The sequence below is a fragment of the Leishmania infantum genome, chromosome 29, assembly GCF_000002875.2.
Source record: "Leishmania infantum JPCM5 genome chromosome 29".
Lineage (NCBI taxonomy): Eukaryota > Euglenozoa > Kinetoplastea > Trypanosomatida > Trypanosomatidae > Leishmania > Leishmania infantum.
This window is the reverse complement of record NC_009413.2, coordinates 681,070-801,822: the sequence shown is the minus strand read 5'-3', so window position 1 is coordinate 801,822 and position 120,753 is coordinate 681,070. Positions and strand designations below refer to the sequence as shown.

The window sequence follows — 120,753 nt, the reverse complement described above, 5'->3', positions numbered from 1 at the left end:
TCTCCTCTCCCGTACAGCCACAGCACACGAGGCTCGCCGATTTTCTGCAGCGCCCCACCCCTACCCGTTTTCTTGCGATTTGCCGGCACTGCCCCTCCACCCCTCCCCTCCTTCAATCTTCTTCGTCTCTCGCATCTTTCCTAATGGCATGTGCTTGTTTCTCTTGTCTGTGCCGCCATCACCTTCCCTTCTTTTCCTCTTTTCACTCCCTCTCCGGGTCTGGCCGTTTCTGCCTTCTTTTGCAGCTCATCCGTCATCTTCGTGCTGAATCGTTACTCCCTCTCCTGCCCCTCCAACCTACCCGTCGCAGCCATGGCTACTCCTCGCAGCGCCAAGAAGGCCGCCCGCAAGAGCGGCTCCAAGTCCGCGAAATGTGGTCTGATCTTCCCGGTGGGCCGCGTCGGCGGGATGATGCGCCGCGGCCAGTACGCTCGCCGCATCGGTGTCTCTGGCGCCGTGTACCTGGCTGCCGTGCTGGAGTACCTGACTGCGGAGCTGCTGGAGCTGTCCGTGAAGGCGGCCGCGCAGAGCGGGAAGAAGCGGTGCCGCCTGAACCCGCGCACCGTGATGCTGGCTGCGCGCCACGACGACGACATCGGCATGCTTCTGAAGAACGTGACCTTGTCTCACAGCGGCGTTGTGCCGAACATCAGCAAGGCGATGGCAAAGAAGAAGGGCGGCAAGAAGGGCAAGGCGACACCGAGCGCGTAAGTCCTCCGGCCTGACAGCGCGCACGCGCTGCTGTATGTGCGCGTGTGCGCGGGTCTCCACTGGGGCCAGCGATGAGGCGCATCATACCTCCATAGAGACCCTATCTTTTCTTTTCTGGCTTCCCAGATGACCACTTGATTCCTTCCTTCCTTTGGTTTGTTTCTCTCCTCCCCTCCGCAGAGGGTACGAGTCAGGGTAGGCTCGGAGAAAGCTTGCCGCATCCACGATGAGCCACTGCTGTCTCTCTCTCTCTCCTGACCGGGACAGGCTGTCGCCCAGTCACGCGTATCGGCGTGCACACCCGCTCTTGCGCCCTGACCCACCATTCGTCGAGTGATGCGCTACGCGCATGACAGGCGCTGCTGCAGCGCTGCTCCTTGCGGTTGCTGAGTGCTTAAATGCCGTTGCTACTGATGTGTTTGCGCTGCATCTCACCTCGCTCTCTTTGCGCATGCGCTTGCCCTTCCTCCCTCCTCGCGACCGTGTCGGTCCTCTCGTGCCGCTGTGGCGCAGCCCGCCGCCTTCCACTCCCCCAAACACACACGCTCATACGCTCATATAGCACTCGTGCGCACCGACACACCCACACCCCCTCCTCTCTCTTCTCCCCAACCTACCCATCGCAGCCATGGCTACTCCTCGCAGCGCCAAGAAGGCCGCCCGCAAGAGCGGCTCCAAGTCCGCGAAATGTGGTCTGATCTTCCCGGTGGGCCGCGTCGGCGGGATGATGCGCCGCGGCCAGTACGCTCGCCGCATCGGTGTCTCTGGCGCCGTGTACCTGGCTGCCGTGCTGGAGTACCTGACTGCGGAGCTGCTGGAGCTGTCCGTGAAGGCGGCCGCGCAGAGCGGGAAGAAGCGGTGCCGCCTGAACCCGCGCACCGTGATGCTGGCTGCGCGCCACGACGACGACATCGGCATGCTTCTGAAGAACGTGACCTTGTCTCACAGCGGCGTTGTGCCGAACATCAGCAAGGCGATGGCAAAGAAGAAGGGCGGCAAGAAGGGCAAGGCGACACCGAACGCTTAGATCACACCTACCCCTCTCTTTCTCTCGCTGATAGGGGACAGGGTGTGTGTGCGTTGCTGTGTGGGAGCGAGAGGTGCACGGGTCTGCGCGCGTGCACTACGTAACTGGCGCATGACGTCGTCGTCTGCTTCTCGCTCCCTGTGACACACACACACGCATACGTATCCCCCTCTCCCCCCCTCCATAGATCCAGTCTTTTTGTTTCTCATCTGGCTTGGCTTCTCGTTTTCTCAGTGACGTTATTCTCCCTCTCTCTGTGCAGGGAAGGCATGCGACGAAAGACAATATGGAAATAGGAAAAGAAGGTCCACCGCATACGTGCACATTCAAACGGCTCCGTGATACCCGCGGCCGCACACGTTCTCTCATTCAGAGATGATCAGCGGCACCACCAACGCGAAGCGTTCTGCTTTGCGTGTGAGGCTCGTGAGCGGAGCACCGCTATGGAAGTGCCTTGTGGGCTAGTATCTCTCCTGCTCTCTCACGGGTCTGACTCTTTCCCTGAGGTGCGAGTGTGGTGTGAATAGCTCGGCCGCAACCGCATTTGCGCGCATGGAAGCTGGTTCGCCAGCAGAATGCTGCGGGGGAGGTGCTCGGATGCAGTGGAGGTGGCCGTAGGGGCAACTATGCGCCCTCCGAGAAAGGAAAAGCGACCATCTGGGAGTACTCTAGTGGGTGGTGCATCGGGGAATATCTGGCCTTCCTTCGTGTGCATGCCTGAAGAAGTCGGCTGCGGACAACATAGCCGGCTGGTGCTTGATCCTCGTCGCCAGGGGCAGAGAGCGCCTGCGATGGCGTCTGTGTCTCTCAGCAAAGCTCCTATCGTGCGCTTTTCTCTCTGTGCATGTGCCTCGCACACCTCACCACCTCGGCCCTTCTCTTCCTCGCAACTTCTCGCGTCTGCGTCTCTGTCGGAACTCATCACCCGTTCCTCCACTCTCCTCCTCTGTGTTTTGCAACGGCCTCGTGTATGGTATGGTCGTTTGCTCAATTTTTTTTTTGCTTTTCCTTTCGATGCTCCCGCTGCCACCGCTGTCGCGGCGGCTCGCCGAAACCGCTTCGATGGCAAACGCGCCGAATCAAACACACGCACACACTTCCTTCTCAGCACCGTTGCACTCTGCCGCTTTGACCGACCTTCTCGTTTTCTGTTTTTCACTCCCTCTCCCTCCCCTCCAACCTACCCATCGCAGCCATGGCTACTCCTCGCAGCGCCAAGAAGGCCGCCCGCAAGAGCGGCTCCAAGTCCGCGAAATGTGGTCTGATCTTCCCGGTGGGCCGCGTCGGCGGGATGATGCGCCGCGGCCAGTACGCTCGCCGCATCGGTGTCTCTGGCGCCGTGTACCTGGCTGCCGTGCTGGAGTACCTGACTGCGGAGCTGCTGGAGCTGTCCGTGAAGGCGGCCGCGCAGAGCGGGAAGAAGCGGTGCCGCCTGAACCCGCGCACCGTGATGCTGGCTGCGCGCCACGACGACGACATCGGCATGCTTCTGAAGAACGTGACCTTGTCTCACAGCGGCGTTGTGCCGAACATCAGCAAGGCGATGGCAAAGAAGAAGGGCGGCAAGAAGGGCAAGGCGACACCGAGCGCTTAGATCACACCTACCCCTCTCTTTCTCTCGCTGATAGGGGACAGGGTGTGTGTGCGTTGCTGTGTGGGAGCGAGAGGTGCACGGGTCTGCGCGCGTGCACTACGTAACTGGCGCATGACGTCGTCGTCTGCCTCTCGCTCCCTGTGACACACACACACGCATACGTATCCCCCTCTCTCCCCCTCCATAGATCCAGTCTTTTTCTTTCTCTTATGTTATTTCTTCGATGTCATCTGTGTCTCGCTCTCACCCAGGGGCTAGTAAAGGTTGCCGTTTGAAACCAATTTCGTCTCAAAAAAAATCCCTTCCGGGCGAGGTGATGTTGCCTGTGGTGTGTGCGTGTGTGTGAAGTTCACTAAGGCTGAACAATCTGTGTTCGTCTTTCCACACACACACACACACAAACAGCTTCCTCTCCTCCTGCTGCATTTCTCCTTGATGTTATTTGCGTGTGCGTGTGAATAGGGGCGGAGGTGCACGTGGCGCGATACACGAAGCTTTCCACTCGTCGACATAGTTGCCCTTCTCTACTTGACAGCTGTGAGCATTCTGGTTCTTGTGACCTCCTATCATATCGCCTTGGTGACCTGGTAGTCTGTGCTGTTCCTCTCTACTCCCTTCTCCCATCCCCACCTCACCCCTCCTTCCTCTCCGACCGCACGTTGCCTTTCTGTTGGGCTCTTGATGCTTACGCAGACGTGGCACGAATACGCACATTGTATGGATGGGCAGCGGTAGTGTTTGTTGCATTAGACGTTCACATATCCTATTCTTTCTCCCACCCCTGGGAGTCCTGCGGCGCGGCGTGTATGTGTGTGATGGGAGGGGGGACCCCTTCCGTGAAACGGTGCACACAGGCGAAGTGCATCACGTGCGTTCTTTGCTCTTTTAGGCACCGCTGTCATGCAACGCGCTGCTGATGGTGTTTTCGAGAACGCATATGAGCGTGGCGCAGTGCAGGGTCGTGGGCAGCTCTCCAGCAACTCTGATTGCGAAAGTGACGACGAGGAAGAAGACGATGACGTCGACACATCCGTCAAACCGCCCCCGGCGGAGGTGACGGCGCTATGCTGGTGCGCTGCCAGCGTCGGTGTCGCTCGCTTCTTGTGTGCTGAGTGCCGCATCGAGGTCTTCGAGGTGCCAGTGTGCATGGTGGCGGGTGAAATCGTGCGACGCAGACGCGGCGGACCCACAACGCCAGCGGCCACGGTCCAGTCACACGCCGGCGGTGCACAGCTCATATCGCATAGAACGCACGGAAACGCCACCGGCAGCCGCGGCGACGTCCGTATTGTTACTCACGAAGACATACCACCGAGCTTGCTGTGGCTGGTGCGCTATCTGCAGGTGTATCAGCCCCAGGTGCTGCTTCCGCACACCGGTAGCGAGGCGCTGGGCGACTTAATCGCGCTGGTGGCGGAGCAGACGCCAATGGAAGTGATCCGGCTAAGCGCCGCGACGGCGTTTTGTGGACCCGAAGCTCTCCCTCGCTTGGCGGCCATGTACCCTGCACAGGAGCATGAGCTTGCCGCGCGGTTTCATGCAGACAGAACGGCAATGATGTGTTCCATGGCGGCACTGCTTCAGTTTGTCGCAGCAGTCCAGTCTAACGTGGCCGATGTCGTTGAGCGCGATGTGTTGCATGCACTCTACCTCGACGATGCGTGTGCCGAGGCTCTGCAGATCACTCGCACAGAACGCCATCCAAGTAGTGGACAAGGCCGCGGACGCGCAAAAGAAGGTCACTCGCTGCGGGGGCTGTTGAGCGCGGCGCAGAGTTCTGTGGGGAGAGCGATGCTGCGACAGTGGATCGCCCTTCCCTGCTGCGACGCTGCTGAGATTGAGACGCGCCAGTCCGTTGTCGCCTTCTTTGTCAACCCCCTGCATCACGACATTGCCGCCCGACTGCGCGCTGCCCTGCACAAGGTGTATTCGACGACTCATGTTTTCACGCTGATGCGGTCGGGCCGGGCGCTGCACAAGCACTATGTGTCACTATACCAAACTATGCGGGGAATCATTACTGTGCAGGAGCTGCTGGCCACCGTCGCCCATGAGGTGAGCCGACTGTATGTGCTGCTGCAGAGCATCCGTGTGGAGCCGCTGCGGGCCATGGCGGCCTCCCTCGATTCGGCGGTGGTCGGGGTTGCAGGACGCCGTCGCGGTGACGGTGTTGGTGGTGGTGCAACAGACGAAAGACAGGATCGGCAGCCATATTACCCCGCTGTCCAGACGACCGCAGCGCTTTTCTCTTTTGACTACGGCGTGCCCAATGCTGTGTGCATCCGTGACGGTGTGGACACGGTACTTGACGAGCTGCGCGCCCGCTTTCGCGATCTGCGGCTGTCTCTCCAGGCCAAAGCAGAGGCTGCTTTCGCAGAGCTTCCGTGGACGCTGCGGGCAAGGCTCTCTCTGCGCTGCGTGTACACAGTGCCACACGGGTATTTGCTATGCGTTCCAGCTGCGGAGCTAGAAGCACTGTTGCCAGTCAAAGACGCGACCGACGTGGACGACCTGGGCGGTGAGAGACGTGATGACGATGCAGGAGAACCGGCGTCGTGGCGCAGCGACGACGCAGATAACGAGACCGCTGGCCCACTAAGTAGCGATGCTGAACTGCGTCCTCCTAGGGTGGCTGCCACCTCGCCTTCGTTGTCGCCTGCCGAGCGAGCCCGCTCCGTGATGGCAGACTCCTTCGGCTGGCGGCTTCATCACGCAACAGATGCTGGCGAATGCTGCTTCAAGTCCGCAGCGATGGAGGAGCTGGACACCTGGGTGGGCGACCTGCAGCGGCGCGTGCAGCAGCGCGAGGAGCAGGTCCGCCGCGAGCTGGACACGTCGCTTCTGTACAACTCTCTCCACCTGCTGCGGCCCACTCGCGCGCTGGGGGAGTTGGACTGCCTGCTGAGCTTTGCTCGCGTATCGGCGCAGGAGGGGTGGTGTCGGCCAGAGATTGTGGCGCCGGGCGCTGGCTGTGCTGCACCACATGACAAGACAGGGGAGGAGGCCGACGAGGGCATCCTCGAGATCGAGGATGGCTGGCACCCGCTTCTCTCTCGACACGTGGGCATGCAACAGCTCGTTCCGTTTTCGCTCCACCTCCGCACCTCGACAGACCGTGTTTGTTTGGTGCTTGGCGTCAACGGCAGCGGCAAGTCGGTGCTCATGGGGGCCGTGGCGCACATCGTGTTTCTCGCTCATTTGGGGTGCCACGTGCCAGCGGTCACAGCACGGCTGAGCCTCGTCAACAGCATTTTCGCGCCATCGTCTTCTGTATGTGCACCGTCCTCCTCCGCACCACCGCGTTCGGCCTGGTCGGCTGCTGACGTAGCCGCAGCGGCGCCGGGTAGCTTCTACGGCGAGTGCGTGGCGCTTCATCGTGTGTTGCATTTTGTCGCTGGCCAGCAGCGCGCACGCCAGGCACTTCACGGCAACGCCCTCGATGGCTGCCACATGGGGGGGCGGGCACTTGTGCTGCTCGACGAGTTTGGACGCGGTACCTCCCCGGAGGATGGATGTGCCCTACTGAAGGCGACTCTGCGGTACTTCGCGGACGGAGGGGAGGGCTGCGGTGGTAGGCAGCACGACAGCCCCGGTGCGCCGCTCGTCCTCTGCGCTACTCATCTTGTCGAAATGCTGGACCTACCGGGGCAATGCGCCGCACCTGAGTTTCCTACCCTCAGTGACGCCTGTGACTGCGGAGCAGCGGCGGTGGTGGCTCAAAGTGATCAAGGCGCTGCTGCGGAACGCACAGACCCCGCTGCCGCGGGTGTGCCTGCGTCTAGTGAAACCTCAGCGCACGAAAACCAGCGCGGGGCCAACCCTCTCTCTCACACAGCAGACACCCCGCTTCCCCTGGAGTGGGTGAAGATTTACGAGATGGAGACCCACGCAACTTACGCCACCGATCAAGATGGCCTGACTAGTATCGAAAGCCTACGTGCCGGCAATGATAAGCCGATCTCACCGCTGGCCGCAGGCGATAGCGGCGCCCCATTGCCACTGGACGTGACCCCGACGTACCAGCCTGTCTGCCTTACGCCTCACCCCGGACCGCGCCGACAGCAAGACTGGGAACAGCATTGCAGTATCCATCTGGGTGCCGGGCCCGCCATTGGGCGTCAGTGCGGCCTTGATGAGGAGCTGCTAAGTTACTGGGAGGAGACCCTGCGCGTGCTGCATCGCTTGCCATGACGCTTCGTGTGCGTCGCTTGCCGTCCTCGGGTGTGTCGTGCGAGTGCGACGGAGGACTCACACACACACCCCTTCCCCATCTCCGCGTTCATCAGCAGGGTGCCATCCGCGCCCTCATTGGCCGGCTTCTCTTTTCTTCTCGTCCACTGAAGCGGTCCGTCGGGCGCTTTGGTTTCCCGCCAACACGCGTGTTAGCCCGCTTCTTCGGTTTATTCTTTTTTGTTGGTGTTGCTGTTGGTGCTTCTTACGTGCGGCGAATGCTTCAGCGCATCGCTGCCCCCCTCCCCCTTCCTCCCCTCCCCGGCCATCATCTCCTTTGTCCCTCCTTCCCTCTCTGTATAATATCTGCTCTTCTCCCCCTCCGCTGGTGCCAAAAAGCCCACCATGTCTCCCACGACCGACCCCCGCGCGTGTGTCGTAGTACAACCAGACAATCGACAAGACATTTCTGAGAACATGCGCACGAGTAACAGCCACCGAGTGTGTACCTCATCAAGCCTTTCTCTCACGCATGAAATCTTGTGTGTGTGTGTGTGCATCCCGCGCACACACCAGCTGCCAGGGAGGGGAGCGGGCAAGGCATGCTTCAGTACACGACAGGAGGTGCACAAATGCCTGTTCTGCTCTATTGTCGCTCTGTTGTACCGTGTCTTCCACGTGCGACTCTCGCTCTCCCTCGCTCCTCGTTTTCACCATCCCCGTCTTCTGCAACTTTTTCGCCTTCTTTTTTTTTTCGAAACTGTTCTTCCGCGCCCTCTCCCTCGACCTACGCTACCTGTACGACTTTAGGCACACAAACGCACAACCCACCTTCTCCGTCCCCCCCCCCCCCCACACACGCACACACGTGTAGGGTAGTACGTAGTGGATTCTAGCTCTCATCCACTTCACCTTCCTCCGACCCTGACGGACTGCGGGGTGTGTCTCGTATACGTGTACTCATGTGTTTCAGAGGCTCTCCATCATCATCGATACAGATCTGTGACGTGCCGTAGCACCTGCCAACGCAGACACACCCCTTTTGCCTCCCCCCCGGCGCACTGAGTAGACGACGAAACCACAGCAACGGCATTCTCATCCTCGTTTTTTTTTTCGTAGCAGTGTCGGGGCAGAGGCTCCCTCCTGTAATCCCTCCCCACACTTCCATCATTTCCATCCCGACGTCCTCTTAGCGATCCTCCTTCTTTCCCTTCACGTGCCTCCATGCCAAAGGTAACGACCTCGTCATCCTCCTCCAAGTCGCACGCCGCTTCGTCCGTGGATTCCAGCCGCGCAGCGGCAACTGCGGCTGCCCCCACCTCCGTGACATCAGCCACCAGCACCATACGATCTCTGTGGGATCGCACGTTCTCGAATGGCGACACATACCACGGGGAGGCGCTCTACGTCCACGACAAGGACCGCAAACCCGTGAAAGATGGGAAGGGGCGCTACACGTGGGCTTCCAGCGGGGCCGTCTACGACGGCGACTGGAAGGGCGGACTGCCACACGGCACGGGCGTGATAAGCGTGCCTGGAATCGACGGCTACGAGTATGCGGGGGAGTTCAAAGATGGAAAGCGCAGCGGTAAGGGGCGCTGCCAGTTTTCCAACGGTCGTGTCTACGAAGGCGATTGGAGAGAAGACGAGATGAACGGGACGGGAACCCTGTGCGGCGCATCGAACGTGGACAACTTTACTGAATACACCGGCGGCTTCCAGAACGGGATGCGCAGCGGGCGGCAGGGGAGGTGTGTCTACGTTAACGGAGACGTCTATGAAGGCTCCTGGGCTGCAGGGAAGCGCCAGGGATTCGGGGAGTGGCAGCTGCACAGGCCGGCAACCGGCGCTGCCGCCGCAGCTCGCCCTGTACGCTACCGGGGCGCTTTTGACGGCGACGCGCCACAAGCTAGCAGCACGGGCGAGGGGGAGATCGAGTACGCGGATGGCAGCTTCTACAACGGTGGCACTGATGCGCAGATGCGGCGGCACGGCAAGGGTGTTCACCATCTCTCTAGCGGGGTTGTTTTTGAAGGCTCTTTTGCGCAGGACCGGCGCGAGGGCAGGGGCGTTCTGCAGGGAGGCGACGGCGCTGTGTGCGAGGGTCATTGGCACAATGACCAGCTCAATGGAGAGGTGCGGGTCACCTTTGCCGTCGCGTCGTCATCGATCGCCACCTCCTCGACATCCATTGCGAGTCTGCTGCGACTGAGCCAGTCAGAGTATGCCGCCCACCCGATGAAGACGTATCATGGCCCCTGTATTGCGGGCATGTTCACCGGCGCCTCTGCTGTCATCACGTACATGGATGGGAGCAGCTACAACGGCGCTGTGCGCAACGGTGTCCCTCACGGCTCGGGCGTGCTGCGCGATCGGCCCTTGCCCTGCTCTACTGGCACCCGCGGCATGGACCCTGACATCGCTGTTCGCAAGCGCATTCCATCCACGTGCGTGCCGCATGACGTTCTTCTCACGCTTACCTGCTACGAGGGGACCTTCTCCAACGGCGAGGCGGACGGCAACGGCACCGGAGAGTGGCGGACGGACTCGTCAACACAGCAACCCCCACCAGCAACGTCGTCACCGACAGAGGCGCCGATCACGCCTCACAACTTCATGCAAGTACTTGGGACGGGGCTGCGCTGCTGGGACCCGGCCATGTATGGACGACTGGGCGGAACTTACACTGGACAGTGGGCGCGTGGCCTCCCGCATGGGCAGGGAACCTGGCAGTGGTCGGACGGGTCGCTCTACTCTGGCGCGGTGGCGCAGTATGTGCCCAGCGGCGCCGGCACCTTGACGAGCGCGTCATCTGTCCAGTACACGGGCGACCTTCAGGAAGGCCAGGCGGGAGGAAACGGAGTCTGGGAGGACAAGGCGCGGGGCCTCAAGTACGAGGGACAGTGGCTGGCTGGTCAGCCACACGGGTGGGGTGTGGCCACGTTGCTGACCGCAGCATCCCCATCCTCACTGCAAGCATCCACGCCAAAATGGTCGGTGAGTTCGCGCGTGTACGAGGGGTCGTGGGCAAACGGGAAGCCATGTGGCCAAGGCAGGGAGTACACCACTGAGGATCGTCGCCGCGTTGCCTACGAGGGCGGCTACCTCGACGGTTACCGCGAGGGTGAAGGAACCATTTCTTTTAGTGGCACCGGCGGCACCACCGGCGACACAAGCCTGTCGCCGCACTACCTGAAGTACAAGGGCAGCTTTAGTAGAGGCGTTCCCGGTGGCGGCGCTGGTTGCTTGACCCTTCGCAACAAAACCAGCATTGAGGGCTGCTTCGATGCACAGCTGCAGCCGCTGGCCGGCAGGGATGTCACCATTAAGTCCGGCAACGAGACGTGGACGTTCAAGGGTGTCTACGACGCGGCGAAGCACATAGGGTGTGGTGTCATGACCTTTGCAAACGGTGACGTGTACGTCGGCGAGGTTGAAGACGCCAGCTGCGGAGGCGGGTGGCAGCAGCAGCAGCAGCAGCAGCCTCTTTTCCATCTGCAGTGCCACGGCCGTGGCACTTACAAGTTCGTCGAGGGAAACCAACTCCACTGCACATGGCGGCACAATGTCCTCCACGGCGCCGGCACATACACGTCGTCGGACGGTGTGAAAACAGAGCGAAACTATGCAGATGGAGTGCTGGCGGGTGGTGGAGTAGTTGCCACTGCTGGAGGTGGCATCGGCGGCGGCGCTGGCGGCGCGCACGTTGAAGCGGACACCGGCGTCTTGAGGGGCAACGTCTTCACTCCTGAGAATGAGTTCCCAAACACGCTGTCGGCGGAGGTGTTGAAGTCCCGCGTGCCAGAGTTGCAGCAGCAATCACAGTCGCAGTCGCGAAAGCGACAGCCCTTCTCCTTCATGCGCAAGGGGGAAGCCCGCCGAGCCTCCGCGGCAGGTGGGGCGGCGGCGGCGGCGGCGGCGCCCGGCGGTGTTGCCTCTGTAGGGGCATCCTCGGCTACCCCAGCGCAGCGACGTAGTTTACAACGCGACTCGAAGGACGCAAAGAGGCAGCCGGCCCCGCCGGCGGCCGCCGCAAACCAAAAGCGTAGCCCTCGTACCTCTGTCATGAGTTCTGCGGCGACAAACGACACTGGTGCCAATGGACATGTCGGTGCCGGCAGCCCCCCGCGCGCGGCCTGTTGCGGCACTCTGTCGTCAACCAAGGGTGCGTCCCCTGCTGTCTCGCCGTTGCGCTCGACGGCCAAGTACACCCTGAGGCGACCCCAGCGGACGGCAAGGAATGCGCCCCCTCGTGCCGCAGCGGCTTCCTCCGCTGACGAAGCGTCACCGATTGCTACGGCGCCGACAAACGCGCGACCCGCCTTCATCCACCATGCCAAGGACGGCGACCACGGCGCTGGCGCCACCGTACCAACGTCCTCTGCGTACCTCTCGAAGTTTCAGGCGGGCATCGGTCTGCTCGACGCCATACCGCGAGCTGACTCGCCCACCCCTTCCACGGTATCCCGCAACCTGACGCTGACAGCAAAAGGCTCCCCATGCCCCGTCACCGCACCGGCGCAGTCCGGCTCACGAGGCCGACTCAGCTCTGCGCTGGCAGCGGGGCGAGCCCAAGAGATTCAGCAGCGGGTACTCAAGCCTCTCAAGGGCTCTCTTAAGGCACTGATGGATGAGGCGAGTTCGATACGCAGCACCCGCGAGGATGAGATCCATCTGCTCACGGAGGAGATGCGGGAGCTGAATGAGCGCATTTGGCAGCTGCGCTTCACGCTGGGATCCAAGGAAGAGGAAGATGGTGGCAGGGGCGCGGGCAAGAAGGCCTACGCTGCGGCAGCACCGCCAACCAAACCGGAAAGGAAGCGATCATCCGTCTCGAAAGAGGCCCTCGACAGCCTCGTGCAGGAGCGGCGCGTAGTGATGGAAAAGCTGCAGTATGTCGTGAACGAGCACGGGGATTAGCAGCCGTGTGTGGGCGTTTGAGGGCGTGTGCGACGCTGAGCTGGTTTGTGGGTGTAGGTCTCCTCGTATCACCGACACGGGCGAGTCAACATAGTCAAAGAACGAATCGATGTAAAAGAAGAGGAAAAAGAGAGATGCCCCCCCCCCAAAGACGGGAAAAAGCAGCCATCGAGGTATGGGGGAAAGGGGAGTGAGTCGATGGAATGCAAATAGTGATTGTTGTGGAACGCTTTATTCATGGTGGCGTGGGTATGATGACGCTTCTATCCTCTACCTCCTTCTTGTTCCGTTTGTGGTGTCGTCTCGAACAGGAGCGCTTGCTCTTCGTGCTTCATTCCTTTACGTTCTCCTCTGATTCTTTTTTCTTTTACGTGTGTGTGTGTATGTGTCGATTCGATCCTGTGTCGAAGTGAGTGCCACAGGAACCTTCGCAGTTCCCTCTGCATGCTGTGTCGTGTTGCAGGCTCTCCCCCTCCTCCCCCTTCGTTACACCGCGCCCGTCTGCATCCTTGCTCCATCGAGCGGCCACAGCTGATTCATCTACGGTCGTCCTTGTGTGAGAGAGGTAGGGGTGGGGGAACGGCGCTTTCGTGCCTCTTGCACACGCTACACGAATCCAACGGTTCACAAGTTGTTTTGCGCGGTGTCCTTTGAAGGACATCGCGACCAAAAAAGAGAGAAAGGAGAAGCGTGGCAACGATTGCACTTTACGGTGCACTGTGCCCTTTCCCAGATGCGGATCCGCTCACCCTCTTCGTGCCACAACTCCACTCCCCCTCTCCCCCCTCCCTCCCCCTTTTTGACACGTAACGGGAGCATAGCTTTCATGCTGTTTCTCTTCCCCCCCTCTCCCCTCCGCTCCCATTCATCGTAGCAACAAGAGAGAGAAGCAAAAGGGGGATCGCTGTGCTTACGCAGAGGTGTCTCGTTCATCGAAGGTTATCGGCCCTTGACCCCCCTCCCCTACCTTTCTCTCGCTCTCTTCCCCACCCCTCACATCCGCGCTTCTTTTGTGCCCACGTTCTTCCTCATAATTCCGCTTACGCTTACCGTCACCACCACCATCTCTCTCACCCGCTCTGCCTCGGTGTCTGGGTGTCTACCCCTTAACGACAAGGATAAGAGCCCCTGTACATACGTACACGTACGTATGCGTATACGTATTGATGTATATACATATACATATATATATATATATAGTATATACGCGCACCTCTGTAGCGTCGGCGGGGAGACTCCTCTCTGCACAACACACCAGAAATACAAATACATATATATATATATACATAGGCACAATAGCAGTGAAACAGCAACAGCAGCGCGTAAGTCGTCTGCCGTGGTACAGACACACGCACACACACACACCACACGCACAGACGTGCTCATACCCGCCATACGCATCCACCTACGTTGATACGGTGCTTCCTCCCTCACCCCTTCCTCCTCACCCAGACACTTGACGATTCGTTTAACTTCTCCCCACTCCCTTCGCCCTTTCCTGGATCAGCCCTCGGAAGCGAACGTAATAGTGTTCGCCCTGCGCAGTTTTGCTTTTGCTGTTTGCTTTTGAAGGAGAGGGCACGCCAGCTGCACACACGATATTGTGTGCATCCCTCTCGCTCGCACAGAGGTCTGCAAGCCCGAACAGAGCACGGAAACGGAAAGAGGAAAAATATGTGGCGCCGTGCAGCTTGTCAGGCGGTCACCTCCCGCCTCTTCCGCCGTGCGGTGGCTGCCAGCACCGCATCGTCGTCGTCGGCACTTCGCGAGAATTGCCGCACCGGCGTCATCATTGGCAACCCCAAGCAAGGCATGATGGACCCCATCCATGTGAGCTGGACCGACATCGCCGGCTCCGACACCACACCAGGGGCACGCCTGGCCGCTGGCCGCGTGCTGTCGATGCTCGACATGTGCGCCGCCCGCACCTCTCAGAAGGCGGTTGACCATCAGGCCTGTCTGACTCATGAGCGGTACCTGACCTGCACCGTGGGCGTCACGGACACAATTTTCTCGTCGCCCATCCTGCACGGTGACGCGGTCCGTCTAGACAGCCGCCTGGTACACTGTGGCTCCAGCTCTATGGGCATTTACATTCGGTTTTACCGGCAGTCGCCGTCGACCCGCACCGAGACGCCGGCTGGCCATTCCTTCTTCACCATGGTGGCCATCACGCCAGATTTGAAGGCGGCCAAGGTGGTGCCAGCGATAGAGCTGACGGACCCGTTTGACATTGAACTGCATAACCACTATGTGAAAGTTCGCAAGCTTCAGGAGGAAAACAAGAAGAACACGGCCGAGCGCTTGAAGCGCACCCTCACCACGGAGGAGGTGCAGTGCTCCATCAACCAGCAGAAGCCCACTCATGCCCGTATCAACTCCACCAAGGTGGAGGCGAACCGCATCTTCTTCACATCCTGCATGAACAACAACAACACCGTCTTTGGCGGAGAGCTGATGGCGTGGATGGAGCAGCACGCCGTTCATTGCGGCCGCACGTTCACCGCCAACCGCCATGTCTTTACGATTGGAATGCACAGTGTTGCCTTCCCCGAGCCGGTGTTCGCCACGGACTGGGTGACGCTCGAGGCGACCGTCATATATGTGCGCAACACCACAATGGAGGTGGATGTGGTGCTCAAGGCGGAGCGCAAAGACACCAGCACCGTCATCACGAATCGTGCGTCCTTTGTGTTGATCAATAACGATGATATTGGGCGGAAATGCACCATCCCGGTCGGGCTGGAGCTGAATGGGGCGACGCAGGAGGAACTCCAGCAGTTCATGGAGGCCCGTGTACGATACCGCTGCAGCGTGGCCCGTCGTGACGACCTCCATGCCAGCAACCTTTGTACAGGCATGACGAAGCTGTAGGTTAACGAACAAAAAAAACAAGCGGGGGAAAGGAAGAGAGAAAATAAGTGAGGAGCGATGGAAGCTGGCGCGCTGGTGGCTGACGTGGCAGCACTCATTCCCATGAGCGCAGGTGTGAGGATACGTGCGTGTTGAGGTGAATATCTATGCTTGTGTACATTATCATATTGGTGGTGGCATGCGCCTTTTTACACTCGCGTCAGAGAAGCCGAAGAGGGAGACATGGTGCAACAAACTGAGAAGCACAGCAGCGAATATCACGTATTCTGTGCATGTTTTTGTGTGTACCCAGCAAAGGAGAATCAGCTTTGGCACGACACAAACAGCGCGCCCTCCCCCAACACCTTTCTCTCCTTTCTACCTTATCATGGCAGCACACGCTTGAGTCTTCTGCTGTCTTCCGTTCTCTCGCTTTACTCTAGGTATTACCCCCATTGCGTCATGGACTCCTACGCATGTGCGCAGATGAATCTCTCTCTATATATACACCTGCTTCACCCGACACTTATCGACGCTCTCTCTATTTAACACTTAATCGTGCCTGTTTTTGCTTCGCGTGACTCTACGCAGGTGCCATTGGCGACACCTCTGTGCTGTATGCGCCTGTATACCCATCGGCCACTAGCGGTATGTGCTGACTTCTACACTGCCTCGTTTTCTTTTTTCACCTCAACGATCGCAGTTATGTTACAAGCACCGCGATAATGAGGCCACCGGACGACGGGAGACCATGCTCGCCCAGTTCCGCACCGGCACCTGTCGGTGCCGTGCATTACTGCAACGGCGGGTGGCTGGCAGTGGCGGCATGGGGTGCCGATGGTGTGCTGCCTACTGCTGCGCCGGTACTGTGGTGCCCCCATCCCCCGTCTGTGTTTGCTATGAGGGCGTCCGACCCGGTGCTGTGCCCGATATGCTACGCTTGATTCGCGGATCACTCGAGGAGGGTGGGCGAAGCACACGCTGTTTCACGCTATGGCCTTGCACGCAGTAATGTGGTTGCGCATGCCTCGCTCGCGCCGCGTGGGCTCCTCACCTGTCTGCTGTCTATGGCTGCCTCGTATGCCCTCTCAGGAGGACAGGCCGTGCGCTCTTTCTCTCTCTGCGCTGGCGCGTGCCTATCCACGGGTCCCTCCCGCTCAACCCGCCCGCGCCTATGAGAGGCGTGCGGCCCTGCGGAAAGGGTGGAAGACCCCCGCTGCCACGAACTCACAGCAGCGTCCCGCCTGCCGCGGCGCATGCGTGCAGGCCACCCAGTCACGCCCCCTCCCCCTCCAGACACCGAGGTTGTCGTGCGGCAGGCCCCGGCGTGCAAGGATGCGAGCACGGAGCACAGGCGCTGTCATGGAGAGCCGGCATGGCGTATCACGCCCACGCAAGGCATCGAGAGGTCAGCCGCGCACGCGTGATGGACGAGAAAGGCGCGAGGAGCTCCACACCAATGAGCGCCACAGCGCATACGCGCGCAACATGCGGCGTCTCGGCCGTCCAACGGGGCGGGCTGATGGGGCGCAGGTGCTGGAAGCGCGGCGAGAGCACCCCCGAACGGCACGATCGAGCCCCTCCGACTGCCATGCGGAGAGTCACCGCACCATATTATGGGATGCCGCTGCTGCAAGCGACTGGAGGGGGGAGGCATGACGTGCAGGTGGCAGGGTGCAGGGTCTCGGAGGGCGCTGACCTGAGGCCGGCCGCCTTCCTCCTCGAGCTCCTGCGGCGCACACCTCGACCACCCCTTATCGCCCGCACGACGGACGCCACCGCCTCCGCCCTCGAGCAGGACGCTGGGCGCGGCCCGCCTGGATCAGGGCGTGCCGTCCAGCCGAGTCTCCGTGTGGGCCGATTGGACGGCGGGCCGGCTTGTCCTAGTCGACAAGGATTCCGCCGCACCCCTGCGAGGGTAGGTGAGCTGTGGTTGTGTGCGTCGATCGGCTGCCTTGTGTCTGGACGAATGAGCAGGCTGCGCAGGCGAAGAGAGTGCAGTGGGCGTTGCGGTGTGCGTGGGAGAGCGCTCTCGACTCCTCTCACTCGTTGTCTTGTGCTATCGTGCGGCCCTCTCTTGCACACGCGCGTCGGCGTCTCTGCAACGCAGCGTCTCTGTGGGCTCTTTTGTTGTTGTGTGTTTGCCGCTGCTAGACCTCGTTGTAGGTTGCAGCATAGCTGACCTGCAGCTGCGTGTGTGTGTGTGTGTGGTTCGGGCGGACGTACCAGTGGTGCACCGGAAACAGCAGTAAGCACATGCGCACATCGGCTTCTTCCCCCCTTCTCACCGTCGCTTCCCTTCGCAGACGCCCAGCTGTTTAGAGTCTGTCATTATTCGGCCTTCGTGTCGGCGTGCCCGCACTGATGGGCACATACATAGAAGTTTCCCGGCAAGCCTGACCCGGTGTCGCTGTGTGCTCTGCGTCCATTACCTGAACGTATGTGCTTTCTCCTGTATCTGTGTGCGTGGGCGACAAGACTGTGACCGGCAGAGCGGCTGTTGACAAGGACAGTAGCTTCCGTGCTCTTCCGTACCTCCGGGACTTTGTGCTCCTCGTGTCCTTTTTTCCCAGAGTGCGAGGTAAGGGAGATACCTCACTCTGTGTATATGTCCATATAGGCGTACACGCAAACATGAGCCAGATCAGCGCTTACACACCTTCGATACGTCCCTCTCCCTCTAAGGGGCACGCATATAAAAGCAGAAGATTATAAATTCAAATCCTCTATTGAGGCTGTTTTCGGCCGTGCACGCGTGCCTCTTAAAACAAAAGGGAAAGTGTGCCCCTATCTCTCCTCCGCGTGCTGCACAGATCTCCGTGGTTACTCTTGTCGAGATACCAGCCCAGGCGACAAAGGGAGAAGAGGAAAAGAAACCGAAGCGGCTGCGCTATCAACTATGAGCTACCGTACACGGACACTGCCGGCGTTTGAGGAAATGTGCACGAATTTTGCATCTGTGATTCATCATCGTCCCCCCTCTACCCCCGCTCTAACCCCTATTTCTTTTTGTGTCTTGCAGCTTCTCTTGTGCTCCGCACAGGTACAAACACACGGACAGAACGCGCCGCAAGGGCAAGTCCAGCACATGTCTATTGCGGCATCGAAATCGACGAGAGCATGTTTTCCTTTCACTTTTTTTTTGTGACGTTGGAACTGCGTGTCACCGCTCGCCGCTTCTTTCGGGCGATGCCGACCACTGCTACGCCACGTCGCGGTGTCGGACAGACTCCACTTTCTCCTGCCCACTAGCTCATCTTGACGTGCGCCACGCCAGGTATATCAGCGCTGGTACCTTACGCCTCCGCCGATGCTGCCATAACCCGCTGCTGCCGCTGACTCATATGATGCGGTGGTGGGGCCGCTTCTCATCACCTTTGGTTTTTTTTCTTTCACGCGAAAGGCAGGCAGGCAGACGCTGCGCGTGACAACTCAGAGTGTGCACTGCATTCCGCAAGGCCCCACCCCCTTCTCGCATGCGGAAAGAAAGAAAAAAGGCAAGAAAAAAAAAGAGACTTGCGTTGCACGCACGATACGCAAACTCTCTTGCGGGGCGCACAGACACCGACGCGCGCAACCGGTGTTCCTGCGCACATTGCTTGCGGGGCGAAGGCCCTTATCCAAGGTGGAGATACGGGTAACGAAAGCCGAAGCCTCTTTTTCACCGAAGATGGGTGACGCTTACGACTTCTCATCAACCTTAGAAGGGTCTTTGTGGTGGTCTTTCGCCGTGAACAAGTCGCACCATGTGGTGGGCTCCGTATCCCACTGGTGTCTACATTTTCGGCGCCCCCCACCACGCCGCCGTGATCGATGGACTCTCTGTCCTTGGACGGCTCCTCCGTTCGTTTTTCTTCTCCCCCTCCTTCTTTCCCTCTTGCGGCGCATTCATTCTGCTGCGCTCTCATGGCGCACTCCATCGTCATCTCCCGCTTTCCTCGCCCCCACCCCCACGTGTTGATATGCTTTTGCGATGTTCTCTCTCTGTGACATGCGCCGCCGCACGTTGTCCCACACACACACACACACATTCCCTCCTGCGTGCACATGCGCTGCCACTGCATCCTGCATGCGTTCTGCAACCATCGTCAAACGATGACCACCACACACTATTGGGGTTGCGCAAGAAACGAGAAAAAAGGAAAGGAGGCCATCTATGGCTCCTCCATGGACGCAGGAGCCCTCAACGCCATGCTGCCTGCGTGCTTATTGTTGCTCTTCACTTTCTGGTCGTGCAGCGGTGCACGCCTGCTCGCGTTAGATTGAGTGCATGCCCTGTTCCTGCACCACTACTTTACTATCTGCGTTCCTCTCTGTGCCTTTTGTCGCCCTCCCTACTTTCCTGCCTTTTCTGTCGACACACCACCTCACTTGCATTCGCGTCGTTGTTTGCCTGTTCGAACAACAAACGTGGAGAAGTGCGAGGAACAGCTCACACATGCGCCTCAGCTCCGTACGAACAGAAAGAAAATAATAAGTAAAACAAAACTCCCCATATATAGCCACGGACGCCCCAGCCGCCATACATCGAAGGGAACACACTCCCCTGTGCACACCTGCACAGGTCTCGCCTCCTATTTCTCTCTTTCGCGTGTGCATTTATCTCTGAGTTTTTGCGTTTGTGTGTGTGTCTGTCTTGGTGCACATCAGCGACCGTCCTTATCTTTGGGCCTCTCCCTGTCCTCCAAATAGATTGAGATCTATACAGGAAAGCAAAACAGAAGACGAGGGGGACGCACGCTGGCGTTGCGCCAGCACCGCTTCTTCTTTCTCCTCCACGTTTGTCTGCTTAGTTTTCACCGCCGCCCCCGCTCTCTCCCTGTACCCATCCTCACTATCTGCCCTCTCTTCGCTCATTCTCTTGCTTGCTTCTTTTTTCAATCTTCGTTTCGCGTGTTTGTACGTTGTGCGCTGCCTTCTGAGCGGTGTTGGTGACAGCGAGTTTTTGCCCTTCTCCGGTTTGTTTCGCACCTCTCTGCTCCTTGCACTCTCTTTCTTGGAGGGCGGGCATCACCCAGTTCTCCTCGCCGCGCCACTGTCTGACTGCTGCCGTTTGTCTTTGCTGCTGTTGTGCGTGGACACGTGCGCATCAAGTTTGTGTGTGTGCAGGTGAGGCGGCGCCGGGCTGGTGACTTGATTCATTCACGTCTCTTTCTAAAAAGCGTGTGACTTCGCAATGGCCACGCTCACCGAGGACGAAATCGCGCCATCTGCCATTGCGGCTGAGCGGGAGAGACTGCAAGAAGCGACGCAGCACGTCGCACAGCTTGAGAGGCGACTGGATGCTCTACAGAGAGAGTTGGAGGCAGCTCGCACCCAGCGGGAGCAGCTGCTTTTGAGTGTGCAATGGCGAGAACTCATGGCAGCCGTGAATGCTGATGAGGAAGTGTACGCCGTGGCGGAGCGGATGATGGACGCCTTCGCTGCGTTTCGTGAGTCCCTCGTGGAGCCGGAGAACTACCTACGAGAGCAGAGAGAAGAGGCGCTGAACGAGGATGACATCGTGCCATACAGCGACACGGACGACTACGCCGACTTTAGCGGAGTGGAGACAGTGGTGGAGGAGCTGCTGGCCGCCGTCAAGGAACAGCTAGAGTCGCACGCGGCGGCGCCGCCGTCGTCGTTCCGGCAGAGCAAACACAGCTCGTTGGGTGGTTCATTTGCGTCAGATGAAAAGCCCAATCACCCTGCTGGCGAGTCGGCGGAGGCGCACAAAGTGAACGCTGATGCACGGCGTCAAGCACTTCTGAAGCTGCTCGTTATAACAGTACTGATGGGCAGAGTGGAGCAGTACTGCCGGTTCAAGTCCATCTCCGACGCCAGCAACGTGCCGCAGTCAGACGCAGAGGAGATGCGGGACGGCGTGGCTTCAGTTTGGCAGTGGCTCTTCCACGAGCAGCCAGGGGTGCTGACGGCAGAAGAGGGCGCAGAGTGGAAGCACATTGCAGGCTCCTTTCTTGGGGATAGCTACACCGTGGCACCGTAGGCCACCAGACGTGCACGGCGAAGACTGAAAAGATGTCGATCAGCAAGAAGTGCTGACAGACGGTACCAATGTGCTATCACCTCCCTTACGTTTTCTGATCATCTGGAAGGCACCTTCTACGCTTACTTGTTCGAGGCGCACACGTCAACGCCAGTATCGGTCCTCGATAGGCCTCGGCTCGATGCCACAACCCCCTCCCCACATGTACAATGCACTGCGCACATGTGGCCCTCCCAACATTTTCTCGAAGCCTCACCCATCTCTCACTGTTTTGGTGTCGAAAGATTCTGAGATGAGGCAGTCTCTGTGTACAGGTATGCGCCTGTAAGTGCTTTCGTATTGTTCTTTCCTTATTAAAGAGCAGCTCCCCTCACGCACGCACAAGTGCTCCTTTCGCCGTTGTCTCTTTTTGCTGTAGATGCAGACGCGCCTTCACAATGCATTTCTTGTTCTTTTTTTTTTTTGCTTCTCCACTCTTCTCGAAGCATATCTTTATGCGCAGGCGCTGTCATGGAGAGCCGGCATGGCGTATCACGCCCACGCAAGGCATCGAGAGGTCAGCCGCGCACGCGTGATGGACGAGAAAGGCGCGAGGAGCTCCACACCAATGAGCGCCACAGCGCATACGCGCGCAACATGCGGCGTCTCGGCCGTCCAACGGGGCGGGCTGATGGGGCGCAGGTGCTGGAAGCGCGGCGAGAGCACCCCCGAACGGCACGATCGAGCCCCTCCGACTGCCATGCGGAGAGTCACCGCACCATATTATGGGATGCCGCTGCTGCAAGCGACTGGAGGGGGGAGGCATGACGTGCAGGTGGCAGGGTGCAGGGTCTCGGAGGGCGCTGACCTGAGGCCGGCCGCCTTCCTCCTCGAGCTCCTGCGGCGCACACCTCGACCACCCCTTATCGCCCGCACGACGGACGCCACCGCCTCCGCCCTCGAGCAGGACGCTGGGCGCGGCCCGCCTGGATCAGGGCGTGCCGTCCAGCCGAGTCTCCGTGTGGGCCGATTGGACGGCGGGGCGGCTTGTCCTAGTCGACAAGGATTCCGCCGCACCCCTGCGAGGGTAGGTGAGCTGTGGTTGTGTGCGTCGATCGGCTGACCTGTGTCTGGACGAATGAGCAGGCTGGAGAAAAAAGGGGTAAAGAACCTCGGAGCTGACGTGGGGCGTGTGCTTGTGTGCCAGTTTTCCTGTCCCTCATGCCCAGTGGCCGTCGTGGAAAAGCGTCGCTCAACAAGCCATGTCAGAGGCGAGCGTGAAATGAGGCTGGAGACAGCTAGCCGCTGTTTTCTTCCTTGCGCGAAAAATTGAAGTGAAGCGGAAGACTTACTTGCTCTGTGCGGGCTGCTTCGTACGTCGGCGCCGTGCTCTCTTGCGGCGCTTGCCTCCCCCTCTGCCCCCCAAAGTAGTATATCCATGCATCTGTACCCTGGGTATGTTGTATCTCATGCACGCTTCATCGCCGCTGCGACTCTCTTCGCTTCTACGGTTCCGCGTGCCTCTTCTTTTCATACGCCGTGTGGTGCTTGGACCACGACGGGGAGGATTCACACATAAAAATCCAAGGAAGTGAACAAAGGAAGGCAGACACTCGCCAGGTGCGGATCGCTCTGCGGCAAGGAAACTACGGACGTGGGCGAAGAATCGCACATCGTTGAAAAACGAAACCCCCAAAACCAAGACGAGTGAGGCCTCGTGAAGCGGCATTCAAGCTCTCTCCCACTATCCGAGCACACACACACACACACACACACGCACAAACTTTATAGGCCCCCGTCTCTGTGCCTTGGCCACCTTCTCCCTCTCTCTAGTCGTAGATCTACACCAACCACTGCTTCTTCGCTTTACCCCCTTTCTCTCTCTTCGAGCGGGCCGTCCTCGTTACTTTTTAGTGCCCAGAGCACAGCGACCAAAGTGACCGGGAGAGCACCAACAGTCGACGGTTTATACGCATTTAAGCAGACCCACCGACATAGCTCAGCAGTGTCACATGCACAGCTGCTAACGCGACGCACGAGCGGCGGCATTCGATTGTGCATTCAAAGCCGTTTCTGTGTCTGCTCTCTTCCTCCCCCACGTTATTATTGGCTGCGTCCTGCCGCCATCCGTGCGCTGCACCCCGCAATCGCTGCGGCACTCGTGTGCCTCACCCTTCGCTCCCCCTCGCCTTCACCTAACGCTGGGCAGCGTTTCTTAGGAAGCTAGCAGTGCTTGGTGGTTGTGGTGGTGTGCGTGCGTGCGTGCGTGTATTGCTCTCCACCTCTTTCCGTTCTACCTTTTTTCTTTTTCGTTTGTGAGGGTGAGGTGTTGGCTTTGCAGGCGCCTCCTTTCTTTGCGTCTCTTCTCTTGCGTGCACGCCCTAATCTTCTTCCCTGTGCCTGATTGTGGCCACTCCTCGTTTTTTTTGTTGAGTCGTTGTGAGACCGTAGGTTAGTCGCTGCATCGTACATGTGCATCTTGCGCCGTGGTCTCTGGCGGACGTTTTCGGTTTAAACGGTAATAGGGTGACCGTGGCTACGTGCCCTTGTTGTTGTTTGGCTTCTTTTCGGTCTGGTTTTGTATGAGTGTGCGTGTGTCACCTCTCCTCTTTCTTTTTTGCGACGCGCGCTCACACACACACACACCTGCAGCACTACGTCTTCCCTTTTGACTCTTCCTCATTCCCTCTCCTTCCATCTCTTCTTTACTCACGTCTTTTCATCTCCGTATTACACCCCCTCGCCTCTCCTGACCTTCTCGCCGACGCTGGCCAATCGTTGTTCTCTCTATCTTTTTTTTTGTTCGCGTTACTGTGGCGGCTCACTGCTTTGCCTCCTCCTCACTGCTGTTTGCTCGCTTCTTCTCTTAGGTTTCTCTCCTTCCTCTCTCCCCAACACACAGACACACCTTTCTCTCTTTTCACATCCCTTCGCTGCTTTGGCGTGTTGCCGTTGTCGTTTTGTTGCGCACTCGCTCTTCCCCTTCCCACCCCCCAAAACGTATTTGCCACTCCACGCCGTCTTGCAGCCGTGTGCTTTTCCCTTTGTAAACCTTTCTCTTCGCGCCTCCTCTCGCTCTCTCCCGTGCCTTTGTGTGTGTGCGTGTGCGCCGTGCTTGACTGCTCACTGCGCTCACTACACACCGCCCCTCACGCCAGCACCCACCCCCCGCACGTTCATTTTTGCCACCCTGCGTTTTCTGCGTCTGTTATTCAGGGGCTGGGGGGGATTCGGCGATAAAAGCGAACGTATGCGCATGCACATTCACGCAGGCGCTCAGGGTATCCAGATCGATTTAATTTTCTACGGATTGGATATCAGGAAGGACGTGGCATGTACACTGGCGTCTTTAGCATGTTTGCCGCGTGGGCCGCTGCTGGGGCACACCGCGGAAACTGGCGAACACGCGTGGCGAACTCGTGGGTAGCTGCGCCGTCTAATGACCTACGCACACCGTCGTCCGTGTGCCTGATCTCTTATTCCCAGGCAGAACGTACCACAAGCACTGATATAGGCCGACGAGGTGACGCTGTGCTTGGTGCCACCGCGCCAGATATCGAAGGGCCGCGATACCGACAACGGAGCCTCTCAGTGCAAAGGCTTCTGTCGCCCACCGAGGCGCCGTCTCCGCTGAGAGTGAAGACGACACTCACGGAACAGCGCATGACTGCAGTAATATCGTCGGTGGCAGCGACCGCCGCGGCCGCGTCGCTCGCGACTCGTATGCGCGTTTGCGCGGCCTTGGACGCGGCAGCTAAATCCGACGAGATGCCTGCTGACACAGGCACGGCTCCATCCTTCGATTGCGCTTCACAGCACACAAAAGACGGTGCTCCTGCCGCTGCGTCACCCGATGACAGCGCTGCGTTCACTGAGATGGCCGGGCAAAAACAAAGTTCACCTGCCGCTGACCACACATGCGACAGCCCCCCCTTGCCGCCATCAGGCACTGAGCCACTGGCTGCCACGCCACCAGCGCCGGTCTTCTCCTTCCACGGCAATCCGCAAGAGTTGCAGGACCGCCTTCGGGGTGCCAAAGCCTTGGTGTTTTTCTACAAGGCATCATGCGCCCCATGCGCCGTGATTCGGTCAAAGCTGCTTCACGCGGTGGCGGGAGCTGGTGGCGGTGGCAGCGGTGCCACAGCCGCTCCACCGACCTCCACGGAGCACGCTACAGAGGCTGCAGGGGTCGATGGCTTGCCATCGCCTTTGCTTGATCACCTGCAGCAAAACCAGCGCGAACCAGACAGCCCCACAGGTGTGTCAGCTGCCGCGCCAATCGCCGCTTACGCAGAGGCCAAGGATACGAAGGCTGCTGGAGCAACCACTGCCTCCCTTCCTGCCACAACCATGACGCTAGAAGATCAAAAATCCTGCGACGTTGCCTGCCGCTTCCTCGGGGACGCGACCAAGTCGTTCGCGCACTCTGTAATCCTAATCACGGTGGACACGAACGCGAATGCGGAGGTGACTGCCTTGCACGACATCCGCAGTCTCCCAACATTCATGGCGTACCGCAACGGCTGTATTGTAGGCCGCTTTGAAGGTTCTCAGGAAGACGAGATCAATAAGCTGGTGGACCTCCTCGCAGAGAACTCGACGGAGAGAAGTCCCACCACCGACAACAGGACGCCCTCCCCGCTGCCGCAACAAGAGGGCGCAACCTCGATACGTGTGTCAGGCGACTAACATGGGGGTCACCTGTGACTCCGTTTCTCTTTTGAATCTCCTTTTTTCAAAAGACGCGCCAGCCAGCGAAGGAACGCACAAGACACGACCGAAGAGTGCGATGAAATGGGAGCAACGAAGCATACGCTAGCCATGGCGCGCCTTACTCAGGTTTTTCTCCACATATATATATATATTGCTTCTTTGATGGCGGCTCAAGCTCGTGTCTGTCCTTGTAGTTTTTTTTTTTTTGCTCCCCGATCGGGTGTGTCTGCGAGTGTGTGCTACTAGGCGTGTGCCGTCTTGTGCTTTTCCGTGAACCTTGACTGTGCAGGACCGTCTTTGTGTCTCCTCCGCGCACTCGGTCTTTCTGCTGTTCAGTGAGGGGTGGCGTGCCGGCTGCGGTGGCGCACACGCCGCCGAGCACTCTCGCTCGCGCTCTCTGCCAGAGGATTCCCCACAAAAGCTTCAAAGCCACGCTCTGGCGGAGGGCGAAAAACGCCGAGCAGGAGAGAGACTGAAGGTACAGAGAAGCGTGTCTCAGTGTACGGCTGTGCTGAACAACAATGTCGACGCACACCGCCACAGACGCGCCCAAGACACGGAGCCGAAACAGCAGGCGGCAGGGCACACAACTCTGCTGTACTCGCAACGCCTCGGCTGCCCTTTTCGACAGGGAACATCCACAAAAAAAATGCAACAGGTGACAAACACCGCCGGCCGCCTAATCGGAAGCTGCCGAACAGATGACCATACCCCAAAACGGCAGAGGCCGATGCGCGCATAGCACCCCCCTCCCCTACTATCCCCTTTGCCACTCGCTGCCGTGGAGTGGCACATGTGTATGAGTGAACATGCCAGACGAAAGGGCAGCCCTTCTGATTCGCCATAGGAGGGGAAGCTTTTGTGTGCTCTGCCTCCGAGTGACCCTCATGCGGCTGATGATTATGGTTTACACACTAGGGGGGTGCGCCCCCTTCTTCCTCCCTCCCTCTTCATCACCCCACTCCTCTCTCCCATCTCGCATCTCCCAATCCTCGCCGCGTCTATTTTTTTGCTTCCTCTACCCGAGCGAGGCTTGACTTTGGTCACTTCGACCTGAAAAACAGGGACGCAGTTGACAACCTTGCAAACACCCACCATCCCACAGGCCCCGACGCCAACGGCGTAAACCTCACAGCCGGTTACCGGACTCCGTTGCCAGGATGACATCCCTTCAAAAGCGTGCTACACGCTGCGACACGCCACACCAAGAGCTACTTAGCAGCAGCCATCCCACACCGGAAGAGCACGGAAGCTGCGCTTGCGAGGCGACGGGAGACCATGCTCGCCCAGTTCCGCACCGGCACCTGTCGGTGCCGTGCATTACTGCAACGGCGGGTGGCTGGCAGTGGCGGCATGGGGTGCCGATGGTGTGCTGCCTACTGCTGCGCCGGTACTGTGGTGCCCCCATCCCCCGTCTGTGTTTGCTATGAGGGCGTCCGACCCGGTGCTGTGCCCGATATGCTACGCTTGATTCGCGGATCACTCGAGGAGGGTGGGCGAAGCACACGCTGTTTCACGCTATGGCCTTGCACGCAGTAATGTGGTTGCGCATGCCTCGCTCGCGCCGCGTGGGCTCCTCACCTGTCTGCTGTCTATGGCTGCCTCGTATGCCCTCTCAGGAGGACAGGCCGTGCGCTCTTTCTCTCTCTGCGCTGGCGCGTGCCTATCCACGGGTCCCTCCCGCTCAACCCGCCCGCGCCTATGAGAGGCGTGCGGCCCTGCGGAAAGGGTGGAAGACCCCCGCTGCCACGAACTCACAGCAGCGTCCCGCCTGCCGCGGCGCATGCGTGCAGGCCACCCAGTCACGCCCCCTCCCCCTCCAGACACCGAGGTTGTCGTGCGGCAGGCCCCGGCGTGCAAGGATGCGAGCACGGAGCACAGGCGCTGTCATGGAGAGCCGGCATGGCGTATCACGCCCACGCAAGGCATCGAGAGGTCAGCCGCGCACGCGTGATGGACGAGAAAGGCGCGAGGAGCTCCACACCAATGAGCGCCACAGCGCATACGCGCGCAACATGCGGCGTCTCGGCCGTCCAACGGGGCGGGCTGATGGGGCGCAGGTGCTGGAAGCGCGGCGAGAGCACCCCCGAACGGCACGATCGAGCCCCTCCGACTGCCATGCGGAGAGTCACCGCACCATATTATGGGATGCCGCTGCTGCAAGCGACTGGAGGGGGGAGGCATGACGTGCAGGTGGCAGGGTGCAGGGTCTCGGAGGGCGCTGACCTGAGGCCGGCCGCCTTCCTCCTCGAGCTCCTGCGGCGCACACCTCGACCACCCCTTATCGCCCGCACGACGGACGCCACCGCCTCCGCCCTCGAGCAGGACGCTGGGCGCGGCCCGCCTGGATCAGGGCGTGCCGTCCAGCCGAGTCTCCGTGTGGGCCGATTGGACGGCGGGGCGGCTTGTCCTAGTCGACAAGGATTCCGCCGCACCCCTGCGAGGGTAGGTGAGCTGTGGTTGTGTGCGTCGATCGGCTGCCTTGTGTCTGGACGAATGAGCAGGCTGCGCAGGCGAAGAGAGTGCAGTGGGCGTTGCGGTGTGCGTGGGAGAGCGCTCTCGACTCCTCTCACTCGTTGTCTTGTGCTATCGTGCGGCCCTCTCTTGCACACGCGCGTCGGTGTCTCTGCAACGCAGCGTCTCTGTGGGCTCTTTTGTTGTTGTGTGTTCGCCGCTGCTGTGACGTCATCGGGGCATTGCTCTGTTGTGGCGCCTGCTCTTGTGCTTCTAGGTGTTTCCCTCTCTATTTCGTTCTCCTTGTTGTGGTGTTCGCTTTTGGCGCGGCTCTGTAGCTCGATTTTGGGCGAGGGAAGCGAATTCAATGGAAGAGGAAAGGACGCGAGAGGAAGAGGCGGGCCCCACATTGTTGAGGGAACGTTGACGGAGTCACGGTGCACGCGCCGTGAACTGTACATCGCTGTGCACAGAGCCTTTAGGCGAATCGACCGGCTCTCATGAGCATTGGTCGGATTGATTGGTATCACGTGCCACGAGTGCCTCGCTGTACTCTGTTTATGCCGCGTCTCCTGGCAGTGCGACGGCTATATATGCTGGTGTCGCCGGATGCCCTCAGCCGTGTGTGCGATTACGACCTGAAGCGAGAGATGCAGTTCAGGAAAGGCGCTGTAGAGGGGCTACGCACGGCATGCAGCCGCGCTGTCTTACAAAGTTGCAAGTGACTGTTCTCGCTCGAATCATCAGTGGTGGTCTGGCGCTTTCTGCTATCGTCTTGTCTGCTGCTACTGCCTTAGCGGGCACCTTCACCGGTGGCTGCGAAAGAAAGGAAGGACATCGAAGAGGTGACGGCGTGGGCGGGCGCAGCCGGTGTTCTCGTGTTCACTCTTTGCCTACGATGGCTGACGTAACGGGCGCAGGGATGGCGGCTCATCATCATTTCTCTCCCTCTCTCTCTGTGTCTTGCATGCTTTGGCACTTGTCTTTGCAGGTTGCCGAGGGCGGCGCTGCATCAGCAAAAGGATCCGCAGCAGTGGCACAACAGTGGCGAAGGGGAGAGCGGGAACCACGAAAAAAAGAAAAGGCAACGGAAGGGAGCACGATATTCATGCCCGCACCTCGGCTACAAGGGCGCAGCGTGATGCTCGCATTCGTCGTTCTGTAGCATGTGTGTCGGGAAGTAGCTGCTTGCCCATAGTACGTTCGCGCGTGCGCTTTTTCTATGTTGAAGGATACATGCGCAGCACTGCGCGCCGCGTTGGGGGAAAGTGAAGAGAGAGAAGGGAGAGGAGCAGCGACGCTTCCCTCGCACCCCTCTACTCTCCGCAAGTCTTGCCTCGCCGTCTCTCTTTCCGCGACGAGCACCACACCCCCACCCCCGCTGATCTCGTAGTGAGTAGTCGCTTCACAAGCTCATAACTCTCACGGCTCTCTCTATCTCTTTCTCCCTCGCATTCACTCTCTCTGAGCACCGGCCCATTCTCCTCGCAGCCTCACACAGTGAACAGCTCGCACTTGCACGCTCGCTCTCTCCCCCCCCCCACTCGCACATAGCGTAACCGCTTCGTGTGCTTCGCTGGTAACGCTTGTGTTTGTTGTGCGTAGATACCCCACTCCTCAACGACACATACACACGCACACACACACATATATATATATATATGCCCACACGCACATATACGGATCAAGCTTACGTGCTGCGGCTGCTGCTCTTGCTTTGCTTTGGCGTTCTTCATTCCTAGTCTTGCCGCTTCAAGTCGTCGTGCACTCGTTCGTGGGTGTACGCGTTTCACGTGTGCTTGATTGATCCCTCCCCCGTTTTTTTCTTTGTTTTTATTTTGCTGCTCCCCCTCCTCCGTCCCCTCGTTGTGGCTTTGCTGCTTTCCTTCGAGTCCTTTGCTGGCGCCGATCACCCGCTCCATCTCCACTCTCCCGCTGGCTACGAGGACGTCCTTCTCTCTTGTTTCACCGCTTTGCTCCCTCTTGCCTTGCCCCCCCCCTCCCCCCTCTCTCTCTCTCTCCACAGCACCGAACACCATACACATACACGTAGGCACGTATGTCCTTGGCGACGACGGAAAGGACGCCTGCGACGGTGGGGAAGCTGTCTCCGTCTTCAGGGATATTCAGCATTCCTGATAACATCAGCCCCGTGACGGCGGAGGAGGCGCCGAAGAGCCGTGACATCCTTCTCAACGATGCGTCCTTATCGGAGCTGTCGCGGCAGACCGTGCTGCAGTCCGAGCCGGTGGTGCTTCGTTTGTGCCACGTGGGCAAGAGCTACCCTATCGTCGGCTCTGATGAGCGTGTTGTGGCGCTCAAGGATATTACGCTGGCTGAGCCAGAGCACTCGAGCGCGGCAGCGACGACACAGGAAGCCTCCAACACGAACTGCCTTCAACGCGGCAACCTACCTCCGCCGTTTGCGCCCGTGCGACGCGGCGAGTTTGTCATGATCCGTGGACCCAGCGGTGGTGGCAAGACAACGCTGCTAAACATCATTGGCAGCATCGACTCCTGCACCGAGGGTACAATCGAGCTAAACGGGAGGATCATCGACAAGGACACCAAGGAGAGCGTTTTGGCAGACATCCGCCTGAAAAATCTCGGCTTCGTGTTCCAGACGTTTAACTTGATCGCTACCATGACCGCCGCTGAGAACGTGGAGCTGCCTATGACGCTACTGGGCAAGATGTCAGCGAAGGCAATGCGGCTGCGGTCTCGCCAGCTGCTCACGCTAGTCGGACTGCGTAACCGCATCAACCACCTCCCCTCCGAGCTCAGTGGTGGCGAGCAGCAGCGTGTGACAATTGCGCGAAGCTTGGCGAACAATCCGTCTATCCTCCTGCTTGACGAGCCGACAGGCGACCTGGACACGGCGAACACGATCGAAGTGATGGATCTCCTCATGCGCATCAACCGCCGCACCAAGACGACGTGCATCATGGTCACACATAATCCTGACATCGAGTGCTACGCCGACCGCATCCTTTACGTGAGCGACGGCCGCTTTGCGAGGGAGGTTTTCAATACGCTGCCTACGTGCCTCAACCTGGAGAACTACACCGAGTACCTGGCCGCCAAAGAGAGGGCGATCACCGGCTTCGCCGAGGTCGGGGCTGTCGAGGATGACAGCGAGCCAAGGGCCACTGCGGCGATGGCAGGAGACATCGACAACAAGGGTGGTGAGATCCAAAAGCCGAACTCCAGCCGTGTGCTAGAGTCTATTACCGAGGGGCAGTCAGCGTGCTCCATTGTGCCGCCTGCCGCGTCGCGCTCCGCAGTTGTGCACCTTCTCTACCCTCCGGCCGCTGCCACGGCACCGAGCCTCAGCGGCGTCACCCAGACTTTCCCACACACCACGCATCACGGCAGCGTCTCCGTTCCCCCTGCGTTCGTTTCTTCAGCGCTGGTGCAGCGCGAGGAGAGGGAGGTCCCCAATGGGCTGTAGCGTTCAAGCGCCACCAGCGCGTCTGGTCACGGCTGCGTATGTGCTGGGAACGTAAGCGTGTGTTCGCGTGCACCACAGGCACGCCGCATGAAGCCCTGTCGTCGACGGACGTGTGACATCACTTTTTTCTTGTCGACTACCGGCATCCCCATGGACAGGGCCATCTGGCTTGTGTGCCGCCGGCATCTTTTTCTTTCTCCCTTCTGCTGTTTTCATTTTCGTTTTCCTTTTCCATTTGCAGGATCTGCTTCTCCAGCTCTCAACGTATATTTTTCATGTTTCTCTCTCTCTTGCTGCCGTTGCCCTCTGAGTTGCAGAGGTTCATTCCGATGATAATAGTGGCTCCTGCCGTGCTGCGCGCGCTTCTCCGGTGTCTGGGATAGCTTGCTTCCGTTTTTTTTTTCGGCACTTCTATTTTCTCGAAGCCTACTTTGTGACAAGTGATGAGACACCTATAGAGGCGGTGGGAGGTGAGAGGCCTCGATGCATCCTCTGGCTTTGTGCTGCTCTCTCTCCTTGTTCTGCGTGTTCATTCCCTCTCCAGCACCCACTCTCTCTGTGACCTGCACATATGCGCAGCTCATCTCGTGCCCTCCCCCCCCCCAGGTGGCATGCGGAAGGCGAAGACCACGCCGTTTTGTAGAGGTGAATCCAGGGGTGCATGCATACGGTTGTGCGGCTGGGTATGGAAACGGGGGCTGTAAGGGAGAGGCACGCTGCTAGGCATGCCGAGCACATAATACCCATGCATCTGCGCCCTTGCACATACGCCTCTCTTGAGTGCGCTATCTTCTGCGGGGGTGACTCTTTCTAGCATGTGCAACGCGAGTTACCCTGATGACCGGAGGTCACCTCGGTGAGTGGTATCTCAGGGTCCCGTACGCTTCCTCTGTCTGTGGGGAAGCTAAGCAAGCCCCCTCTCCTCCCACCCCTATCCCTGCTAATGCCGAATGAATTCTAGTGGTGACAGGGTCAAGCACCTACGACCTATGGAGGTTCGAGAAATGCATCGCCACTGATGCTGGCGGTCATTCCCTGGACAGCGCTGCCTTGGATCGACCTGCAACACTGAACACGTGTGCACTGCCCATATGCTGGTCACAGGGTCAGCGTGACTTGAACGCATCCCACACCCGTGCCCTCACTGCCTGCCGGTGGGTGAGCCTGAGCGCCACAGCGAGGGGGATGCATCAGGTGGCGACCGGCATCACGGGGGAGCGACCGTGAAGCGAGCTGCGAGGCGGGTGGTGGGTAAAGTTTTGAGGAAGCGACTGCGCTGGAATGAATGGCTCGGCGCATTTCTCTAGCGCGTGTCTCACACTGCTTTGTACCACGCGATGGGGCGTGCGGCATGCCTGGGGGAGGGGGCTGGAGTGGAGAGTGGTAACTTATGTTGTACAGCGGCGAGCAGACACGTTGAAGAAAAACGTGCTCCTTCCTCCTCTACATGAGCGTGCTTTATTCCTGTTTTGTTGCTCTCTTTGCGCATCGTGCAAGTAGTGAACATCATCTCCCGCTCTCTGACCCTCACCCCCTCCCCCTGTTCACCGCCTCTTTTACCGCATGTGGCGGCCGTTAGGTAAACAGTTGCGTGTGTGGTACCCACGTTTCACGCCACTCGTTTTCTTGCTCTGCCACTCTCTCTCCAGCTTCCCTGACGTTCTCTCTCTCTCTGGTTCTGACTGTCGGTCCGGGTGTTTATTAGCCTTCGTCTTCTGTTGGGCTCTGCCTGCCTGTGATGCTCGGGTGCACTTGTGCTGAGGAGTCTCTCTCGCTTGCCCCTTTCTCTTCCCCGAGCTGAGCAGCACACAGATCAAAAAACAAGAAGGTGGAGCGGGTCATATGGGTGACGTACCCGACGAGGCTCGTCATCTTCGCCAAGTCGCCGTGTTTGGACTGGCGGCTGAAGAGAAGTTGCGCATACGTGAGTGGCGTATTCTCCGTTACGCAGATCAGCTCATCGCTTTGTGCCGTGATTCGCCAAGTGCTTCGCCTACTACTCCCCCCCTCCTCTCCTTTGCTGCTCCGCAAATGCGTGCGTGTATGGGCACCGGCGCACCTCTGAGGTGCGGTCTTCGTTGTGTCGGCATGTCGAATTCTCCCTCCCCTCCGGCCTCCTTTTCCTCCTGTGCTCAACACACAGACTAGCAATCCTCGTGTTCTCCTCCCCTCCTCCATCTCGAACTCTTCAACCTGCGGACGTTCCACGCTTTTGCTTGTGCACACATGCGCCCCATTTTATACGCGGCCGCCGCCATTCGAAAACCGTCGCCGTGCTCACACGTGGCCAAGCAACTTCAGTCGTTTTAAAGCACATTTAGGCACACGTGTTTCAAAGCAAGGGCGACGAGAGAGAGAGGAAGAGAGAAAACACGAGACAGGAACGAACGAAGGGGGGCGCCCAAAGGGGAGAGGCACGTACGCATCTGTGGACGCAACTTGATCCCGCTCACCTTTGTTTGCTTGCAGGAGAAGCACTTTCTTGTATCTCATCCTCCGCATCTCCCTGTTTTTGTGGCTCTTCTTCCCCCTTGCACATCTCTCTCTCTCTCCTTCTCCTCCTTCGCGGGAGACATCCGGTGCTCGGCAGCTCTCTTTGCTTCGCTTCCGATTGTGTGTCTGCGGCTTCCACGTGATCAAGTCATCCTTAATACGTGTGCGTGCGCGCGTGCGCACTGCACGCCCCCGTCCCTCCTGTCAATCTACCTAACCCTTCCTCCCCGCTCACCCACTCACACACGCGCGTAAAACGCGAAGTCTACACCGAACCTTACAGTCCCTATTTCTCTCTTTTTTTCCCATCTCTGTCCACTGTGTATCCACGAGCGGCGGCACACAGGCGCGTTGTGAAGAAAGAGACTTTGCACGCACACTTAGGCATACGTACACACACACACACACATACGAGCGAACACGCCCACCTTCAGACGAGCTCAGCTGACCGTGGAGGCGGTCGTGCATTCTTTTCTGTTTTTTTTTTTGTCAATCGTCGTTTGCTTGCGCGTCTTGTGCTCGTTTTCCAAAGAGCGCCGCGTTGCGGCGTCTCCTGCTCCTCTTCTCTTTTTCCGGTGTGGCGGCAGAAACGCTTGCTCTGTCGCCTTTCTTCACATTCTCGGGTACCCTACTCTCCCCTTTCACAACCACTCCCATTTACCGGTCTCCTGCTTTTGTTTTTCGCTCGAGATTGCACATCGCACGCTGATCAGGATTAGTGAGTGTGCGCGTGTCCGGTGCACGCATTTTTTTGACTGCGAGTTTTTATTTTGTGGAGAAAAATCTTCTCCTACATACCGATTGTGGGCTGCTGCTGCTGCCGCCGCTTCGCGAGGAGATTCCTTGCGTGTGTGCGTGTGTGTGTGTGTGTGTGTACTCGCAGATATCTTGCTGTCCTCTAATCCTTGCAAAGCGTTTTGTTGTGCTGCCCCTCAACTTTCTTGGCGTCTTCACATTTGGCTGCCTATCCTGCACCTATACACACCTCCGCCCCGCTCTTGTGGTTTACCCGTTAAAGCTCTTCGCGCAGTCACACAGGCGCATACACAACAAGGCACGCACTTCGCCGAGATGCAGGAGCTCCCTCGTCGAACGGCGAGGAAAACTCGGCGGGAGGCAACTGGGGAGCCTCTCACTACCGTGTCATCCACCTCGACGGCCACAAAAGATGAGGATGCACAAAGGAGTGGGCTGGCTGAGAATGACCTGTCAGGCGCGCTTCCGCAAACCTCTGCAGCTGCTGCCTCCCCCTTCCTTGGGTCGAGCCGCAACTCCACATCGGGGTCCCTTGTTGAGTGCTGGATCTGCTTCGACCCCACCAGCACCCCCTTGAACCCTATTGTCACCCACCGCTGCCGCTGCCGCGGCTCTGTCGGATATGTTCATCAAAAGTGCATCGATCGCTGGGTCATTCAGCAGCGCAACCGCGCTTGCCGCAGCTGCGGCGCGTCCTACCAGCTGGTGCACTCCGAATATCCCCCCGGTGCAAACCTTCCGCTGAGGCCGCACGAGCGCCGCGTGTTTTTGTTGAAGTTTTTGATTAAGCCGCTCCTCCTCGAATCCGCCGAGACGCTCTGCTGCGTCCTTCTGCGCTTTTTCGTCCTCCCGCTCCTGCTCGGGCTCGTCTACAGTTTTCATCGCTGGCCGCTGCTGTGGCGGCCCATGTCGACCTTTGCAGCATCACCGGAGCGGAACTTTAGCTACACCGCCTCAGTCGGTGTCCCCGGCAGCCAGGAGGTGCTGGAGAATGAGGACGGCACGTACACCTTGACGGAGTCCTTCTTGGCGTGGGCCGACGCAATTCTCTTTGGCCTCGTCCTGTGCACCGTGATGAACGCGGTGGCTGTGGGGTGGGAGAAGTGGAACCACTACTTCCGCGCTGCCCGGGAGCGACTCGCCCGCGAGACGGCAAGGCGAGCTGAGGAAGGAGGGTTGGCACGAGCGGCAGCGATGCCTCCGGTAGGCCCTCTCGACTTTCATGAGGAGAACGGCCCGGCAGAGGGAGTTGAGGAGCGGGCGGAGGCCACGGAGCAGGGGGGGAACAATGATTCTCCACAGGCGCAGCTGCCGCATCATGAGGAAGCGTCGCCAGAGGGTTTTATCGTCGAGGGGTGGAGACCGGAATGGGGACCTCTGCCGGCGGCGGAGCAGGAACTTCTGCCGCGCGAGGATGCGCCTGACGCGCGCCAACCTGGGGCGCGAGCAGAGGCGAGGGCAGTGGCAGGCGAGCAGCACTCGAGCAGCGACAGCGACAGCGATAATGACGACTCAGAAAGCGGCAGCGACACGCCCTACCGACTTTCCTTCGTCGACGGGGTCTTTGACACGATCGACTGGGTGAAGTCGGGCGCCGGTGGCGGCGGCATGAAGCGGCTCCTCCCTTCGTCGATGCGGCAGCTCTGCTACGGTCTTGCACTGACGCTGCTGCTGCGCACAATCTGGGGCAGGGTAGTCGTAGCGCTTGCCTTTGCAGGCTTCATCGTGAGTTGGCGCTACCGCCACACGCGAAACGTCCTCACGACACAGAAGCGGCGCTTATACGAGGTTGCAGAGCGCGTGCCGCTGCTGTCGCAGGAGGCGGTGAAGACACTCTTTGGGGTGTACCTCGTGGATGCTTTTTTCTTTTACGGTGCGCTACCCGAGCTGGGAGGGATGATGCTGCACTACGCCGTCGCCCCGTACGTGGATATTGGCTTTGATCGCGGCTTCCTGGCCTTTTTTCACGGACTCACCGTGCTGAAAGTGACGCTCTACTGGGTGGTGGGCGCGGTGCTGGTGATGCTGCTCACCGCGATGGAGTTGACGGTTGTGGGCCCCTTGTTTGCCAACGGCGTCGATCTGTTCTTTGTGCGCAGCTTCGATGCCCGTTGGGACTCCGTTCTCGGGTACTGGCGCTGTGTCGTGACTCAGGTATTCGACTCCGACCCTCCCCGCATCGTTCGCGGCTTCCTCCGCGTGGCGGTGGTGGAGCTGTTGGTGCTGCTTGTCTTTGTGCGGGTGCCGTTTTGGGGAATGCTCGGGTGCCGTGACTTGTTGTGGGGTGATGGCACAGCTGCGCAGACAGGGCTTCCGCTGAAAATGTCTCTTTCACTGAGGGTGACGACCGGGTACGACATCAGCGCGGACGCCAGCCTTGACGAGTGGCGCCGCGCCGAGGTTCTGCGCGTTCTGGCGGAGCGGGTGCTGCTCCCCTTTGGTGCCATGTACGCAGCCCGAGTACGAGAGCAACTGAGGCCAATGCTTGATTCAATCCCTCTCGACACCATCGCCCCCCTCGAGCTGACTGCCGCGAGCTCCACTTCCATGACACCCGCCGCCCGAGAGCTGTGGGAGCAAGTCTGGGGCAACATGTCAGATCGCTCGGTGTTCCTTTTTCACCTCATCGACCCCGAATCCGCCAAGAGGGTCGCAGCGGCGTCGGAGGGGTTTCGCCACACGCTGGAGCGCGTTCAGGAGCCGATAGAGTGGCTGCGCGTAGCAACATCCGAGGATGGCGTGTGCAACACGGTGATGGTCTTGTCCTCCTCAGCAGAGTGGTTAGGGACGCTGCAGCGGCAGCCGCCAGTCGCAGATTTGGAGGCCATTGTGGCGCCGCCATTCACGGTTTCAGAGCAGCAGAGCACCTCGACCGCGCGTGCGCATCAGATGGTGCTCAACGCGTGGAGAAACACGTACCAGGATGCCATGAGCCGCATTGCCAGTGTCCTGCACCCCGAGGCGGTGCCGACGCCGCGGTCGTTGTACCCAGAGCACGACACGGTGCAGGAAGAGCCTCACACCGTGAGCGCGATCAAGTGTTACATGGCCGCACTGCACTTGTCGTACCCTTACATGGGCATGGGCCGCTGGCGCGCCCTCGCGTATGAGTGGTGGTCACTGCTGCTGCTGCGCAACACATTCGCGAACTACGTCGTCGACGTCCTCAAGTACGTGGCAGCGATATCAACGGTCCTCTCCTGCTTCGCCGTGTACCCCCTGCAGCGAGCGCAGCTACGCATTCTCTTTCCGGTGGTTCGCTGGATTGGTCAGAGTGTCGTGCACATGGAGGACTACCTGTTTGACCCAGAGCAGCTTCGCGCGGTGGAGGGATTTGTGGAGCAGGAGGGCGAGGACGAACTTGTTCTGCCTCCGATGGTCGAACCGCTGGGGTTCGACCGGCGCGAGGAGTATGTGGAAGAGGCGGCTATCCCGTCCTACCTCCTGCTGCGGCGTGTGGTGGTGGCTGTTCTCTTCCTCGTCGTCGCGTCCGTCATGGTTTGGATCGTTCCCGTACTGTGCGGCACTCTCCTCTTGTGCATCACGAGGAATGCGCTACCGGTTCTTGTGGGGGCGGCCTCCTTGAGCTTCTTCTGCTGGAACCCCACATTGTTCGCCCGCTCCGTCATCTTCGGCACAGCACTCACCATCGCCATTGTGTTCGTCGTGCCGATCGTCGGCATCATCTACATCGGACCTTTTGCGCAGCTGTTCTGGAGCAGCTACCCCACCCTGGTGGAGGAGACATTTGAGCGCCAGTACGACGTGCACCAGATGGTTGGCCCTTACACGGGCTCCGCCACAGGCGGCGATGGCAGCGCGGACGGCGACTCCGATGACGACTGGGAAAGCGTCGACTCCCGCGACGTGGTCCAAGGAAATGCCGAGGCCCTGCACCAGGATAGAGGGGCAGAGCCAGACGTCGGGGACGGGCCGCACGGCGACGTGCAAGCCGTAGCGGCTCACTAGAACTTCCTCCCTCTCTCATGCACATAAAGGCGTGCACCGTCATCGCGTCTCTGTGCGTGTGTGCTGTCCCTCTGTCTTGTAGTATGCAAACTTACATACGGACGCATATGGTCCCCGTTTTCTTCCCTTGCTTCACGTGTTGAACACGAACACATAGGGCAACCAACTAACGAACCACGAAAAAAGCAAGGCGAGCGTGATCGAGGAAAGCTACGCACATTGGTGGATGATGATGGTGGTCGTGGTGTATGCACGTGCGTGGGTGTGCCTCTTGTTCGCGCTACGGGCGTCCGCTTCTTTTGGCTGCTTTCCCTTCTTTCTCTCCTGGCGCAACTTTTCTCTGCCTGTTGCTCGTGATCTTGCACTGGCGCACCCTTTGAAGTCTTCCTCTTGTTTCTGACCAACTCGCTGTAGGGAGAGTGCACGCGTGTCTTGTTGCTCCACTTCTCTCTACCCCCCCCCCTTCTTGTGCTGAAGGCGCCGCTGAGCCCAGGAAGGTGATGGTAACATCCGGCAGGAGAGAAGTAATGGCGAGAGAGCCTCGAGAGCAAGCTTCCTCGGTAAAACGTATACGTCGCGCTGGGACAGTGGAGGTACCCATTCACCCTCCCACACACACACATATACTTGGACACCAGACATGAGAGCACCTCTACGCATTTGCCTCTCTACTTTTTCTCAGACATACAAAAAAAAAGACAGGATAGCAGGGAAGAACACAGCAAAAGCAATCATGACACTTCTTCCTCGTGCGTCGAGTTAGCATGCCCTGTGATGGAATGTGCACATGTGCGACGCCAATGGCGAGGGCAGAAAGGGCGGAGGTCGTCTTTCTATCTCGGTGTGTGTGTGTGTGTGTGTGTGTGTGTGTGAAGACTCGGTCAGCTTGTCGCCCTGCAGCTCCAATGGCTTATGCGTATGCGCTTGACACGGTCTCTGACTCTGTATTCCTATGTTTCTTTCATCTGCTTTCTGCTACACCTCCTTGCGGCCCCGCCCCTGCGCTTTTGCATGCTCCCACGCATGTGGTCGCCTCTACACGCTCAGTCATCACCTTCCACCCTCCACGCACCCTACCGGCACCTCCAGATAGGCGCTATGGTATTTTTATCGTTGCTGTGCGTCTTGCCCCTTCCCTTTTTTTCAGCGTTGTGCTCTCTGAGTGTGCGCTTGTCTCACAGTGGGCGCCTTGTGTGCCAGCACCCTCCCCCCCCCCGGGCGCGACTGGCCGGATTCGCGAGCGGCAGCTGGTTTGCCTGCTGAGTGCTATGCCGCTTCGCTTGTGTGCATTCGTGAGGGGAAAAAAAGCACATATCATTGCACCCTACGCCGCACCTCGCGGGAACTCTGCGTCGCCGCCGCCGGAAAGCCGTACACCTCCGCTTCGAAAGGGCAGCGTCATGGCCTACAGGTCTGTCGCTCCCTCCTCACAGCTTCGTGCCTTAGCCCGTCAGGCAGCGGTGCCGCATTTGCCAACGGTGGCACACACGGTCATGCGCGTGCAGCGTCGCTTTCGGGCGTCATTTTCATCGAAGCACTCCCCACATGCCGACTCCACGGCTGCTGTGTGCGACGAGGACAGCACCGACGATTGGTCCAGTATTGAAGTTGAGGTGCTGATGCCGGAGCCGGAGGTGGCTGCCTCTGGAAACACCACGACGACATCCACGGCCGACGACGCAGCGACCTCCGGTCGCTCTTCGTTTGCCTCTCCAACGAGCAGTAGCAGAGCGTACACGTCGGTGGAGACGATTGATGCCATCGATTCGTACGCCAAGGCGAAGGTGGGCAATTTTGTGCGGCGCTGTTTGCAGCCATCGGCGTCTGGTGCCGACGACGCCGCTCCCTCATCTTCTTCTGTGGGCTTGGAGGTGCGGCAGGTGCAGGGATGCGGCAAGGCGACGCAGTACCACGCTCGCTGGCGGCTGCCACTGCCGGCGGAGTTCGGCGAGCGCTACGGAGAGGGGTTTGCACCGACGCCCAAGGAGGCTGAGGCAGTGGCTGCCATGCATGCCGAGCGTGTCATCGACGCACTGGGCTTTCAGCTGTTTCAACTTTCGTCAAAGCAGCGCAAGCACGCGGAGGCAGCGAGGGCAGCAGGTCGGTGGGCCCCGATGCCCACGGCCACCACCACCACCACCGCGTCTTCGAGTGGTGCGCCCATCACGACTGCGGAGGTGGTGCCGCCACCTGACACACCGTCGCCGCCGCCGCTGCAGCTGCTGGGATTGTCCGCTCAACAGCGGCAGGAGAAGGAGCTACGAATCGACCGCGTCCAGTTCGCCCCGGTGCAGCGCGGCGGGTTCACTCCTCTTGCCTTCACATTAGCATCTCCTCAATACTTTGACTCAAGCAGCCACAGCCGCATCGAGCGCTTCTTTCGGGTTCACCGAACTTCATTCAGGGCAAACCTGCGCCTCGTATTGCTGAAAAGCGGCGGCCACGGCACCACCAAAGGAGACGGCGTCGGCGAAGGTGTGGACGCGCGCCAGCACGCGAGTACTCCAGGAGGCCTCTTCCTCGCTCAGCTCATCCTTCCCTTGCCTGCACGTTTTGGAAAGCGCATCGCCATGGGAAAGGCACCCACTCGCAAAGAGGCTGTGCTGCTTGCCTGCATGCACGCAGAGCTCATCATCGATGCCGTGGGCTTTGCCCTTTACCCTGAAAACCGTGAAAAGCAGGCCGCCCATGCCGTGGAGTGCGCGAAGATGCGTCGCTGGTGCCCGCAACCGGGAGACTGTGCATACCGGTATACCGCTCCTTCCCCGCCACCGATGGAGCTTGTGGAGGAGCTTTATCCGTCAACGGTTGCAGCAGCTACAGTGGTGACCTCCGAGCCGGACAGCGCCGTTGCCGGGGCCCTGCTCCACACGGGTGCGACAAACAAAACGGCCCACGCTTGCGGAGACGGAGGGAGCTCCGGCGTCTCTCCTTCACCGAGGCTGCTTGCAGACGCTCAGGCCGGCAGCGCGCCGTCCCCTGTAGAGTCGATGTTACTACAGCATCAGCAAGCCGTGTTGGCGGTGCGCTATTTCATAGACGAGCCGTCGCTGCGCGACTTTGAGCCAGCGCGGCTACTGCTGGAGCGCTATGTGAAGCAGTTCGTCTCGCGGTTCGCCGCGCACGCCGAGAGCACCACCTGCTTATCAGCCGCCTCCCTAACCGACTCTTCGTTGACGGAGCTCATGCTTGTGGAAGAATTGGGCCAGCGTGACCGACGTGTCTTTCGGGCCACCATCACGGTGCCGCTGCTCAATCCGAAGAGCGAACAAGCAGCCCCAACGGCAGCAGCAGCGTTGGCCGCACCAGCAGTAGCGCCGGCTGCGGCGCCGGCTGTCGACGCCCGCTCGCCGCTTCCGTACACGCAGTCGTTTGTTGCGATTGGTGTGTCCTACACGAATCACCTTGCCGAGTTGGCTGCTGCCATGCACGCACTGCGCACATTGGGGGCACTGAATCGCCTCTGCCTGGTGCGCGTCAACACTGCTGTGGCGCAGGCGCTGGAGTCCTTCGCAATGCGGGCACAGATCCCTCTCCACGACGCGGCACAGCCCATGCTGCACCCGTCGCAGCTCCCCCCCGAGTCTCTCCCAGCACCGGTGAGGGTCATGGAGGGCTTTGTGGGCCGTATCGCGGCTTCAGGGCTGAACCTCAGAGATCGTAATCACTTGCCCAAGGACATGGATTCGGAGAAGGTGAGGGACCGCTTTGCAACCCGCGTCCCGCTGCTGTCGGAAGAAGCGGGAACGGCCGTGAACACGTTGAACCGCGAAGAGGACCTTTTGCGGGAGCTACGCGCACGTCAAGAGCGACTACCCCGCATGCACTGGGACACGTCGCCAGACGCTGATGGCCGCATCATCGTGTCGCCCGATCAGGATGCCAAGATGAGCCGGATGTACAATCACACGCTCTCATCCGTGCGCCAGCCTGACGTAAGGGCGACGATTCGCTTACGTGACTACCTGGAGCGCCATGGCAAGTCGCCCGAGATGGCGCTGTCTGTTGTGCGGGTGTGTGGCAATCAGGAACACGCAGAGAAGCGCGGACTGTATGTAGCGAAGGTGTTGCTGCCCGTCACGCTGCGCCACCAGCCCAAAGCAAAGCGGCGGCCGCCTTCTACCGTCAGTAGTCAGACGAGCGCGCTGTCGTCAAGCGCCCCACCGTCGTCAGAGTCGCAGCAGCCGAGGCAATCGCAGCTGCCAGAGTACGTAGCGCAAGGAGAGGGCCCCACCCGCGACGATGCAGTTCTACTGTGCGCAGCGCACGCGGAGGCTCTGCTTGATGCAGCAGGCCAGCCGTTCTACGACCATTCACTCCTGCAGCGAAAGCACGCCGACACGGCGCGAGCGCTCGGGCGCTGGGCACCGCTGGTGCGCGGTGCAGCCTTGCCTCCAGAGTCACTCCGTCGCACGCCGCCGCCGCTGCGCAAGGTTACGTGCGAAAGTGGAGTGTGGGCTCGCCTCCAGGAACAGCGACGCGCCTCGGCATGCGAGGCCGTGACGAGCGAGCCCGCTGGGCATGCAACTGGCGTGCTGTCGCCGGCCTCGTCCACTCGCAGTCGACACGCGGGAACGACGGCGCCTGCCAGCGCTTCTGTTGTGGACGATGAAGCGCTGTGTGATATTGCCGGTCTCCAATTCGTCTACCACACGGACATTACCCAAAGCGCGCTTCGCCAGGTGGCGGAGTACTTTTCGAAGAACGGTTCCGACATTTATCGGATGGTGCGCCAGTACGTGGTGCGGCATCCGGAGCTCGGGGTGATACATCGGGCTATTGTGGAGATGCCGTTGCCAGCGTCATACGGTAAGCGGTACGCCGTTGGCTGTGCTTCTACGAAACGCCATGCGCTTTTTCTCTGCTGCAGCCACGCCTTGCTCATTTTGGATGCCCTACAACTTCCCGTATACACGGAGTATGGCCGACAGCGAAGGTACGCGCGCGCGGCGGCTGTGAAGGGCCGCGATGCGCCCCTTTCCGGCAAAGCCTGCGGAAAGAGTGACACGCCGTCTCCGCCAGGGCTCTACTATCTCACCACATGCGCCGCTGCCAGAGAAAAGCCTCCAGCCATACCAAAGCTGCCCCTTCTCAGAGACCGCAAGAGCCTGCCCCTGTGGGGTACCTTTGTGAATCACTGTGCCTCGTACGTGACACGCAGGCGTGAGACGCGGGTGACAGAGGCAGTCAGTTCAGTAGGAGGCCCAAGGGTGCCTCGCTCAAACGTCGTTGCCGAGGACGCGACGTCGGATATAGCCGCTAGCACACCGAGCGACAAGTTTGCGCGGCGCCAACTAGCAGACTTGTGCCGCCTTGCTGGACTGCCTGACCCCACAGACGACGTGCCGTCGAAGTCTGTGGCGCTCTCTTCAAACGAGCGGCGCTTCTTTACTTTCAAGGAGCTTACCGGGACACCGTACACGATGCGCGGTGTCAGCGATGCGTCTCCGGCAGAGAGTCGCCACCGCGCCTTTGGGCAGGGCATCCAGCTCCTCCTCCTTGTCGTGCGTCCCAACAGCGACAGTGCGCCGACGCCGCGCCGCAGCTGGTGGGACGGGCAGCAGCGCACCTTGTGCATCCACGATTGCGTGAGGAATCAAATGACGCCGCACGGTTGTCTGTGGGTGCTGCGGATGTGGGCCGCCATGCACTACCCGCCCCTGTGTGTTCGCATGATGCTGCGGAAGGTGGAGCTGCCGACGGAAGAGGGGGGCAAAGTGGTCGCGTGTGCACACGACGCAGATGTAGTGACGAACCCAGAGCTGACGCCGAGCCTGTCCGCGCCCGGCACGCCTTGCCCCCCTACTGACTATCAGGGTGTAGCGTCTATTGTCGAGTCCCGTGACGGCGTTGAAAAAGTGCTGTATCATGCTGCCTGTGAGACTGCCGGTCCCGCCGCCACCACCGCCGCTGATTCTGTCCACAGAGCGCTTCGGCAGCTGCTCAGCGATGTCCAGCGCAGGCCGACGATGCAGACACTCTACCGTTTTCTGTCGAAGCAGCCGCAGCTGCACATCCCGTCTATTCGCGTGCTGGCCGATCCCGAGGATGTCGTGCATCGATTGCATGCACTGGTGTGCAACTCTCACGGCAGCGAGCGCATCGTGCGGTCCGCCGAGCCACTGCAGGTAGGGCATCTGGCGGTCCTGTTGACGCTCCTCCAGCATGATCAGCGACCGACCGCTTCGTTTTACAAAACATGGCCTGTAGAGCTGCTACTGAAGTGGGTTGGCGCCGTCAGCAGCAGTACCCAAGGATGGGCTACATCGAAGGATGATGAGGCGGACTGCGGCCGAGCTCAGCGCGGATGCCTTCCCTCGACGCTAGAGTCCACCTTTGTAAGCTACGGTCTCGCCCGCGCCGCGCCGTCCGCGAGGTCGGCATTGCCGACACGCGCTACAAGCTCGCGCCTTCCTTCTCCGGTGGTACCCACGCCGCTCGCCGGCGCACTAGCGCTTCTGTGCCGGTGTCTTCCTCCACTCCCTGACGTGTTGATCGGCGAGGAGGACGGAAAGAACACGGCGGCAGTGCAGGTAGCTGCAAACACGACGAGGCTGGCAGAGCGAGACCGTGAGCTGCCGCTGCAGCTGGCTCACCTGATCCTCATGGGACTTCTGCTAGGATGTACCCCTTGGGCAGTGCGCGCGGCGGCGATTGTGGCGTGTGCAGAGCACACATTGGAGTGGTATGACAAGCAGCAGGGGCTGTCTGCCGCTGCCGGTAACAACGACGCAACGGCAATGACGCCGCCGCTGCCAGCCCCGCGCTTGGCGCCATACGTCAGCGTGGACGTGACAGAGGCAGTGTTGGCTTCGCTGGACGCGACAGCTCCCCCTTTGCCCGAGACGGTGCTCCGCTACGCGTCGGAGGTGGAGCGGCGGCTGGAAGCCCTGTGGGTGGAGGCCTCCGCCTCGGCAGCTGCGGGGAAGGCGCCGCCTCTGCCGTGGCTGCCACCGCCAGAGGCGTGGGGCACGTGTCTAAGGAAAGCAGACGCGAGTAAGCAAACCCCTTCACCAGCAGCCGGTGTCCTCACACTGACCGAGCGCCGCATTTTGCGCCCACTGCTGCAATGCGCAGTTGCCACGTCAGCCGCCCCTCACGCGGTGTGGGTGCGTGCTACCCGCATGGAGAAAGGAGGCGGCGCTGATGAGGTTTGCGGCGACGGTGCCGGCTGGTGTTGGGACGAGACAGATGCGGAGGAGCAGCGTCTCGTCTTCCAGCACAGACATGCTGCCCACTACGCTGCCGTGCGCGTAAGCAATCACGACCTCACACAGGTCGAAACGCTCGAATCGGCCAATGGCATCTCCGCGATGGCGACATGCTTTGCTGCCTTTGGCTGTGCTGTGTACCCCACCGAGCCGCTGGTGGCCTCGACAGTGGAGCAGGAACGGGCGTCTGCGTTGTTTCGTCTCTCGCGCGCCGAAGACGACTTCGAGGACGAGGCACAGGCGAACGATGACGACGCGGACGACGCCGCAGATGCTGCGCATGACGACGAGGAGGGAGGAGAGGGGGAGGAGGATGAGAAGTTGGACAGCCTCGACGACGACGTTGACGTTGGCCAGTTTGCGCGCGTCTTCGGGACGTGCGTCTCGCCGCTCGCCGCAGCGCTGGTAGCGTCGGCACCGACAAGGTCTGCATCGCTGCAGTCGCACCGCCTCATATACCCTACGCCCGATGACGTGGCTGCTGGCGGCGCACTTCGTGCGGTTGGCGAAAACTTACCCGTGCTGATGACGGCGTTTCAAGAAACGGTGCCGCTGCTCGTGCACCGTCGTAGCTCTGTGCCGCTGCTGTCAAGCCTTTCTGCGCACCTGCGTTCACGCGTGGAGACAACGACCCCGTTCTCGCCGGAGGAACGGCGGGCCATTTCGCAGCTCTTTACCATGACGGTGCGCACTGCGGCTGATGAAGAGAGCCGCGGTGATGAGGCGGCGTAGTGGCAGCCAGGCGTGGGGTGGTCCGATGAGGGATACGTGCAAAGGGAGCAGTGAAGAGTACCGCCGTCGTCGCCTCCCTTCTTCGCCGTGTACTAATTTGGATGCTTCTTCTTTTCAACAGCAGACACGCAGGCGTGCGTGCGCGCGGCCGCCCCTCCCCCCTCCATCTTCTCTGCCTCTCTTCACACACACACAATAACCTTGATGAAAAGGGAAGAAACAACGACACTCGATGCATGAGCGACGCAAAAGAGAAACGGCAACAACGGGGAAGACATTTTGCAAAATCAACTTGCTGCACACACGTGCGCGTGCGTACGTGCGCAACGCGTTCACTTCTTCCATGCGTTTGACTGCACCCCCTCCCCCTTCCCGCCGCAGCGATGGCTTGGATGAATCGAGACTTAGCGCAAAGGCCCCCACCCCACCTCCACCCCACCCAACCTTCGCTCCCTGAGCCGGCTCTTTCATTTTCTCTCGTGCGAGTGCCGTCGGCAGTGAGCACCTCGCGGCGCCCACGCGCCGCTTTCTTTTCGTTGTCATGTGTGGCACTGAGCCTCTCGGACTACCCGACGTGCCCGTGGTGCGGATGGCGCGAGGGCCCCAGTCATGTGCACCTACATGCATGCCAACGATGGGAATATCATGACAGGACGTGCACGCGCGCGCACACACACACACAAACGCTGAGCCCTCTTCCTACCCTCTCTTGCGTCCCTCCGACCTGCGCGTGTCTTTTTTTCTAGAGCCGGTTGGGGCACGGGTGGGCCACCTCTTCGCTCCCCCTAATCGTCTCAGCATCCAAGAAGCCCTCTCTGAGTAAGCGGCAGGACCCCTCTATCATGTTTGCAACACCTTCCCCTGCGCCGCCCTCTAGCGCCCCCCCCCCGCCACCGCTAACGCGACGGAGTCTACTCGTGACACTTTTCCTACGGCTGGTGTGTTCCCTCCAGGCGCTCATCTTTGCGAATTCTCTTCCTGCAACGCTACCGCTTACCGACTGCCCTACGCGTTTGTGGAGGCGCGTCTCATCTCAGAGGCAGAGGCACAGGTCCGCTGCAGCCATATCGTCTTCTTCCGCTTGTGTGGATCTGGCTGGATGGTGCGTCTACTTCCTGCACGATGTGGATGCGCCGGCCTGCTCACAGCTGCAGCACAGCATCCTCGACACGCTAGCGAAAAGATGCCATACTCCTCGCCAAAGCTGGTTTTATAGGTCACAGATGTATCCGACGCACGCACGAGTACGACGTGTTTGTGGCGGAAGTAGCAGCGTCTCTGGCGGCGAACTTCTTGTATCTGACCAGGTCCAGCGTCATTCTGGGTGCGGTGCGCCGGCGCACTTTGCGCAGCAGTTGTAGCGTCGCTTGCGGCAGCCGCGTCGGCCACGGCCGACCTCGCCAACCTCTCCGTCGGGAACGTTGGGCATGTCTTTGCAGAGGGGCGCAAGGCGGAGCCACAGCCTCGGCTGTGGGAACGTACCAGCTGCGATGGGTGCTACAGGTCTGCACTGCAGTGCGGGCCTGCTGCACCTGTGCGAGTGACGAAAGTGCCTGTGGCGGCGTCGATGCGGCACACCGCACCCTCTCTGCGATGCTACTGGGCTGCGTGGCTCCCGGTACTGGGCCACGTCGCGGATCAGGTGGGGCCGCTACTCAGTGAAGCCGACTTTACGGAGATGATGCCGATGCACACTGACCGCCCTTCTCTGCACGGCAGCGTTATTATGCATTACAAAGCGCTGTCTTCGTGGCGACGAGGTGCCGATTCTCTTGCCGCGACCCTTGGCGCCTTTTTGTGTGTCCGTGTGTTACACGGCGTGACCGTTGCCGTTATTGTGCTCTCTCTTTGCTGCTACAGCTGCTCTCCGTCACCTTGCAAATAGGCACCCCCGAAGCACAAGAAAAAAAAAAACGAGATACCAGACGAAGGCGAAACAGGGAGATGATGGCTGCGCTGCCTCACTCCACCGTCGCCATGCACCGCGCCTCCACTACTTTCGGTGGTGACCTGCGTCTCTGCAGATATTTTACGCACTGCGTCGGTAGGCCGTTTTTTTTTTTGATCGGCGCGGTTTGTCTCTGCCTCGCTCTTATTCGCGGAGGACCGATGCTGCGCCTCTGCGTACCTCCCACTTCCTCTGGATGTCTCTTCTACTCTGCCCGTCATGATGTTCTGCGCTGTCGTGCCCATCTCACACCGCCGCCTCCTTTTGTGTTGTCTGTGATGGCTCTTTGCTTTTCCGCCTCTCACTCGCGTCTGCATCCCGCTGCCTTTCCCTCGACACGCTGGTGCGCCGTTACTCTGCGGAGGTACACACACACACACACACACACATAAATAGCAAAACAAAAGCGGGCCTCTCTCGAAGATCATTTCGCATCCCCCCCCAGCAATCGAACGAGCATCCAAGCTGCCCTGTGCACGCCTGACCACTGCTGCTGTTGTCTGTCTGCCCTGCGTCTCCGATTCCTTGTTGTCGTTTCCTTTTCTCTTGCTGTTGTGTGCCTGTGTGTCTCTGTGCCTGCTGCTGTTTGTGTGTGGGCTTGTGTACATGCGTGCGTGAAGCTATCCACGGAGGAGATGGTCGGTGTGCGGTGCTCCTTCTTTTGTTTTTCTTGTTCGTGACCGACTCGGCACCAACTTCAGAGGAAGCGCGTTTCCTTCCCTTGACTCAGCCTCATCTGCTTGCCTTCAGCTGTCTCTCAACACAGGCACGCCCAGACAGACACACACACACACACACGGGCATACGCGCACACATACACTCACGTGTGCGGTGTCTCAAGGGGCGACACTGCGTGCTCGAGCATACAGACAACCTCTTCGTTGCGTCCCTCTTCCTCTTTGCCTACATGATCCTCTCGTCGTTCGAACTACTAGCGATCCTTCTCTTCTTGATCCCTGCGCGGCGCTAATCTGCACCATCTCTTGCAATCACTTTGCATATCCGCAGACGCACACCCGCACCTAGAGAGTCTTGCGCACCCTGTACAGGCCTCTGGGGCGCCCGAGCCATGGCGATTGGGCTTGGCCGCACTATCAGCAGCCCTGTCTTCCTCTTTTTCCAAGTGCTTCATGGCATGAGCTTGTTCTTCGTCATGCTTGGTGTAACGCGGGTGCTGCTCGGGATGGCGGAGCTGTCGATGAGTACTACCGCCGTCGAAGATAGGACGCCGCCACAAGTGGCTCCTTTTGCCCTGTCGCTGGCCATGAAAGGCCAACCGTACGCTGGGCCCGCACCAGCGACGCCGCGAGGGCTTCACCGACCTGACAGACTGGGTGAAATCGTATACCAGCATGCTAGCATGCTTGACTTGCTCGTGGAAGACACTCTCTCTTCTACAACGACAACTCTCGCGCCAGCACCACCGGCGGCGTCGCTGTCTTTTTTCGAGAAGCTCAGCTACTGCTTTCACGTACCTCTTGCCTCCTTGTTCGTGAGCACGGTTGACGTGCGTGCTGGAACAACTGTGGGGGCGCAAGACTTGAGACCTGGCGACGTCGCTGCCCCAGATGGTGTAGTGAAAAAGGATGTTCGCCTCTCTGGCGCCGACGCGCCTGCCGCCGGACAGCTGCGCGACGGCAGTGAGCGCCGCTTTTATCTACAGCACATGCTCGCGGCGCTCCTGTGTTCCTACCCCCTAGCAACGCTCCTGCAACGTCGCAAGCTCGTGCTCGACTTTGTTGTAACGATCTATCTAGCGTACTGGCTGCTGGCGGACATCGTTCTCTGGCGTTTGCTCGGCGGCGGCCTACATTGGTGGGCAGCATGCGTTCTGGGGATGACTGTCATGTACGGTGCCACCTACGTCATATGCCGGCGGAAAGAGTTGCAAGAGATTCGCTTTTCTGGCGGCGGTACGGCGGGCACCGGCGCAGGCGTGCCCGCGACCACGACAATGTGGCTGAAGGACTGCCGTGGCGAGGATGACATCGTCGGCGAGGAGATGCGTGTCATCAGTCGAGAAACGCAGCGGCACAGCGGCAGCGGCGGTGCTGACGCTCATGGCAGCAGTAAACCTCACGACGCTGCCGGCCGCTCTCGGGTCCCTGCGTCCGCGCAGAGCTCAAACGGAGCCAAGGTCGTTGCCGTCGATGTGAGCCGCGCGCCAGAAGAGGCGACGCATAAGCATAAGATGGTGTAGCAGCGTGCGCCCGTCTTCTTGCTGAGCCGTGTTGCGTGTGCACTGGCGCCTCTGCGCCGGTGCGTGTGCTTTCAGCGGTGCGCTGCGGCTCTTCATTGGCTCTCTCATCTTCAACCCTGTGTGTCGTGATGGAGGTCCTTCCTCATAGATTCTGCGAGGGATACGCCCATCTCCTGCTCTTGACCGGGCTGGGCTGCTCGAATGTGTGCTCCTCGTTCCTGTTTACGTCCGCCGCTTCCTCTTTGTTTTTCTTGCCTCTCTGTGTGTGTGTGTGTGTGCTCCTCGCCGCCATCATGCGTGCAAGTGCGCGCTGAACTGACAACTGACAAAACGTCGCCTCTCCTCTCTTCCCCCTCTGTCGAGGCGGAGTCGGTGCGTGGGCGGCTTGCTCCATGGATCCCAACGGCTGTGTGGGCGTGAGCCCTGCGTGCGAATGTATCGTGGTGAGGGGAGCTATGGCTTTGCGTAACCCCTCTGATAAGCAACACTCGCGAGCCTGCCCCAGTGTCCCACGCGCCTATGCCTCTCGTTATCTCTTGTAGTACGCCTTCATGCACAAGCACGCATGCAGACGTCCGGTGTGAGACTGCCCAGTGCCTGTTTTGCCTCATGGCGCCATACCCACGCCCACCTCCTTTTCCTTTTCGCCCCGCCGAATCCTCTCCCACGATCGCGACCGCGCACCCACACGCACATGCGCGCACGCTACGCTCAGTACTGCCTTCGCACTGTCCGCTTTTTCACGGCCCCTTACGATACCCCACCGCCACCACACAGACGCACGTACGCGCACACCGCCTGTGCTTGTGGGGTTGCATGGGACTGCGCCACGCGTTTGTGTGACTGGAACCATTGCTCGCTTCGTCTTGTTTTCGCAGCTCATCTGGTGGGCGCACATCTTCGCTTCGTCGCCCCGCGCCAACGCCTCACCGTCTTTTGTTCGCGCGCGTGTGTGTGTGCTTTGTTCGTTGCTGCGGTGTGTGCCGCTCCCGCCTTTCGCACAGCTGTCGCTGGCCTCCCCTTTCACGACGCTCTCTCTCTCTCACCGTGTGTGTGCGTGCCTCGGGCGCCGCTGCAGGTTTTCGCACCCTTTCTAGACGTTTTGAGAGAGCGCTCCCGCTGGCACATAGGTGCACATGCGTGTCGCTCGTTGAGTGGTGAGAAGGACTACGACACGTCGAAGACATCGATCAAGTGCGAGAGAGAAGGGCCAACGCACGCGAGAGACCACTACCGCCATCGAATATCCTCCGCCGCGGCAAGAGTGAGAGAGCGCGCACGCGAGCCATTAGAGAACGGAGGGATACGAAGAGAACCCCACAGCCCACGGAAGGCCTCAGGCAGAAGCCCACGAGACAAGGTGCTGCGGAGAAGAAAAAGAAGAGCGAAGGAGTGTGCGCGCATACAGCCTTGTGTAGCGCACGCGTATGCGAGGCACAGCAAGAGAGGAGCAAAAGGGAAAACAAAAGGCAAGGTTGAACGTCATCGCTTGTTGCATTGGTCTCTGACAATGTCGGTTTCCACCCAGCATGCGCGCTCCCACTGCAGCAGCAACGCAGGTGCGAGGCCTCCACTGCTGCTGCTGCTCACCCTGCTGGTGGTGCTACAGCTGCTGGCCGCGGGCGCGACCCCTGCAAGCGCCTTTTATGTGCCTGGCGCAGCAGAGAAAGCGTACAAGAAAGGCGAAAAGGTGAAATTCATGGTGAACTCGTTGCGATCCTCGTCGGAGATGTTTCCCATCGACTACTCAAAGATGCCGTTCTGTCAGCCGGCGAGGCAGGAGTTCAAGGAGGAGTCCATTGGCGAGATCATATGGGGTGACCGCATGCTCAACTCCCTGTACACCGTCAGGATGAAGGAAGATGTGAAGTGCATGGCTCTCCCCGATTGCGACTTCATCGCCAACACCGAGACAATTCGCCGCAAGGAGTCGAAGAACCTCACAAAGATGATCAATAAATGGTACCGTGTGTACATGAACATCGACAACTTGCCCGTCTTCTCCACCAACCCGGAAAGCACACAGATGAGCGAGTGCGCCAAGAAACTCGGCAAGGACGTCAAGATCTACGCACAGCGAGGGTTCCCGCTCGGTGTCCCGGCCAAATGCACGAGCGACCGGGCGGCGCTGCTAAACAATCACCTTGATTTCACGATTCACTACAACCACGACAGCCAGACGACCAGCACGACAGCAGAGGAGGAAAGGAGGTATATCGTGGTCTTTATCGACGTCAAGGCCAGAAGCATCGCTTGGAGCGACTCCCTAGAGTGCAACAGCCAGATGAAAGTCGCGCCGGAGGTTCTCGCGCCAATGCGCGGCCTCAAGATGAAGAATGTTACGCAGAACAAGGCGACGGTGTACTGGACGTACAGCGTCAAGTGGAAGGAGAACCCGAACGTTAAGTGGGCGACGCGCTGGGACTTCTACCTCACTGCCGCCGCCGCTGCCGCACCCGCTGGCCACATCCTCTTTATCATCCTCTCGCTCGTGGTGGTGCTGTTCATTGGCAGCGCGGTGATGGGGGTTCTGCTAAGGGCGCTGCACAAGGACTTTAACCGCTACAACTCCGAAGACCCAGAGGACTTGCAAGAGGAGGTGGGATGGAAGCTGGTTCACGCCGACGTGTTCCGCCCGCCACTTTACGCAAACTGGCTTGCCATCTTCGTCGCCAACGGTGTCCAAATCCTCACGACTGTTGGGGTGGTGCTAATCATAGCGCTTATGGGCTTCCTCTCCCCCTCTCGGCGCGGTGCTCTCCTCACGACAATGCTGCTGACCGCCGTCTTCACGTCGCTCATTAGCGGCTATGTCTGCGGTGTGCTGCTGCAGTACCTCAACTGCCGTGCATGGAAAAACATTTTCACGTGCAGCTTCACACTGCCGGGTGCAATGCTGCTCATCTACATTTTCATCCTCATCATCAACAAGGCGCACGGCGCCACTACTGCCATCCCGTTCATGACGCTGTTGGAGATGCTGACGCTCTTCGTGGCGGTGAGCCTGCCGCTGACGGTGTTGGGAGGCTCCGTGGCCTTCCGCCAGCAGCCCATCACGAACCCGACGCGGGTCGGTCGCCTCGCTCGCGAGATCCCGACACAAAGCTGGATCAATCAGCCCATTTTCATCTGCGTCTTCTGGCCATCTGTTCCGCTTGTCGTCGTCGTGATCGAGCTCTACTACATCATGCAAGATCTGTGGGAGGGACAGATCTATTACTCCTTCGGCTTCCTCACCGTGACGGCGTGCATTTGGGTACTCGTCTGCGCTCTCGTCACGATATCGTGCCTGTACTACGTTCTTTGCTACGAGAATCATCGCTGGTGGTGGATTGCGTACCTCGTGCCCGGCGGTGCCGGTGTTCACATGTTCTGCATGTCGCTCATTTTTTTCATGTCTCACGTCTCCGTGAGCAGCTTCGCCTCTGCGGTGCTTTTCTTTTCCTACATGGGGATGGTGTCGTATATGTACGGAATGGCGGCTGGTGCCGTCGGCGTGATCGTCTCCATCGTGTTCGTGCGCAGGATCTACGGCAGCATCAAGATTGACTAGAGAGGATGGCCTCACCTCCCCGCGTGTCTGGCGAGAAGGAAAAGGCGAAACGGGGAAGAGGCGAGGTGGTGTGCGGCAGTGATACTTGTTTCGCCTCCTTTGTGTGTGTGCTGCGTCGCTCTCACCCGCTCCCTCTCCATCGCTCTCGTCCGCCCTTCGGTATTTTTAGTGCTCGGCGTCTGCGTGCTTTTCTTTTTTTTTTTTCGGCTCGTGTTGTTCTCATTGTTCTGCGCCTTTTTTTCTTGTGCGCGTAGTCCGTCTGAGTGCTTGGCTTTGCTCTTGTGCGTCGCAATTGTGTACGTATGCGTGCATGTGTGGGGAGGGGGAGAGAGGGATGTGACATTTGCGTGTGTGTTGTAGCGAACACTCACTGTCGAACCCTTCTTTTCTCCCATTTTGTGCTCTTTGTGTGTGCCTCTTCGCACCACCCGTATCTGTAAGAGAAAGAGAGGGCTGCGAATCAACGACAACGCCCCGTATTGCGCTCGCCGGCGTTTCGCGGGGTGGGGGGGAGGCTGTGCGGTAGTCCTTCACCTCTACGGTCGCCCCTTCTTGACTCTTTTTGTGCTGTGTGTCTGTGCGTGTTCTCGCATAAAGCGAAAAGGGCCGATACAGGGACGGGCATGCAGAGCGGCGAACTCCATTCCGACACCGTTCCTCTTGCCCTCCTTTGCTTTTCGTTTTTCCTTTTCCTTTCTGTGTTCAGGTGCGCGCGTGCATGTGTATACGATTCACACGCCTCTGTGTGTGTGTGTGTGTGTGTGTGCGTCCCGTCTGGCGCTGTCGTGACCCCAGCTTGTGCGTTGCTGCGTTTTGCTGTTCTCCGTGCTAGCACTGCACCACATTCTTGTTTCGCAGTCTATCTCCCTCCCCCATCTGCGTGCCGGCAGCCGCTCAGTTGACTGCGCGTCTTCTCTCTCCCGCCGCCCTGCCCACATCGTTCTTTCTCTCCCTCGCTACGTGTAGCGTTCGGCTGCATCAGCAGCGGGGAAGTTGGAGTAAGGGGCACGGCAGCCCGCGCTCCGCATCGGCCCTAGACCTCCCCTTCCTCCCTGACAAAGAAAGAGAAGATGTGCACCGTTCAATGAAGTGCAACAGACACTTGACGCGAAGCGCACCAGCCAACAGACAGATAGTGCTGCATCCAAAATCAAGGTTCTTACGGAAAACAAAACGGAATGCGAAGAGCTTGCATGAAGATAGCAGTGTGCAGTCCCTCCTCCTTTGCTGCTCCTGCTGCCCAGTGTTTGAACCTGTGGCGTACGCAGAGTGCGTTGGTAGTGTTGGTGCAGGCACCAAAGGGAGGTAAGGGGAGCGCTGCAGGCGAGACGATGTACGGGGACGGGGGCACATAGTTGAATGGAGAGAACAGGAAGAAGCAAAAAAAGAAAGACGACGCGTAACAGGACGGTTAGTGTGGTAGGGGGCGGGCAAGGTGTGATACGGAGGGTACCGGCGATGGCGAGGGTGATGGAGGGAAGTGGTGATGGTTCGACGTCTCTCTAGGACCCTCGTGAAGTACCACGCCGCGCGTTTCTCCTCTGCAATCTCTCTCACGCGCTTGGCCCTCCTCGCCTTTCCTTACTCCTTGTTCTCGCTCACCAGAGTGGAGGGTGTACGCAGATTCAACACCCACCCGCTTCTTGTCCACTGGTTTCGCATGAAGCAAGGCGCGGCCTTTCGCACAAGGCTGTGTATGTATGTGTACCGATGCATTGCTGCTCGATTCCGCCTCCACCACCCCTTATACCCCAGGCCACACGCTTCCTCTTTCGCTTCCCCCTCTACTTTTTTTTTCCACCGTCTCTTCTACCGTTTCCACCCCGCAACCATCATCCGACACAAACCCATTCACAACGTCGCCACACTCATCTCTACTCTCCCCCTCCCCCCGCTCCTAGGGTGCCTGTGTGTGCGCGCGTCTCGCTGCCCCCCCTCCCGCCGACTTCCAGGTGCGTATATCGATGTATGCGCACATATTTGTGCCAAAATTTCGTATTGTCTTCAGACGCTCTCTTCTTTTTGTTGTTTATCTGGTTTCCCTCTCTCGCTGAACACTTGTCACCATCTGCAGCTTCTCTTGCCCCCACCCCCTTCATCCTTCCTCTTCCTCTTAGCCGATTTTCATTAGTTGGCCGGCCATTACACATAGCGCGTGGGTGTGTGCTGCATCTCTGTGCGTCGTGCTACCGCAGACGCGGTGCATATAAAGGAGCGTTGTGGGGGTGGGGCTGAAGAGCGTTCGTTTCGCAGACACACACACACACACACACATACACAAAACTTTCTCTTTGGGCAATCTCCTTGCTGCTACTGTCCCTTCTGTTTTTTTTTTTCTCCCTTTTCTTCGTGTGCGTTTGTTGAGAGTGTTGACCACACCCACGTACACACGTACTCTCTCTCTCTTTCATGCAGGCAAACATCGCTGTGGTTTGTCCCCTCCACCTCTTCATCCTTTTCACGCCTTCCTCTCTGCTCTTTATTGCCCTTTATCCTTGTGTGTGTGTCCTCTGTTGGCTTTTGCCTCTTGTGTGTGGGCATTTACGTGGTTTCGTACGTCTTGGTCTGCTGCTCGGCTTGTCTTTGCTCCCCATCGACCTCCCTACCACTACATCCCTTCATCGTCATTCTTACCAGTGCCTCGCTGTGTAACACCCTCTCCCACCCGTGCGCTCCTGTCTACCTGTTTGTGTGCTTGTGCGTCCGTCTTATCGAGTTGCCCTACTACCCACCCTCTCCCCATCTCCCCTCTATTTTTCCCTCTCGTTTTTTTCGCCCCTCCCCCCTTTTCCCATCATTTGCCTTATTTTTCTTGTTGGACCCCTCCTCCTTTTTGGTTGCAGTGCGCGTGTCTGTTCTCTGGTCTTTCTCGACCCCCTCCCACCCCTCCCGTCCCGTCTGTTCTTCCCTCTTCCTTGCTCGAGGGCTTCGATTGTTTGCTTGTTTCCACACACCACACCGCCCTTCACCTTGCACAGCGGCGAACACACGCAGAGACACTCCACTCGCATAGAAGCATACATTGGCCAAACAGCAGCAAAGCAAAACAACAGCAAAAGGGAAAGCGCTTGCCTGTTACATCTGTTTTGCTTGCTTCTGTCGACGGGTTTTTATCATCCCCTCCCCCATTCATTCCTTCTTTCCTTCCGCATTCTTCTTTTTTTTTCCTTGCGCTGATCTCGTGTTCTTGACAGGTGTGCCTCTCTCTCTCTGTGCGTGTGAGTTTTTCGCACGCGCGGCTCTCTTCCCTTTTATGTTCTTGTTCGCCCTTTGCGCGCCCTCTCGTTCTTCCAGTGGCCCACAGGCTCGCAATACCATTCTGTTTGCCCGCCCCCGACACACACACACACACACACACATGCATGCATACTCAGTGTTCATTTACTCGAATCTCTCCTCCTCCTCCTCCTCTCTTCATTTTGAACTCTTCCCTCCTCCACTGCTTGACCCCATCTGTCCTCTGCACCCGCTCTCCTCACCGCCTCACTTTTCTTTCCCCTAGAAACATAAAACAAGCACCCCCCCTCCACACACACACAAACAAACTTCCTCTTTTTTCTCTTGTGTTGCTTGGTATCTTCCCTCCTACCTTCTCCCCTCCCTCCCACCCTACTCGTGCGTCGTCACTCGTAGAACTGTAGATTGTTCTCGTTCCGCGTCGTGCCGTTTTGCCACTGCTCTTCTCCCTCCTTCCTTTCTCGCCATCACTCACACGCGCCCATACAAAGGGGCTTTGGCTCTCTGATTCCGTCTCTCCCCCCCCCTCTCCCCCCTCTCTTTATCGGTATCAGCACAGGGTGCGCACGCCGGTGTACACGAGAGAGAAGCGTGCCTTGTATAAAACCAGAACACAAAAAAAAAGCATATTATTATTAGCATTATTATTATTATTTTTTTTTTGGGAGGCGGGTTTCGAGTGTAAGCCGTTGTTTCCCTGATTTCGGTTTCTCATCATTGTGTATTTGGTGGTTTCGCAGCAGCTGAATGCCGCCGCTGCGCCGCCCGTTGCAGCCGCGGCTCACAGAGCAGACGCCTTCCCTAAAGGCCGCCCCTGAGTTAGCGGCGACTCACGGCGACACACTATCTCTGGTGCCGCCACCGAGCGCCTCCCTCGTGTGGGCGAAGGCGCCGCGCGTTGTAGCAAAAGGCGGGGCGCTGTGCCGAGCAGGACGGGCCCACGCACAAGTATCCCCTATCGTCTCGCCCTCTCACAATGGCCGACACAACACCCGGTGGAACAGCGCTCGAGGCACTACAGAGACCCTGAAGAGCACCGGGGCTTCCACGAGACGTAGTGCGCCGCGTAGCTCTGCATTAGCCGCGGAGAGCGACAGGGAGACAACCGCTCGAGTCATGTCCGCCCGTTCATCTGTCCGAGCCAGATCTGCAGAGCCGTGCCCATGCCCATCCTTCGACACCTTCGACCATGCTGCTGCACTCAGGTGCGCTACTGATGCATTCGCAGGAGAGAGCGAAGAGGCTCTCCGCGCCCCAGACCACCTGACTCGAGCAACTCGTCCCGCATCTGCCCAGGCACACTACAACGCACGTGCGAGCACCTATGCTCGCCCGCAGCTGAGTGAGGCGAGCGATGCGGTGGTCGCAGGGCGGCAAAGTCGTGCGGTGTGCGGCAGTCCCGCCCGCGACGTTTCTTACACACACTCCATATCCTCTCCAGTGCTGCACCCCAGTGGCTCTGCGTCCTTCGCGGAAGCCGCGCCGCACCCAAGTCATCCCCGTAACTTCGCTGCGTCTGCTGCCGCTAGCAGGGAAGGGGAAAGAGATAAGGGCTGCGCCTCACTGCCGCAGTCGCCCTCCAGCACCACCGCTGCTGGTAGTGCGACCCGCTACGGCACAGAGGGGCCGGCAACCCTAGACAAGCCGTGGTTGGCCACATCTCCAGCCCACAGCATCCTTAAAGGGAGGGGGCGCATGAACAGCACCACACGTATCGTGTCGAGCGCCGTCTCTTCGACCGGGTCCACATCCTCTTCCCGTCGTGCGCACACCCCATCCAGTGTTCCGAAGGCTGCCATTAGTGACTCAAGGGCCCGCTCATTGTCCAATCCAGAAAGCATCAGCGTGCAGGAGTCCGCAAGGCAGTCACGGCACGTGACGTTCGACGAGGCTGCGATCAAGTATCTCGACGCCTCCGAGAGTCACGTTGTATACGATGACAATCGGCTGGGAAGGCACCCGGAGAAGGTGGAGTGCTTGACTGCGATGCTGTCGCCCTGCGCCGTGAGGGGCTTCGATATACGTCAAACCTCGACCACCACGGCGGCGTTCACGCGGAAAGAAAACGCCGACAGCTGGGATGCCGACTCGGAGTGGTTCAACGAGGAGTTCGGCGCTCAGCTCACGCTGGTCGGTGCCACAGCTGACTCTGCGAAGGCAGCACCCATCCCATCTTCGGCGGCGGCAGCGAGCGAGTCGCCACCGTTGCCGTCCGCCGTCCTCATCAAGCGCCCTTTTCGAGTGTCGATCCCTTCGTCGTCGGCTACGACCGCAGGAACGGCCCTCACTGCGGCGCGCGGCGCCAGACGCCAACCCGGCATGCCAGGGCGCAAGCGAGGCGAGCATGATTCCGTCGGCAACTGTCAAAGCCTCGGTACAACCCCCTCCTCTTCTCTCTCTCGCACTCCCCGGAGCACGAGCGCCGTCATGAATACGGACCACCCCAGCGCCCCGTTCGGTTCAGCCACCCCAGCAAGCAGCAGCAGCGTGACTGCGGGCGAGGCCAGTAAGCCTACTAGCGACGACGTCCGCGACTCGTCGCCAGTGCTGGCGTACGAACATGCTTCCTTCATTGGATCAATGCACTCTGGCAACCATAGCGCCCTAGCCTCGTCGCGCCCACGAAACACCGTTGCCCCGGCCCCGCCACTGTCCGTTAGCGACTTGCGGCGCCGTTCCCCGCCAGCGTCGACGCCTTTGGCGACGCCTGCGACGCTTTCAGAGTGTAGCGAAGCAAGTGGGTCCCGTCGCGGGGGCAGTCACTGGCGCCTTTCGTCCCCTCGCATCTCCCTCTCGAACGTCGAGGCTGCGCTGGACAAGGTAGCGGAGAGCGGACGGAGTGTTCGATCGACAGAGCAGGAGGCTTCCCCGGTGTCACCGCGGAAGCGGACAGTGGCGGTCAACCAACACGACAGCGAGTCCCCTACTTTAGGTGCGATGAAGCAGTCGATGGCCGAGCGTCGCTTGCTCCAAGCCGTGATGCAGTTGAATGAGCGCCAACGCCCCACCGATCGGGCGGCCGCCTCGTCCGTGGTACCGAGCAGGACAAAGACGAGCGCGTCTCCCGCGGTAATGGTAGAGATGCCGAGCGGGACCGTTGGCAGCCGCGCAGGCGGCGCCCTCAGCAGCAACTCCGTCTCCACCTTTAGCTCGGATGGGCGTGGCGTGCGAGCGCTGCGTGGGACAGCCCCGGCACTGGGCAGCCCCCACGCAAACGTTCTTTCGGCCGAGGTACGTCAGTTTCTTGACGCCGGTGCGGCCTCGCTGTCCTCCACAACATCTCGGCGTTCACGCGCCAGCCACCCAGCAGCAGTGGACGAGGCAGGCATCGCCTACTCGAGCGCGCGAACGCAGGCTTTCGGTGCTCAGCTTTCTAGCGCACGCAGCACTACGACACCCCCAGCAGCCACCGCGGCAACTAGCGCCGTGAATGGCAACCGCGGAAGCGCCAATGTCCTGAGGGCCAACTCCACCAGCAAAGCGCTCTCGCCCTCCCCCTTCCCCTTTGCTGAGCCAGCGGTGCCAAAGGCTGGAGGGCGTGGCTCTCAGGTGTCGAGGAAGGATGACACCGTCACCGCCGCCCCGTCGGCGTTGTCCAGTGAAGCTCGGCGATCGGGCACAATCATATCGCACCTGCATAATCAACTGAGCATGCCCGCCTCTCAGCCGGCGCACCCTCAGTTGGACGACGGCGACAAGGACGAGGATGAGTCGGAGCCGCACATACAGGTACCGGTTCCCATCCCGCGAACACCGCCTAGCAAGTCGAGCTGGACAGCGCAGTGACGATAGCAAATAAAGGAAACGGATACCAAAGCCCCTCCCAAAAGGCGAGGAAGTGCGAGCACATCTCCGTTATCTCCCGAGGCTGTCAGAGAGCACCCGCGGCGGCGACATTGCTGTGCGTGGTTGCGCGTGTACGTGTAGGTTTTCATATGCAGCTGGCATGGTGAGCCGCGTCGGCAATCGAGTTGGATGCTGGTGAAGCACAAAGCCACACACACACACACACAACAAAAGAAGATAACTGCAGCGAAGCGTGACAGAATTGTGAAATGGTAGGCAAAGAGAGGAGCAGGAGGGAGCCTCAAGTGCGCTGAAGACACATGCATGATGGCTTTACACCCCTTGGGGCTTTCACCTCTCCCCCATCCTCGGTAGCAGCTGCACTCACGGCTGTGTGTATGGCCTCGAAGGAAAGGGACGAGACAATGAAGCAAGGCGCGTAAATGGACGAGGCAGGTGGAGGGGTGGTGTTGGACGGCCCTTCTCGTTGCTGCGTGGCCTCCCGCTTATGCTTTTAGTATGATTGTTTTTATACGAGTGGTTGTATATGGCGCCCTTTTCTCTCGTACATAACCCAGCATGCACACATATCTCTATGCATATGTGTATATATGTATGTGTGTATGTGTGTGTGTACATGTGCATGCGTGCATCTTTCGTTCTACCCCTACTCCTCCTCTGCTCCGCTCTTATTAGCCGTCTGCCTGTGGGGTTTCCCCTTTCAGCGCGGCTGAATCGAAAAGAGGAGAGGGGCTACCTTGTACCACGCATGCTTGTGTATGAGTTCTTGAACGCACCCGCTCGTTCCCCCCTCCCCCGCTCTCTCTCACCACCGCCACACTTCGCCTGCTGCTATCTTGTGAGTAGACCTCGCTGCTCTCACACAATCTCTCCACTGGAGTATCAGGAGTACGCCATCCCATCACCCACCTCACCCTCTGCGTTTCTTGCCTGCTTGAAAAGAAGAGGGCTTCTCAAGCACATCCCTGCTCTATCCTCTGTTTCTCTGAGTGAGCGTGCGTGCGTGTGTGAATGCGTGAGACATCATGCGGGGAACAAACGACACACCGACCGCAAACAGCGGTGGCAAGCTCCAGATTCGCACGGCTCTCTTGGAGTCTGTGCGCCGTTACAATGAAGATTGTTTAAACACATCGACGGCGGCAGCGGCCGAGGAACCTCTCGCGACCCCGACGCAGCGCGGAGATAGGTTTCCTGATGCGTTGCCGCGGATGATTGCCCAGCTCTACCCTAGCCTTACGAACCCCTCCTGGGCAATGGAAGAGTGTGTGCGCCTGTGCCCCGCCGCGGAGGTGTGGTGCGGGACTGCGCTGCCCAAGGACGTGTGGGCACCGCCAGGCACGGCGGAGTGCCCGTTCGGCACGGAGCCTATGGACTTCAACGCACATCGATGAAGGAGCCCACCGTGTTCGTGTTGCTCTCCCCGCTGATGCGCTCCCCATCGCTTTCGTGAGCCGACGCGCATTCGACTGCCAAACCGTCGAGACAATGCGAAGGAAAAAGAGAAAAAAAAACAAAGATCAGAGCGCACCAAAAGGGAGGGACACACCGCTCACCGCACCAGGGAGCTGCTGGTGAGTAGGTAGGTAGGTAGGAAATGCTGGGCTCCTGCTTTCCTCAATGGCACCGATGTGCCCTCATCAACATTGCTTGCGCTAGCCTCTTTTTTTCCGACAAGCCTACGGCTTTCGTTTGTGTGTGTGTGTGTATGTGTGATGGGGTAAGTAGCGAAAGAGGAGTGCAGCCGGAGACACGCCATGCCCTCTCTCCCGTCCCCCTCCCTATACCTAGCTTCATTGTGTTGCCCTGCCCCCTCCCTCCCCTCTCGCATACCTTCTAAGCCCATGTTTCCTCTCTCTCACACACACACGCACACACTCCTCGCTTCCGCTAACATCACGGGCGATTATCCCCCTTCCCTGCGTAGCGCTACTACCACCCCCACCACCCCAAAAGCGACGACCACTACGACTTGCGCACGCACAAGTATAGAAACTGTCGCATAGATATGAAGTTCACCGTGACTTGCCTCGTCTCCTCCGTCAACTCGTCTCTCCTGGCAGAGAGTGAGGCAGTGACGAAGGAAATCACGGTGGCCAACCCGAGGGCGACTGTGCAGAACCTGCGCGCCACTGTCGCCATCCAGTTTCGGCTCAAGGTTGTGGCCTTTGAGTTTCGCTTCGATCGCCACGAGGGCGCCACCGAGAGCGACTCAGCGGCGCCAAGCTCATCTCCATCTGCGGCCTCCGCGGTGGTGGACTTTGGTGACGAAAAGAAGCTGCTGACGGAGTGCGGGTTGCAGGAAGGCGATCACTTGACGGTGGTGCCGAAGAATTACAGCTCGCTGAGCGCGGCCGGTGCGGCAGCGGTGACCGCGAGTGAGGCCTCGTCATCCGAGGTCCCCGCAACGAAGCGTGTGCGTATCGAGTCGAGGGGCGAGGTGGACGCCCCCGCCGTCATTGCGAGCGAGGATGAGGACGCCGAGGAGGAGGAGAGCGAACTGGACGAGGAGGACGACGCGGATGACTCCGAAGAGGACGGCGACGCCAAGGGGCAGAATGACTTGTTCGCTGCCTTGCGGGAAGTGGTTCCAGATCTGACGGTGCTGCGGCAGGAGTTCCTGGCCAACCCGCAGGCCGTCATGGAGCGGATCGAGCGGAATCACCCCTCCCTGTTCCAGGTGATTGTGCAAAACCAGGAGACCTTTGTCACACTCATGAACAATGAGCAGCTCACCAAAGCCGCGCAGAGCATGTTGCACGGCGGCACCATGGGTGGCGATGAGGACGAGGATGAGGGGGGCTCGCTGGAGTGGTCCACGGGGGAGGAAGATGAGGAGATGGACGAGGAGACAGCGGAGCAGATGAGTGCGCTGTTTCAGAGCTACATCACCTCGGCGGCCCGCAGCGGCGACAGCGGCGATTTTGACGCAGCCGACCTTGCTGAACTGGAGGCGAGCGGGATGCACGTGGAAGAAGTGGGCGACGGCGACGGCAACGCCAGCGGCAGCGCACGCATTGGCAAGGCGAAGCGGCAGTCAGACAAGGAATTCATCCTGTCCCGGGTCCCTTCTGAGGAGGATGAGAAAAAGATCCAGGCTCTGACGGAGTTGGGCTTCACCTACGAACAGTGCAAGGTTGCCTTCTACCTGTGTCACCGCAGCATCGACCGTGCATCGAACATGCTCTTCGAAGCCCCACCAGAGATTTGACGGCAAGGAATTCACGTGCACCAAGGATCGGTGGCCACCCCCTGTGACTTCAGTGTCTCTATCACAGGCTGTCACTCGATCGCGCGCGTGCGTAACACACATACACGACATCACACAGGCACAGGAACGGGCACAGGCACATGCGCAGAGAGCGATGCGCCTTTCCTACCTCACGCTGCATCATCAGTGCATTGACGCTTGGCGAGGCCGAGAGAGCTGGCGGTCAGAAGCGCGTGCTTCAAGAGACGGAATGGCAACGCAGGGGCGTGCTCGAGGCGCGTTGTGGAGAGTGATCCTGTGGTTACTCGTTGTTACACGTGCCTGACTGCCAGCTTGTACTTGCCCCCTATTCCATTTGTGTGATGTCTACTACCGCTGTCTTTTTCCCTCTGTTCTAAGCACCTACCCCCTCCCCTCCTCCCTCCCTCCCTCCCTCGTGCCACTGTACACATCCACGCCATGTCTGCAGCCATCGCTGGCAACGCGTATTGGCGTGTATGTGTTTGCATGTGTGCGTGTGTGTTTCGGTATGGCGCGTATGAAGGGGAGAGCATTGTGGGGGGGGTGAGTAAGAACAGGGGGTGGAGGCAGTGGTGCATAATCGCGTGGGCGCTGGCTGCGTACAGCTCAGGAAGGAAGAGTACGCGCGCGTGCTTTTCTCTACGCTTAAGCGTGTACGCGTATGCGCGTCTCACTGTCTGTGCTTGATTCTATGCTTCGAAGGGGGGAGAGTTGCGAAGGGTGGTCACGCATCGCTAGGCTCGCCGTTGCTTCCATCACCATCTTCATCTGGCCTCACTCGCGGAACGCTCCTTGCGCTGCAGCAGGGTCACAACTCCGTTACACCGCTGCACGCGGTAGTCTCTTTCTGTCTTCGAGGTGCTGCGAGGAAAAGCGCCATGGCGCGCGCATGTGTGCGCCTTGGTGCTTGGGTTCGAAGGCGAGGGGAAGGTTTGGGGAATGCGCGGCACCCTCCCGTTCCCTCCTCATACCAGATAGTCTCCGCGTCTTTCCTGCGGCCGACGGGCCTCACGTTCCCCTCTCGCCCTTTCCTCCTGCTTTCTGTTTCTCTCTACCTTCGTCATCTTTTCTCTCGCGTGTGCCGGCCACGCACATGCCTGCTATGGCCGGGCAGAGCGACACGCCGAATTCTCCTTGTTTCGCATCCGGGCAGGGTGCGTATAGTTTTAAGGGCTGCTACTCGCAGGCTGGTGCGTGTTTCTCTCTCTCTCTGACGTTCCGGTGGATGTGTTGCCTCGTCTGTGCGAGTGGACGGATCGCCTTGTCCGCCCTCTCTCGTTCTCTCCTCCTCTCTTCCGCGCTGAATTCATCGAGGCACCAAAAGGATACACGCAAACAAGCTCTTTTACAGCGTCAAGGAGGGCAGCAACTTCGTTCCCCATCGCGATCATGGAAATCTCATTCAGCGCTGCGTTCAATACCGCAGAGGCGCACCGAATGGCGGAGGGACGGCGCCGCTTTTACCCCTCTGCCTGCGCACTCAACCCGTCCTGCACCGTCGCTGTCCTGTCGACTGTGGCGGGTGCCAGGGCATATAAGCTCATGACGGCGTGCGAGCAGCGCGGGGGGGCAGTGGTGCAGCCGCTGCACCCCCGCCCTCCTTCCACCGCCGCGGTATCTTCTGAACCCACCTCGGACAGTGCTGGCAGTGCCGATGGTACTGCCCCGCCTACCGCGCTCTGGCGCACGCCCGTATACACGGCGACAATGGCTGGCGACAGTGCCCTTGTCGCTGTCGTGTTTCGAGCTCGTCCACCGGTGTTTGTGCCGTCCACGGTAGCCGTGACACGAGTGGACGAGGGGCAGAGTCACGATGCTGAAGCCGCGCCACCGGCGAGCAGCAGTAGCAACAGCGGCTCTGGCGTTGGCGCAGACGCCGCTGCTTCGTCACCTGGTGACGAGGAGCTGCCCGAGTCGCCTATGCCAGCAGAAGACCCAGCCAACGTCTCGGCCCTCGTAGCCGCTGAGGCTGAGTGCCGACGCTATGTATACCTGTTCGACGCTACCAGTGGCACTTGCCTAGCCGCGCTGCACTTCTGCGGGTCACCGGTGCTGGCGCTGAGGGCGAACTCGTCTGTCCTCCTCGTGGCAGCTGTTGACCTCTTTCACCTCGTCGACCTCCGCACTTTGCGGTATATTCGACAGCAGAGCATGTACAAACCTCTGAACCCACGTGGAGTGCTGGACCTCTCGGCGGCGGTGCCGTCGCGGAAGGCGGGCGGTGGCACATCGTACGCCGTCGCCTTCCCTCAATCTGCACGCGGGTACGGTGGTGATGTGACGGTGCTAACGCTACATTGTGTACCGTCTACATCACGCCGACAAGCGCAAACAGGAGACGGTGGCAGACAGGCCTCGGGGGTGTCCGCAGCCGTCGGCCCTGGGCGAACTTCCCTAAGCACCACGGCGGCAGCGGCCAATGCGACGACCAGTGGCGCCTTTGGTGCTGCCACGCCGCCCATGGAGCAGCGCACCATCCCAGCGCATCACCATGCCGTGACACATCTGCGTTTTCGCCCAGATGGTCGACTGCTGGCCACCGCCTCGGAGCTTGGCACAACCGTGAAGCTCTTTGACAGTCTTACTGGTGCGTTGCTGGTAGAGCTACAGCGGGGCCACCGCCCTGCCGCGGTGCTCTCGCTCGCGGTGCAGCAAGACGCGCACCGGATCGCCGCCCTCAGCGCCAATGGAACGCTACACGTCTTCGACTGCGCAGCCATCGTTCAATCCTGGGAGTCGGCGAGGGAGGCAAGGGTTTCGTCATCGCTTCCTGCTCACGGTGCGCGCTCGCCTACGGTGATTGGCGGCGCTGCAGGAGCGAGCAAAGTACGAGCTGAGTGCAAGCACAAGGTGAACTTGATGCCTCACCCAGCTGCGAGCGCCAGTGCTGCCTCGGCGAAATCTACTCCGCGGCGACTGGGTAGCGCCGTGATGGCAGCTGCAGCTGGGTCATCCAGGGCCAACTATTCCAGCTCCTATGCAGAGAGCAGCAGTGCCCCGCCAGGTGCGGGGGCAGCCGCCAACGACGGGTGGCTGCACTGCGAGAGCGGCTTTGCCGCCGACGGAAGAACAGTTTGGGTGGCGCAAGTGCAGTCTACGGAGGTGCAGCTGCAACACGCCGCTTCGACAGCGCCGTCGAAATCTGCGACGCCATCGCCACGGCTCTGCGTGGGAAGTCTCACGTGCTTTCCGTTGCCGTCGCCTAACCGCGGCCGCTCAGGTGGCACCGTTTCGCCTGCCGATAAAGGAGAGGAAGGATGCCACTACGTCGTCGTGTAGCGAGCCCTGCATGCATGCATCAATCATCGCGGCAGCGGTGCCGCGATGCTGGTCTTAACCACTCTGCTTTCTTCCTGTGTCCGCGCGCTCCGCGTTGGCTGTTTCGTATGTTTCCTTGCCTTTGTCACGCTCTTGTTTTCTTCGTTCGTTTTGTCCCCATCCTACCCGCCCCCCCCTCATGTGCTTGCCCAACTCTACCGCCCTCTCCCCACCCCTCGCACCACACCCCCATTAGCCTTGGCTACTACCACTTTTTGAAGCTTTCGATATGCATCTCGAGTGTCTTGCGGATACCACCGAGCAAGTGGTGCAGCCATGACCCACGTGCACGCCCACGCCACGAGCCACGCGCGCTTGCCTTTTCTGTTGGCTGCGTGCGGTGCTTGGTTTTGTTTGGCCTACCTCACGATGCTGTTGTGGGTCGGTACGGGTAGTGGCACGCCGCCGTGGCGAGATTCGTGGCTGTACTCCTCTCTCTGCGTCTACGCGAGCCATTCAGTGACCCTCTCGTGCTGATCTCCCTCTTCATCGACCATGCATCTCCACACTTGCGGCCTGACACTGGCTTGATGCCCTCCTTTCCACCGTCGCTACGTGTGTATCTCTGTCTCTCTTTCTCTCTCACGTCCTGCCCATGATGGTGCTCCATTCTCCGACTAGCGTTCTCAAACCATGAAAACCACAAAAGAGCAACTACACGTCAAACAACGCGAACGACATCTCTTCTCTCTGCACTCGGGTTGCAACCGCTAGGATCGCTCTCCAGCACCCGCCTCCGCTCCCTTCATACGTTGTGCACCTCCGTATCGGCCACCTCAGCATCTCACGTCGGTTTCCTGTTCGTTCCCCTTTACCGAAAACACAATTGGTGCCTCACCATGTCCTATCCGGCGACGTTCCGCGAGTGGCTGGCAAAGATCATCAGTTTCGACACGACGAGTCGCAACTCGAACTTGCCGATGGTGGAGTACGTGCGCGACTACCTGAGGTCCGTCGGCGTTGCGTCGACGTTCGTATACAACCCGGAGAAGACGCATGCCAACCTGTGGGCGACGCTTCCCGGCGAGAACGGCGCGATGCAGGGCGGCATCGTGCTTTCAGGCCACACGGACGTTGTGCCGGTGGATGGGCAGAAGTGGGACAGCGACCCGTTCACGATGGTGGAGAAGGACGGCAAGCTGTTTGGCCGCGGAGCCTGCGACATGAAGGGCTTCCTGGCCGTTGTGCTGGCGCTGACGCCACAGTTCCTGAGAATGAATCGTGTGAAGCCCGTGCACTACGCCTTCTCATTCGACGAGGAAGTGGGCTGCACCGGCGTGCCGTACTTGATCGAATATCTGAAGGCACATGGGTTCCTGGCGGACGCCTGCCTCATCGGTGAACCGACGGACATGAACGTTTACGTTGGCTCGAAGGGCTTTACTCAGTGGAGCGTATCTGTGCAGGGAAAGGCGATTCACTCGTCGATGGCGCTCATGAACACAAGCTGCAACGCGATCGAGTATGCTGCGCAAATCATCACAAAGGTGCGCGAGATCGCGGTGGACCTGCGCAAGAACGGCCGCCAGGACCCTGAATACGCATGTCCGTTTCCCTGTATCACGACTGGGTTGATCAAGGGCGGCAATGCTGTGAACACGGTCCCTGCGCAGTGCGAATTTGTGGTCACTGCGCGCATTACAGACAACGAGACACCGGACGCCATCGAGCGGCGTGTGCGTTCGTACGTGAACGATCACGTGCTGCCTGCAATGCGTGAGGAGTACCCCGATGCTGAGGTAAAGGTGACGCGTCCCTTGAGCATGCCTGCCTTTAACGGCAAAGAAGCTGCTTCTGTGACGCAGAAAGCCTTGATGCTCCGGAAGGCTACAAGGACGTACAAGACGGGTGGTAGCACGGAGGGCGGCTACTTTGAGGACGTCTGGGTGTCTCAACGGTGATTGTGGGTCCGGGCCCTCAGGCGATGGCGCATCTGCCGAACGAGTACGTTCTCGTGGACCAGATGGAAAAAAGCACTGAGTTCACGATGGCCCTGGTGCGTCTGTACACGGACCCGAGCTACTGCGGTGCCGGCAACCTGTAAGAGGTAAGTAAGCCACTGAAGTGCAGCGGCTTGCGCTCTCCGTGGTGACTTTATCCGCTCCACGGAAACTTTGGAGGTTGAGCGTCGAAGGAGCCTTTCCTACGTCATCCTTCAGTATCTTGACGTCGGGTGAGGAAAGGGCAACCATCGCGGGGTGGCTGCTTGGGGCGGCCGTGTCTTCTTACGCGTGTGTCACTGTGCATGTGTGGCAAAGGGCAGATTGAGGTCACTCGCACGGGTGCGTAGGACACCTGCGCTCTTCTGTCGCCTTGGGGCACTGCCACTTCTCCCTACCCCTCCCTCCCCTCGTACTCTTCTTTCGCTTGCTTTTCGGAATTTACTAAGAGGAAGTGCCGTGTGCCATCCTGCGTGTGCTGTCGTTCATCTTTTCATCACTGTCTTGCGCCTAGCCTACTCCACTCTTGTGTGCGTGTGCGTGTGCGCGTGTGTACGGCCCTCTTTGCCGCATCGCCTTCGCGGCATCGCGGGCACGTTTTGTTTTTTCGCGGAGGCGACAGGTAACGTCGATGCGGCTTCACGCTTCCTGATGCCTTGCTGGGGTGGTGCTCTGCTGCCTCTAGGCGATACGTAATGCGCACAGCTACACCTCCTGTTGTAGTTTGTAATTTTGTCTGATGCGCACGGCATATTGTGCGTCTCTCCTCTCTCTCCCCGCTGTCTGTGTGTTTCACTTCCTTTCATGGATTTTGTAGCCACTTGTTTCCACAGAGCCTTCCTGCTTTGTGTATATTTTCGCTTCAGCTCTGTTTTAGGGGCACAATGGTGCCTGTATGTGTGTCGATGAAGGCTAAGGAAGGAGACACAGGGCAGAGGGTGCGCGGTGATGGCCAGGCTGGTAGTCCGCTTTCGCCCTCTCCCCCGCTGCACCCGAGATCTCTTCGCCCTCTCTCCCTACTTTCACCCTAATCGTTATTAGCAGTATCGTCCTTTTTTTTTCCTTTGTCCCCCCTCTCCTTTTTCTTTCTCCCCCTCGTTTGCTGTCCTTCACTCTCTACTGCCTACTGGATCGAAGAAGACGGGGGTTGCCTTAATGGAAACCTCAGGAGCAACATGAACCAAACCGACGAAGACACCGCCCATGACTGACTCAAGAAAAGGGGCACACAGAGGGGGGAAACTGTGCTGACTCTCAAGCACACACACACACACACACGCACACACGTGCACTCTCAAAGGCTTACCCGCCACAGTTTCCGACTCCGTTTTGCTCTACGCTCATCCTTCCCACCCCTCCCCCTGTCTCCTCTCCCTATATCTACCGGGGTCTGCGCCCGCCTCTTCACTGTAGAACTTCAACAACACAGCCATAGACTCTTCACACATTTGCATCTACAGCGTTGCCATAAACGGGCTCGCGCATGTGTTTTCGTTGCCGCCCACCTTTTTTCTTGCCGTTTCTTATGTTCAGCCACGCTCTCGCTCCATCTCTCATTGCCACCCCCTCCCCTCCCACCCCACCTCACTTCACAATTCGCTCTGTCATTACACTCTTCTCCAGTTTTCTTTCCCCCCTTCTCGTCTAGACCATCCATATAGGCCCACACACCCCCACAGGCCTGCCCACTGGGGCGTAGACATCGCGCGTCAGCACTCACGCACGCACATGCATGTAGCGGGGATACGCGCGTGCTGACGTCAGCCACACGAGTCTGAAAACATCTGCATCAACGCGGGTCGAAACGCGCCGCTCATGTCTGCTCGGCACTCACCCATCCACGCACTTGTTACTCTCGGCGACGAGACTCTTGCCGACCGCTCTTGCGCATCGCATTCTTCAGGACTGCATCGCGACCCTTCTCGCCCCCATGGCACACCGGTTCTTCTGAGATCGACCAGGGCATCGGCTCTGCCGTCAGCAGCGGAGTCAACAGACGTCGAGCTCAGCACCATGCCACGAGCACCGCCTCCCACGGAAAGCGCAGCTTCCCTTTGCCACCATCGTGACCAGCACCTTCATGATCGCAGCGGCAATTGGGGCAACTTCATTACCCCAGCTGCGGAGGGCAGCACCGGAGTCGGTCGCCTCAGTGGTACCGCGATGCCCTCAAGCGGCTCATCGTCCTCCTCGGCTGCTTGGCAGAGTTCGTGTTGCCAAGCGGAGGCGGTTGCGGCTGACATCATCGGTTCATGCGTGCTCCAGACTCCCTCTGCGTCGCCTGCATTCCGTACGGCATCCGCGGCACCTTCCCCTTCTCCGCCTTCTTCTCCTCCTTCCTCGAGTTCGATGGCGAACTCATCTCTAAGGGCGGCGTTGCCTGCCGCGCTGCCGGGCCACCTCTCGTCTTCACCCAACCCAGTGCCAGTCTTAAGCGGGGTGGGCGCGAAGTCGTCGTCATCTTGTACCAGCTCACCAAACTCAGTAGAGCGACGCAGCGTGACCGTCGCGCTGGATGAGCACCCGCTGGCGAGTGCGCCAGCGGCGCTCGCGATGGAGTCAACGTGGACTGAAAACCACATGCTGCCTTTGTGTGTCACGACGAAGGATGGAACGGATGGCAGTTTAGATAAAAGCGCTGCAGCGCCGTTCCCCATGTTTGTGCACAACTCTGAGTTCATACGCCGCGTAGCCGACGAGGAAATGAAGATGCTTGATGACTTCAGCAGCGGTGGCGGCATGGCACGCACCTCCGTTGCAGCTGCAGCATCCGCGGTAGGCGCTGCATGGCATACACCTTCCACGCCAGTGACGGAGATGCCGTCGATGAGTTCGCAGCAGCCAGTGAGTGCTCGACGCGGCAGTGGCGCCGCCATCGTCTCCGTTCGACAGGTGAGCTCTGCTGCCGGCAACGGTGCTTGCGGGCCGTGCACAAGCGACAGCGGCGCGGCACTGGCCACGGCGTCGACGCTGTTCTCCCCGCCGAAAGGTGAGAAGGCAGTGCAGCCAACACCGTACCCGGTCACTTCAGTATGCAGTGTGCAGGACTGGTCCTCGGTGCCGCGGCTTGGGTTCCCGACCCCGAGTGAGCCGGCTGTGGCGCACGCCGAAGTTGCTTCGCAGCCCACCCGAGACGAGGAGGAGCGCAAACGAGAGGATAAGTGGTACCATCTCTGCCGCGGTGTCTCGCTGCTGGCGAGCGCTTCGCCGGAAGTCATTGTGAAGCTGCGCGCCGTAGCGCGGGTGCGCGGAATTCCGCACCACCTGCGCGGCGTCATGTGGCTCACCTTGACCGGCACGGCGCTGAAAGTGGACGAGAACGAGTACTTCTGCGCCAAGCTACTACGGTGCAACGGCTATGTGACGGGGCCGAATGCGGGCGCCATCGCTGCTGATGTACAGCGAACCTTCCCCGGTCACCCTTATTTCTCCGACAAGGATGTAGGAGCGTACAAACTGACCAACGTCCTGCACGCGTTGTGCTGGCGCAACCCGCTGCTAAGCTACTGCCAGTCCTTCAACTTCCTAGCCGCTTTCCTGCTTCTCGTGCTGGACGACGAGGAGCGCACGTTTTGGTTGCTCGTGCATATATTTGAGGAGCTCCTGCCCAACGACTTTTATGGAGAAACGCTGCTGGGAGCCAATGTTGAGCAGGCTGTGCTGGAGCATCTTGTGGAGAAGAAGCTACCTCGCGTAGCCGCAAAGTTCCGCGAGGCGGGTCTGCAAGTGAAGACGCTCGTTGCGAACTGGATCATGTCCTTGTTTGTGAACGTGTTCCCGATCGCGACGGCGCTGCACGTGTGGGACTATCTCTTCTGCCGCACGCCAAACCCCGGCGAGCGCACCCCCGCCCACCTCGAAATCACACTTGCCACTTTGAAGTATCTCGACGACGCTGGCCTCCTCATCAGCGACGATGCCGGCGAACTTCTTATCACCCTGCGCCGGCAAACGGCTTGTCTCTACGACGCGGCGGCGCTGGTTCGCCTGGCCCAGTCGATGGCTATCACACCGAAGCAGTTGCACCAGCTGCGTCGGCAATGCAAGCCAGTAGTTGTGGAGCAGATGAAAGCACGAGAGCAAGCTCGTGCGGCGCAGCTGGAGCGCCGCGTCGCGCAGGAACCGCGCTGTGCACGCGAGAACGCGCTGTCCGCTGCCAATGCTTCGTGATTCATTTCCTTTCTCTCTCTCGTTGCGCTTGCGATATTCTCTTTTTTTGTTGTTGCTGCTGCTGCGTCTTGTGTCTGCCCTGAAGCAGCACAAACGACTGCGGTGGTGTCGCGCCTGCATGCGTGTGTGGGGTGCAAGTGCGGATGCAAGGCGTGTGCAGGGGCGTGCCTACAGGGTTTGCTTTTCTTTGTTTCGCCCTTGCCATCGCTCTAGCTGGAACTCCCCACCACCACCACCACCACCACCACCTCGCAACGCCTTCCACACCCCGCCTGCACGACGACCTCCCTCCTTTCACCCGCCACCACCTTCTGTTCTCTCTCTGCCTCTTCCTCCGCTTTGTGCTTCAACCGCCTTTCCCTGGCTTTCGCTCTCTCTCTCTCTCTCTTGCTAATGAGGACGCCGCTCGCAGTGTGCTCATGTTTGAGTGGAGTGGTCCCCGTCACCTCTGTGGGACTTTTTTTGGAGCATCAACGTCATCCCTGACTGCCCTTGCCTCCTCCCCTCCCCTCCTCTCCCCCCACCATCTCTCATCTCACTCGTTTATGTGTCGCCGAGAATGACGCCGGGAGAGGGAAAGGAGGGGTGGTGGTGGTGGTGTCGTGGAGATACAAAAAAAACGATAGTTTTGCATCCTTTGATCGATGCGCTGTGGACGCAAAACATACTCATGGTGGGGCACCACAGCCCCTCTGCTCTCTTCCTCCTTTCTACATGCTGCGCACGTGACAAGAAGATTGTGCTGCCGGCACATGGTAAACCCTTTTTCAAAAGGAGAGAAAGTGGCACAGAGAGAGAGAGATGCCCACATGAAAAAACAGGAGATGCTGGCGGATGCGCGTGGTGGCCGGTGCGAAGTAGCCGAGAACACCCCGTGTGGCCCATCATCGCCCCCTTTTCCACCCCTCTCCTCTCTCCTCCCTCCTCCCTCCTCCCCCATCCTCGCTGCGGCAGTTTACCAGTGAGGGGGGGAGGGAGGTCTGTGGAAGCGCGACGCAGCCATGGCGGCAACGTCAGCGCGGGGCGGCGGCGGGTGGTATTCAAGCATTGCCCCAATGCTTTGTTATTGCTGCCTCTCTTCATAGTGACATGCGTCTAAGCGGTTGGCCTTTATTGTCACCTGACAATGCTGCGCATGATGCCCGTCTTCTCTGGTGCGTCGTGTGTGCATTTGTGGGGTATACCGCCGCGTCCCCTCTCTCTCTCTGACCGCCCTCTCCCCCTCTCTTTCGCCTCGAGCTTTTTTTTTCTGATCTGGTGCCCTCTTTCTTGCTCAGGATACGTTACGCGGCGCTGCCATAAACCCGGTAGCAGGGGGGGGAACATAAACATGGTTGGTCGGCGCGCCGGTGCCGGCGGGCGTGGTGCTGCTGCCTCGGTCGCTAAACGCCCTGCTGCCCGCTGCGGCAAAGTCAGTGGACGGCCCACCTCCGCTGCTACCGGCGCCCCCAGCGAGTCGCTCTCAGCGCTTGTACAAGGCGAACGCAGCCATCGCCGCGACGCCGCCTCTCCGGGAGGAAGTGCCGATGAGGAGGTGACGCTTGTTTACCGTAAGCCACGCACACGGCACACAAAGCAGTCGACCAGCGCCGATGAGCCCGCGCAAGCGACTGTCCCAGACAGCTGTGCTGAAGCAGCATTAGACACGTCCGCGGCTGCCTCTGCTGCCGCTGTTTGTACGCCAGAGATGGAGGTGCTTGCGTTCTGGCAGCGTGCGTGCGACGATGTCAACCGCACCCGCGCGCTTTCCAACTGCGGCGTGGCGGACGTGTCGCTGCACTGTGTAGACAGCACCGGGGCCTATTCGCTGTCCCAGGAGCAGCTCTTCTGCTGCAGTGGGGACCGTATGGAAACGGCCAGGCGTGCTCTGCACAGCTTGAACGATCTCCTCTACACCCCTGTCGACACAAGTGCGGCGGCCGGCGCGCCCTGCGCCGGCTACCCTTGTTGGGTGCGACCGGAGCAGTACGCAACGGTGGTGGCACTTGCACGTGTTTGCGAAGCCGCCGTGCCGGTGCACCTTCCGCCGATGCTGCGCCTGTCTAGCTGCTCAGCCACCGTGTGCCAGCAGAGTTGTATGAACTTGAACGGAAAAGAGACCACCCCTATTCGCAGATCGCCTCTATTATGGACCCTCCCTATCGCCGTTGCCGGTGCCTTGGCCAGACATGGTTCGGCCGCCCTGTCAGGTGCTATCGCCTGCGCGCCCGGGACCACCCGGGCCCAAGGAGCCGCAGTGGCAGCACAGGGCATTGGTGAGCCCACGATTGACCTGGTTCCCTCGCCAGTGTTACTCGCCGATGTGCACAAGCGTCTGGGGTATCTTCGTCGATTCCATCAACTGCAAGTTGCGTATGGCGAGCTTATCCCAGCGTTCCGCGCGGCGTCGACTTTTACAGAGCTGCGACAAGTCTTCTTCACGCACGACGCGGCAGCGTGCCAGGTGCTAGGCCGCATGTACCAAGCTTGGAAGGACGGGCCCTACCACGAAGCGCTCGCGGCGGATCACTCAGGATACGAGCACCGTCCACCCCAGAACAACGCCGAGGTGAAGGAAGTGCTGTCTTGCTTCCTCGGCAACCCGCTCGTCTTGGACACGCTGCTCCCGTTTGTCGGGATCACGGCCCGCTACCCGCAGGAGGAGGCGCTCTTGCAAAACTTTGTCGCGGCCCTGAAGGACATGACAGCTGTGGAGACGGCATCATGGGGCCCTGTCGCGGCTATGGCGTCGTGGCGGTGCACCGACGGCCTTTACGTGGTACACCACGCCTCGCGCGTGCACGTATTGCGGAGGCTTCTGAATGAGGCGCAGCTTTACGGACTGCCTCTCTTTTTGCGGTCTATTCGTGCGATGGCGGGTAGCCACGCCAGCAGCGGTTTCGCGTCGACGGCGAGGGGGGGAGGGTGGCATCGCGCGGTTGCGCTGCAACGAGCGCAGAGCCTCTACGCAGATCAGTTCTTCCTCACCCCTGACGCCCTTGACCCGGATCTCTTCTCCCAACCGGACCCGATGCAGGCGCAGCTGGTGCAGGAGGAGCTCGTCGCGCTCCAGCGCACGCACTGCGCCTTCTGCCTTGTTGTCGGGGAGGCAGACGAGGTGCTAACGCTCGTGCAACGGCACATGCGGCACGTCGGCGGCGTTTGGCAGCACTGGGTCAAGAAAGAAGAGGAAGAGCCGATGCCGGGGGTAAAGGCGGAGCCGCTGGATGCCCGGGATCCAACCGACGCGGATGCGGTGGCGACCGAGCTCAGTAGCGAGGATGCGGACAAAAGTGGCACCGCGAGCGCCGACGCACCCGGGGTGCCTGCCCTGCTTCGTCCTTGTGCTCCTACGGACCCGCTACGCCGCTACGTCATCCGCACCGTGGACGCCGCGCGGCGGCATCAGCGGCACAAAGCGTCGTCTGCTGCCCTTACCGCTGCGACGCCCCTACCCTTCAGCCACGTGCAGTGGATCGAGCACGGCAGTACTAATCGTTGGTCGCCGAACGCGAACTACTACGGTCTTGCGTATATGGTGGTGCTGGATACGGAGGAGGAGTGGGCAACGGAGAATGGCGGCACGCTCGCGACTGAAGGACTGCTGCCGGAGACGGCCATTGTGATGAATGCCGAGAGCAATACCGCCGCGCTGCGCGAGGCGCAGGCGCCGGCGTACTGCGTGAATGCAATCCTCGAGCTGTGGCGTACCTAGGCGAAGGAACGAGTGGCCTTGGAGAGACGGACGCACCGGTGCGTCTGTGAGCGCGCGTCTCCCTTCTGCACCTTTTGACTTGCACACACGCAGACGCTCACACACAGAGACGAGCATCCAGACACGCCACCGCGTGTTCTTTCAATCAAACCCACCCCCTCATCTCCCCTCCACCCTGCTCATGTTCTCTTCACTAGAGAGTTGTGCAGGGTGTAGAAAGCGACCAGCGAAGCGCCTATTCTCCTTGGCCGCATTCACACCTACACGCATAGAAACGCACGTACCCACATCCAGACACACACATAGAATGGGAAGAAGAGAGCGAAGGGAACAGGGAGAAAAGTACAACACGCCAAACCTCAACAGGCCAAGCGGAAACTGAAGGATGTGTAGCGCACGCTTAACTTCGCTGTGTCACGTGGCTCTAGTGTTCGTTCTGCTCTTCCTCCTTCACACCGCCCTCGTGTGGCCGTGCTCACGTCCGGCTGTGCGCCCCTGCGTACGTCAGCCTTTTGGTGTGTGTGGGGGGGTGGGGGGGAAGGGTCCCATCACACGTCGGTTATACGTCGCACGCGTCTCGTCACGGAAGCCACCAGTGGTGGTGAGCCATGTCAATTCTGTGCTCCTTTGTGTCGCTGTGAAAGGAGGCAGCTATTACGTGAGAGGCACCGGCACCGCATCACGATTTGTGATGCATCTCACGCTGTGGCCGCCAACGATTGTGTGCACGCGGATCTTCTCGTCCTTGCTGCTGGGTGGCGCTTTGCTATGCGGGTGAACCTCTTTTGCTGTCTCCCCCTCCCCTCCCTCTCCCCGCCGGCTTCCTCGCGCACCTCCTCGCGCCGACAACGACGGACTCACAAACACAGGAACGAACACAATCCTGCAGAGGCACTTTCTTGCGGCAATGCAGTTCACATCCCCCTTGCTCGGCGGGTACATGATGTACCATCGCAAGTCGATGAGTACGATGCGCTACAGCAAGTGGAAGGGTGCACGCGGCGGCCTCAGTCACTTCTACAATCGAACCGCCATGCTGGAGGAAGTGCCGGTGAATATGCCGGTCTCTATCGCGGATCGGCGCATGATGGCCTACGTGCACCGCTCTCGCCTGCGTCACTTTCAGCTTTTTCGGTCGTACCAGCAGAAGTCGAACTCGACGGAGTGCAAGTTACGCGAAGGTGAATTTCTCCGCCGCCGGTGGCACCGGCAGCTGCAGAAATCCTTCATTGCCTTTATGCAATTCAAAACAATGAAGGTGCTGGAGGAGCAGGCGAAGCTGGTTTCGCAGTATGGGCAGGCGTCCGTGAACGCCGCCCTGGGCGACCCACAGGTCGCGGCAGGCGATGTGGCACACGAACGCAAGTACGTGGCACTCCATCGCCGAGTGCAGACACTGCCCCGAATTCAGCTCGTGCCCAAGCACGTGGCTACGATGAAGCAGATTCACAACGACCGCTTCAACTACCGCTGGCGCGTCAACTAGGCCCGCTCTTTTTCTGTGTTCTGCGGATCTGAAGGCGGAGCAGCACGCGCGCCGAACTCCGTAGGCGCTTATGCTTTACCATCGACTTCTCCGGCGGAGCATCGTCCAGAAGACGTCGCTGCCTTCCAGATGACTTAGCCAACCGCGTGGTGCTTTGCCGTCCTTCGTCCTCCCACACCGCCCACGTCCCGCTTCGCTTCTGCCTATGAGGCCACCGAATGCCCATGTGGGACCGGTCTAGCTGGAACTCGAGATGTCTTCTGCTCAGTTGTGCAGGGGCAATGCCAACTTTCATTTTCGCCTCGCATCTCTCGTTTTTGTTCGTTTCGCTCCTGCTCGCCCGATGAAGGGGAGGAGGGCGGGGACGGCACACACCCCTCAGCGTGTGGTATCTCAACCTCCCGCACCCCCACTCTGTGTGTAGGTAAGCCCAGCAGTCATCCTATCCCTGCCGCATGCCGAACCACTTGCGGTGGTGACAGGTGCAAGCAGCTACAAAGACGCTGGGCACGTCTGTACCATTCATATGATTTGCAGAGTGCCAGGGTGGCTTGAGCGTGTGTCTCGCCCGGCCCTCACTGCCCTTGCTGGTGAAGGGAGCCGGACCCACTCCGAGGAGGGGATGCCCCCCGGGGGCGGCCAGCGCAGTGGAGGCGGCTGTGAGGCGACCTGCGAGGCGGGTGGGCGGCCAGCGTTAGAGGCAGGGGGCCGCGCTGAGGTGGCGGAGTCGGCGCATTGCCGTAACGCGTGCGGCCTACGGCCGCTTCGCACCAGGCGGATGGGGCCTGTGACAGACCGTCTCCAGCGTAGACTGCATGCCGTGTGTGGGAGAGCGGGCACCTTGGAAGGGAAAAGAAGAAATGCGGTTTCTTCTCCCGTGCGGTGAAGGATGCAATGATCTGCGCTCCAGTTTTCGGCGCGGGTGGCTCTGCTCGCGTCGTTTGTTTGCTGGTCTCTTTGTGGTGGGCCGAGTTGATCCAGTGATGAAAGATACAAAGGAGAAGGAAGAAAAACAGAACAGCGGCCTGACGCGGCGGGTTGCACCGTGTAAGGGGCAGAGGTGGCGCCCTCGGCACATGCGGCGCCTGTCTCTCTTGCCTGCAAGGCATGGACGAGTTGACCCACAGTGCAAGGTGATGGAGCCTCTTTGATGTTGGCGGACGGAATCCCTCGTCTCGGGTCTACTGACGCAGGCTGCTTCCCGCCAACCCGCCCCCCCCCTCCCGAGTTGTGAGAGGGGATCATGGGCGTGAAGAGGCTGCGAAAGCGGATGGGAGGTTGTTGGCGAGGACGTCGTCGTCTGTGCCGACTTTTTTTTGCCCTTTGCCGTTTCTCTCCTCCGGAAACCCTTTTAGTCCTTGCTTGCCCCTCCCTCCTGGAGGCCTTTATATTTCTCTGAACACCGCTGCATTCTCGCTCCTTGTTGCCCTCCCCGCGCTTCTTCCCCCTCCTCCAGTCCTCTCCCATCCCACCAAAAAAGGGGTGAGGAAGAGCGAACTTGCCCTTCCCCGTGAAGAGGGTCGATCTGCGCACTTTGCGGGTGCCGTGCCTTGCGCTTCCTCCACGACAACGACAACTGCGACACCCCGCGTCCCACCACTCCCGCGCTGCGACTCGCGCCGGGAAAGTAGTAGGAGATTGGATCGGTTGGCGTATCGCAACTTGCTGAAGTGCGGATCAGCGCCTTTGTCCACCTCCCTCACTCTCTCTGCGTCGTGTATAATCGTTCGCTTTTGTATTCTCTTGTTCGTAAGGGCCCTTCCCTACTTCCCTCTGCCTTCCTCCAATGGCGGGCCGGTGCGACGCCGCCAGCCCGCTGCCCCTGCGCGCTGTGCTTAGGGCTCACGAGGTGGTCGCGGCAGGGCGTGCGGAAAACGTGCTGCAGGTGCCGTCGCCCATCTACACGGCCATTTTCGTGGATGCGCATCACGCACTCATAGGAGCCGGCGGCGGTGGCCGGCGCTTTGGCATGCCGAACATTGCCCTACTGTTGCGCGTGCAGTCGCTGGGCAGCGCGTCGAAGGCGGACCCCACCACCGAGGCCCCCGCTACGTCTTCGGCGCCAGCAGCAGACGCGCCACCAGTGTGGAGCTTCGCAGCAGCGGTGGATCTCGGTCCAGACAACATTCCGTGGTGCACCTCATCTTTTCTTCCCTTTGAGGCGAGTGCGCAGGAGAGGAAAGCATGCAGCGGCGCGTCTACTGAACCGGCGGCACTGGACTGGTCCGATGCCCAGCGGCGCGTCCTTGACGGCCTCGTCGGGTTTGTCGCGCTCAGCACCGTGGCGTCATTCTTGCTTCTCGGTGTTTTTCGCGGCCCCGAGCCGTCGACCTCGCAAGCCACGGAACCCTCTGCATCCTCTGCAGCCAGCGCGCCTGCGAGCACCAGCGGAGACGCAGATTCGCGCCGCTACCTCCGCCAGCTGGCCCGCATCGAAGTGCCGAGTGACGCAAAGAACCCTGACAAGAAGCCCATCGCACTCGTCCAAAACCTGGTCCTTGTCTCACACGATGACAATGGTGTGCTCGCGTTCGCTCTTACTGACCTCGTGCCGGACAGCTGTGAAGATGAGGATCTTGACGCGTACACGGCCAGATACGCTGACCAGACTACGAACGGTGCTTCTGGCGCGGTTCTGCAACGACGCGTTCCGCGCGTGCGAACCGAGGCCGCCCCTGTGGCTTCATGGCAGCTGCCTGCGCGCGTGAATGATTTGAGCGTGAACCGAGTGTGCATCGTGAAAGCTGACGCGAGCAACGGAGCGTCGTCGTCGTCCCCGCGGCCCTGTAAGGCACACCTGCAGGAGCATCTCGTTGTTGCCGCCTTATTGCTGAACAAGACGCTGGTGCTGAGCACTGTACGCCTGCGGCGCCGCTACACCCGCTCACGTAGTCACAAGGCGTCTGCCGTTCAAGAAGAGACCACCGCTGAAAATATGCAGACAGAGGCCAAGTCGGACACTACGGCGGCCGCCACCATGAGCACCGCGTTGACCTTGACGGAGAACATGCTTCCGCTACCGTTCAAGTTGATGACCTCTTCTCTTCGCCTGGTGCGTCTCTTCGGCTGGGGCGACATCGACGCCGCTCAGCAGGCCGATATGCGGCGTCGCCTCACGTGGCAGTCTCTGCAAGCAGGGGGTGCGCCCACGCACGGCCCGCTGTGCGGCATCATGGTGGCAGCCTACAACTCCGTGACGAACGAGTCGTATGTAATTCACGGTGCAGTAGAGGTGATGCCACTAACGTCGTCTATGCCATCCTCCTGTACATGGGATAGTATCGGGCCTCTATGTTTGAAGGTGCAGTGGACGCGTAAAGACCCGGCCCCGGTGCTAAGCGACGCCATCACGTCGCTGGCCGTTTACACGGACGGGCCCCCGGGAGAGTATGCCACCCGCGTTTCAGCAAACCCTCTCGGCGCTGCGGTCCCCACGCGCTGGATTGCTGGCACGGTCGAGGGTTGGGTAGCATCTCTGCGTCTGAGCCACGACCCCGCGCAGCGGCCTCACTGGCAAGCGGATCAAATTCGCCCTTCACCAAACAAATCTGTGGCGCGGCGCTACCCTGCACTGCACAAGGAGCCGGTCTCATGCGTGGCCGTCTCCTCTGAGAACGACGTGGTGAGTGCTGACATTGCCCAAAATGTGGCGCTGACAACACTGCCATACGCCGTGCCGCGTGCACCTTCCTCGGCGACGGCATCGCCATCGTCGAAAACGCTGAGATGCGATGTTGCTGTGCAGCCCCGCTCGACATCCTCCTCCCCCCTGTTCCCTCCAGCAGGGGCAGTGAGTGGTGGGCTTCTGGGAAGCCTTACGGACAATCTCGCCAACGGTCTGTCGTCGCTGCGCGTTGCCTGGTTCCTGCTCATTCCGCTAGTTCTGCTGCTGGCCGGCATGATCATCAGCCGGAGACCGTGAGCTGTGCGTTTTGCAAACCTTCATCCAGAACCCCTTCGAGCATCTGCGGAGCTAGGGAGTGTGTGCGCATGCCCCCTGCCCGTCTTTTGTAGCGTATGCACGTTTTTTTTTTGCGCCGTTGTTAGTTTTGTTTTTCAGGTACGCATGCACTTGTATGCGACTCGCGGTGGTGCTCCGTTCACGAGGGTCGTCAAGCAGAAGAAGACAGACAAATCCGAGCGAACAAAAGAAGAGGAGGCTCAACCATCCTGTGACGTCAACGAGTAACCCTCTTCGCGAAGCAGCCAGCGCGACGAGGTAGGAGCGTGAGAAACAGAGGGATGCACATACATGTGCGAGGTGTGCCTGCCGCCGTGCTCTATCTTTGACGCCCTCTCTCCAAGCCCGTGGGACGAGAGCTACGCAAGCGTCTCTCTCCCCTCCACTCCCGCACCCTCCTCCTAAGCCGCCTTTGCGCCTCTCCGGCCTCCTCCATGACCGCGTATGTGCACTCTCTCTCTCCTCCTCCCTTCCGCATTCTTCACCCGCGCCGCACAACGGATGCCATCATGTGGCATGTCTCTCTCACGCAATCTATGCGCCACCCCCCTCTCTTCCCCTGGTACGCATATGTGGGGCGTCTTGGACCCACTCCCACCTCCACTCCACCACATGTGTGCTCACGACACCAACGTGGTGTCATGTCTGTCTGCATTCGCCCTCCTTTGCATTCGCCTTCTTCCTCCTTCACCCCTTCCTCTCCTCCTCTCATCTGCACAGGCCAGCGAGTCCAGCGAACGCAACGTTGAAGGAACACTATCTCGCCCCCCTTCCCCCTCCACTCTCCTTTCTTTCCCACTCATACATCAGCCAGCGACCCTACGCCTCCTCCTCCACCTGCTGTGGTCTTGTTTGTTTCCTCGCTTCGCTCGGCCACTCCCCCACCCCCTGCCCCTTCTCTCTCGTCCGCTCTGCCTGCAGAGCAGCCGAGAAAGCGAGAGGGGGAAGCCAACCGAAACAGAAACCCGAAAGTCTCACCTTACCCTCATATCTCCCTCTCCTTTCTCTCGCGCGTGTGCACGTTTGTCTGTGCGCATGCATGTGTGCGAGTGAGTGTATGTGCGTTCTTGTCTTTTTTTTCTTTCCACCTACCCCCCCCCCACACACAGAAACACACATGAATACGTCTCCCTTGATTTCCTGAAGGGAAACGCAGAACTCAAACGAAACAGAGAACCCCTCTCCTCGGTCACTTCCTTACTTCTGTTTTAGTTGCTTGCTTGTTCTTTTGCTGCATGCGTGACTGTGTACCCGTGCCTCCGTCTGAACCTCTTTCTTTCCACATATTCAACAAACCAAAACCTCCCTCCTCTTCCTCCGCCTCCCCCCTCTTTGCTAGGAATTCATCTCATACGCTTACAGAAAGACGGCAGAACCCCCGCCCCTTCCACCACCACGACGAAAAAAAAAGTGCACCCAATACAACCACACACACACACACACGGGTACACGCACCCGCACGCACGTCCGTACCTACTCGCCAACGCCGCTACCAATTTTCTTCCCTCCGTTCCATTTTCTCTGCTGCCCTCCTTTCCCAAAACCGCCGATCTCTTGATTCTAAGGTCTTGACTCGCTTCTTGCGGCGCCCACGCCTTTCCCTACCTCGTCTCTCTTCCTGCTGCCGCGTTTGTCCTCCTCTTTCTCTATCACGCTCGGTCTTTCTCCGTGATTAAGTTTATTTCTGTGCTTTCCTGTGCCTCCGTGGCTACTTTCCGTTGTCGTAACGCACCGACCTTCCCCCACCTCTTTCCAACGCATAGATACGCCTGCACACTCCGTTAAGTGAGGCAGAAAAATGATCACGACACAGAACTACCGCATCAACGAGATCTCTCGCTTTCTCATTCTCGTTGGAGGTCTATGTGCCAGCGCGTGAATCTCCACCGTGCACGGCTTCAACATCTTGAGCGACGAGCTCATTGAGCTGTTCAACTTCAGCAGCTCTGACTTGACGACCATCACCAGCGTCGGCGTCGTGGTTGGCTGTGCGACTTTCCCCGGTGGCATGTTGCTCGACTACGCTGGGCCCGTCCCCCTCCTCATCTGCGCGACACTACTCACTACATTGGGTGCAGTCCTCTACGGTCTTGTCTTCAACGGCAACATCAAGGGTAACGTTCCCACGCTCGCCGTCTTCTGCGCCATCATGAACCTTGGCTGCTCCTCCTTCGACACGGGCTCCTTAATGGCCGTGCTCGGCAGCTTTCCGCTGACGAAGGGCCCTGTTGTGGCCATCATGAAGACCTTCACTGGCCTTGGTGCGTCCATCCTGGCCCTCATCAACTACAGCTTCTTCCGGAAAAGTGATGCGCACTACATGTTCTTCATGGCAGCGCTTATTGTCTGCATAGGCACCGTGGCAGTCATCTTTATCCGCTTTCCTCCCTACCACATCCTTGATCACGAGAAAACCCGCGTGCCGGAGAAGATGCAGGTGCGCCGCCGCCTGACGGAGCGCGCCTACCTGACGCAGTACCCGCCGATGACTCGCTTCTACCTTGGCTTTGGCATCATTATTGCGCTTGTCACCTACCTGACAGTGCAGTCCTTCTGTGTAGCCTACGCAAACCCGAGCGACTCGGCGCGCATGGGCAACACGGTCGTGATCATAGTGCTCGTCTTATGCCTGGGCCTCATGGCGGCCCCGCTCCCGTTTCTGGGCGGGATGGAGAAGGAGCCTAGCAAAGACCTCCCCGACTACCCGGGGGACGAGGTGATGAGCTTCGAGAACGAGGATGAGAAGCGTGTGCTGCAGCCCACCGCCGAAGAAATGGCCGAGGATGAGAACGCGCTTGGTGAGCTGTACCTGAAGGACGCCCACTGTGAGGTCGACAAAAAGGGAAAGAAAACGTCGGACTCCTCTGATGAGGTGCTGGCGCACCGGCAAGTCGACTCCGAGGATGCCGTGATGTTGGAGGACGAGAACAAGGCGCGCATGATGATTTCCGACCAGGATCCGCAGTATCAGACGACCTTCTGGCAGAGCCTCAAGCGCCCCGACATCTGGCTGTGCTGGTGGAACACGATGGCGACCTGGGGCTGCGGCATGGTCATGGCCTTCAATTCGGCTCAGATCTACCAGTCATTATCGAATAATAAATACGAAAAAAAGACGAACACCATGTACTCTGCCATCATCAGCGTGGCGAGTGCGCTGGGCCGCCTGTCCATGGGTATCCTCGAGTTCATGATAAACCGCCAGCCCTCCGAGACGCGCCCGGTCATCACCATCGTTTATCCGGTGGCCTCCATCTGCATGGTGGTCGGCCTCATCTTCTTGCTGGCCCTCCCACTCGAGTCGAAGGCCATCGTTATTGGCTTCTTCTTCGATTCCTTCGGCAACGGCTTCAGCTGGGCCTGCACGGCGCTGACGGTGCGCACGCTGTTCGCCAAGGACATCGGCAAGCACTACAACTTCATGTACGTCGGCGCCTTCATTGCAGTCATTGCGCTAAATCGCTTTGGCTACGGTGAGATGTATGATCGTCAGGCAAAGGCGAACCGCGATGCCGACTTGGCTGCGGGCAGGACCCCTATCTACCCCGTCTGCGCCGGCAAGAAGTGTGTCGCCAACGGCATGATTATCCTGTTGTGTGTGAACGCAACGGCGATTGTCGGTAGCACATGGCTCCATCTGCGCTACCGAAGGTTCGTTCTCAAGCACCGCGCTGAGAAGGCCGCTGCACGTGCGGAGAAGTGTCGCCGCCTTGATCAGCAGGTGGCTGGTGCGGTGCACGAGACGAACGTTGGTGCTGCCGTAGTGTGAGGCACGCCAGCGCACGTAGGCGTTTCTATCTGTGTGCCTCTCTGTATCAGTGTCTTACACTGTGGCCGTTTATGCGTATTTTGCGACTCTGCTTCAACACGTTTTTTCTTTGTGCTAAAGCGTGCCGTCGTGCTCTTTTTTTGGGCGCATGGCTGCGGGTTCTCTGTACTTCTCCAGAGGCGTGGTGCTGCTGGCCCTTCGCCTCTTTGATGGCGGCTCTTCGCAGATCCAGCCTGAATGGGAAGACGCGTGCGGAAGCGATGCGCGTCCATGTGGGGAAAGAGGTGGAGGGAAAAGAAACGAACATGAGGGCAAGCCGATGGGCGAGCACGCAAAGGGAGTGGAAGGAGACGGAGGAAGACGCAAGGCCGCTGCACAGGCGTTGGGAAGGAGCATTTTCGATTCTTTTTGCTTCTTAACCAGCGGTATTCTCTAGGTGCGTGCGTGGTGCTTCACCCGTGCCCCATCCACCCCTACTTTCTCGCCTCTTCGCTTTCTCGCTCCCTCGTTCACTGCCCTCATGTCTGCCTCATTCGCTCCCCGCCTTTTATCCTGCGGCACGCGCGCACGCACACACACAAAAACTGATACGTCAGGTAGTGTAACAGTGTCTGAATGACACGTGTTTGCTTTCGTTTTTTCGGTGTCCGTCTTTCGCTAGACCTTGGCACAGGTTTCTTCCCCTTTTTCCCTTTTCCGTGCTTGGCTGTGATCCGCTTCGCCGTTTCCGCACACCCACCGCTCTCTTCGTTGTGGCTCGCTCCTGAGTTCCTGTCCTACGCTGGCACATCTTCCCTTTGAGGACTCGGTGGCGAGCATGTCCGCATGTTGGGGTGTGTGTTCGCGAGCTTTCTTTTCGCCTCCTCCGCCGCGGATGAGGATGGTCTTGATCCCTGCTGCCGCGCATCATTGCCAAAAATAAAAAAGACAGATTTGAGCCCCTGCGCACCCGGACCTGCACACTCGACACCTAAAACGCGTATATTTCTTGCTTTCGTTTTTCCTTCGTTGTGTCAGGCACTCTGAGCACCGTGCGCACATGTTAGGTAGCATCACGAAGAAGCAGGAGAGCAAAGTAGAAGATCGAAAAAGAGGAGGGAATCAGCCTCCCTTTTTTTTCTCTCGGCGAACCCTTCTCGCTTTTTTTTTCACCGCTCCGCATGTCTGCGTCGATGCACACAACTTGAGTCCTTCTCCCTCCCACGCACTACATACATATGCATATATGTATGCATATGTACGTATCTGGATGCTACCGTTTGCTTTTTCGTTTTCTATATTCTTGTATGTAATCATGTGTGCGTCTGCTTGTCTTTTTTTACGAGCGCGATTGACGGCTCTGCGTGCGTCATTTTTTTTTTCAATCTTTTTCTGTGTGTGTCTATTTCTCTCTATATGCACATCATTTGGCACGCCATACTGGCACACAGAGGCAGACACGGACACCAGGAATTCAACCCATAGATGTGCCGAGGACCAAAGGGGGTGCGAGAGAACATGCTTGCCGACTTGCGTGTCGTCAGCAGAAGCCGGCGCATGTACTTCACTTGCTTCTCCCCCCTCCATCGTTGTACATCGAGTAGTGGGCATTTCTCGAGCGTCCTTGTGCCCTTGTGTGTGTGTGTGTGTGTGTGTGCGAATGTGTGTATGTGCGCCTCTGCCCGTGCATTCTCAATCGTGATTCTTCGGTTTTCTCCCTCTTCCTCTTCAACTCGCCCCCCTCCCCCGCCCCTCCCTCACCGCTTCTATTGTACTCTGTTAAATCGCCTTTCTGTCCTCTTTCGAGCCCTTCAAAAACACACACGCACACACCTTTCCTAATGTGAGCGTACCTCCCTCCTCCAAATTTGCTTTTTGGCGCTTTTTGAGTGTGCGCCCTTCCATCTATGTCACAATGATCGCATTTCGCCTTTTTTCATGTTCTCAAGTTGCTCTTTCGCGCCATTCCTTTTCAAGTTCTTCTTTCTCTGCTGCAGGCTTTGGCCTTCCCTATCTCTCCCCGTGGGCCTCTCTCTCATCTCGCTATGTTCTCCCTCCACTTACCAGGAAGCCGTTGCTGTTCTCAGCCCTCCCCCCTGAGAGTGCATGCTTGTGTGATTCGGCGCTGCTCACGGTAGCGGGCAAGGAAAGCGACAAGAAACAAAGTACAAAACAAAACGCACCGCTGAATGCACTGTGGCCGAGGATTCTTGTATTCAGCGTTGTCTTCTCGTCACTGCTTCCCTGCCTGATAACGACGGCCGCCTAACCGCGGTATCAGGCTGCAGTGCCCCGCTCTTGGTGTTGACAAGACAGGCCATAGCGGGCTCGGTATCGAAGAGACGTGCAGTCCCGTATACGCCGAGAACACCCCACTACGAGCTGTGCTATTTACCTGGCGGCAGTCTTCCCACACCGGAAGTGCAAGGACGCTGCGCTTGCGAGGCGACGGGAGACCATGCTCGCTCAGTCCCGCACCGGCGCCTGCCCGCGCCGCGGATCCCTGCAACGGCGGGTGACTGGCAGTGGCGGCATGGGGTGCGGATGGTGTGCTGCCTACTGCTGTGCTGGCGCATGCTTCTCCGCGGGCCCCCTTCCTCTCCACACACCCACGCCTGCGAAAGGCCTGTGGGCTCAGCAGAGGGCGGGATGCCCCCTGCTGCCTTGCCACACACGCATAGCGGCGCCCCACCTGTGGGACGGCACGTGTGGTCAAGCGGGCCAGCCACGCCCTCTCCCCCACCCCCAGGCAGCAGCGTCGTCCTGAAACAGGCACCGAGGGCGCAGGAATGCGAGCACTGTGCGCAGGTGCTGCCAAGCACAGCCGGCATGCCGTATCACACCCAGACAAGGCATGCGCACGTGAGCAGAGCAGGAGCGATGGGCGAACAAGGCGCGAGGAGACCCAATATACGAATCAGCCCCCCCCCCTACTCGGCGCATGTGTGCGGAGCGTGCGGTGACCTCTACGTCCGGCCGGGCCTGCGCTGATGAGGCGCAGATGCCGGAAGCATGACGGGAGCACCCTCGAATGGCACCAGCGAGTCCTCCAGACGCGCATGAGGCGAGTCCCCACGCCACATTACGGCATGCCGCGGCTTGTGGCGACCGAGGGAGAGGCATGGCATGCAGGCAGGGCGTGCAAGGTCTCGGAGGGCCCTGGCCTGCGTGTGGCCGACTTCCTTGCTGCGCTCGCCCGGCATGCCCCCTTGATCGCCACCCCCTTCTACCCGCACGGCAGACGCCACGGCCTCCGCCCACGAGCGGGACCCTGAAGGCGGCCCTGCTTGGATCAAGGCATGCGGTCCACCCATGCGCGTGTGTCGCCGATTGCGCAGCACACATCCAAAGGTGAACAACGACACTAAGAGCCCATCAGGTGCGTGCCCGATTGCGATGGAAGGATTGCTCCTCCTGGACGACGAGAACTTGGCCGTGATGAAACAGAGACATGAAAACTGTGTTTGTATGCGACTATTGGGTGACTGATTTGTGACGGAGTGGCTAGGTGAGGGAGAAAAAGAAATTCCCTGTCGCCGTGTCTGTGTTGTGTTCTCACAGTGGCTTCGTTTTATTGTTGGTGGTGTTCTTGGTGGGTACATTGCTGCTAAGCTGTCTGGGTAGAATTTTTTTCTCCCACTGGCGCTCGCTGTGAAGTAGTTTCCCGTTTTTTTTTTCGTTTGTGTTATCGGTGTCTTGTACAAAGCAGCCATTCACTTGTCGTCTGCCCCGAACGCCGTGTCGCGCGTACACACCCACTTAAACCTTGTGCCGTTTTTTTTTCCACCTCGCCTGCCGTCTACTGTTGTTTTTCGTTCGTTTTTTATTTGTATGGATAGCGTCTACAAATATGTCGATGCATATGTGTGTACTTCTCTCCTGTCTGTCGAGCTTTTACGTCCCCTTCTTCGTTTTTCTTGTTCCTTTTAGTCTTTCCTCTCACCATAAACAGCGAGTACCATGAGTGGTGGCTATGTGTGCTGCTTGTGTGGCACCTTCGCGCCGCTGTCCACGACGTCTCAGGCACCAACATGTACGAGCGCACATCTTTTTCTTTGTATGCTCTCTTGCTCTCTTCACAGGTGCTTTCTTTCTTGCTTCTCCGGTGTTGTTCGTTCAGCGACTCACACCTCTTTTTTTTTTCGCTCTCTCACAACTTACCTGCCCTTCCCTTTACACGTTTTATGTTGGCGCAACTTTCACTGGTTCACACAGGTCGACCATCAGTAGACATCATGTTTTTCATCTGTGAGTTTCATAGATGCGCTGGTCGTGATGTTCACAGAACGGGTGCATGCGTGTGTACTTTCGATTTCCCTTGACGCCTTGGTCTCTCCCTCTGCAGGTGCGCGAGCACTCTGGTAGGTGTAGGTGTGTGTGTGTGTGTCCTTGCTGGAGTTGTGTACTTCTCTTAGTATTATCATTATGTGCCGTCGTAATATGTTTTGGTGCCGCTGCACTCACGGCTTCCGTTTGTCGTCATGCTAACTTTGCGTTCCGGCGGTCCCGCTATCCCCTCCGCCCTCCTCCTCCTCCTCTCTCTGACTGAGCCTTTTTTGCGGTCGCCTTTTTTTTTTTCGCTCGTGTGCGTTGTGTGGTTTGCCGTTCTGCCCGTGTGCGTCTTCAGCTCCTTTACCGAGTGTCTGTGCCAGTGCAAGGCACAGGATCAAGCGAAACGAAGCCGACGAGGAAAGAAAGAAAAGTAGAGCATCACTCTGCGTGCTCGGTCCGACATTCGAAGAAACTGGGTAAATCACCTCTGGGGAGGCTACGGCAGTGGAGCTGGTGTGCACGATGTACGCGTGCACACCTGCATGGGGCGAAAAGAAAGACCGAGAGGGGCTCTGCACACACATAGTTCTCGATTCGCCACTTGAAGACACCGCTCTTCGACAGACGTCGGCGATGCGGAGGGACTTCACAATGACGCACATCATTCTTTTCTCTCTCCTTGGTCTTGAACCATTCATGAAGGCATCCAATGCAGCTGTGGTGCGCAGAGCCATTCAAAGCAGTGAGGCGCAGCCACAACAGCAACAACAACAACAAAAAAACATACAAACTTCACGAAGCACTTCGTAAGGGTGAAAGCTGAGGCGGAGCCGAAGGGCGCACTAACCAGGCATGTGAGTCGTGCGAAGTGCTGGTGCCTCTAATTCACCTCCTCCCTCTAACACGGCAGTGCACGCGGAAAAAAAAGGGGCTGGGAATCCTGTGCGGCTTCATGTCCTACCTCGTTCTCTTTTCACGCTCACCCGCTGCCCCTTCCTTTCTTCCTTCCTCTCTCTCGCCTTGTCTTCTCCGTCTGCCCCACCCCTGTTTGCACATCGACATGGGGATATTTTGTCATGGCCTTCGAAGCTCCTCTCGACCTTGGCGCTCTCTCTCTCTCTGTGTGCGAGTGTGTATATTTGAAACTCTCTCTGATTTTTCGTTTTTTTTCCTCAATTTTTCCTTTGTTTTTCTTTTTCTTTTTGGTGGATTTCGTCTTCCTTGTTTGCCGCCTCGACTGTTCTGCTTTGACCCTAAGTCTTGTGGCGCTTCCCTCTCCCGAACCCGTCTGCTGTCGTTACGCGTCCGATACTTATCACCGTTCTATGCGCACTCCCACCCTCTCTCTTACTACCGGCCCTCGCCGCACGTGAGAAAACTACACAGCGACGTAGAACTCCGCCCCACCCCTCCCTCCTCTCCCAGTCTTGGCCCAGTCGTGCCTTGCACACACACACACCTCCCTCCTCTCGGTGACTGAAGCTTGAAGAAAATGGTGTCTCCAGCAGACTACCGGATCAGCGAGATCTCTCGCTTTCTCATTCTCGTTGGAGGCGTCTGCGCCAGTACATGCATGTCCACCTTCTACGGTTTCAACATTATCAGCAAAAACCTTGCAGATATGTTCAACCTGACCGGTGCGGACCTGACCACGATTACCACGATAGGTATCGTTATCGGCTTCATCACGTTTCCGTTTGGTATGCTGCTTGATCACATGGGCCCCATGTGGGTGTGCATGTGTGCCTGTACGCTCAACGCTCTCGGTGCGCTTCTTTACGCCCTCGCCTTCAACGGCAACATCAAGGGTAACGTTCCCACGCTCGCCGTCTTCTGCGCCATCATGAACCTTGGCTGCTCCTCCTTCGACACGGGCTCCTTAATGGCCGTGCTCGGCAGCTTTCCGCTGACGAAGGGCCCTGTTGTGGCCATCATGAAGACCTTCACTGGCCTTGGTGCGTCCATCCTGGCCCTCATCAACTACAGCTTCTTCCGGAAAAGTGATGCGCACTACATGTTCTTCATGGCAGCGCTTATTGTCTGCATAGGCACCGTGGCAGTCATCTTTATCCGCTTTCCTCCCTACCACATCCTTGATCACGAGAAAACCCGCGTGCCGGAGAAGATGCAGGTGCGCCGCCGCCTGACGGAGCGCGCCTACCTGACGCAGTACCCGCCGATGACTCGCTTCTACCTTGGCTTTGGCATCATTATTGCGCTTGTCACCTACCTGACAGTGCAGTCCTTCTGTGTAGCCTACGCAAACCCGAGCGACTCGGCGCGCATGGGCAACACGGTCGTGATCATAGTGCTCGTCTTATGCCTGGGCCTCATGGCGGCCCCGCTCCCGTTTCTGGGCGGGATGGAGAAGGAGCCTAGCAAAGACCTCCCCGACTACCCGGGGGACGAGGTGATGAGCTTCGAGAACGAGGATGAGAAGCGTGTGCTGCAGCCCACCGCCGAAGAAATGGCCGAGGATGAGAACGCGCTTGGTGAGCTGTACCTGAAGGACGCCCACTGTGAGGTCGACAAAAAGGGAAAGAAAACGTCGGACTCCTCTGATGAGGTGCTGGCGCACCGGCAAGTCGACTCCGAGGATGCCGTGATGTTGGAGGACGAGAACAAGGCGCGCATGATGATTTCCGACCAGGATCCGCAGTATCAGACGACCTTCTGGCAGAGCCTCAAGCGCCCCGACATCTGGCTGTGCTGGTGGAACACGATGGCGACCTGGGGCTGCGGCATGGTCATGGCCTTCAATTCGGCTCAGATCTACCAGTCATTATCGAATAATAAATACGAAAAAAAGACGAACACCATGTACTCTGCCATCATCAGCGTGGCGAGTGCGCTGGGCCGCCTGTCCATGGGTATCCTCGAGTTCATGATAAACCGCCAGCCCTCCGAGACGCGCCCGGTCATCACCATCGTTTATCCGGTGGCCTCCATCTGCATGGTGGTCGGCCTCATCTTCTTGCTGGCCCTCCCACTCGAGTCGAAGGCCATCGTTATTGGCTTCTTCTTCGATTCCTTCGGCAACGGCTTCAGCTGGGCCTGCACGGCGCTGACGGTGCGCACGCTGTTCGCCAAGGACATCGGCAAGCACTACAACTTCATGTACGTCGGCGCCTTCATTGCAGTCATTGCGCTAAATCGCTTTGGCTACGGTGAGATGTATGATCGTCAGGCAAAGGCGAACCGCGATGCCGACTTGGCTGCGGGCAGGACCCCTATCTACCCCGTCTGCGCCGGCAAGAAGTGTGTCGCCAACGGCATGATTATCCTGTTGTGTGTGAACGCAACGGCGATTGTCGGTAGCACATGGCTCCATCTGCGCTACCGAAGGTTCGTTCTCAAGCACCGCGCTGAGAAGGCCGCTGCACGTGCGGAGAAGTGTCGCCGCCTTGATCAGCAGGTGGCTGGTGCGGTGCACGAGACGAACGTTGGTGCTGCCGTAGTGTGAGGCACGCCAGCGCACGTAGGCGTTTCTATCTGTGTGCCTCTCTGTATCAGTGTCTTACACTGTGGCCGTTTATGCGTATTTTGCGACTCTGCTTCAACACGTTTTTTCTTTGTGCTAAAGCGTGCCGTCGTGCTCTTTTTTTGGGCGCATGGCTGCGGGTTCTCTGTACTTCTCCAGAGGCGTGGTGCTGCTGGCCCTTCGCCTCTTTGATGGCGGCTCTTCGCAGATCCAGCCTGAATGGGAAGACGCGTGCGGAAGCGATGCGCGTCCATGTGGGGAAAGAGGTGGAGGGAAAAGAAACGAACATGAGGGCAAGCCGATGGGCGAGCACGCAAAGGGAGTGGAAGGAGACGGAGGAAGACGCAAGGCCGCTGCACAGGCGTTGGGAAGGAGCATTTTCGATTCTTTTTGCTTCTTAACCAGCGGTATTCTCTAGGTGCGTGCGTGGTGCTTCACCCGTGCCCCATCCACCCCTACTTTCTCGCCTCTTCGCTTTCTCGCTCCCTCGTTCACTGCCCTCATGTCTGCCTCATTCGCTCCCCGCCTTTTATCCTGCGGCACGCGCGCACGCACACACACAAAAACTGATACGTCAGGTAGTGTAACAGTGTCTGAATGACACGTGTTTGCTTTCGTTTTTTCGGTGTCCGTCTTTCGCTAGACCTTGGCACAGGTTTCTTCCCCTTTTTCCCTTTTCCGTGCTTGGCTGTGATCCGCTTCGCCGTTTCCGCACACCCACCGCTCTCTTCGTTGTGGCTCGCTCCTGAGTTCCTGTCCTACGCTGGCACATCTTCCCTTTGAGGACTCGGTGGCGAGCATGTCCGCATGTTGGGGTGTGTGTTCGCGAGCTTTCTTTTCGCCTCCTCCGCCGCGGATGAGGATGGTCTTGATCCCTGCTGCCGCGCATCATTGCCAAAAATAAAAAAGACAGATTTGAGCCCCTGCGCACCCGGACCTGCACACTCGACACCTAAAACGCGTATATTTCTTGCTTTCGTTTTTCCTTCGTTGTGTCAGGCACTCTGAGCACCGTGCGCACATGTTAGGTAGCATCACGAAGAAGCAGGAGAGCAAAGTAGAAGATCGAAAAAGAGGAGGGAATCAGCCTCCCTTTTTTTTCTCTCGGCGAACCCTTCTCGCTTTTTTTTTTCACCGCTCCGCATGTCTGCGTCGATGCACACAACTTGAGTCCTTCTCCCTCCCACGCACTACATACATATGCATATATGTATGCATATGTACGTATCTGGATGCTACCGTTTGCTTTTTCGTTTTCTATATTCTTGTATGTAATCGTGTGTGCGTCTGCTTGTCTTTTTTTACGAGCGCGATTGACGGCTCTGCGTGCGTCATTTTTTTTTTCAATCTTTTTCTGTGTGTGTCTATTTCTCTCTATATGCACATCATTTGGCACGCCATACTGGCACACAGAGGCAGACACGGACACCAGGAATTCAACCCATAGATGTGCCGAGGACCAAAGGGGGTGCGAGAGAACATGCTTGCCGACTTGCGTGTCGTCAGCAGAAGCCGGCGCATGTACTTCACTTGCTTCTCCCCCCTCCATCGTTGTACATCGAGTAGTGGGCATTTCTCGAGCGTCCTTGTGCCCTTGTGTGTGTGTGTGTGTGTGTGTGCGAATGTGTGTATGTGCGCCTCTGCCCGTGCATTCTCAATCGTGATTCTTCGGTTTTCTCCCTCTTCCTCTTCAACTCGCCCCCCTCCCCCGCCCCTCCCTCACCGCTTCTATTGTACTCTGTTAAATCGCCTTTCTGTCCTCTTTCGAGCCCTTCAAAAACACACACGCACACACCTTTCCTAATGTGAGCGTACCTCCCTCCTCCAAATTTGCTTTTTGGCGCTTTTTGAGTGTGCGCCCTTCCATCTATGTCACAATGATCGCATTTCGCCTTTTTTCATGTTCTCAAGTTGCTCTTTCGCGCCATTCCTTTTCAAGTTCTTCTTTCTCTGCTGCAGGCTTTGGCCTTCCCTATCTCTCCCCGTGGGCCTCTCTCTCATCTCGCTATGTTCTCCCTCCACTTACCAGGAAGCCGTTGCTGTTCTCAGCCCTCCCCCCTGAGAGTGCATGCTTGTGTGATTCGGCGCTGCTCACGGTAGCGGGCAAGGAAAGCGACAAGAAACAAAGTACAAAACAAAACGCACCGCTGAATGCACTGTGGCCGAGGATTCTTGTATTCAGCGTTGTCTTCTCGTCACTGCTTCCCTGCCTGATAACGACGGCCGCCTAACCGCGGTATCAGGCTGCAGTGCCCCGCTCTTGGTGTTGACAAGACAGGCCATAGCGGGCTCGGTATCGAAGAGACGTGCAGTCCCGTATACGCCGAGAACACCCCACTACGAGCTGTGCTATTTACCTGGCGGCAGTCTTCCCACACCGGAAGTGCAAGGACGCTGCGCTTGCGAGGCGACGGGAGACCATGCTCGCTCAGTCCCGCACCGGCGCCTGCCCGCGCCGCGGATCCCTGCAACGGCGGGTGACTGGCAGTGGCGGCATGGGGTGCGGATGGTGTGCTGCCTACTGCTGTGCTGGCGCATGCTTCTCCGCGGGCCCCCTTCCTCTCCACACACCCACGCCTGCGAAAGGCCTGTGGGCTCAGCAGAGGGCGGGATGCCCCCTGCTGCCTTGCCACACACGCATAGCGGCGCCCCACCTGTGGGACGGCACGTGTGGTCAAGCGGGCCAGCCACGCCCTCTCCCCCACCCCCAGGCAGCAGCGTCGTCCTGAAACAGGCACCGAGGGCGCAGGAATGCGAGCACTGTGCGCAGGTGCTGCCAAGCACAGCCGGCATGCCGTATCACACCCAGACAAGGCATGCGCACGTGAGCAGAGCAGGAGCGATGGGCGAACAAGGCGCGAGGAGACCCAATATACGAATCAGCCCCCCCCCCCTACTCGGCGCATGTGTGCGGAGCGTGCGGTGACCTCTACGTCCGGCCGGGCCTGCGCTGATGAGGCGCAGATGCCGGAAGCATGACGGGAGCACCCTCGAATGGCACCAGCGAGTCCTCCAGACGCGCATGAGGCGAGTCCCCACGCCACATTACGGCATGCCGCGGCTTGTGGCGACCGAGGGAGAGGCATGGCATGCAGGCAGGGCGTGCAAGGTCTCGGAGGGCCCTGGCCTGCGTGTGGCCGACTTCCTTGCTGCGCTCGCCCGGCATGCCCCCTTGATCGCCACCCCCTTCTACCCGCACGGCAGACGCCACGGCCTCCGCCCACGAGCGGGACCCTGAAGGCGGCCCTGCTTGGATCAAGGCATGCGGTCCACCCATGCGCGTGTGTCGCCGATTGCGCAGCACACATCCAAAGGTGAACAACGACACTAAGAGCCCATCAGGTGCGTGCCCGATTGCGATGGAAGGATTGCTCCTCCTGGACGACGAGAACTTGGCCGTGATGAAACAGAGACATGAAAACTGTGTTTGTATGCGACTATTGGGTGACTGATTTGTGACGGAGTGGCTAGGTGAGGGAGAAAAAGAAATTCCCTGTCGCCGTGTCTGTGTTGTGTTCTCACAGTGGCTTCGTTTTATTGTTGGTGGTGTTCTTGGTGGGTACATTGCTGCTAAGCTGTCTGGGTAGAATTTTTTTCTCCCACTGGCGCTCGCTGTGAAGTAGTTTCCCGTTTTTTTTTTCGTTTGTGTTATCGGTGTCTTGTACAAAGCAGCCATTCACTTGTCGTCTGCCCCGAACGCCGTGTCGCGCGTACACACCCACTTAAACCTTGTGCCGTTTTTTTTTCCACCTCGCCTGCCGTCTACTGTTGTTTTTCGTTCGTTTTTTATTTGTATGGATAGCGTCTACAAATATGTCGATGCATATGTGTGTACTTCTCTCCTGTCTGTCGAGCTTTTACGTCCCCTTCTTCGTTTTTCTTGTTCCTTTTAGTCTTTCCTCTCACCATAAACAGCGAGTACCATGAGTGGTGGCTATGTGTGCTGCTTGTGTGGCACCTTCGCGCCGCTGTCCACGACGTCTCAGGCACCAACATGTACGAGCGCACATCTTTTTCTTTGTATGCTCTCTTGCTCTCTTCACAGGTGCTTTCTTTCTTGCTTCTCCGGTGTTGTTCGTTCAGCGACTCACACCTCTTTTTTTTTTCGCTCTCTCACAACTTACCTGCCCTTCCCTTTACACGTTTTATGTTGGCGCAACTTTCACTGGTTCACACAGGTCGACCATCAGTAGACATCATGTTTTTCATCTGTGAGTTTCATAGATGCGCTGGTCGTGATGTTCACAGAACGGGTGCATGCGTGTGTACTTTCGATTTCCCTTGACGCCTTGGTCTCTCCCTCTGCAGGTGCGCGAGCACTCTGGTAGGTGTAGGTGTGTGTGTGTGTGTCCTTGCTGGAGTTGTGTACTTCTCTTAGTATTATCATTATGTGCCGTCGTAATATGTTTTGGTGCCGCTGCACTCACGGCTTCCGTTTGTCGTCATGCTAACTTTGCGTTCCGGCGGTCCCGCTATCCCCTCCGCCCTCCTCCTCCTCCTCCTCTCTCTGACTGAGCCTTTTTTGCGGTCGCCTTTTTTTTTTCGCTCGTGTGCGTTGTGTGGTTTGCCGTTCTGCCCGTGTGCGTCTTCAGCTCCTTTACCGAGTGTCTGTGCCAGTGCAAGGCACAGGATCAAGCGAAACGAAGCCGACGAGGAAAGAAAGAAAAGTAGAGCATCACTCTGCGTGCTCGGTCCGACATTCGAAGAAACTGGGTAAATCACCTCTGGGGAGGCTACGGCAGTGGAGCTGGTGTGCACGATGTACGCGTGCACACCTGCATGGGGCGAAAAGAAAGACCGAGAGGGGCTCTGCACACACATAGTTCTCGATTCGCCACTTGAAGACACCGCTCTTCGACAGACGTCGGCGATGCGGAGGGACTTCACAATGACGCACATCATTCTTTTCTCTCTCCTTGGTCTTGAACCATTCATGAAGGCATCCAATGCAGCTGTGGTGCGCAGAGCCATTCAAAGCAGTGAGGCGCAGCCACAACAGCAACAACAACAACAAAAAAACATACAAACTTCACGAAGCACTTCGTAAGGGTGAAAGCTGAGGCGGAGCCGAAGGGCGCACTAACCAGGCATGTGAGTCGTGCGAAGTGCTGGTGCCTCTAATTCACCTCCTCCCTCTAACACGGCAGTGCACGCGGAAAAAAAAGGGGCTGGGAATCCTGTGCGGCTTCATGTCCTACCTCGTTCTCTTTTCACGCTCACCCGCTGCCCCTTCCTTTCTTCCTTCCTCTCTCTCGCCTTGTCTTCTCCGTCTGCCCCACCCCTGTTTGCACATCGACATGGGGATATTTTGTCATGGCCTTCGAAGCTCCTCTCGACCTTGGCGCTCTCTCTCTCTCTGTGTGCGAGTGTGTATATTTGAAACTCTCTCTGATTTTTCGTTTTTTTTCCTCAATTTTTCCTTTGTTTTTCTTTTTCTTTTTGGTGGATTTCGTCTTCCTTGTTTGCCGCCTCGACTGTTCTGCTTTGACCCTAAGTCTTGTGGCGCTTCCCTCTCCCGAACCCGTCTGCTGTCGTTACGCGTCCGATACTTATCACCGTTCTATGCGCACTCCCACCCTCTCTCTTACTACCGGCCCTCGCCGCACGTGAGAAAACTACACAGCGACGTAGAACTCCGCCCCACCCCTCCCTCCTCTCCCAGTCTTGGCCCAGTCGTGCCTTGCACACACACACACCTCCCTCCTCTCGGTGACTGAAGCTTGAAGAAAATGGTGTCTCCAGCAGACTACCGGATCAGCGAGATCTCTCGCTTTCTCATTCTCGTTGGAGGCGTCTGCGCCAGTACATGCATGTCCACCTTCTACGGTTTCAACATTATCAGCAAAAACCTTGCAGATATGTTCAACCTGACCGGTGCGGACCTGACCACGATTACCACGATAGGTATCGTTATCGGCTTCATCACGTTTCCGTTTGGTATGCTGCTTGATCACATGGGCCCCATGTGGGTGTGCATGTGTGCCTGTACGCTCAACGCTCTCGGTGCGCTTCTTTACGCCCTCGCCTTCAACGGCAACATCAAGGGTAACGTTCCCACGCTCGCCGTCTTCTGCGCCATCATGAACCTTGGCTGCTCCTCCTTCGACACGGGCTCCTTAATGGCCGTGCTCGGCAGCTTTCCGCTGACGAAGGGCCCTGTTGTGGCCATCATGAAGACCTTCACTGGCCTTGGTGCGTCCATCCTGGCCCTCATCAACTACAGCTTCTTCCGGAAAAGTGATGCGCACTACATGTTCTTCATGGCAGCGCTTATTGTCTGCATAGGCACCGTGGCAGTCATCTTTATCCGCTTTCCTCCCTACCACATCCTTGATCACGAGAAAACCCGCGTGCCGGAGAAGATGCAGGTGCGCCGCCGCCTGACGGAGCGCGCCTACCTGACGCAGTACCCGCCGATGACTCGCTTCTACCTTGGCTTTGGCATCATTATTGCGCTTGTCACCTACCTGACAGTGCAGTCCTTCTGTGTAGCCTACGCAAACCCGAGCGACTCGGCGCGCATGGGCAACACGGTCGTGATCATAGTGCTCGTCTTATGCCTGGGCCTCATGGCGGCCCCGCTCCCGTTTCTGGGCGGGATGGAGAAGGAGCCTAGCAAAGACCTCCCCGACTACCCGGGGGACGAGGTGATGAGCTTCGAGAACGAGGATGAGAAGCGTGTGCTGCAGCCCACCGCCGAAGAAATGGCCGAGGATGAGAACGCGCTTGGTGAGCTGTACCTGAAGGACGCCCACTGTGAGGTCGACAAAAAGGGAAAGAAAACGTCGGACTCCTCTGATGAGGTGCTGGCGCACCGGCAAGTCGACTCCGAGGATGCCGTGATGTTGGAGGACGAGAACAAGGCGCGCATGATGATTTCCGACCAGGATCCGCAGTATCAGACGACCTTCTGGCAGAGCCTCAAGCGCCCCGACATCTGGCTGTGCTGGTGGAACACGATGGCGACCTGGGGCTGCGGCATGGTCATGGCCTTCAATTCGGCTCAGATCTACCAGTCATTATCGAATAATAAATACGAAAAAAAGACGAACACCATGTACTCTGCCATCATCAGCGTGGCGAGTGCGCTGGGCCGCCTGTCCATGGGTATCCTCGAGTTCATGATAAACCGCCAGCCCTCCGAGACGCGCCCGGTCATCACCATCGTTTATCCGGTGGCCTCCATCTGCATGGTGGTCGGCCTCATCTTCTTGCTGGCCCTCCCACTCGAGTCGAAGGCCATCGTTATTGGCTTCTTCTTCGATTCCTTCGGCAACGGCTTCAGCTGGGCCTGCACGGCGCTGACGGTGCGCACGCTGTTCGCCAAGGACATCGGCAAGCACTACAACTTCATGTACGTCGGCGCCTTCATTGCAGTCATTGCGCTAAATCGCTTTGGCTACGGTGAGATGTATGATCGTCAGGCAAAGGCGAACCGCGATGCCGACTTGGCTGCGGGCAGGACCCCTATCTACCCCGTCTGCGCCGGCAAGAAGTGTGTCGCCAACGGCATGATTATCCTGTTGTGTGTGAACGCAACGGCGATTGTCGGTAGCACATGGCTCCATCTGCGCTACCGAAGGTTCGTTCTCAAGCACCGCGCTGAGAAGGCCGCTGCACGTGCGGAGAAACGCAGCCAGAGCGTTGAGCCTATTCGCGCAGAAGACCTTCAGTAAGCGATCCCCATGTTTTTGAAGCGCTCGGAAGGAGGAGGCCCTCCCATTACCTGTGTGATTCAGGCGGGCACCTACCTCGTTCTTCCGCCCTTCGGCTCCCCCAGGTGAAAATAGCTTTACATCGTTGCGCAAAAAAGGTGCAGCGAAGGTGAACGCTCTTATTTTTCCATCCTAGCCTGTACTCTGAGGACGAGAGTCACCGCAAGCTTGGCTGCAGGGCCCGTTGCAGCCACTCTGTCTGCTGAAGCCAAGAACGCCCCTCCCCCCTCCAACTCACACCCGCACACCTATCCCTGCCGCATGCCGAACCACTTGCGGTGGTGACAGGTGCAAGCAGCTACAAAGACGCTGGGCACGTCTGTACCATTCATATGATTTGCAGAGTGCCAGGGTGGCTTGAGCGTGTGTCTCGCCCGGCCCTCACTGCCCTTGCTGGTGAAGGGAGCCGGACCCACTCCGAGGAGGGGATGCCCCCCGGGGGCGGCCAGCGCAGTGGAGGCGGCTGTGAGGCGACCTGCGAGGCGGGTGGGCGGCCAGCGTTAGAGGCAGGGGGCCGCGCTGAGGTGGCGGAGTCGGCGCATTGCCGTAACGCGTGCGGCCTACGGCCGCTTCGCACCAGGCGGATGGGGCCTGTGACAGACCGTCTCCAGCGTAGACTGCATGCCGTGTGTGGGAGAGCGGGCACCTTGGAAGGGAAAATAAAGACTGTGCTGAGCTGCACTTCCGTTTGATCTTTGCTTTTACTTTTTGGAGGAAGGGGTGTATGCCGCAGGTTTTTTAATCTCCTCGTGCACCTCTCTCTTTCTCCGGCGGCAGCAGAAGACAGAGGAAGAAGCGCATCCGGGGGGGCATCCGCCCCCCCCCCCATTCACCTGCAGTGGCACGCAGGATGTCTTGTGTTCCTGGCGCTTTTGTCCAGTGTCAAGGATTTTGTTTTTCGTTTGGGATGACGACAGGATGGCTCTTTCTCCCCTCCCCTCCCCAGCTCCCTCTCTTTTTTTTTCGCGTGATCTTTCACGATTTTTTTTTGCTCGAACTTCTTTTGTTCTTTTCATCGTTTCTCTTTCCTTGTGCTTTTGATCGCATGTTGTTGTCGGTACGACACCATCGGTTGTTCTATCGTGCATACACGAGGAAAAAAGGCAAAAAAGCTCACAAACTCTCACACGCACACAAGACGCAAACTGAAAAAAAATGATTGCTTGCAAGGCATTCCCATACACCGGCACCTCAGCTTCTCACGTACGCAAGAGAGAAGTGGAGGAGTAGGAGCACCGTCGATGGATCGTGCATGCATAGATGTGATCGGGGAGCGTTTTTTTTGTTTGCTTCCCCTCCCCCTGCTGGCTTTTCTCATGATTATGTTTTCTGTTTTCGTCTGCGCCCTCCCTATCTCTGTGATTTCTTTTCTTAAATAAACGTATTCGTGTGTGTGTATATGTATTGGAGCGTTTCGTTTGGTTCTTCATGATCCTTCGATTCTTCTCTTGTGTTGCGGACCCCCACCCTCCTCTGTCTTCTCACTCCTTCTTCTTTCTTGTCTTCGTATGCTCGTTATACAACTGGCTGGATGTCTGCGTTTTCCCCCTTTTCAGTTCTCACCGCTCGTGTGTGTTTTCATATATGCCCGTCTTATCGGCGCTCTGAATGCTTTTTTTTTCCCGCTCGCTCGCTCGCTCGCTCTGCACACTGATGAGACTCGGTCACGCGTGTGCGTGAGAGCGGGGGGCGGGGGGCACGTGCGCCTCTTCACGGCCCGCTCGAAAAGTCGCACACACACGGCGACGCATATCGAACATAGAGGAAGAGGTGTGAGGTAAACTGGAAACGGCAAATAAGTGGTACGCACGACGAAAACAAAAAAAAAAGCCAGAAACGACGAAGATAAAGCGAAGACTCTTTTTGGTTTCTGGCTTGTCATGATAGGGAATGGGCGCAAGTGTATGCTTGCTGCCACTCACACCTTGTGTCTCGTGGCAGCCAGTGCAAGACGCGTTGGGCAACCTATCTGGTATGAACATACTTTTTTTTTCGGATTTGCCGCGACGACTAACATTCCACGGTGACGACATGCATGCATGTTGCTTGACTAGAGCGACTCATGAGGTAACGCCTGCGTCTCTATCTCTTCCCCCATCCCCCCACTCCATCGCTGCCAGAAGCTTGAACTCATGAAGGGAAAAAAATATGAAGAGAGTGTCAATGCCGAGAAGAATATATGCATCTCTTTAGACTGTTTTCTTGTGATCATTCTGGCCGTCAGGCTCGAAAGATTGTAAGCGCGCCCATTCTTTGTCCCTCTTACTTAAGCCGCACCATTTGCGGGCCAGTTCTGTTTTCACTCCAGGTGTACGTGTGCATGTGGGTGGCTGTCTTTTGCGCTGCTGCTGCTGTCCATCTTTGCCTCGTCCGCTTTTCTTTCCCTGCTCTCTTTTACACTCCCTTCATCCTCTTTGCTTACCGAAAGAGTGCGTGCGTGCCTGCCTGCCTGCCTCCCTGCCTGCCTGTGTGTGTGTGTGTGTGTTTGCTAATTGGTTTTAGTTGTTGTTCTTGTTTGTTTTCTTGTTCTTTCTTCTATTTCGCTCTTTTCTTTCGTTTTTTTTCTTGCTTTGCCGAGTGTTGTACACTGCATCGAATTCTTTTTTTTTCTCAGCTTTCAAAGGCCTCGATTTGTTCCCTCCTCCCTCCATTTGTTCTCTCTCTTTTTTCTTTCTCCCTCGCCTGACGTTGTCCATGTGTGGCTAAGTAAACGGCCTTTGCTAGATTCACGAAAAAAAAAGAAAGGGCGGAAAGGAGGTGAGCTCTGCTCTATCACGCCGGAGGCATCTCGCGCACTCGCGCTCCTCCTCCTTTCCTTGCCTGTGCCTCTCCCCCTTTCTTTTCTGTGGCCGTTTCTTCTTGTCTCTCGTGTAGTGACGTACTCGTCTTCACCATCTGCGGTGAGCTTGATGAACGTCATTGTTTTCTCGTTCAAGGAGTACTCAGATGAGGGCGATGGTAATGGGATCGCTATCGAAACTGCAGGAGAGAGGAAGAGCGGGCTGCCTTTGACTGGATGCGATTTTCTCACGTGCTTTTGTTTGTGTGTCGTGAAGATGAGGGGAGAGGGCGTATGTGTGCGTGCGTGCGTGCCGTGGCTGTGTCTCGCTGGCGCTCCCTCTTGAAGAAAAGAGCGTTGCGGAGAAACAGAAAGGGAGTGAGGTGCAGCGAACGAGACGGGAAGAGTCACAGTGACCTCTCTCTCCTGCCTTGCGCTGCGCCTCCGTATTCATTCGCCTTGCTTTCATGCGGCCATTGCTAGGTATGATGGAGGAACACGCTTTTTCAGGTGCCGTACCCTCTCCCCCCATCCGCACGCACATGCACACCTCTCAGCCTCCCGTGCCTCCTTTTTTTTTCTTCGTCTTTGTTCTTGCTCGATTGTGTGTTTGTGTGTGTGTGGTCGTGTGCTCATGTCCGCCCCATAAAACGGGGCGCCCTGTCACACGCTTGTTCTCCTTCTCTTTTCTTTTTTTTTTGCGAACTTTCTTCTCTTTTTTCGTTTACGCGCGGAACACAACTAAGCGAACCGAATGCCTCTCATGCCTCCCTTTGCATATAGAGAGATCGATCTATATATGCGTGTGCACCACGAAGGGTTCCTTTCTTACTTTTTTTTGTCTGCGTGCATGTGCCCGTGCGTTTGCCTTCTCTCTCTCTCTCTACCTACCTACCTATCGCATTCGAGGTGCAGAGGAAAAAGGGGGACAGGAGATTTATGCGACGTGTCATGGTAATCTCTCTCTCTCTCGTCCTCACTCCGGCTGCGTCTGCACGGGCGCCCTGACATCTGCTTTTTTTTTTTCGGCGCTTGCGGCGGAATCACCATGGCACGCAGAACTACTTGAAATGACAGTATAGAACGTGCAGGGGAGATCGTCGTTTTTGAGCCAACCAGCGAGGACAGAGAAGGACAACGTCGCGAAGCGTGTGGAACAGTGAAGTAGTCAAAGGCACAGCGGATAAGCAGAGAATATCGAGAGGGAAAAAAGATGTTGCATTGCACACACACACACACAGACAGATGTATAGCGACGGCGGGAATGCCGACCGCGGACCTCTTCTCGCTTCCGTGTCTGAGCGCACAAACCTCGAGCATGCAGCGAAGACTCCTCTTCTGCTGCACACCGCATCTCTCTCCCTCTCTCTTGTGTTTTCGCCTCGCTCTGAATGCTCTTTGCCCCACGCCGACCCCTCTCTAGCGTTTATACGTTTTTTTTTTGCGCTGTTTACTCTCCGTTTTCCTACTGTTATACGTCAGCGAGATGTCAGGCGCACTCCCGACGAAAGTGCCATGCGAAGCGGCGCTTTCACTCAAAAAAAAAGGAGGTGACGTTTCAGGATGCAGGAAGCGAACGAGAAAACGAAAATGTGCATTTCGGCGCATTCACGTGCATGTCACTGCGGATCCGTGCTCATGGATGTGCGCAGGACGTCGCTTGCCTTTTTTGGCGGTCGCCAAGACGCCCTGTGGGCGTGGTCGGGCAGCGAGTACCACTCTCAAGTGCAGTGCTAGCCATGCTCCGTGTAGCCGCGCGTGTGTCCGCGCTAGCGCTGACCTTTTCTCTTCGAGTGCCGTGTGCACCCGGCGAGCTTTCTGTCCGTACTTGGAGGACGCGCGCGCGTTCCTCATTTTTGCTCACGTAAGGATTCATCTTGCCCATCTCTCTCCCTCTTTGTCTCCGTTCTATTCCTCAACACACACACACACATGCATGCATGCGCGCCGTCCCCCCCCCCTTTCGACTCTCCACTTTTTCGTTGTTTCACGCACACACACCTGAGCATGCTTGTTTTCTGGTGTAGAGGGCACCGCCGGCTGTGTTCTCGGTGCACAAGGCTGCGCAACACACTCGCTTGAGTGCTGAGGGCGAATGGCTCTATTCTGGTATTGCATTCCCCCGCTTTTGCATGCGGGTGTGTAGAGTACGCGCATCACTGCGGACGCACGCGCAGAGGCAGTGCTCATACACAGAGACACGCATACACCTACACACCCGCATACAACTTCGTCTGATGGGTGCGATACATTGAAGGGGTCAGAGATTGTATCGGGTCTGCCGGTGAGTCCATTGTAGCTCACATGGCGTATGCGTATGTGCATGTGTGGCGAGAGAGGAGGCGAGCGCGCGAGAGTTGGCGCAATTTGGATGGTGCTGCCGCCCGTGGGGCCTTCTGATGAATAAGAGCGAAACAGGGCGAGGTATACGGTGACAGCGGTGAGACCCACATGCTTACCTGTAGTTGTGGTGCTGTTTGCCACGGACTCGAGGCGCATCGAGGGGGTGCGCAGAAGAGCGTTGCTGCCGTTGCCTTCGTGCCGAAGCCGCTTTGGCTGTGTGCGGAGTGGGTGTGTGGGCGTATGTTGCGCACGCTCTCCCGCCACAGCTCCTTTCTGACCCTCTAGCTTCACAAAGGACAAAGAACTGGAGTGCGACGGAGAAGGTGGTGGAAGCGAGAGAGACCCGGGAGACGGCATGCGTGTAAAGCGATTGGTAGTGAGAGGGAAGGTGGAGGAGGACATGCTCGCACCCGCGCTGCTGCTTCGCCTTCCCTCTCCAACCGCCTTTCGCTCAGCTCTGCTGCCTCTCTTCGCAGTTTGCCCTCTCAATCGCCTACTCGCTTTCTCTGTTGCTTCCCTTCACCTCTTCGATGGGGCCTTCAGTGTCATAGCCTTTGGAGATACTTCCTCAGCTGCCTAGTGCATGTGCTGGGCCTGTGCGAGGCTCTTTGTGTGGAATGTTTGTGGCTGCAAAGCGAGGATGTTTGAGGAGTCGTCTTCCCTTCGTTATCATGGTGACGCCTTGCTCCATAGGAACTTCGCGAGAAGCGACGGCTGGAAAGTATGCGCACACGGAAGCGCTATCAAAAACGTGTGTGCACGGAGGGATGCCTCGCGTATTTTAGCGTGCTCACCTTCTGTCTGGCTCTCTTTCTCCCCTATCCTTGTGCGCTGGCGTCCGCGTATACGCACGCGGTGCCTCTCTGTCCGTCAGCCCAAGCAGAGTCAGCTCGTCGTTTGTGGAAGCTAGGAGTCGAGGGGAAGGGATGAGGGAGGGAGCAGGCCGCAAGGAAACGGCAACGGGTAAGAGCAACAGAAATGTGGTCTGCGTGAAACTAGTGCGTGATGGCATCCTCCCGTCCCGCTTTTTCTTGGCCGCCACGTTATGATTTACCTCTTACACACCGCAGCCGGCAGCACCCTACCCTTTCTCCTTCATCGCCGGCAGCCGAGCGTCTCAGCCGCGTGAAGACCCGGCGATACCGTGAAGAACAGAAAGGAAAGACACACAGCTGAACAACCGCACATTTGTTTGTGACGCTCTCCTCTGTGAAAGGTGGCCCGTCAGATGAGGATAGGAGGCTGTAGCGCGTGTCTCTTGCCCCATCACTCCCTCATTCGATTTCTCGTCGCTAAGCGTGCCGCCGAATGGGGTAGTCTCATGACTACCCCAATGGCTACACCGTGCAGTACGATACATCCGATGGGTTTTATGCGACCAGGCTCGGATGATGTCTGTTCTCGCCTTTGCGCGCGACGCCATTACCTGTCCACATCTCCTCCTGCGCTTCCTTCTCCCTCTCTCCGGGTGCCTCTTTCGACACGCGCCAACATCCACACCCACGCAAATACATGCGTCTGCTTACACTTGGCATCTCTTTGGACACGCACGGGAATCCCGCCCTCCTTTGACAGCTGATCCCTCTCTCCGCCTCAGTTTATGCTCAACGTACGCGCGACCGTAACGCTTGTTGTCCCCCGACTCCTTTTCCGCCCTCTCCTCCTCCTTCTCTCTTAGTTACCTGCAAAGTTGTCGAGGAAGTGAGCCTGCACTCAATCAGCCGTGTCGCGCATCCCACCCTCTTGAGTACGATAGGTGTGTGTTGGGTGAAGCAATCGCATGCCAAACCCCTGCCCCCTTTCGCTCTCTTCCTCATCCCCCTTTGCCCCTCTCCGACGGCACCATTTCATCCCGCCCCATCACTCACACGTCACTGTAGCCCTCCTCCCCTTCCCCTCCTGAATTCACCACACCACTCTCCATTTCTGCGCCATCCCGACGTTTGCTTTGTGTGTGTGTGTGTGTGTGTGTGTGTGTGTTTCTTCTTTACTGTTCCATAGCGGGTCACGTCCCTCCCCCTCCTCCCCTCTCCTTTACTGATCTCTTCTTATTTCCGGTTGTTTCCTCTTCGCGAAGGAAAGGAACCGCTTAACCACGGCACCAGCTCTCTTAACCCCTCTCCAAAAAAAAAACAAATATAAAACGAAAACGCCACAAAAAAGTACGAAGTGCATCATGAAGCTCGTTGTCGATGAGCTCTATCGGTCACGGATGCTGATGGCCGGCGTGTATGTGGGGCTTGCCATCAGCTCCACGTATGGTTTCAGCATCTTCACGGAGCACCTGCGGAGCAAATACAGTTTCAATCAGGCGGACATCACAACGATCAGCACCGTGGGCAACTGCTGCGGCTATCTTGTCTTCTTTGCCGGCATGTTGTTCGACTTTGCCGGGCCGAAGGTGCTGTTTCCGATTGCCGGGTTTTTGGGTTTTCTCGGCTTCCTTTTCTTTGGGCTCGCTTTCGACGACATCATCACGAGCAAGAGCAAAGAAATGGCCCTCATCCAGTTTTGCATCTTCAATGCCATCTTGTACTTCGGATGCCCAGCCATGGACGTGGCAACATTGATGCCGCTCATGGTCAACTTTCCGTTGGAGCGCGGGTATATGGTGATTATCCAGAAGACCTTCTCAGGCCTTGGCACATCGGTGCTCATGGCGTACTTCAACGGCTGGTTCCTTAACCTGGGCGCGAAGCATGAAAGCAACTACTCGGGCTACGCCTACTTTGTCGGCGCGCAGATGTTTTTCTGCGCCTTGCTGGGCTGCTACTTTATTGACCTCGCCCCGTACACACCGTGCCAGTTTCAGCGGAACCGCCTCACCGAGGAGCAGGCCGCTGAGAGGAAGGCCACGTTGGCTGTCTACGGCAAGCAGCACGCCTCTGCCCGGCGTCTGTACATTGGCTGCTTCATGGTCGGTGCCAACCTCATCTTCCTCGCCATCAGCTCGATCGTGACAGGTTACGTGCCCACCAAGAAGAGTGGCTACCTCGCCATCTCTGTGATAGCGGTGTTTCTGCTAGCGCTCTTCTCCCTCATGGCGCTACCTATCCAGTTCCTCGGGCGCTACCCCGTCATCAAGAAGCGGCACCCCCACTTCCCCAGCCTTGGTTACTCGGACGATGTGCCGGAGGAGGCTGAGGCTGTCCGCGAGGCCAAGTTTGCGGACGTCGATGAGATGGAGGCGGCGGCGGATGCCGGCGACGCCGCGCAGCAGCGGAGCAGCGTCAGCAGGGAGCCGACGGCCGTGCAGAACCCAACTGACGGGCAGCGTGTTGGCGGCGCAGGCAGCGCGAATGCGGCTGACGTTGATGCGATGGCGGTGAAAGGGGGCGGTGAGATTGCCAGTGGGATGCAGACCTACGAGGAGGATGAGGCGCCAAGTCCGCGGATGTCGGATACTGCGGAGAAGGAAGAGGGAGCCGCTCCTGCGCCGCAGACGAACGTTGCCGGCGACCCGCAATACCACCAATCGTTCTGGCGCAACCTCCTCACGATCGATCTGTGGCTCTTCTGGGTGAGTTTCTTCGGCATGTGGGGCACCGGCACCGTGATGCAGATGAACGCAGCGCAGATCTACCGCAGTAAGAACTTCGGCGTGTATGACCAGTCCCGCCTCTCTCTCTATGTCTCCCTCATCGGCGTCGGCAGCGCCATTGGCCTTATCGTCAGCGGCATTCTGGACATGTGGCTCATTCGGCGCAAGGCGACCTCCACGAACGAGATCTTGACGACCACCTTCCTTCCAGTTGGTGCAGTGCTGCTGTTCGCCTCCTACCTCTTCTTTGCGGTGATCCCAGCGGAGGGTCTTGTCCTGCCCTTCCTGCTTGGCTCCATAGGCACCGGCATGGGCTGGGGCCTTGGTGCTCTGAGCGTGCGCATCGTCTACGCGAACGACATTGGCAAGCACTACAACTTCATGTTCTCCTCTGGCTTTGTCAGCACCATTGCCCTAAACCGCTTTATGTTTGGCGGCATGTTCGACAAGGAAGCCAGCCGCCTTGGCACAGCCCCCAACTGCAACCAGCCGTCGTGTGTGCGGAATCAGATGCTTATCCTCATGGCAGTGAACGCCATGTCCACGATAGCGGCCGTCTTGGTGCACCTCCGCTTCCGCCGCTTCGTGCGCCAGGAGCGGGTGAAGCAGGCCGAGGCGGCGCTGGCGCTGGAGACGAAGAACAAGAGCGACTGACCACCGGTGGACAGGGTTTGCACCTAGCAGGCGCATCGGTTGGCGAGGGGGGGGCACGCGCACGTCTGCATACTCAGCAGTGATGGAGGGTACAGCCGGACAGAAAGAGAAAAGCATGAGGGACGTGCAACCGTGCCGAAGAAGGTCGGCGCCTTCCTTCTCATCTGCTTCCGTTTAAGCTCCAGGATCGTCGTTTTCGAGTTCTGCTCTTGGCCTTCTGGTGTCTCCTCCCCTCCCATCTCTTTCATGCAATCTTTCTTTGTGGCTCCCTCGCGAGAGCTTCCACAGCGAGAGACCTGCAAAGGCGAGTCCTCTCTCTCCCTCCCGCCTTAAGAGAAAGAAAATGTGAAATACAGCGTGCGCCGTGCCACAGTGCGCTATGCTGCCTTGGAAAAGAAAACACGACACACCCAAAAACAAACAAGGAAAAAATAGGAAATCAAAAAGAAAGGGAGGTGACAAGACGGTGTATGATCGCCCCTCCCCCATCCGAATGCTTGCATATTGCGTGTGCGAGAGAGCAAGCGACAGCGTGGCAGAAAAAAAGACTAAGCGAATCTGAGAACGCAAAAGAAGTTGGAATCAATAAATGAATGTTTTTTGTACGTCACCTACACAGGGGTGTAAAAACACCAGATAAGCGGGAGGTGAGGAAAACCCATTTAGCGACAGCAAGGAAAACACACACACACACACACAGGAACAAACCGAAAAAAAAATGAAAAAGAAGTTTGCTTCTGTGTTTCTTGCTTTCTCGCCGACGAATAGGTAACACAGGGTGCCGCTGGCGGAGTTGGCGTTCTTCTTGGGCAGTCTGCTGAGGTACATCCATATATATATATATATGGATGTATGTCCTCTCTCTCTCTTTTGCTGTGGATTGACTTACCGCTTTTCGTCTCTCGATGTTTCTTTCGTTTTTCTTTTGTTTTTCTCTTGTCTGTGCGTGCGCGCGTTGCACTCTTTTTTAGTTGTGTTTCCCGTCTTCTTTTTTTTTCCACTTTGCAACTGTCGCCGCCGCCACTTTCGTCGGCGTTGTTTGCCCTCTCGCTCTCCCTACCTACCTACCTACCTACCGCATTCGAGGTGCGGAGGAAAAAGGGGGACAGGAGATTTATGCAACACGTCATGTTAATGGCGCTCTCTCTCTCGTTTTGTTTTCCTCGTTGTGGCTAAGCACTGGTCGCTAATTTACACGATATCTTCGCGCACCACTCTGCCTCTAAGTAACACCACCCCTTGCCTTATTCTTGCTTGTTAGTGCTAATACTACTACTACAGCTAACCTCTTCTGTTTTTCGTGGATGTGCCGGAACGCATGACGTATGTATGAAGAGTTGGCTACCGCCTCGAGGCAGAAGGAAGAAGGGCACCTTGAGAAGCTCCGGAAAGAAGATCCGTGTCTTTAAGCTAAACACTAATGGGGTGTGCAAGTGATGAGCTCAAACCGGAGAGATGCAGTGGGGCGATGTGGCCAATCGCGTGTGAGATGGGGGCTCTCTGCAGTCAGAGGGGTGCGGTGGCAGGACCTTCAACCGGGTTGCAAATACGAAATAAATCTTGCAGCCTTTGGAATGTGGCGTGGATGCAGAGGTTCAGAGCGTCTTGCCTCCGTAAGCACTGCTGCGTTTCTATCGAACCGCTCCGCTCCCCCTCCCCCTCCTCCCCATACCTCCGGAAATCGGAAATGCCCGTGAAGGAAGCCCTGCACATTGATGGGCGCTGAGTGAGCGCGTGTTACGAACGACGCGCGTTTCTCGTTCGTTTTCGATGTGCTCCTCGTGCGAAATGGATCGTAGTAGAAGCGGCCTCGCGTAATGGTTTCTCTCTTTCGGTCTTTCGGGGCAGATCTCACCTTCGCTCCCCTGTACCTCTTGTCGGGCTTCATTAGCCCCCTCCGTCCTCGGGGTCGCTGCTGCTGCGGTTATTTCATTCTCCGAGCCGTGCGTGCACGCTCGCGTGAGTGTGCAGAGCCCCCTGTAGGGAGAGGAGGATGAGAGCACACACGACGCATGCCGTTTTCTTCTGATCCTCGTGTGCTTCTATGTGCGTATTCGAGTGCGTCTATTTTGGCCAGCCTTCGAGTATCCGTCTCCCCTCTTTTTCGTCCTCCCCTTCCCTCGAATGCATGCCCGTTATTTTTTTTTCGTTCTCGTTTTTTTTTTAAGCAGAGCATGACTCTTTCCCTTTTGTTTCTGTGTGTTCACTTATGCGTGTCTCGCTTCTCTCGATGAGGTGGGCTCTCCGTGTATGCTGGAGTGCCGTCCTCTTGCGTGGCCCCCCATTGCATTCTGCTTGGGGATCGCCGCGTTCGTTCTCCGCGCGCCTAGCAAACGCACGCACATCACAGCCACCCCCATCCGAAGAAGCCGCAATATATGCTTTTTCTTTTGTTTTGCTTCACGTGTTGCCCTCTCGCTTCCTCGGCCGCTGTGTGTCTGTGCGTCGCTTGTCTTTCATTTCTGTTCTTCTTCGATCACTTATCAGACACCGAAGATGCGCTGCGTTTTTCTTTTTTTTTGTGGAGAGAGAACGATTTCCTGTCCTCTCGCTTCCTTTTTTCCCCAGCACTTCGGAAAACGCTTCGGAACGTGTGTTCTGTGTTCTCTTTGGTGTTTTTGGCGGGCGCGCGTGCGTGGAATGCTGTGAGAGTTTTACTTTCTAGCTTTTTTTGTGGGAGGGAGTCTGTGCTTTCACAACCCCACTGGCCGCGGTACGCCACTTGACTTGACGAAAGGAATGAGAGGAAAGAAGAGCCCACTTAGCGTTGCGTAAAAGCGGGTCGTGCGTCAGTCGGAACTAGAAGAGAAGGAGCGCATCCGTACATAAATCATGGGCGGCGTTTATTACAGATCACTTTTCCAGGGCGTAGTCTGTAGTGCTGCCTTTCTGTTTCGTGGTCTTCAAGCCGTTTTCAGCGCATATGGTGCTCTTGTAGCGCAGTCGTTGTGTCAGTCGGCAAAACTGCAGCGGCCGGCGAAATGGTGGAGGAGGGAATGCGAGGTTTCGAGATCTTGTGAGCAGGAAAGCAAGTGAGACTCCAGTTTTTCAGTCGTCTATGAAGTGTCTGCGGCTTGGATAAGGATGCTCATGTAGCGTGGTAGTGAAAAGACTTTACAGATGACGAGAAAGCATGCGCAAAGGTATACGTGTGTGCGTGTGTTTGTGCTCATCAGTGTGGGCAAGCGAGCGCACTGTAGACTCGAGGTAGCACTCGTCGGCATTGTTGAAGAGTCATGAATCGCATACACGTACTGTGCAAGCAACGAAAAACAGCGAAGGCAACGAAGCACAATTCATGCGAGGCCGATCAGTGCCTTCGCTTGTTGCATGGGGAGAGATGGAAGCGTGCGCGACCTGCGGGGCGCCATCCCATATGCTACGAGTTTTGAGGATCGGAGTAAACAGGGGGAAGGGGTAAAGACCAAGAGGCTTCGGAGTAGCGGCTCCGTTGATGTAGACTACCGCCCCCCCCCCTCCCCCACTTTTTTGGCCGTCTTCCCTTTTGCTCATGCGATCCGCCAGGCTCTCCTCTCCGTTTTATACACGCCCTTTTCATTGACCCCCTCTCTTTCTCGACCTCTCTGCGCACGCGCATCTCGTAGCGCAAGCGATCAATGGACGCCGGCAAGGACTTGCGTGTCCTCCGTGGTTTCCTCTCGCTCCTTCGTAACCTTTTCTTTTCGGTCATCCTTATTCTTTGGTGTGTTTGCATCCCTTTGTTGCTTCGAGCTCGTGTTGCCGAAGTCTTCGCGGGTTCTCGTGGCGCTGTGCTCCTCGAGCGTGTTTTCTTTTTTACTCTGTTCACGCCATATTCTCCAAGTGAGCACCATTCACGCCTTCGCCCACCTCCGTCAAGGTCGAAACCAGATGTGCGGCATCTGCCTTCTTGTGAGGCAGAAGCTCGTGAACGCCGCGACCACAACTACGCCGGTGCTAGCTTCACCGCAAAACGAATCGCAGCAGCGGTCAGCAAAGTCTAGCACGGCGGCTTCACACTCGAATCCCTTTTTTCCGCCACAGGACGAGGTGGTGCAGCAGCAGTGCCGCAGCCACCCCTCCAACGGTGTCAGCTGCGCCACCTCTTTTTCGTCCTGGGCGAGGCAGACGCACAGTCTCACTCCATGCCTGTGCACGCACGCAGGGTTGGATGTGAAGAGCTTCCTCAGCAGCAACAGCAGCGAAACTGTCAATGACCTCTTCGCAGAAATGGTTCACAATCTGCGCCGCCGTGGCCCTAACACGTACGGCATCACCCGACGATCCTTCTCCGCGGTCTGTCAGGTGCCCACTGACCGCGGCGTCTCGCTGATGCATTCTGTGTCGCCGATGTCATCCACGGTAATGACGAACGGCGGGGACGCGACAGCTAGCGCCGCTGCTCCGCACGCGTCCGTGCCCGCAAGCGCTGCCGTAAACGTTCGTACGGAGGTTGCAGGAGTCGCGTCCGTTCTTGGTCTGCGCGGCCACTCCACCGTCGCGCAGCCCTACGACGTGAGCGTCGAGACGGACGCCGAGGAAGACGGCCCTGCCAATTCGTGGGACTACCGCTCCTCCCTCTTGTGGAACGGGGAGATCTTTGGCGGCGCTCTCTGTCCGCCTCCGTGGGGCTCCGACACGGTGCTGTTGGCGAGCCGCCTCTCCCAAATGGAGTTGGAGTGCGTGAACATGGCACAAGAGACTCCGTCAGGGCCCAAGCTGCCCCCGCTGGCGCAGCGTCAGCGCATCTTCCTGCGCAAGTGCACCACCTTGTTTGAGCAGCAAGTGGAGGGGCCGTACAGCTTTATCTTCATTGCGACGCGGCTGCGCCTCGCCATCTTTGGGCGAGACCCACTCGGTCGGCACTCGCTCCTCACACACGTTCGCGTGACGGTGCCACCGTTAAACGCGGAACACAAGTGCACCGCAGCTGGCGTCGGCCCAGCGGCGACGCATGAATTTCCGGCAGAGTTGGATGTGCAGCTCATTGTCAGCTCCGTCGGTGTGCAGCACCGCCCGCCGGCTAGCTGCACGGACCCCACCTCAGCCCTTTCCTCTTCCTCGAAGATCACGACCAGCACCACCAGTCTCCTGCCGCAGCTGGGCGATGATGCAAAGGTGAATGTTGATGGCGCGGTCAAGTCGAAGCGACCTCGCCATGAGAGAGCGGCGTCGACGACTACGTCGCTAGAAACCACTCCCCCTCTTCCATCTCCTCCTGTACTGCGTCCGGGGGAGCTGTCTTCACGGAGTGCAGTGGACGAGCACGACGACGAAGCTGGTGACGTTGCCGGTGCCGGATACCGAGAGGCCTGCTGGCAAGAGGTCGGCGTCACAGGACTCTTCGCAGTACCTCTGCAGGCCCCTCTCGTCTACCGCGATACTGCGGCGGAGGCGGCACAGGAGGTGGAGGCGTGGTCTGCTGATCTTGCCGGCTCTGAAGGCAGTGCAGCACACCAGTCGCCTAATCTTCATCCTGTCTGCTTCTCCGCTGCGACAGTGATGAACGGCGCCGGTGACGGGTATCAAACCACTCTCCGTGCCGCTCACGTGATGCTCTTGCACTGTCCGTGGAAGCGGTCAAACCACCTTGTGCATCCGCTGCTGCGCACAGTCGGATTGCCGATGGTGCCGCACGAGCCGCCGTCTTTCGAGCTCATTCTCGCGCACGAGGAGATTGCGGTGCTGCCGGAGCCGCTTCTGCAGTGGGCGCGCCACCTGATGAAGAGCATCCAGCCCGAGGAGGCACTGGACCAGCGCTGGGTGGACTGGGCTGCTGCACATTACATGTTAGCCCTTGCTGTTTCGATGCATCGCCGCATCACCGTGGCGAACGCCGGCGCAGTGGACGGCCGCGATGCGCAGGAGCTGACGACCGCACGTCGGCGGCCCCTGTGCATTCTTTTTTCCGGAGGCATCGACTGTACCGTCATCGCCGCCCTAGCGCACTACCTGCTGCCCGTGGAGACCCCTATTGAATTGGTCAACGTGGCATTCGGCGAGACGCCAGAGCAGGCGCCCGACCGCGTCGCCGCCTTCCGCTCCATGGAGGAGCTTCTGCGCCTCCCGCTCCTTCACACGTCGGGCGACGACGCTGGGGGAGGTGGAGCAGGGGCAGCAGCTGCCCCTCCAGAGCGGGAATGGCGCCTGATCTTGGTGGATGTCCCGTCGAAATCAACCGTGGACAGCGCCCATATAAAGGATTTGCTCGTGCCGCGGCACACCGTCATGGATCTCGACATTGGCACGGCGCTCTGGTACGCCGCGCGTGCCTCGGGACGCATGCAGAATTTGCGCTCGAGCGACGTGGCGCGCAGTGGCACACCGGCAACGACCACGGGACGTGGTAGCCCGACGTCAGCCTCCGCCCCCGTACGCATCGGCATGGGCAGCCCCACCGTCACGCTGGACGAGTTCTCCAAGCACTTCCGCGCCTACACAGGTGCGACTCCCGTCGCCAGCTTTCCACCCGACAGTGCAACACCGGGCGCGCGGCTCCCCGGCAGCTCTTCCGCCTTGCTCGCCAGCAACGCCGCGCACGCGACGGCAGCCACCCTGTCGACTTCCTCGTCGTCCGGGTCTGTCGATCCCGACTCCGTGGCGAACGCGCAGAAGTACCAAATTCTGGTGGACATTCTTGTCAAGGAGGGGCGCAGTGGCTCTGGTCCGCACACGCCAGTGCTGCTGTCTACGCTTGGCAAGGAGTACAGTCTCTTTCTCCACCCGCACATCAAGCGCTACGGGTACAAGAAGCTCGGCAGCTTCTTGAACGACGCAGCCAAGGCCGGGTACGTCAAGTTTGCGCCGGACGCCCCATCAAAGGCGGTGCGGCTCTGTCGACCTTGCGACATGCAGCGGGCCACGGCCGTGCCGCCGAGTCCGTGGTTCATGACGGAGTACATGAAGGCGAAGGAGCCGGTGCGCGCTCCCGACGGATCGATGCAGCCGCCACTGCCGTGTCCGGGAACGTATCAAGAGTCGTATGTGTCGCAGGCAAAGGTGGTGTTGCTCGGCATGGGCGCCGACGAGACGCTGGGCGGGTACACGCGCTACCGGCGCTTCTTTCAGCGAGAGGGCATGCAAGGAGCGCGGCGAGAGCTCGAGCGAGACTTCGCCAGACTGTGGCAGCGCAACTTGGGTCGTGACGATCGCATCACGATGGACAGTGGGCGAGAGCCGCGTTTCCCGTATCTTGATGAGGGAGTCGTGCGCACCCTGGAGTGGATTGTGCTGAAACGTCGCAACAACATCCTGTCCACACATGAGTTGCTGTCGCGGCACACGGCGAAGAGCGGCGTCGCTGGCGCGGACCCAGCGTTGCCAACGTCACCGACCTCTTCTTCCTCGCTGCGTCTGGGCACGGCATCGAACCCGCATGAGGCAGCGCCACTGCTGACGAGCGACGAGGTTTTGCAGCTCGCCCTCGAGCCCATTGTCAGCTTTCGCCTGAACGTCGGCGAAGGCGACAAGCGCGTTTTGCGCCGCGTGGCGACCGTGCTGGGCCTGAGCGACGTTACCCATTTGCAGAAGCGTGCCATTCAATTTGGCTCTCGCGTTGCGGAACGCAAAATCAAAGGTACCAGCGACTTCTGATGCGCACGCGCCTGAGATAAGTGCCAGGGACGAGAGACGCGACGATGTGTACGGGCTTGTCTGCGTCTCACCGCTCCCCCTCCCCCAACACACTCACCCATGGCCCTTTACACCGCTTTTCCTCGTCCTTCACCGCCTCTTTTGTTTCGTTGCGACCGTCACGCCTCAAGGCGGAAGAGCGGAGGGAGGACGAGCATATTGAAAAGGCACGCCACTGATTGAAAAAGATATGCGCATGCATATACGAGCACGCCCCCATATATATAAGCATTTAAGGAAACTGATAAGGTGCTCCTGGTGCATCCGGAGCGTCGCCTAGGCGGGTGTAAAGAGGCATCTCGCTCGCTAAGTTTCACTGTGAACGTTGCTTTTGTTTTCTATTTTCTATCCCTCCCCTCTTACCTCCTTCCTCATTCTCTCATGTCTCGCATCTATCGGTGTGTGTGGTGTATTGTGTACAAGCACTGTGGCAGGGGGTTACACGCGGCCACTGTGGTGCGAGAAAGGGGAAGAAGAGTGGAGGGTGGTAACGGACAAGGGCCTTCGGAAACGAGGAGGGGAATCCAACAGAGGTCACGAAGTCGGGCGGCTAATTCGAAAGGGATCGCAGCAACCCCAGCGGGCTGTTGTACGTTATACATATATATACGTGCTCCCCAAGGTTTGTACATTCACCCCACTCCCCATAACCCCACAGACACTCTCACAGCCACCCACCCACCCACAGACACTATCACGAAGGTCTCTTGCGCGTCCACGTGCACTAGGCACAAGCGCGAACCTTTTGGTCACGGGAGAAAAGAGGGGGCATGCGTGCTTAGGTGTTTGTGCGTGTGCTGCGTGTTCCTAGATTCGCGTATGTGCGTGTGTGATGTCCTGTCTCCCACGAGCTTCTTATCGCCTCTCACAGGCGTATTTTTTCTTTTGCGAGGTTTGTTCTATTCGTGCGCTCGTGACGGGGGTGGAGGGGGCGGGACACACCCCTCAGCGCGTGGTATCCCAGCGTCCCGTGCCCCCACTCTGTGTGTGGGGAAGCTAAGCAAGCCCCCTCATCCCTGCCGCATGCTGAACCGCTTCCGGTGG

At 58.5% G+C, this 120,753-nt stretch overlaps 27 protein-coding genes and 1 pseudogene across 28 annotated transcripts; all 28 read left to right on the top strand.

Annotated features, from left to right (window-relative positions):
• Positions 1–143: 143 nt before the first annotated feature.
• On the top strand, positions 144–725 carry LINJ_29_1870 (putative histone H2A; the record flags this gene model as incomplete). The annotated part of the gene is made up of 1 exon (XM_001466666.1): positions 144–725. One exon carries the CDS (start codon positions 144–146, stop codon positions 723–725), a length of 582 nt encoding a protein of 193 aa, XP_001466703.1.
• Positions 726–1,398: 673 nt separating this feature from the next.
• LINJ_29_1860 (putative histone H2A) lies at positions 1,399–1,842 on the top strand (the record flags this gene model as incomplete). Its single annotated transcript, XM_001466665.1, has 1 exon — positions 1,399–1,842. The coding sequence occupies one exon, from the start codon at positions 1,399–1,401 to the stop codon at positions 1,840–1,842; it is 444 nt and encodes a 147-aa protein (XP_001466702.1).
• Positions 1,843–2,713: 871 nt separating this feature from the next.
• LINJ_29_1850 (putative histone H2A) lies at positions 2,714–3,436 on the top strand (the record flags this gene model as incomplete). The annotated part of the gene is made up of 1 exon (XM_001466664.1): positions 2,714–3,436. One exon carries the CDS (start codon positions 2,714–2,716, stop codon positions 3,434–3,436), a length of 723 nt encoding a protein of 240 aa, XP_001466701.1.
• Positions 3,437–4,232: 796 nt separating this feature from the next.
• LINJ_29_1840 (MutS-like protein) lies at positions 4,233–7,523 on the top strand (the record flags this gene model as incomplete). Its single annotated transcript, XM_001466663.1, has 1 exon — positions 4,233–7,523. The coding sequence occupies one exon, from the start codon at positions 4,233–4,235 to the stop codon at positions 7,521–7,523; it is 3,291 nt and encodes a 1,096-aa protein (XP_001466700.1).
• A 1,203-nt stretch (positions 7,524–8,726) lies between these two features.
• Positions 8,727–12,422, top strand: LINJ_29_1830 (conserved hypothetical protein; the record flags this gene model as incomplete). Its single annotated transcript, XM_001466662.1, has 1 exon — positions 8,727–12,422. The coding sequence occupies one exon, from the start codon at positions 8,727–8,729 to the stop codon at positions 12,420–12,422; it is 3,696 nt and encodes a 1,231-aa protein (XP_001466699.1).
• A 1,812-nt stretch (positions 12,423–14,234) lies between these two features.
• LINJ_29_1820 (conserved hypothetical protein) lies at positions 14,235–15,296 on the top strand (the record flags this gene model as incomplete). The annotated part of the gene is made up of 1 exon (XM_001466661.1): positions 14,235–15,296. One exon carries the CDS (start codon positions 14,235–14,237, stop codon positions 15,294–15,296), a length of 1,062 nt encoding a protein of 353 aa, XP_001466698.1.
• Positions 15,297–20,451: 5,155 nt separating this feature from the next.
• LINJ_29_1800 (conserved hypothetical protein) lies at positions 20,452–21,261 on the top strand (the record flags this gene model as incomplete). Its single annotated transcript, XM_001466638.1, has 1 exon — positions 20,452–21,261. One exon carries the CDS (start codon positions 20,452–20,454, stop codon positions 21,259–21,261), a length of 810 nt encoding a protein of 269 aa, XP_001466675.1.
• Positions 21,262–25,590: 4,329 nt separating this feature from the next.
• LINJ_29_1790 (conserved hypothetical protein) lies at positions 25,591–25,929 on the top strand (the record flags this gene model as incomplete). Its single annotated transcript, XM_001466637.1, has 1 exon — positions 25,591–25,929. The coding sequence occupies one exon, from the start codon at positions 25,591–25,593 to the stop codon at positions 25,927–25,929; it is 339 nt and encodes a 112-aa protein (XP_001466674.1).
• A 4,537-nt stretch (positions 25,930–30,466) lies between these two features.
• Positions 30,467–31,858, top strand: ABCH2 (ATP-binding cassette protein subfamily H, member 2; the record flags this gene model as incomplete). The annotated part of the gene is made up of 1 exon (XM_001466660.1): positions 30,467–31,858. The coding sequence occupies one exon, from the start codon at positions 30,467–30,469 to the stop codon at positions 31,856–31,858; it is 1,392 nt and encodes a 463-aa protein (XP_001466697.1).
• Positions 31,859–35,422: 3,564 nt separating this feature from the next.
• On the top strand, positions 35,423–39,076 carry LINJ_29_1770 (putative Zn-finger domain protein; the record flags this gene model as incomplete). Its single annotated transcript, XM_001466659.2, has 1 exon — positions 35,423–39,076. One exon carries the CDS (start codon positions 35,423–35,425, stop codon positions 39,074–39,076), a length of 3,654 nt encoding a protein of 1,217 aa, XP_001466696.2.
• A 764-nt stretch (positions 39,077–39,840) lies between these two features.
• On the top strand, positions 39,841–47,019 carry LINJ_29_1760 (conserved hypothetical protein; the record flags this gene model as incomplete). The annotated part of the gene is made up of 1 exon (XM_001466658.1): positions 39,841–47,019. One exon carries the CDS (start codon positions 39,841–39,843, stop codon positions 47,017–47,019), a length of 7,179 nt encoding a protein of 2,392 aa, XP_001466695.1.
• Positions 47,020–50,036: 3,017 nt separating this feature from the next.
• On the top strand, positions 50,037–51,167 carry LINJ_29_1750 (conserved hypothetical protein; the record flags this gene model as incomplete). Its single annotated transcript, XM_001466657.1, has 1 exon — positions 50,037–51,167. One exon carries the CDS (start codon positions 50,037–50,039, stop codon positions 51,165–51,167), a length of 1,131 nt encoding a protein of 376 aa, XP_001466694.1.
• Positions 51,168–51,983: 816 nt separating this feature from the next.
• On the top strand, positions 51,984–52,328 carry LINJ_29_1740 (annotated as a pseudogene). The gene has a single exon. A coding segment is annotated over exon 1 (345 nt).
• A 349-nt stretch (positions 52,329–52,677) lies between these two features.
• Positions 52,678–54,720, top strand: LINJ_29_1730 (conserved hypothetical protein; the record flags this gene model as incomplete). Its single annotated transcript, XM_001466655.1, has 1 exon — positions 52,678–54,720. The coding sequence occupies one exon, from the start codon at positions 52,678–52,680 to the stop codon at positions 54,718–54,720; it is 2,043 nt and encodes a 680-aa protein (XP_001466692.1).
• A 3,984-nt stretch (positions 54,721–58,704) lies between these two features.
• LINJ_29_1720 (hypothetical protein, unknown function) lies at positions 58,705–61,743 on the top strand (the record flags this gene model as incomplete). Its single annotated transcript, XM_001466654.1, has 1 exon — positions 58,705–61,743. One exon carries the CDS (start codon positions 58,705–58,707, stop codon positions 61,741–61,743), a length of 3,039 nt encoding a protein of 1,012 aa, XP_001466691.1.
• A 1,046-nt stretch (positions 61,744–62,789) lies between these two features.
• Positions 62,790–63,158, top strand: LINJ_29_1710 (conserved hypothetical protein; the record flags this gene model as incomplete). Its single annotated transcript, XM_001466653.1, has 1 exon — positions 62,790–63,158. The coding sequence occupies one exon, from the start codon at positions 62,790–62,792 to the stop codon at positions 63,156–63,158; it is 369 nt and encodes a 122-aa protein (XP_001466690.1).
• Positions 63,159–63,772: 614 nt separating this feature from the next.
• Positions 63,773–64,975, top strand: LINJ_29_1700 (conserved hypothetical protein; the record flags this gene model as incomplete). Its single annotated transcript, XM_001466652.1, has 1 exon — positions 63,773–64,975. The coding sequence occupies one exon, from the start codon at positions 63,773–63,775 to the stop codon at positions 64,973–64,975; it is 1,203 nt and encodes a 400-aa protein (XP_001466689.1).
• Positions 64,976–66,916: 1,941 nt separating this feature from the next.
• Positions 66,917–68,275, top strand: LINJ_29_1690 (conserved hypothetical protein; the record flags this gene model as incomplete). The annotated part of the gene is made up of 1 exon (XM_001466651.1): positions 66,917–68,275. One exon carries the CDS (start codon positions 66,917–66,919, stop codon positions 68,273–68,275), a length of 1,359 nt encoding a protein of 452 aa, XP_001466688.1.
• Positions 68,276–69,153: 878 nt separating this feature from the next.
• On the top strand, positions 69,154–70,215 carry LINJ_29_1680 (metallo-peptidase, Clan MH, Family M18; the record flags this gene model as incomplete). Its single annotated transcript, XM_001466650.1, has 1 exon — positions 69,154–70,215. One exon carries the CDS (start codon positions 69,154–69,156, stop codon positions 70,213–70,215), a length of 1,062 nt encoding a protein of 353 aa, XP_001466687.1.
• Positions 70,216–72,834: 2,619 nt separating this feature from the next.
• Positions 72,835–74,424, top strand: LINJ_29_1670 (putative GTPase activator protein; the record flags this gene model as incomplete). Its single annotated transcript, XM_001466649.1, has 1 exon — positions 72,835–74,424. One exon carries the CDS (start codon positions 72,835–72,837, stop codon positions 74,422–74,424), a length of 1,590 nt encoding a protein of 529 aa, XP_001466686.1.
• Positions 74,425–75,550: 1,126 nt separating this feature from the next.
• On the top strand, positions 75,551–78,118 carry LINJ_29_1660 (conserved hypothetical protein; the record flags this gene model as incomplete). The annotated part of the gene is made up of 1 exon (XM_001466648.1): positions 75,551–78,118. The coding sequence occupies one exon, from the start codon at positions 75,551–75,553 to the stop codon at positions 78,116–78,118; it is 2,568 nt and encodes an 855-aa protein (XP_001466685.1).
• A 907-nt stretch (positions 78,119–79,025) lies between these two features.
• Positions 79,026–79,604, top strand: LINJ_29_1650 (conserved hypothetical protein; the record flags this gene model as incomplete). The annotated part of the gene is made up of 1 exon (XM_001466647.1): positions 79,026–79,604. The coding sequence occupies one exon, from the start codon at positions 79,026–79,028 to the stop codon at positions 79,602–79,604; it is 579 nt and encodes a 192-aa protein (XP_001466684.1).
• A 1,786-nt stretch (positions 79,605–81,390) lies between these two features.
• On the top strand, positions 81,391–83,526 carry LINJ_29_1640 (conserved hypothetical protein; the record flags this gene model as incomplete). The annotated part of the gene is made up of 1 exon (XM_001466646.1): positions 81,391–83,526. One exon carries the CDS (start codon positions 81,391–81,393, stop codon positions 83,524–83,526), a length of 2,136 nt encoding a protein of 711 aa, XP_001466683.1.
• A 2,047-nt stretch (positions 83,527–85,573) lies between these two features.
• On the top strand, positions 85,574–87,334 carry LINJ_29_1630 (conserved hypothetical protein; the record flags this gene model as incomplete). Its single annotated transcript, XM_003392644.1, has 1 exon — positions 85,574–87,334. The coding sequence occupies one exon, from the start codon at positions 85,574–85,576 to the stop codon at positions 87,332–87,334; it is 1,761 nt and encodes a 586-aa protein (XP_003392692.1).
• Positions 87,335–93,077: 5,743 nt separating this feature from the next.
• On the top strand, positions 93,078–95,048 carry LINJ_29_1620 (conserved hypothetical protein; the record flags this gene model as incomplete). Its single annotated transcript, XM_001466636.1, has 1 exon — positions 93,078–95,048. The coding sequence occupies one exon, from the start codon at positions 93,078–93,080 to the stop codon at positions 95,046–95,048; it is 1,971 nt and encodes a 656-aa protein (XP_001466673.1).
• A 5,747-nt stretch (positions 95,049–100,795) lies between these two features.
• LINJ_29_1610 (conserved hypothetical protein) lies at positions 100,796–102,742 on the top strand (the record flags this gene model as incomplete). The annotated part of the gene is made up of 1 exon (XM_003392643.1): positions 100,796–102,742. One exon carries the CDS (start codon positions 100,796–100,798, stop codon positions 102,740–102,742), a length of 1,947 nt encoding a protein of 648 aa, XP_003392691.1.
• A 7,337-nt stretch (positions 102,743–110,079) lies between these two features.
• Positions 110,080–112,098, top strand: LINJ_29_1600 (conserved hypothetical protein; the record flags this gene model as incomplete). Its single annotated transcript, XM_001466644.1, has 1 exon — positions 110,080–112,098. The coding sequence occupies one exon, from the start codon at positions 110,080–110,082 to the stop codon at positions 112,096–112,098; it is 2,019 nt and encodes a 672-aa protein (XP_001466681.1).
• Positions 112,099–115,428: 3,330 nt separating this feature from the next.
• LINJ_29_1590 (conserved hypothetical protein) lies at positions 115,429–119,670 on the top strand (the record flags this gene model as incomplete). The annotated part of the gene is made up of 1 exon (XM_001466643.1): positions 115,429–119,670. One exon carries the CDS (start codon positions 115,429–115,431, stop codon positions 119,668–119,670), a length of 4,242 nt encoding a protein of 1,413 aa, XP_001466680.1.
• Positions 119,671–120,753: the final 1,083 nt, after the last annotated feature.